This window comes from Pholcus phalangioides, unplaced genomic scaffold (genome assembly GCF_987345545.1).
Source record: "Pholcus phalangioides strain wild (caught in Gottingen) unplaced genomic scaffold, Ppha-v1.0 ptg000028l_1, whole genome shotgun sequence".
Lineage (NCBI taxonomy): Eukaryota > Metazoa > Arthropoda > Arachnida > Araneae > Pholcidae > Pholcus > Pholcus phalangioides.
Window position 1 is genome coordinate 7,481,836 of NW_028301618.1, and position 132,315 is coordinate 7,614,150.

Genomic DNA, 132,315 nt, shown 5'->3' on the forward strand with positions numbered 1-132,315 from the left:
TATTATTGTTGCTTGATGAGCACACACTAATGTGAGTTTTTGTTGTGCATAAGCACTTATGTCATGTTTCAGTCCAGTAAAAATGGACTATCCCTCGGAAATAGAAGATCTCGTAGATTTCTAGCAGAATTTTTATTTTAATGTACATTTATCAAATGGCGATGTTGCTCTAGGTGAGAGTCATCTATCAAACCATTGTGTGTTAGTATTTTTGGCAGGCAGCAGCATGTTTACCGATGGAAGCATTCTAATTGGTGTCAGATTCTTCTTTTTAAACGGAAGTTTCCCTGGCATGTCTGATGGAAATAGATGAATCATCTGATTTGATTCTATCTGGCAATAAATTGTCTTAATACGATATGCCTGGGTCCTGACGTTGGTTGGGCATATAGCCCAGGAACCTCTTCAAACTTGTAACTAACTCTCTTCCTCATTCCTAAGACTTTTTTGTCTAATATCTTTTCCCTCTCCTTTCCCAATTTTGATGCTCTTGTGAACGTGGGAGTGTTTGGGCATCCTTTCCCAAACATTTCCACGTTCATGAGGGTTGGGAGGAAGGAAGCAAATGGTGGGCCATTTCATCATAAGTGGAAACACAACAAGTTAGTTAAAAGGCTGATAAGTAGTTCACTTCTATGGATCGGACATCCTCTTTGCAAATGATCAGGTTTTCATTCCTGTTGTAAATGTCAGTTAAGATTCAAGTCCAGTACTCTTAGCAGCACTGAAATTAAGTTACCAGTGTGGGGATTTGCTGTGCATCTCCATTCAACAGGATGTCTCAATCTTCAGTGTGAGTTAGCCGCTGGTAGAAAGCCGAGCTAAAAATGTTTTCCTTTTTTAGAAGCCTTTCTCCTCTATATTTTCTTTGTATGGTCCCGATGCCATTGTGTTTACAGATCCAATATGGATTTATACTGCAGGTTTAATTTCTAGTCTTTAATTCACTTGATGATTTTGACGAATAGAGATCCTTGTTCAAGGGTATGTCAGGTGGCATTATGTATTATTGTTAATGTCATTTTCCACTGTTACTCTTTTTTATGAAAGGCTTGATGTTGCAGTTTCCAAAATAATGTCTGTAGTTTCCTATAGTTTATTCTAGTAGTTTCTGATTATAGATAGCCATTTACAGTCAACTTTCATGTTATAGCAAAATTAGTGTATACCTTTACATTGTCTCTTGTCGTCGTCGTGTTTGATACATATTCTATTTTTGCTTGTGTATTTATATGATGGTGCTATAGTTATTTTTCACGCTCCTACCTGCCACCATTGTGATTTTTAAAAAAAACTATTTTATATTTTTTGTTTTCTTTTGCCTGCCTTGCATTCTGATGTTTTGTGATTTTCAAAGAATTTTTACGCTCGTTGTTGTGATATATATAAAAAAATGAGAAATGAATATTTATGGAACCAAAATGTTATGAGAGTATTTTTTTTATTGCATCTACAAGGATATTTATTATACGCACTCACTTTCTGATTGTACAATTGAACCTCCATCTGTTATCTAATCAATCACAGTCGAAAATTGTTTTTATGAACTTGAATGTTTAGTTTGTAAATGAAAAAGATGTTCAAAGAAATAATATTTTTCAAGATCAAAGGACCTAGCTCGTAAAAATGTCTGTCTGTAAATTTTGAGGTTTGCAAAATCTAGCCACGGCTGTGATTTCAAGTTAAAACACATCCTCGTTAGGCATCGGTGAAAAAATGTGTGTAAAATTGCAATACACTTCAGTTACAATACTTCGTTGATATTTGTTGGTTATGACTAGGGCTGGTCAGATTAATCAATCAATTGTTAATCACAGTTAAGAATTTTAGCCAAGTTAATCAATCCAATTTTTATTGAATGATCAAGTTTATGAATGAACTTGATTTATTTCAGGAAACCGATTTAGATGTTTTGAATTATGTTGCTTCACATAATATTTCAGATATGTGACCATATTTAAAAATATTTGAATCAATATTTTGATCAAATGTTTCTACATGGGAAAATACGAGTAGATTTACAAAAAACTGGTAATAGTTTGTTTCAAATTGTGTTTGATGGAAGTAATACCAAACTTTATTGGGGTCCAGTTAAAAATTTGAATAGATTCCCAGCCCTAGTTATGACCAATTTTTCCTCTAGTTGGCGAGTGTGTGCAGTTGCACAAGTTGAAAATGTCTTCACTCATGCGAAATTACTTTTATATACTGTTGGTATGGTATTGGATGGTATATGGTATGTTGGATGTATTACCATTCACTGCACAGAAAAATTAAGTCTACAGGTAAGAAGGAACATTGCTTTTATGAGGCTCTGTTGTTGATACTCTTTTGATCATTACACATCATAGATACTCTTTGATAGATAGATAGAACCGCTCACAGCCCCGGACTGATGCAAAGCACCTTACTTCCGTTACCTCAAAAGAGACAGAGTTGTGTCGGAAAAAATACTCTTTGATAATGACACACCATTATGTTACTCTTTGATCATGACACACCATTATGTTACGCTTTGATCATGACACACCATTATGTTACTCTTTGATCATGACACACCATTATGTTACTCTTTGATCATCACACGTTTTATTGATGGTCTTTGATCATGACACACCATTATGTTACTCTTTGATCATGACTCACCATTATGTTACTCTTTGATCATGACACACCATTATGTTACTCTTTGATCATGACACACCATTATGTTACTCTTTGATCATGACACACCATTATGTTACTCTTTGATCATGACACACCATTATGTTACTCTTTGATCATCACATGCTTTATTGATGGTCTTTGATCATGGCACTCTTGTTGATACTCTTTTGCTAAGACACTCTGTTGATACTCTTTTGCTAAGACACTCTGTTGATACTCTTTTGCTAAGACACTCTGTTGATACTCTTTTGCTAAGACACTCTGTTGATACTCTTTTGCTAAGACACTCTGTTGATACTCTTTTGATCATGACACTCTTTCATTATGGTACTCTGTTAACACACGGTTGTTGATACTCTGTTGTTGTGACACACACACACTGTTGTTGATAGTCTACTCTTTCATCATGACACACTATTGACACTCAATAATCTTTGCATAATCATAATGTGACTTTGTGATCCTTTTTTTTCATCAATAACAATTTTTTTTTTTGTTTTTGAATCAAAATTTGATAATTGTTCTGCAGATTATGTGTGTGCATTGATAAAAGTTCATCTTATGTATAATATGTTGGGCATAGGCATCTCGACCCCAGAGCTTGGGACACGGTCCCCCAGTAAATTTTTTAGAGGGCTGACCCTGCCCCCAATAATTCATGAATATGCAACACAAAGTATGCTCAACATGCAGTCACCTTTGAATCCTGTATACATAGGATGTCTAACAACCCTAATCTCTCATCTCCCACTATTTTCTTCACGTCAGTGCCTCTGTGTTCAAGATAAAAAATGATAATAATAATAATAGTTTCGATGTAATCAGAGGTGCTGATATCAGGAATGCATTGGGGAGGGGTATTCAAAGAAAGTTGCTAGTAATTCTGTTTATACGAAACCCAATGCGGGAGGTGAGGGTTGTGCTGCATTGTATATTCACTAGTTATTGGGGGGGGGGCGGCTGAAATAGCCACGGTTCTAAGACCCCAGGTTACGATACTTATGGAGATAATTATTTTCAAGAAGACCAATCATATCAAATCTAGGTTTGGCAGCCTGCAAGACTATTATTGAAAAAAAAAGATCATTTGAAAATTGGGGTGTTTGGGATTTTCTTCAGTTCTTGAAAGCCTTCGTGTGCCGCACTTAATAACATGGCAGGGCAGCGGTTGGCCACCCCTGATCTGGAACACGTGGGGTTTGAGATAGTATTTTGGTATTCTCTGGTGTCATGATTCAAGATATTCATTAACAGATATGAAGGGTGTAAATTTCAAAGCTCAACATGTCTCACCTGAAAACCAAGCAAGATTGCTGGCACATAACATAAGCATTCAAAATTTGGTACAGATCAGTGGTTCCCAACCTTTTTTTCGCCATGCCCCAGGTAAGTTTATTGTAAAATTTTGATGCTCTTCCACCCCCCTCAAGAGTTACATGGAGGGGCGGGGGAGATTAAAACAGCATTTATTATGTTCCATTTTGTTTTCAATCGGTTTCTGAGGTTGACACTCAAAATTTCTTTGGAGAGATTTTGTCCTCCCTTCGAACATTAAATTACCCCCAAAAGTAGGTCCTACTTATATCCCTGTCCATGGCATATACAGCAGAACCTCTCGATAACGGACACCCATGGAGCGAAAAATTTTGTTCATTAATGAGGAGTGTCCAATAATGGGTAGCAAAATAAAATGATGCCCATCGACGTAATTTTAAAAGAAACGTCTGCTATTGGGAGATGTCCACTAAAAGAGAGTGCTTGTTGAGGGAGGTTCTACTGTAGTTTTTATTTGAAAAGGGATCGCCTATTCACATGGAGGAAGCAAAAAAAATTTATCAACCTTTTGAGACTATGGGCCAAAAAGAAATTTCCATGAAGCCCAAAGGCCAATATGTCATACTGTGGCATCTTAAAGGGCCATAACTGGGAGGGGGGCAGGCGGGTCTCCTGCCCCGTTCGCTAGACGCAAGATGGGTGCAAATTCCATTCTGAAACAACAACTTCAACATTACAAGGGGGGGGCGTCAAAATGTGTGCTTGCCCCGAATGACCAAGCATCTAGTTTCGGTCCTGGCATCTTATGTGGGCCCAAAGGAACCTGGGGGGGGGGTCAGAGTCAAATAGGGAGCTCTACATTGCGGAGAATTTTATTTATTCTGAGATTTTAAATTCTTTTCATTAAATATTGAATTTCTTTATTTCATTACATATAAATTCTTCCTTAATTCTGAGAAATTATTTTTCCCTTTGAATATGAATTTCCATAAATCCTAATTGCCTCCTGAGGGGCATGGGCCCCATTTTGGGAGAATCAGGAATTCAGACCATTTGTTTTCATATAAATCCAGTAGCTATTAAATGATGGGACTAATTATAGAGCTATAATTTTTTTAGTATCATGGATGTCTGGCGACTTATAGCACATCATGTGCTCTCTAAACAATCGTGCATTCCAGAGCAATGATATTTTCCAAGATGGATACGAATCAGTTTTGATATATTTGAATGTGTTATGTCTGTTCATAATGAAACCGTAGCTGTACTGATTGGTCAATGTCTGTTCCACTGACTCAAATCATATGAATTGTAATCTATATAACAATCAAAATTAAGCTAGCGATTCATTGGATTTGTTCGAATCGAGGTTCAACTGTAATTTATAACCTAAAACAGCATTCGTCCAAATCGCTGACTTTTCCGGTGCAGCATTTTATTTGTGTGTGTGCATTTGCCGAGCTTTCATATGGCTATTTCATTTTGTCATACATTTTCTTTTTACTGAGAATTATATTTGTATGTGTCTGAACTATAATAAATGTTGTTAATTGCAATCCATATACAAGGACTCTTTCAAAGGCCATCTCTCGTGGTTAAGATTAAGTTAATTTATAAGTGTTGGGGAAAAGTCACAAAATGAGAAAAAGGTCATGGAAGTCATGATTAGGTGACAGATTTGTTCAGTTCAATACTTTCAACTTCAGCCGCCAAATTCTTGCGGTAAAGTTTGTCCTTAAAATTTTAATAATTTCAGTAAGAAAATAAAAATTCAAATAAGCTTTGTTGGAAATAATGAGAAAAGTTGCGATGACCAAAATTACATGAAAATACGGTAATGTTAATGTCCTAGGGGAAATAAAGGTCATATCGTCACCCAACATATATGACTAAATGCTTTGATCTTTTTTATCGAAGGTAGATTTTAAGCAAATGAGTGGCTTTTTACTTAATGGGCGGCTTTCCTTGGCTCATCGTGGAGTCACTTCGGTTATAACTGGAGAAACCGCGAGAGACACCCAGACTGACGCAAAAATCAACGTAAGCACTTCAGGCCCCTCCCCTCCGGGAGGGGAAACCACGTATCTCAACTAAAACCAGAATTTATTGATGTGTCAAAGATTTACATGTAGTTCATCGTAATGAAAATTATGTAAATCGAAAAATCAAATAAATCAATTGAAAGTCAGAATGCAACGGGCACCAACAATAAATTACAGAAAGTTGTGTAAAATCATATCTCACACAGGCACAATCAAAAGTTTGATCGATCAAGGATTGCATGACAGAGGGGCGGAGCACCCCATCCCGCTCAGACAGTTCAAACGGTACTAGTGTCCTCTTGTCGAAGCAGTCGATTGGCGGTATATTAATGTGGTCAATCCTATCCATCCCGATGAAAAATTTACGGGAACCACGGAAAACCAACTTCAGATGACCACCACTGTGGTGACGGTAGAGTTCAAACCCGGGTCTCGCATTCGACCACCACAGCGGCAACTAAGTTTGGCTGTAGTTAGTCTTGAATGAAACGGTTTCTGCTCAGCTCTGCACACCCTTAGCCCACCGGCACCATTGGCACAGTGGCTCGAAACAACGAGCCAGTGATACCATTGCCACGACGATGTTGAGTGTAAGTGGCTGAGCAACTGACCTCCAAATACAGAGAGGACGAACGCCAAGGGTTCGTTCACTCAAACTGCCGGGGGTCACGATGCTCGGTACCTCTCTGGTCCACAGAGCTAAGCCAAACTAACAGGGGAGAAAAGAACAAACAACCACAAAAACCATCAAACGAGGACATTGGGGTCCCTTCCCAGAGCTACCTAACCGTGTCAATGCCCACGACCGAAGCCCTAAAAAAACTGCGATTCTTACCTAATTCTAGATTAGGCCAGTGCCGTCTTAAGGCATGGGCCCACCCGGGGGCCTCAGGAGAAAAGGGGCCTCGCAAAAATGGAATCTGGTTGAAATTTTCAAGAATTTGCCTGGTAGGGCCTCAGAAAAATCACTTGGCCCGGGGGCCATGATGCTCTTAAGACGGCCCTGCTTCTGAGATATAGATGGCAGCACTGAAAAACCATACACAACACTAGATACGCACTCAGACTGTTAGGTACACATACCAGTGCCGTCTTAACGCATGGGCCCACCTGGGCGGGCTCAAGGAAAGAGGGGCCTCACAAAAATAGAACTGATTGAAATTTTTAAAACTTTTCTAGGTAGGGCCTCAGAAAAATCACTTGGCCCGGGGGCCATTGTACTCTTAAGACAGCCCTGCTCTTCCTTCCTTATTTCATGGACTATGGAGTGAGGCGGTGAGAGGCAACACCATACTTATAGAAGGGAAGACGATCTTCTATAGGTGGTGTTGACTGAAATAGACGCATCAATAGTCTCTCTTAGCTTCAGCAAATACCACCCTCTCCCATGTGCGACGGTAGAGCATGACCCGTGACACCCACATAATGTAGCATTGCGTCTAGGTTGGGATCTTTTGCGGGGTCCCCGGGCAGATTTTCATAGGTTCTTCTTTAACTAATTTATATCCACGGCCGTCTTAAGAGCATCATGGAACCCAGGGCGAAGTGATTTTTCTGAGGCCCTTCCTGGAAAATTCTCGAAAAATTCAACTACTTCTCGTTTTTCTGAGGCCCTCCTCTTCTCTTGAGGCTCCCGGGTGGGCCCATGCGTTAAGACGGCACTGGGTAGAGCTATGAAGTCTTTCAGAAATGCCAATCAATGCAAAAAAAAAGTTCTTGGCCATAAAAACACCTCGCCATGCTCCAGGCCAGTGATTCCCAACGTGGGTGGTAGGGCTGATGGGACAAAAAAGGTTGGGAAACTATGCTCTAGGCCAGCGGTTCTCAACCTCTCTTGACTCGCGGAGCCCTTTTTAGTAAATATTCTATGGTGGAGCCCCATAACCCAATTTTTTAATTATTCATCGAAGTTACTGATTTACTTTTACTATTTAAAAATATTTATTTTTGTGAATTTTACTGTTTTTTTTATTTTCCTCGAGCGGCTGCGGAGCCCCTGGATAGTGCACAAGGACCCCTAAGGCAAGGGCGTAGCCAGGGGGGGGGACTTGGGGGTCTGGTCCCCCCCGAAATGTGAGAAAATGACCGAAAAAAGGGAAAAAGATGGCCAAATCCATTGTTCTGTCACTTTGGTCCCCCCCCCCCCGAACGAAATTTCTGGCTACGCCCCTGCCCTAAGGGCTCCGCGGAGCACCGGTTGAGAGCTGCTGCTCTAGGCAAAGACCGCAAAAGCAGTAAAGCTGACCAGACGGTGAAGTTGAAAATCGTAGGGAGACGTATCATTATTTGTTCCCATTTTTTTTCTTTCCCGTTTTGCTTTCTTGCAGCGGTTCTGTTTCAGTTGTGAAAAATTATTGTGGTGGTAGAGGTGGTTGTGATTTTTCTGCCAGTATAGTGGCGCCATCTGTTGCCAAACTTCGGAAAAGTGGCGTTACCTAAGGTTAGCACCAGGCGTCCTCCTTTCTCAGTTTTGAATCTGGTAATCCTATCGAAGACCACATAATCCGTATTTTCACTTATTTGTTCGATCATCCACATTGTCAGGACTTTATGGTGGAAAGAAATAATTATATTTTTCCTACCATGGGGCCGTTCAAGTATTACGTCATCATCGATAGGGGGGGGAAGGGAGTTTCCGATTTGCTGACTTTAGATGACAAGGGGGAATGGGGGGTTTGGATAATGCTTACGTCATCAACCACCCTTTATGAAAATATGAGTTAGGATTCAAAGGGGCAGAGCTGATGACGAAATTTTGCTGACGGGGGGGGGGAAGGAGGAGGGGATCAGCGTTTCGCTGACAAGTGGGGGAGAGGGGGGTCAAAAATGGCTAAAAATTTGCTCACGTAATACTTGAACGTCCCCAAAAAATAATTGATTAGTACGAATTTTGTTACCGAAATTTTCATTTCATAAAGAAATTTTATCATATTTTACAAGCTTTTATGATAATTTAGTAAGTAAATTATCATAAAAGTTTTTTTCCCCCTTTTGATCAATAATTTTTAGGTTCATATTGATTACGAAGTCGATGATGTTGCTATTCTAAACAAACACGACCGCTTTCTCTTTTTTTCATCATCGTTAGAGTTGAAAGATATTTCGAGATTAGATGGCAGCACCAATGGTAAATAAATCAAGCCTTCGAATGTCTGTCGTCTGCTTCTCTCAACGTCTCCTTATGCTACATAAGAATAACTGAGCTTTTAGGTTGAATTTCCAGTTCAGTTTGTGAGCTCAGTTTGTAAGGAACCGAACAAATCTACTTTTTGCCTGTCGTCTGCTCATTTAGAGGTTCTTCGTTTTGGCCGTCTCCGTATGCCCACATAATATAGCTGAACTTTTAGTTCGAATTTCCAGCTCAGTTTATGAGCATTGTTCGTAAGGAACTGAGCGGAATGAAGAATATAGTTTTTTATGATACTCCATCTTCACCACATGTGTCACTTTTAATTCTGAGGTTAGATGGCAGCACATACACTATCAATTGACGTGATGAAATTCACTTCTTACCGGTCGTCTGCTTGTTGGAAAGATCTTTGTTTTAGACGTCTCCTTGTTTCCTGGAAAAATAACTGAACTGTTAGTTCAAACTTTCAGTTCAGTTCATAAGCTTTGTGTATAAGGAACTGAGTGGAATGAAGAATATACTTTTTTAGCCTGAACTTCATCATCACCACATAAGTCACTTCTATTTTTGACATAAGATGGCAGCACCAAAATATTAAAAAACAAAGACATAAAGCAGCGGTTCTCAACCGGTGATCCGCGTGGACTTCCCAGTAGCTCCAGAGCCACCCGAAGAAAATAAAATAAGTAAATTTTATAAATAAAAGAGAATATCTCCGCTATGCAAATTTTATACTAAAAATGGCTCCGCGAGTCGATAAAGGTTGAGAACCGTAGTCAAAGTATTCCAGAGTATTAAATTAATATTGGATTCCCGTAAAATTATTAGTGCCATTTTGATTTTGCGGCAAATGCTGCAAAGTAAAAAAAAACTGCTACGTGCGGGGGCAAAAAGTTTCGTGTCACCTGGTATATAAGGGACTAAATTGTCATTATTTCCTGGATACAATATCTGTAGGAGGCATTGGCGTACGCAAAGGGGGGAGGGGTTGGGGTTCTAATCCCCCCTCAAGCCGAGATTATAGTGTTATTCCCCCTCCCCCTTTGAGAAGAAAAAATAAAATTGAAAACTCCAAATTCTGCGGACGCCTATGATAGGAGGTAGTGGGGAAGAATGGGTGCATTTTTAAGCACCCACATCCTGCAGCAGGACCCAGGCAACACCACCATAGGTGCTCAGGGACAGTTTTGGACATTTTTCAAGTGTGAACGAAAGATATTTTGGTGATGAAAAAATCATCCCTCCCATCAGTTGGCGCCATCGAGCTTATATTACAGGAGGGCAGCCACAGTCGCCTCGACGGCAGCGACATCAAATTCAATTTGATTGTCAATTGATTTGACAATTTCCTCATTGAAATGTACAGTTCGGTCTCTATAACATTTCGTTTTGAAGATTAGGAAAAAGGATTAAATAATTTCTTTCATTAATGCTGGAATTATTTTTTTCATTGACTCTGAAATCTCATAAATTCTGGAATTATCTCTTTCATTAATTTTTGAATTATCACTTTTTTCATCAGTTTGAAATTATCTTTCATTAATTTTTGGATCCTGGAAGGGCCCCCTAGGCTGGAATCTTTGGTGAAGGCCTTAGGTCAGATTTTTCACCGGTCCCTCGATAAAGAATTTATAATATGAAAGAACAAAAATTAGAAGAATCGCACTAGGCAAGAGCCTTCCGCCCCCCCCCCCCCAGAGGCCGTGCGACCTGTGTAGCATCATGGGGCACCTGTCTAGGAGGGGGCGTGCCAAATCCGAGTGGAAAGGTAAAAAAAAAACTGTTGACCAGAAAAACGTCGTTGGGGGCACAAAGATGGATCCCGCACTGGTAGAGATTTTTTTTTCTAGCCTCCCTTGTCTACGGGTACATTAAGGCCACCTTAAGAGCATCATAAAGTCCGGGGCTACAACAGGCTTGGTCAGCCGGGCAGTGCCGTCTTAACTCATGGGCCCACCCGGGGGCCTCACGAGGAGAGAGGCCTCAGAAAGATTAGTAGTTAAATTTTTCGAGAATTTCTAAGGTGGGGCCTCACTGGGTGGAAAAATCACTTGGCCCGAGGGCCCATGATGCTCTTAAGACGGCCCTGAGTAGGTGGACCACTCTAATCATTACTAATTGTTTATTTATTTTGTCAAATTAATAAAAATTTCCTCTCAATGGATCGTGTTTGATACGGGTCCCCTTGCGTACTAGGCAAGTGCGCTAATCAATACACCAGAGACACAATTTTCAATTCCTTATAGTGCGCATTAGTAGCGAGATGCACTGAGGTGTATTGGTTAGCGCACTTGCCCGGTATGCAAAGGGATCCAGGTTCGATTCCCGGAGAAGCAAGTCACTTTCCTTTCCAAATATTAGTTTCGGCATAACATCCAGAAAATTCAATTTTTCGGTATATTTGTCTCTCTAACGCAGCTGTTCTCAACTGCTTGGGGCTTCGTGTGCACCTCCCAAGAGCTCCGCGGCAGCTCGAAGGAAATAAAATAAATCAGTAAATTTGTTGAGGAAAAAGGGCTCTGCCAGTAGACCTAGATGACCTAAATAAGGGTATTGTATCTGCAGTATAGTGGCGCCATCTGTGAAAATCACAGAGTTAATTCTTCACGGTGACCTACCCTCAGCGGGCCTCCGATGCTCTTAAGACGGCCCTGGATTAGGCCTCATACAGAGGCCTTCCTTCGAGACTAGACGCAAACGCGTCTTACCAGATTGGAATCTCCAACACGAATGAGTTTCAACACGTACAAAATGTGTTTTTAAGCATGCCATTGCTCAATAACGAGCGAGAAAGCAATTCATTTGCTGAAACACATTGTTTGATCATTTTTGTCGCACCACGGTCATTTTTCTGCACACGAGGGCTAATTAGATCGGGACCTACAATTTATTGCCGATTCCGAACGGCAGGCTTTTTTTTTTATACTCATCGAGAGGATGGGGGACTCCCTGCGGTAGCAATTTTTTGCTGCGGTCAAGTCGCCGTTTTTTGTTCTACCCCGGTGTCAGGAAAGTTTTCTGACAAGAACGAACTGGGTATCGAACCCGCGACACCTCTAAACATCCTTTAGTACTTTAGGCGAGCATCTTATCGACCGGGCTACCGCGCCCGAAACACATTGTTGTTAACTATGGTAAGACCGAATCGGCCAGCACAGTGGTGCGCGAAACGGGAGTCACGTCAATGAACTGGGGGTGGGGTGGGGGGGGGGGCACGAGACGTTCTCCAAAATAAAAAGCTTCCAAATAAGGAATTCATTTTTGTTTAAAAAGTGTGTCAAAAAGCTAACGAATGCCTTTATTCAGCTGAGCTAATTACCATGTATCGTTACAATGTAATTTTTTTTCAAATTCTACTTGTACAACAACCAATGTATCGGCTTCGTCATGCCAGAATGACGAATGTGCAACGTCCTTGCAAAAAAAAGAAGAGAAAACGTGAGAAATGACATTTGAATGATTACTATCAGGGACGGGCTTAACCATTTTGCGGCCCGATGCGAAAACGGCTGCTTTGCGGCCTTCCGAAATTATTTTTCAAGATCCTTGAAGGGACTGAAATAAGACTTAGCCCCCAGATTCCGATGCCTATGCCAGAGACTAGCATGGACATCGGACCCATTCTGCTGCAAATAGCACTTGCTTAGGGCGCGAATTTATGAGATGCAGGTCGTGGGTTCGGGAGGGAGGTTGTCAAAATCCTAGATCTCGAGGGTCCCCTGTCTTGGACAGAATCTTAAGATATTGCTTTGATAAGAAGTCAAAATGTAACTCAATGCAATCAACGTATTTTTCTCATTGTAAACAAAGTATATTTAATTCGTTTTGCGGCCCCTAAAATTTAGCGGCCCGGTGCGACATCTCTCTGTAAGTTGGTGTCATTTGGTGGCAGATAAAGAGAATAGATGGTAATTCTTAGGCCTCTAGAGATTTCCACTGCGATGGCTTGCAGGTTCGTGCGCAGCGTCAAAACGCGAGATGACACATGATGTGGAACCAGCAGAGCAACACCGCGACAAGCTCTACTCCCATCACATCGTAATCAACACGAAACGGGGAGTGTCGCCTAATGTTCCATGTCTCCGAGGGCTTCGTAAAAATTTCCTGGAGTGCCACTCAAACGGGATGATATACGGGCCATAGTCCGTTTCCGGCTAACCTTCATAGATTCAAAATCAATCCCCAGTGATAAATATGCATTTTCGTGCCATAGGCACGACTCTTCACTACGCAACTCTATGCCCCAAGATAACGGCCTTCCACTTCAGACAGCCCCAGCTGAACATCTGCGAATACTTTGGCTTGAGTGCATCCCGAAGCGGGAAGATTCGAAAAGAAAAATACGTATACTGGTTCGCTTTCTAGAGCAGCACCCTGAGCCAGAACCAGATAAAGAGCCACCTATGCCTGTTAGTAGATTACTAGAATAAGACATCAACTACACCCAGACAAGGATCTCACAGATCTGCTTTAGAGCAGAGGAAGAGGAGGAGTCGAGAGTAGTATGATCCACGTTGGCTTATCGAGAAGCTGTATACAGGCAGCAATTGCTGACGAATGTCTTTGGACCAAATCAAACCACACGGTGCAGCGATTAAATCAACCCAACAGCAGATTGACAGTTTTCATTGATGTGGCAGTTACTGATTCAATGAAAATCCCTGAAGGGAAGCAGAACAAATTTTATCAAGAACTATTCTCGATTATGACGATTTCGTGATTTATAATTGTGATTTATTTACATGAATCACCATTTCTTTCGATCATAAATTTTATACTTGTTTACTGGCGATGAGCGTAAATGGCACCTGCCCATGTATGTAATATATCTTTCTTCAGCTCAATAATTGTTAGGTTCCCCGGAGACACCCGAGTCCACAGTGACAATGTGCTTATATCACCGAGTGTGACAGAGCCTGGGTGTCTCTCGGTTCCTATCACTATCACATCAACCTCGATCCGCGCCCGTCTCCACTGTTGGGCGTCACAAACGAAAATAAATGGCAACAATGAAGATTATTCACCACGATGTGTTGCGAATGAAGTGCTAGTGGAATAATAAAAAAATCAACAATGGTGTAAGAACGCATTGTTCAAACAGTCGGGATCATTCTTGTCAACGTCTCAAAAGAGGATAAATAGAGATTTCGAAACCATATCCGTGCATTCGCCTTCAAGGCTTCAATTGGCTCGAAAACAAAAATTTGAAACAACAAAATTCTCGAATTAGGGCAGGAGACCACATCAGTTGGGTATTTTTAGTGATATGGTCGATGAGGAGGGTCGAGAAACTCGCGTCCAACCCTACGCGTGGACGGGACAAAATGGCATGAAAATTATCGGCGATGTGGGGCCAACTCCAAAAAAATGGGAATTCTTGTAGAAGGTGGAAGAATCGAAACTATCCAGAATTTGTATTTTAACCCCCATTTCTGCCAGAAAACCCTCGAAGAACCGGAAGAGTGACCACGTGTTTCAACACGAGATCCTGTTCCGGTTTTCATGGAGTGATGAAAAAAATAAGTGGTACTTGGTTAGTCTAGACTTTTCCAATTTCCCAAGGAGTTGTTGTGTCCTGCTAAAGGACCGCGCGAGGTTCCACTTAAACCGTGTAATACCCCCAATGTAAATTAAAATTGGAATTGAATTACCGAGTTTAAAATTAAAACATTAAATTATGGGACGTTCCTGGTTTGAAAGGGGATTCCACATTCGTTAAGCCTTGTTGATGTAGAGGGAAAACCAACCAACCCGTTTCTAGCGAAAGCTTTCAATGGTTTGCTTCCCTGGTTTTAAATGAAAACTGGGAAAGACGCGATGGACGACTGATTTCAGCATCAAAAGTTTGCCATTCTTCCGTGTTAAATGGATGGGCACATCAGGAAATTCGCATCAAGTTCCCTCCCGGTTTCACGAAGTGGGTTATCCGCGATACAACCATACATCCGAGCTCCATAATTTGAGATTTTAATCCGAATGCTTCGAATTCGTTTCAATAATTTCAATTTACGGGGCACGGTTTTCGTTTCAGTGGGATTGTGGCGCATGCAAATGGCATCACGTCATATAGGCGGCGCTTCACAACAACTATCGGGAACAAGCTTTCAATAAAAAGGGCTATTTTTCGATATGTTTAATCCGCACTTAAAACGATTAATCATTACTTTTGTCTTTGCAAAAAGGTTTGTAATAACCCTTTCAGATCCGAGCATTCATTTTTCTTGGGAATTTTCAAGATGTTTTTACATTACTGATATTAAAAAAATACGTCAAAAACATAAATTTTAGTAAATTTTTTTGTCGAATTTTGGAGCTTCATAAGGAAAGTTAGACATTAAGGCCCCTTTCACACGGAGCGGATGCGGACGCGGGTCCGCATACCCTTTCAAACGAGCGCTGAAGATGCGGACGAATCGCCCGCATCTTTAGTTCGAAATTCGTGCATAAAAACTATTTTTTCGCAATTTTTGTAACTGTTTTTCTCCTTCACCCCTGATTCAGTGCCCATAGGCAGCCTAGAGACATTCTTTGGTGGTTTAGTCTAGAGCCACATAGAATATGGGAATAAAGATGTCTTAATTCCGATCCTCACAAGTAGTCGATGGGAGAAAATGTCTTCAAATATTTTCAAAACATTTTGAAAAAAAAAATCCGTCTTTCCGGAAAGATATGAAAGAAAAATTCCAAAAACATCCAAAACTAATATGTTCCTAAAAAAAAAAATTCAGGAGATATCAAAGAATTTGCAAGTAGAAAAAAAGAGGAGGGGTGGGAACGTTCAAAATGTCTGTGCTTAGAAATATTCACATCACAATTCTGTCTTAGGCCTGGATTACAGTATAAAAGTTTTATAAAAGTTAGTTTATAAAACTTGAAAAATGCAACCGATAGGCCGATCAGTTAAGTTCGCTCGAATGTAACAGATGTGTTTATTGGTTACATTTTTCCTGTTTTATAGTGTAATACCAGCCTTAGGCAGGGATTACACTATAAAAGTTTTGTAAAAGCTGTTTGATAAAACGTGAAAAATTCAACCAATATTATCTTATTGGTTGAATTTTTTGAATACAAAATGTGTGTGTGTGTGTGCACCGGTTGCATTTTCTTGAATGCAACCGATGCGCCTATTGGTTGAATTTTTCAACTTTCATAAAAGTTCTTTTATAAAACTTTATAGTATAATCCCGGCCGGATTACACTATAAAAATTTTATAACAATTATTTAAAAAAAAGCAACTAATAAATTTATCGGTTGCATTTGCTCTAATGCAACCGATAAATTTATTAGTTGCTTTTTTCAAGTTTTATAAAAATAACTTTCATAAACCTTTTATAGTGAAATCCCATCCTTAGATTAGTTACTTCTGAAATATAAAATTTCATTTTTTCAGTTTATAGACTGAATATTGAGTAAAATAAACTTGTAGGTATGGGGGGAACCACCAAAAATATTCAAGTGCTAGGGTCTTCAAACGTCTTAATCCGGCCCTGAGTGAACACCGTACGTGGATAACGTTGTTTAATAAAAGTATTTTTTTTAAAGTTTGAAAAAATTAAAAGATTAAAAATTTAAAAAAATAATAAAAATTTAAAAAAATAACAAATATTTAAAATAATATTTCAAATATTTATAATTTTTTAAATAATTTTAAAAATTTAAAAATAAAAAAATTAATATTTTTAAATTAAATTTAAAAGTTATTAAAGTATGTAGTCAATTAAATATTCGTAATGAACAGAACGGCTTATAATTTTGGTCCCGTCAGTGGCCGTTGTTGACAGGTTTTATTGTATAAAATTGTGAAATATGGACAAAAGGCAGTTAAAGTTGCTATATCTCCATCTCAGAAGGAAACGGAGGGATAGACGTACGTGGGTACATCATATTTGATGAACAGGGACCCTCGTGTGGTGTTTTTAAGGGTATTTATGGCGAATAATTAAAACAATTCCGTGCAAAATCATCATTAAAAAGTAGCCGAAGATGCGGACGAATTCGCTCCGCATCCGCATCGTGTGAATAGCTCCGAATAAACCTATTGTCAAAACTTCTATGTGCGGATGCGGAGCCCGCACTTAGGTTTTGACACATGCGGACGACGTCCGGACCCGCATGAACATTTCCTAGGTGCGGAGATTTTTCGGCTCGTCTGAAAGGCGCAGTATATTCCAATTGTTAAAACTTCTTCCGGACCCGCATCCGCTCCGTGTGAAAGGGCCCTAAAGGGCCTAAGGGCCCAGGCACGAGGCAGCACAAAACTTTAGTCAGAGAAACAGCAGTTTTGATCCATTTTTTGCGCACGCGCACTGCAGGTATAATTACGGCATGAATTTTACAGAGTTGCAGTGTGGGATATGGCTTCCCTCTGCGCCATGTTGTAACCAGAAAAAAATCTGATAAAATTTATTATATTGTATAATGAAATTTAATTTTAATTTAAAGCGCATGCGTAAAAAATTCGAGCAGGTAGTGGTATCGCAATTGCGCATGCGTGGTGCTGATGATCAAAAGTAGTGTTTCAGTAACTATGTGCTATACCCTTTCGACGACGTCTAATCACAAGGAAAAAAACAAAAGAGTATGTCAGTATAAAAGATAAGGTGATAAGAATGTAGGTACAAAGTTGGATTTCTTTTCTCACCCTCACCCTACCTGTTCTCTTTCACTCTTATAAGAAAGATACATCATATGTAGGCTGACCATATTTCCTCGAGAGAAATATGAGACATCGGGATTCCAAATACGGGAAAATACGGGACATCGCCAATTATCGCCAAAAAAGATGCCAAAACCAAACAAAGTTGCCAAATATTGTTGAAATTACGGGAAAATCACAATGGCGGGAAATGATGCATTACTGCAAATTGCAGTGGATTAAAATGTATTCCACGAAAAAAGAAAAAACGTTTACCAAGGCAAATGTGGGAGATTAATATCCCATATATAGTTGTAACTATCATAAAATAATTTATGAGTTGAAAAATACGTCGTGTGAAATACGGGAAAAACCGGGACACTTTTGCCAAAAAAGAGAAAATACCGGGACTGTGTGGGAAATACGGGACGTATGGTCACCCTAATCATATGTAAGGGGGGGGGAAATCACTATCAAGGTAAACAAAAAAAATTGCAAGTTGCAACCAAGTTCCGGGATGATCAGGAGAGAGGAAAGAAAATAGAGCGAACTTGTTTTTGCTCATTCCACTGGCATTTGGGCGCAATATTACGTCCTTTGATCGTGAAGTGGTTAAAACCCTTTTTGCTGAATGTCACCCAAATCGACCCGGAATTCGACAACAACATCAAATATATCAGTTCGTGAGTCGAAAAAGTTTAAAACGGGAGAGTGGGGGATTGTCAATTTAACACGTAAAAGTTCGAAAAAAATAAAGAATTACCAGCGAATTTTCATTCAGTTATTATCGAATGAATTTCTTTTAGCCCACCTTCTGCTCTTTTACTTATTTGCGCCCATGGGTCACGAAAATGATCCACGAATAGTTACGTAAATGAAGCCGGGAGAAAATTTCTTCAGGAAAAGTTTGTTTTACGACAACACTATTTTCTTTCTCTCACTTCCTGCAAGATTTCCGACGAGATCTTTGCAATTTTCGATTGTAAGATTAGGAAGAAACTTCCAACACGGAAAAAAAAAAAAAAAAAGAAGAAATACAATCATAAAAAGGTACGATAATGAAACTGTTTGCTTTTTCAGGAAGGAAACACTTTTTATATTATTTTTGTTTTCCCCGTATCTCGAATGACGTCAGTCACGGCCGTCCTGTTTGATCTTAAATAAGTCACAGTCGTCCGGAACGCACGTGCTCAAGCAGACGACGGATAGCGATGCCCTGAGTAACGGCGACTTGACCGCAGCAAAAAATTGCTACCGCAGGGAGTCCCCCATCGAGAGGTTAGCGCACCAACCTCTCGATGAGTATAAAAAACAAGCCTGCCGTTCGGAATCGGCGATAAATTGTAGGTCCCGGTCTAATTAGCCCTCGTGTGCAGAAAATGACCGTGGTGAGACAAAAATGATCAATGATGCCCTGAGTAATCGGACCGAGGCAGATAGCGATGGAGTCATCTTCCCGTGGTGGCTCGCTGTTAGCGTCCAAATTCCGAGGATGTCTGGTCGGTGCTCACGTCGGCGATTGCTTCGGCGCTTTTTTCGAAGGCCACCTGTTCCTGAAGGAGCACCTCGTCGATCACGTCGCCAAGTGGACGCGGGACGTCGCGCCGCCGGACACGAGCGAGAAAGGTAAAGCCGGGATTTCCTAGGAATAGGTTTGTTGCGCGCAGCGTGAACCGAATCAGACTATTTCGCGCCGACAGAAACGTGTTACATAATCACGCTACGCGTTTGTGTTTTCCTAGCGAGGCGCATCAGATCAGGGCGGCGATATAAAGTACCGTATATACTCGTGTATAAGCCGAGTTTTTTTGTAGAAAAATTCGTTCCTCGAGTAGGGGGATCGGCTTATACTCGGGTTAGTTTTTAATGAAAAAATATTGACCCCCCGAAATCATTAGTCATTTTTGTAGGAGAGTTCGGGAAACCGGCATTATCGGTATGGTATATGTTCAAATCCCACAGAACCGAGGCAAAGAAATTGAAAACATCATTGGCTTTGATATCAGGTGGGCTAACGTCGATTGTACAGCCTTTAGATGTGAGCATAACAAGTCTTTGAAAGACTATTTGTGGATCGAATGGATGAGTTCCGATTATAAAGAAACTACAAAAAGTGGTGCCTTGAAGAAACCTTACATTGGCCTAGTGTGCCAATGAGTACAGGAGGCGTGGAATTCTGTTTCCACCGAAATTATCATCCGATCCTTCAAAAAGTGTTGCATCAGCAATGCGATGGACGGAACTGAAGATGATGTCCTCTTTGAATGTGACAATGACGATTAGGATAAAAACGAAGATGCCGCACCCCCTGTGATGATCTGATGGATTACAATGAGCTTGGAGACTCAGAAGAAACGGATTAAAAAGTTTGAATCATTTTCTATTGTAAATATCCACAAGCTATTAATTTTGCATGAGAATATAAGAATTTTTTTCCCTGAAATGCATGGATTCTTTGGAGTCGACTTATACACGGGTTTTCAATTTATTGCGGTTTTGGTGGTCCTGAAGTGGGGGGGGGGGTCGGCTTATATACAAGTCGGCTTATACACGAGTATATACGGTATATGGCTGTGGCATCAGCTACTCTGTCGTCTGCATGCTCCGGTTTGAAGGGAAGGAAAAGAAAACACACAAGTGTGAAGAAAGTATCGGCAAAACCGCGGCGCACGACGCATTTGACTCCTCCAGAAGCAGTCGTCCAATCACGCCCGACGTAAAGCGCTGTCGTGAGGCGTATTGCGCTCTGTAGGAAAACAGTCATGCTGCTTTTCTTATTGGTGAGTGGACGGCGTGTCGCGCTGGGCGAATATCCCAGTACCACTAGGGAGTCGTATGGTCTCTGGTTGAGAACCACTGAACATGCTCAATACCTGCTACCATCAATGCTCGACGCATGACCCTCAAAGTCATCTGATTTTGAGCGCAATCTCAAACCAAATTTTGTAAGAATGAACTTTGTAGCAAATTCTCTCTTTGAATGACTCGCAGCACATTTACAGATCATTTAAGTGGCCTGTGGCACAACTACAGATCACTTCAGTGGCTTTTTTCCCTCTCAGTGCCTCCAATGTAACCTTCTGGTATTTATATCCAGGAAAAGAAAGCGTACATAATTTTTTCCCTTCATAGAGTTCAGGGCGGGAATTCCCTTGAAAAAAATTGAATTGAAATTATTTTTCTCATAGCGATATGCATTTTTTTTTTCGACTCCCTGTCTAATATGGCCGTTGTTCAGAGATCGTTGTTCCGAGATTACCTGCAATGCTAAGTCTATGGGATGCGTTCGGTGCTAACAAAATGTGGCCATTAGAGGAGGTTTTACTGTACCAGGTGTACAAGTATGAAATGCGGATTTTTTTTTTTTAAAAAACCGTTAAATTCGGGAGAGTGATAAAAAGTGCTTTATTCAAAGTATGCTCCATTGCTTGTTATACATTTTTCCCATCTTTCCTGAAATTTGTGAATACCACGCCAGTAAAAATCTTCCCCTTTTGCTGCGAACCATTCATCGAGCTATTTTTTCTCATCTTCGTACGAACCAAAGCACTGCTCAGAAAGTGTGGGACCCATCGACGCAAACAAGTGGTAATCGGAAGGAGCCAAGTCTGGTGAGTGAGCCGCATAGGGTAGAACTTCCAGCTGAGTGCTTCCAACGTGCCGCGAACCGTTTTTGCCATATGTGATGGAGCATTGCACATTGACCATTGAACATTGTCAAAGAGCATTGCACGTTGTCATGGAGCATCGCGATTGGAAACAGCTTGTTGACTAATGCCCAATTGCTCTGCGAGTTGTTATCTTCGTCCAACAATGCTTCCAATTCCACATCTTTTTTTTTTTTTGGCGGTTTTCCATGTTCCTTGTCTGCAACATCGAAGTCGCCACTTTTGAAACACAGAAACCATCATTCACACGTATCTTGCGATGGAGCATGTTCACCATAAGCTTCTTGAAGTAATCGCTGTGATTCAGCAGCAGTTTTCTTGAAATGAAAACAAAAAAATTAATGCTGTCCGCGAATGCTCTTTGTTCGGTATAAATTTTGACATATTGAACACAACAATACAACACTATGCACACACTTTTCCAATTTATCACTCGTGCATGTCTGACACTTGTTGATGACACAACAAAATGGCACAGTGTCAAATCTTTATAGCACAAACTGCATTGGTGCACCATCTGTTTTCTGAAATCCGCATTTCATACTTGTACACCTGGTACATTGAAATTTCGAATTTGTCGATATGATGACCCCCAACTTTTCCCCCGATTTCCATTTCCTTTTGAATCAACCTTCAACTGTTCCACAATTTGATGTCTCGTGCCTGTGTTTGAAGACAATACTTTGAGAAATTAATATTATCTCTGCCTCTTTTCAGATGGTTTGAAGAAAGAGAAGTACACGGACGATACAGTATTGACGCTTTGCATAGCAGATTCACTCGTTGCAAACAGAGGTTTCGACGCAAAGGATATGGCTTCCAGGTACTTGATGCAATCTTTTTATGTATGGACCATACATGCTCAACCTATGGCCCTCGAAGTCAAACCTAATTTTGTGAGAATGAATTAAGCGCCACGTTTTCAGATCACTTAAAGTGTCCCACTGTGTAATTTTACGTCACTTAAGTAGCCTGCGGCACATTCTCATATCACTTGAGTGACCCGTGCAGATCACTTAAATGACTTGTGGCACAATACCGTTCAGATTACTTAAGTGCCCTTTCCCCCCCCCCATGTTGCATTACCATATCACTTAAATTCCTCACAACATATTTACAGACCATCTCTACACAGTTCCAGATCATGTAGATCGTCTGCACGACATTTTCAGATCACTTAGTAACCTGCTGTGTTGTTCGAATGAGAACTTGATTAACTAGCCTACGACACGTTTTTCAACACACAAATCAATGAAGTAGCCCGCACTGTACTGAAGATTGACCAGCCTTAGTATAGGCCTTTATTTATTTGATGCTTTAATGGCACTTGTTTGACAGAGGCGGGTTTATGGTTTTACTGCCTCTAGGCCATAAAACTTTTTTTTCACTCTCAGTGAAAGCAGTTTAATTACCCTTATGGGCACCAAGACCTGGAGTTGCAATCCTTGTGCAATCTGACAATGTGGGGGGGGGGGACCAATGAATCACCATTAGGGCAACTCAGCCTTGGATAAATAATAATTAGGTCAACTCAGTCTCAAATGAATCACCATTAGGGCAACTCAGCCTTGGATAAATAATAATTAGGGCAACTCAGTCTCAAATGAATCACCATTAGGGCAACTCGGCCTTGGATGAATGATAATTAGAGCAACTCAGTCTCAAATGAATCACCATTAGGGCAACTCAGCCTTGGATAAATAATAATTAGGGCAACCCAGTCTCAAATGAATCACCATTAGGGCAACTCGCCTTGGATGAATGATAATTAGAGCAACTCAGTCTCAAATGAATCACCATTAGGGCAACTCAGCCTTGGATAAATAATAATTAGGGCAACTCAGTCTCAAATGAATCACCATTAGGGCAACTCGGTCTTGGATGAATGATAATTGGGGCAACTCAGCCTCAAATGAATCACCATTAGGGCAACTCAGCCTTGGATAAATAATAATTAGGGCAACTCAGTCTCAAATGAATCACCATTAGGGCAACTCGGCCCTGGATGAATCACCATTAGGGCAACTCAGTCTCAAATGAATCACCATTAGGGCAACTCGGCCTTGTATGAATGATAATTAGGGCAACTCAGTCTCAAATGAATCACCGTTAGGGCAACTTAGTCTCAAATGAATCGCCATTAGAGCAACTCAGCCTTGGATAATTGGAGAATTGAGCCTCAAAGGAATTACCATTAAAGTAAAATGAGGTAAAAACGTTGCTGAAAGTTTGAAAATCACTGGCCTTGGGTAATTGAACGCTGTAATGGATTTGAGTACCATTTAGAATGATTCAACAGGAACATTTTGTCTGCGCCAATTACCAATGTTGCACAATTTGATCTTATTTTCTCTTTCCTCTCAAGGTTCGTCGAAGAATTCGAAAGCAATCCGTCGAGGAGATACGGACTGCACGTGTTCCACGTGTTTAAAGCCCTGAGAAACGACAATTTTAATGATCCGTTTGGACCTGCCAGCCAACAGTTCGAAGGCAGAGGGTCTTATGGAAATGGTTCTTCTATGAGAGTAGCTCCCGTGGCCCTGTACACTTACAAAGATGCGGACGAAGATGTCGTGAAGGTAACTATAGTCCTCGCGATGCTTCTGTGAACCAGTTATTGTGAACGTTTTTATGTTTTCTATCTATAAATGTGATAAGGTTTTGGCACCGATCAATCGAGAAAGAGTTCTCGAGACCTTTAGTGATGCTTGATCGGAATCATTTGTACTTATAGAGGATCCAACTTGAGACAAGGCCTTTATGAGGACTTCACTGTTTTAAGCGAAGGCCTCTTAATTCAACCGATGCATTCTTGTTGCACATCCACAGAATTAATGGCGCCTTGGTTTAGAATGTCCTGAATGATCTGCGCGGGGATACTGTATTGGACTTTGGCGTATGCTTGCCCTGTCGGAAGAGAACGTTTTTGATGCATAATGCATCGGCTGAGGTTGGTTTGACTGTAGTGTCTACAGACATTGAGGTGTCTATGCAAAATCGATTTAAACATCATATTCGCATTCACTCATTACTGCTGATTTGAGAGATAAGTAGCAGCACTTATCTATACTGCGGCCATTGGAACATTATCATGCTAATTCAACTCTCTGTAAAGTGTAGCAGTGCACTGTTCGGAAGTCGTTAGTATATACACACACAGTAGAATTTACATGTAACAGTGCAATTTTGGCCCATGGAAAGCGGGCGGTTTATGTTGTTTGAATTGTTGACCATTCTAAATTTGCAACATCATTTTTGCTTACTCGTCCTAAAGTAGGGTGACTCTAAATCAAGGGCGCTCAATCTTGTTGTGAGCTGTTTGAGTGATCTGAAAATGTGCCGCCAGTAACTTAAATGATGTGGAGCTGCATCACAGACCGTTAAAATCCTCTGGAACCATGTCACACATCAGTGGTCTGTAAATATGTTGCGTGTCACTCAAGTGATGTGGAACCGCACAGCAGGTCTGTAAATATGTCACTTTGTTCATTCTTACAGGATTAGGTGTTTCAGGTCGCAAGCCACATCAGATGACTCCGAGGGCCACGGGATGGTCACACATGTATGCTCTAAATACAATCATCCTTTTCTCATTTTACTTTTTCCCCCCCAGGTCGCCAAGGAACAGTCCCTGATCACTCACTCTCACCAGAACGGTTACAACGGTGCAATACTCCAGTGCCTGGCTGTCCGACATGCCCTGAAGATGAATCCCACCGAAAAGATAGATCCCATAGCATTCGTCGACAGTCTCATTGAAAAGATGAAACTGATCGAGGAACCTTTGAACGATCCAGGGTAAGTTCGTTTCTCCCGGTTGCTATTTTATGCATCGTCTTGGGATTTTTAGTCGATTTTATTTTTGCTGTCTTTAACTCGAAGATGTCTTCGAAATGTTGCAGGTTGTCCAAAGAAGAAGACACGAGGCCATATTACAGTAGTCTGAAGAAGATCCGGAAAATATTCAAGGCCAACAAACGTGTACCAGCCAAAGAAATAGCCAAAGTGCTAGGTTTGTTTTGAATGCATTATGCGAAATTCAGATCGGCTATCGATTGGAACCGGTCTTGAAACTTGCCGTTGGTGTAGTTAACTCTGATTTTCTCCGAACGTAGGGAACAATGTAACGGCTCACAGGTCTGTCCCCACTGCAGTCTACTCTTTCCTGAAAAGTCTGCAGCCATGTAAGGATTTCGAAGTAAGTTTTTGAATGAATGAAAAAATTATACAGGTTGTTTTCTATGTTGTTTGTCCATAGGATCATCTCTGTAACAGTTGACACTTCGGAAGTTTACTTCCAATTACAAAAAAGTTTTAAAATGGCCCGCTATTTCTTAAAATGTCGTAATTTGGGGATTGCAGACATTAAAAAAATGAACTTATTATACAGCCCCGCGTGTGCTGGAACTTCCAATCAGTGGAATGTAGAACTGGCTTTCAAAAGGCATTTGGGGGGAAAAAAAACTACAGTCGAATCCTATTATAACGAACTCCAGGAGACTGGAGAAATCACTTCGTTATAACAAAAATTCGTTATAAAGGAATTCCAGGTTTTTGCATTGCTCCTATGTACACTTATCTGAGGGATCAGAAAAGTGTTCATTAAAACGAGATTTTCCATTATCACGGTATTCGTTAAAACGGGATTCGACTGTATATATTTTTAAATCTATAGTATATTCACAGAGATATTCAAGATGGAAATTTACAACGTTTTGGCGACTTATCGCTGTGTTGATGCGTTTGTATTGGCTTGGCAATCTGCAAATCACGCCCGCGATTATTGGCGATAATTGAGTTTGAATTTTTCACCATTTATCTCCATAAATATTGCATTTTAAAAGTATGGTGTTTTTGGCTAAGAGCCCGTTCAAGTATTACATCAGCAAAATTTTATCCATTTTTAACCCCCCCCCCCCCATCAGCAAAATTTCGTCACCCCTGCCCCTATCTCCTAACGCATATTGTTGGGATCAGAAACGTACGCGGGAGGGGGAGCATAGGAAGCTGCACATTTACAAATCGCCTAAATGACCTGTGGCACAATTCCAGAGCATTTAAGTGGCCCGTCGCATATTTTCAGATCACTGAAGTATGCCTCAAAGATCACTTAAGTAACCTGCGACACAGTTCCAGAACACTTAAACGATTCGTGGCACATTTAGAGATCCCTTGAGTGACATACGGCACAGTTTTAGAGCACCTAAGCGGCCCCCAGTGCGGTTCACCATATTCATAATTTAAACGTATTGCTGCCCCCCCCCCCCAAAAATCGATCTCGGGATCCGCTCCTGATTGGAAGTATACTTAAGTTAACAGTTGCAGAGATAGTCCTATGAAGATACAATTTGAAACACCCTGTATATCCAGTAACTGTTTCCCCCCCCCCCCAATGTGTTGGTCTCATGGTCATATATTGTTCATTTCAGCACCCAAATCAGTTTGTACGTGCCATTTATCATGCAGTGTCAGTTGGCGGAGACACAGATACCATAGCCGCCATGACTGGCAGCATCTCGGGTGCCTACCACGGTGACGAATTGATTCCTCAGAGCTTCCGGACAAGATGCGAGTCTATCGAGAGGTCAGAACTAGTCGCAGAGAAGCTGTACGAGTTGTGCTGGGGAAATTGAATGCAGGTCTTTTTTTTATCCGGTTGTATCATATGACCAGTGCCGTCTTAAGGCATGGGCCCACCCGGGCACCTCAAGAGAAAAGGGGCCTCACAAAAATGAAATGTGGTTGAAATTTCCGAGAATTCACCACGTAGGGCCTCAGAAAAATCATTTGGCCCGGGGGCCCCACGATGCTCTTAAGACTGCCCTGCATATGACATTAAATGTATATTTTTTGACAATATTTTGTGTAAATGTTTTGATTAAAAACTGTGAATGTGAAGCCAGTTGTTTTTTTTGTGAATTACTTGGCTTCTTGTGCGTTAGGATGTGCATCATTGTGCGTGCCATGAAATAATCTGTGACGTTCAGACTGGCCACACATTAGTGAGTGAAATTAATGATGAGACTGGGTGAATGAATGATAGTGACAGCCAAAGCGGCCATGAGGGGGAATGAACTTGATAGTCAGAATGAGTGATGACCAACGGGGTCAGGAGTTGGAACGAACATGGTGGCCAAAGCGGGCACTAGGCAAATGAACGTGATGGTCAGAATGGCCGGTAGGTGAATGAGAGTGATGGCCAAAGCTGTCACAAGGGGAAGAAAAGCTTAATAACAGTATTTTGAACCGTTACTTTTATCCCTTTTTTTTGGAAGAGAGAGTATTGGAAGGGAAACGGGACATCCAATCAGGGTCGCAAGCTGGGGGGGGGGGGGGCAGACACTGTCACATGTACATTACATCGTCATCGCGAGACCATATTGTAACCCTACCAAGTTCTTTTTTTTCTCTCTCTCGAGTTTCACGTGGTTGCTGACAGGTAACGCTAACGCTCTTCCTTCTTCCGCCACTTCAGTGTTCGTCAAGATGGCGACTGCACAACAGAAATAGTTTTCTGTTCTAAGCGCTTCGCGAAATGCGAGTCCGTAAGAACTGTTCATCGCGCTTTTCGTCGACAATACCCCGGTGTTGAACTTCCTACCGCTCAGAGCATTAGGCGATGGTATAAACAATTCTGACTCGGGTTGTGTGTGTAAAGGGAAATCCCCCGCACGTCAGACGAAAATGTGGAGCGCATCCGACAGAGTTTCGCACTTAGTCCACAGAAATCCACTCGCAGTGAATGCAAACATGCTCGCAAAAGTTGTAATATAAAATTAATCTTAATACGTCTCTGCTCAATATTTTCCGTAATATGCGCATTTCAAATCGGGTGATTCTTTTTGAAACACCCTGTATAGAGTATTCATGCACCCTTGTTAAAAATACTTTCACTTAGGTCTTGTGGCAATCAGTAACGAATAAGGGAACTATTTTAAAACTCTCAGAGTTCCTCACCTTGTGTGACAAACATTTTAAACAACTAATAATGTTACCCGTCAAACATTTCACGACCTTCATCGTTCATAGTCATTAACCACTTGACGATCAAGGACGTAATATTATGTCCAAACGCCTGTAGAATAAACGCAAACAAGTTCTCTCTCTCTGTTTTCTTTCCTCTCTCCTCATCATCGCGAGGCCATGTTGTAACCCTACCAAGTTGTTCTCTATTTTTATTTCTATACAAATTATTAGTGACTGTTCTCCCCGCATATGATGTATCCTTCTACTATATACATTTATAAGAGCAAAAAAGAATTCTACTTCTTTTCATTCGGTTTTTTTTTTCTTCCTTTTCTTCCCTTTAACTTCTTTCTCTAAAGTGCGGTTAGGTTAGGACAAGGTTACCATATTTATCGCTCATTCGTCAAATGGAGATCATCCGAATTTCTCGCAAATACCTCGTAAACGAAGGAGTTAAATGGCTTTTGAAATGACATGATTTTTCTTCAATTTACATCATTTAAAGAATCAAATTATCACGTCATTCCACGACCTTCATTGTTCAATTTCTATAAATGAATCTGAAATGAAGTGATTTTTTTTGACTGACACATCATTCGCCGATCAAAATACTGTAGAACCTCTCGATAGCGGACACCCATGGGGACCAAAACTTCCGTCCGCTAACGGGGAGTGTTCGCTATACAGTCGAACCTCGTTTATACGACGTTTGCATTCGGTCTCGCAATTGGTTTCTATCCGTTACTGTGTGTAAAAGTGATACACCGTTGGTTATGCATAATCATCAATCGTCTCGATAAAAAAATTTTGATTTAATTTCGCTTCATTTATCACTTTTACTATTTCACGGGACGGGGGATCAGAAAAGTGTCCGCTAACGGGGTGTGTCCGTTAAGGGAGGTTCCACTGTATCATGTCATTTCACGACCTCTTCATTATCCATGGTCATTAAATTGCTTTGAAATGACGTAATTTTTTTTAACGTTATAGTAAAAATATCACGTGTTCATATATGACCTTCATTGCTTATGGTCATTGAAAATCTTTCATAATTTAGAGTCTACAAACGACTTTAAAATGACGTGATTCTTTTTATTGACATCATTTACCGATCATTTAGGTCATTTAATAACCTTCATTGTTCGTGGTCATTAAATGAGTGTGAGATGACCGTTTTTTTTTTTTGTTTCTTTTTTGGTAGACCTCATTTAAAAAAATTTATCAAGTTCTCACGTGGGCTGGCATCGAAACGCAATCAGGAAAAACCCCTTCAGTGTTTTGATGTTGGCGGTTTTGCCATGCGGTGTACAACGAGTGTTTTAACCCCTTTACGATCAGGGACGTAATATTGCCAGTGGAATAAATTCAATCTATCTAACTATTTCTTCAACCTCTTTTTTTCTTCATGACGAAGGTTTATTGTAAACATATGAAACAAAGTTGTGCGGGTTGTGTTTCCGCCCCCCCCCCGTTCTCTAGTCGCCATTGTAATATCTCAACGAGATAACGATCAACTGAAATAACGATGGTGATGGTTCTGATTAGTTTTATCCCCCCCCCCCTCACACACACATAACGTATCTTTCTCCGATAATCCCTCTATTATATACTGCCCATAAAAGTGAGAAAGAGAACAAGTAAAAAAATTATTAATTATTATTACGTAATTCAAGTATTACGTAAGCAGATTTTTAGCCATTTTTTACCCCCTTCCCCCCCCCCCCCCCACCTCAGCAGCTTAGAATATTTCATATCTTCAAAAAGGATGGTTGATCACGTAAGCAACCTTCAAAACCCCCTTTCACCCTTGTCATCAAAAGTCAGCAAATCCGAACACCCCCCCCCCCCCGATGCTGACGTAATACTCGAATGACCCTAAACAAGTTTGTCGGTGAGGGCGAAAAAGCAAGGCACTGTACTTATACTCTCTCATCCGATATATCTCTGTACTGTTCCCTTCCCCACAGGTTTTTTTTTCTCTTTCTTCCCTTTTTTCATTGTGGAACAGGGCTACCACATTTATCGCCTATATATCCAATACAGGTCATTCAAATTTATCGCCAGCAGCTTATACGAGAAGGGGTTAAAAATTCTGGAGGAGAGGATTACAAACTGGCACACTGTACGAGGCTAAAGAAGTGAATGAACTGTTTACGTCAGAACGGTTCTAAGAACTTGACGTTAGCGAATGATCATTTCCTGTACAGCGAGTATATGTACCCAGGGCAGAGCAACTAGATGTTTGGTCAGCCGGGGCAAGCTAGCATTTTGGCGCCCCACATAATGTTGAAGGAGAGGTTAAAGAGAGAAATTTGGGACACCAGACCCGCCTGCGCTCCCCCTAGTTGCGGCCCTGTATGTAACGTGATGCAAAAAGGACTAGAATTAGGGCTAATATCTTGTATGTATGTGCTTTATACAAATCTGCAGTTTTAGGCCGATCGTCGCCAGATTTTGCATATATACCAAATAGGACCGGGAATGAACCGTAGGCTACTTTAAAAGTTCGTCAGAGCTGGGCAAATGCACGAAATTGGCGAGAAACTGTCGGGCAACAATGATTTTGGGGCCTCAACAATCACCTTCGGAACGTTTACTTTGGTTACCGTGGTTCCCAACAATGCGTTTCAGACGTGTATATGCCTTTACAATGGTTTGTCACATCTTTAATGCTGCCATTATAACAGTTTATTCCTTTATAATGGTTTGTCACTTTTCCAATCCTCCCAGTAATTGAAGAAAACCCGGGAAGCGACGGGTATTATGGCTAGCCTATATACAGGGTGTCCTGTAAGTGCTAATGCGGGCTTCATCTCATCAACCGCTCATCGTAGAAGTATAGTTTCAAGCTTAAAAGGCGTTTGAATAGTACTCACTGTCAAACATAAAAATGTTCAACGCCAGCTGATGAACTCAATGCTTGCCTCAAATCATCAACACCCTGGCACGAAGTTAAAAAATTATCATTATCAAGCAACATGCGAATTCAACTGCAAAATGACTCAGCACTGCTATCATTTTCACGTCAGTTGATCAAACTTGGCAATGGAAGAATTCCCGTAGAGGGGTGTAATGTGATAGGCCTCCTCGTGGTGCACTCTGGGTAACGCCAAATCTATCACACGTCATTGCCATCGCTTTTTGTGCTCATATACTTCACCTTCAATATCCCAAATTACATGTTTATTTCTACACATCTTGCAGTACATGTCTTGCGTCTCGTTTTGTCCTGTACATGTTTGTCTTCTGTGTCCAACCCCTCATTGTGGGCCCCGCTCCGGCGGGGAGGGGTCCTCCCGGATGGGGCATTGCTTCTAGCGTATGCTCTGTCTGGGACGCTGTCTACCTGCGTGTTTGCCGTGCGTGGAGACCCGTAAGGCTGGAGATGGGGATCCTGGTTAGCCTGATGCGCTAGCTTTGGCCTCGGATTCAGCCGAAACGGGAGGCTTGGATTAGCCCCGTCCAGGTCAATCGGCTGTGGTCGCCTCGGTGGCTGAAGGGGTTACACTACTGGGCAGGTAGAGGGGCCGGGCCTGCCGGACGTCGTTGAGGTTTGTTGGTGCTGCTTCACGACGATCTTGGATCTTGAACGCGTCTGCTCGCCTGCTTTGGTGGTGTATAGCTCCCACCTAACCTGACGTTGCTACTAACCTTCACCGGTTACGTGTGCGCGTCCCCTCGTAGGGCTCCATGGTGGGCATGGTGGGTGGGAGTGGAACAATACCCATTCAAATATGGGAAAAACAAAAAATGCACCAAAACGTCAAAGAACTACTCTAAGTGAAACTATTGTCACAGAAACCGCTTCTTCAAATCTATCATCTGTCTCATTCTTCTTCTTGCATAGTTCTGATACCGATAAACAGCTGTCAAAAGTATCACCATTCTTGATTGATAAAGCTCTCTATGGCGCAGTTGGAACTCTGAAATCAGTGAAGGCTCTCCGTTCAGGAGACCTTCTCGTCGAAACTAACACTCCCAAACAAGCCGAACTCATTCAAAAGCTCACATCTCTCGGGGACATTCCCATAACAATCAAAATCCACCCCACGCTGAATTATTCACGTGGTGTCATCTCAGACCCTAACTTAATTAACATGGATGAAGATGAACTAACCCAGGAGCTAGCGTCTCAAGGCGTAACATCTGCCAAACATATCATGAGCCGCAAAGATGGCAATCTTGCTCCATCACGTAATATAATCCTGACATTTTCATCCCCAACATTGCCGAAAGATGTCAAAATCGGTTACTATAACCTCCATATCCGGCCATACATACCTAACCCTGTAAGATGTTTCAACTGCCAAAAATTCGGTCACTCACGAATGGCGTGCCGTGGTCAACCCACCTGCGCAAAGTGCGGTGAGAGGGACCACATTTCGGACAGCTGCACTAATTCACCATTCAAGTGCGTCAATTGCGGTGGCGACCACCCCGCATTTGACAGGAAATGTCCGAAATGGAATGAAGAAAAAGAGATCCAGAAGATCAAGGTTCTCAATAACATCTCATATATTGAAGCACGCCGTCGTGTAATCCCTAACCAAACTCCAATAGCTGGTACATCATACTCTAATATGGTAACAAATCCATCAACAGCTAATAAGACTAACAATGTCACGAAAGCATCTGTGACAACTCAGACCGAACCCATAGCTGATACATCCACTCAAACATCATCTAACCAACCATGTAATAGTTGTGGCTGCTGTTGCTCTGCTGGAATACGGAAGGAGTCCACCACCTCCGAAGAAGCAGGAAAAGCAACAGCGAACACATTCAAAGTAACTACAGCTACTAAACCAAAATTCAATAGTGGAAATAAATCTAAAATTAAACTATTCAAGACCGGATATTCAAGAAAAGCCATTCAGAGAGCAAAGAAGAACCCTACATTACAAAACATGTCACTTCTTGATGACAAATCAATTGGTGACATGGATCTCGATAATCCTACAGAATCCGGTACTACTCGCCGGAAATTGGACCGAAATAAGTTCAAAGACCTTGAACCGTCTACATCTATTTGAAATTTATGGCCAACATAATTCAATGGAACATTCGTGGTCTTAGATCCAATTACGAAGATCTCAAGGATTTAATCAATCGTTATCATCCTGTTTGCGTGGCACTCCAGGAAACTTTTACGAAGCCCTCGGAGACATGGAACATCAGGCAACATTCCCTGTTTCGTATTGATTACGATGACGGGAGTAGGGCTTGCCGCGGTGTTGCTCTGCTGGTTCCACATCACGTGTCGTCGCGCGTTCTAACGCTGCGCACGAACCTGCAAGCCATCGCGGTGGAAATTTCTACAGGCCTAAGAATAACCATCTGTTCCATTTATTTGCCACCAAATGACACCATCTTACAGAGAGATCTAGAAGATCTGATTCATCAATTACCACCACCATATTTTCTTCTTGGAGACTTCAATGCACATAACATAATATGGGGTTCTAACAGCAACACCCCTCGTGGGGAAATGGTTGAACGGCTGTTAGAAGACATGGACCTCGCCATCATGAATGATGGCAGTTTCACTCATTTCCATGCCCCAAACAATAGTTTCACTGCAATAGATCTATCGTTATGTTCACCCACACTCTTGCCCAACTGGTCCTGGTCGGTTGATCCAGACCTCCACGGGAGCAATCATTTTCCTCTAGTGGTTAAGTGCCTCGACCGACGCCATAGCATACCTGAGGGTCCTCCTCGGTGGAAGCTTGTGGTCGCCCAATGGGCTGACTTCACGGTCAAGGCAGAAATCACGGAGGATATGGTTTCGCAACCCGACGTCGACCATTGTCTCGACCTTGTGACCAGTTGTATGATCTCAGCAGCCAATGAAACAATACCCAAAGTCTCCTCGAAACTTCCTAAATTTCCTAAAATTTTTCTTCCTTGGTGGAACCACGAATGTAATCTTACGATTAAAGCACAAAAGAAAGCGTGGAGTAGGTTCCGGCGGTATCCTACCCATGACAACAAGTTGGCGTTTTTAAAAGCAAAGGCGATAGCGAGAAGAACCAGGCGCCAGGCTCAACGCGAGTCCTGGCAAAAGTTTACCACGGGAATCAATTCATCTACTTCATCGAAAGTCATTTGGGACCGGATCCGAAAAATCAATGGTCATTATCAGTCTCATCCACTTACCATTTTAAACACCAATGGCACTATCATCAGCGATGTGAGGGATATTGCGGATACCATCGCCGCCCATTTCGCCACTGTCTCCAGTGATGCGAACTATCCCCCATCGTTTCATCCCATTAAATCATCAGCCGAACGTACATCGTACACCTTCCGGCCTTTTACACCGGAGGGGTACAATTCATTGTTCACCCTTCATGAACTGACGACGGCCTTGCAGCGAAGTCCTGACTCAGCTGTAGGGCCCGATGCTATTCATTATTCCATGATTCGGCATCTCTCACCAGAATCACTGTCACATTTACTCTTTTTATTTAATCGGATCTGGCTCAGTCATTCATTTCCTGACACCTGGCGAGCAGCCATTGTTCTTGCATTCCCGAAGCCTGGCAAAAATCCTCAACAACCGAACAGTTACAGACCTATTGCTTTGACCAGTTGTCTATGTAAGCTCATGGAACGCATGGTCAACTATCGCCTTATGCACTACCTTGAGGTTAACAATATTTTATCGAAACATCAAAGCGGCTTTAGACGGTTCAGGTCCACAACATTCAATTTGTTACGCCTTGAGACATCAATAAGACAAGCATTTGTGAAGAGGGAGCATATGCTAGCCATATTTTTCGACATAGAAAAGGCCTACGACCGTACTTGGAGGCACGGAATTCTTTCCGACCTCTATAATTATGGCTTGCGGGGCAACTTGCCTATTTTCATTAAGAACTTTCTCGCTCGACGCATCTTCCAGGTACGGATCGGAAGTACATTATCAGCTCCCCAAATCCAAGAACAAGGTGTACCTCAAGGTAGCATTTTAAGTGTAACACTTTTTATTTTAAGACTCAACGGGGTGTTGAACCAACTCCCGTTGTCTGTCACTGGCGCACTATACGTGGATGATCTGTTGATATCATATCAATCAGTGAATATGAGGTCAGCCGAGAGACAATTACAAACCGCACTCAACAAGATCAGCAAGTGGGCTCATAATAACGGCTTCTCTTTCTCCGCTGACAAAACCGTCGCTGTGCATTTTTGCCGGCGTCGTGAGCTTCATGATGACCCACAATTATTTTTAAATAATAGTCAAATACCTATTGTAGAGAACACAAAATTCCTCGGCATTACATTTGACAAGAAACTTACATTTAAACCTCATATTTCACAGTTGAGAGCTCGTTGCATGAAGACGATGAACCTCTTGAAGGTCATCTCTTCTACATCATGGGGAGCAGACCGTAAGTCGCTCCTCCACTTATATAAAGCTCTAATACGATCAAAGCTCGACTACGGTTCCATTGTATACGGGTCAGCCCCTCGGAGCTATCTGAGTGTGCTCGACCCAATTCATCATCTCGCTCTCCGCATTTCCTCTGGAGCTTTCCGAACTTCTCCCATGGAAAGCCTCTATGTCGAATGCAACGAGCCATCACTGACATCAAGACGCCAACAACTTTCTTTGAAATATCATATCAAAATGAAGTCTTTACCAGATCATCCACTTCATCGTGTCATTTTTAATCCGTCATTTCATAGACTTTTTGCTGCTCGACCTTCATGTGTTCCATCTTACGGTCTTCGTATGAGGGCACTTGTGGAAGAACTAGAATTAGACATCAGTCGTGTGGCCCCAGTTGCTTGGCAACTGGCACCATGGGAGCAGTCTCTGCCAGATGTCTCTCTTTCATTATCGTTATACCCCAGAGCCACCACAGCAGATGTTATATATCGACAGATATTCTTCAGGCACAGGGGTAGGTACAATAGGTACTTCCCCATATATACCGATGGCTCCAAGAGCCCTGGGCATGTCGGTTGTGCCTACATCTGCTGTGAGGAGACATCTTTCAAACTTCACGACACATTCTCTATTTATTCGGCAGAACTGTACGCAATCCTTCAGGCTCTACGTCATATACGACGCAAACGCCACCGACGATGCATCATCTATAGCGACTCTCTCAGCGCATTGCAAGCACTGTGTTCCTTCACTTTTCACACTCATCCATTCATTCATGCCATTTTTCATGAACTGCATCACCTCATTCATCACGGTACCACAGTAAAATTTTACTGGGTACCAAGTCATGTAGGAATACCGGGCAACGAAAAAGCAGACAACGCAGCTCGAACAACAACTAACATTGATAATAGCCTTCTGGTACCTGCCAGTGACCACTTCTCAATCCTCCGGGAAGTGATGCAGCGCCGCTGGCAGGATCATTGGAACAATCAAACTAATAATAAACTTCATGCCATCAAGCCCACACTTGGCCACTGGCGTTCGAGCTGCAGAACTAACCGAAAGGAGGAAGTTCTGCTTGCCCGGTTACGCATAGGACACAGTCGCCTCACACAATCATATCTTTTATTACGAGAGAGTCAACCAGAGTGCCCTCATTGTCAAAGTCCATTGACCATTGCTCATGCTTTTACTTGTTCACATCATCGTCATCATTTTACGACCGCTTTTGGTCACAATCATCTTTCACTTCGTGACATTTTATCTGACCATTGCGATGCATCTCGCATTTTTAAATTCATCAAAGCCATTGGTTTTTATGACAAATTATAGTTTTTACAATTCATGTCATTGTTTTATGTTTCACGTTGCTTTTTTATCATGCACAGTTTTTGTTTTGACATGACAAAAGGACATTTTTTTAATTTTTATATTTGTTTTGGCGCAGTTTGACCAAATTGGTCCTTGCGCCAATAAACCCAAAATCCAATCCAATTCCCGTAGACCCAAGCACTGGACCGATTACGTTCCCAAATGGATTTTGCCAGTTGTTAAACTCAATTCAAGAACTTGCAGACAAAGTCTTCCCAAACATTCAACAAAATCACCGAAACCATGAGTGGCTTTGTGAGAGCGATTGTGGCACGGAAGAATGACAGTGTGAACAAGATCAACGAAAAAATCCTAAAAATCATTCCGGGAGACTCCACATCTTACAAATCGGTTGACACTGTCACAGACATTTAGTTCTGTATCCTGCAGAATTTCTGAACTCCTTTGGATATTCCGGGTGTGCCACCACACAACTTGACCCCAAAAGTCGGAGCACCTATAATGCTTTTAAGAAATTTGGACACACCGAGACTCTGCAATTGCACCAGCCTCTGGGTGAAGAAGTTTCACAATTACATCATAGAAGCAACGATTCTAACTGGATGTGACAAAGAAAAAGACGTCTTCGTTCCACGTATCCCAATTATCACCGAAGAAATGCCATTCACTTCGAAGCGATTACAGTTCCCGATTCGTTTAGCTTTTGCCATGACAATCAACAAAGCGCAAGGCCAGTCGCTAGCAGAGGCAGGTATCTTGTACCTACTTGAGTACTGTTTTCCACACGGACACCTTTACGTCGCCTGTTCGTAATCCCAAAAATTTGTAAATCTACACACCAGATGGAAAAACAAAAAATATTGTGTATCCACAAGCGATAGCCTGATGTATTTAATTAAAATATTTGAAAATAAAAGTAATTTTTTCTTACTTGATGCAGAAATATTTTGATTAAGAAATAATTAATAAGCTATACGTATATAAATTTTTTACGGGACGGGCAACAACGCCGGGTATCAGCTAGTCGACTACACTGCTCAAAACAATTAGGGGAGCACATGGTTTTAACAAAATTACGCAAAGATGTGTACCGATAAGTAACATAAAATGAATAATCCATAATTTAAAGCCTAGCAGGAAACGGAAGAAGAAAACTTCATATGCAAATCAAAGTTCATGACGTCAAAAACCAGGAAAAGGAGATAAGGGCAGAAATCGGGATGTTGCAGAAACGTCTGTTTTACTGTGAAATTCGATTGCGCAGTATTGTTTTTTGAGACAAGGTGACTTGAGGATGTCTCAACAACGTGATTTACCGGAATCCATGGCATGGCGTGTTATAGGCAGACTGGAATCCGGGCAAACACAACGTAGTGTCGCGGACGCTGTTGGAGTCGCCAGAAATGTTGTTGCAAGGCTGTGGAATCGATTCCAAGAAACAGGAAATGTTAGACGTCGACCAGGGCAAGGTCGGCCACGCGCCACTACAGCAACTGATGACCGGTATGTACGGTTAACAGCCCGTCGAAACAGAACAGGGAATGCTACGCAGCTGCAAAGACGGTTGCTCTTGGCAACAGAACGAAGGGTGTCCAGCCAAACAGTACGTAATCGGCTTCATGAGGGAGGGCTATATGCACGTAGGCCAATGGTCTGCATTCCGTTGACCCCACGCCACCGTGCGACCCAAGGAGATGGGCTGCTGAACATCGAGATTGAGAGCAACATGATTGGAGCCAAGTGCTGTTTACAGGCGAGTCCCGATTCAGTCTGGAGTGTGACACCCGACGTGTTCTGGTATGGAGGGACAGGGGCACTCGAAACAACCCCGCATTCGTTCGTGAAAGGTCACAATACAGACGAGCTGGTTGGATGGTATGGGGTGGAATCAGCATAGGCGGACGTACGGACCTGCATATCATTCGGAATGGCACTTTGACGGCCCGAAGATATGCAGACGAGATACTGCGACCTCATGTCATCCATTGGAGATTCCTTTGTTTTCCAGGATGATAATGCCCGACCGCATAGAGCTCGTCTGGTGGAGAACATGCTTGAAGCTGAAACAATACAGCGTATGGAATGGCCAGCGTGCTCTCCTCACCTGAATCCAATGGACGACGCATTGCTGCGCGACCAAGGCCGCCTGTTACTGTCCGAGACTTGCAGATTGCACTTCTTGAGGAGTGGAACAGTATTCCCCAAAATCTGATCGATAACCTCATCGCATCCATGGCAAACAGGTGTGCAGCAGTCTTAGCTGTTCGAGGAGACCACACGCCCTATTAAAACTCATGCATCATGTCTAAACAGTACTTTTTTTTATCGTTTACATGTAACCAAATTGTTGCCCTAAATCATCTTTTCATGTTTTTTCCATATTTTCAAAGAATTAAAGCTTAATTCCAATTTTTTTTACGTCTTTTTTCTGTATTGCGCATTGATACGCGTGTACTATCCATTGTGTGCCAATACGTGGCTGTCTCGCACGGTTTTCTTCACTTTTTTGCTTGCTCCCTTAATTGTTTTGAGCAGTGTATAATTATTAGTCTAATTGCAGAGTTGTAATAATAATAATTAGGCTACTGCGTTTTAGCTAACTAACAAGTTAGTTAAGAAGTAAAGGTGTATTTTAAAATTAAAGAGTAATGTTTAATTACAATTAAATAATTGTGTATAATGAAAGTGTGAGACAAATTATATTGTTAGTATGCTGTTAACATTGAAACCACCATCAGGGCCTGTTCGTCATAAGTTCGCGCCCTGGGTAAATGTGAATTTTTTTTTTTTTGCCCATTGTATGTAGTGTTCTTTAGGGCGGGGTTAGGGGGGCATTTAGGACATACCCACAGCACAAAAGGCAGCCGATTTCTGGGCCGTGAAAATAGTTGGTGCCTGGGCGTGTGCTCCGTTTGCCCAAGCGAGAAACAGGAAACCTGACCACCGCTCGAAAATTTTGATTTGTGTGCAACTTGGGCTCCATCTTTGTTGCGAATAAGGGGGGAGGGAGGGGGACTAGGCCGCCAACAATAACGGTGTACTGTTACTTGGTTATAAATTCCAAGAATGGCGATCGTGTTTGTTGCACAACAGTGAACTAAATGATTTAGGAAACTAGCTTCACAGGAAATTAGGTTTTCGTGTGGCGAAGTCTATTTTTTTTTTCTTTTCGGTTTAGGGACACCTGGTGTTAGTTACAGGAAGTTATTTCTGTTTCCTTAATAATCAAAAGTCTAGCGTATATAAATTTTTAAAGAGCCATCTTTATCAAAGATTATCAGCCAAAGACATCACCCAAATCGCCCCCCCCCCCAGAAAAGTCATCTTCGTAAAGGGTCGTCAACGACATGGAAGACCTGACCTGTAAGTGTTGCGTCAACCGTTCCCTAGAGAGGGACTGTTCCTCCTGGCACAAGGAGTGGGAGGTCTGTGAGGACCACGAGTCGGACGCCGACTACGTGGCGACCATCTGGCCGCCGCCCCCTCCGGGGCCGAAGCCAATCACGCAACTGCCCGCCCCGAGATGGAACGTCGAATCCACCAACAGGAACTACGTGAGGCACTTCCTCACCGACGAGACCGTCATCGACAACGGGGTGCCCCCAGAGACGGACTCGAGCTACAGGACAAGGCACTACTACGACGGACCCGCCATGAGGGGCGACGAGCTGCTGAGCGATGATTCCTGCGCGACCGGGCCGTTCGAGGTGCCCTGGAACTATAACGGGAGGTTCGCCAAGAAATGGATCGAGCGGGGACTGGTCTATAAACGAGAACAGGACGGATCGCACGTGTGCGGTCGATGCCTGGGACGGTGCCAGTGCGTGTCGTGTCCGTCACCGGCGCGTCGGAAAATTCCGACTAACCGATTATGTCCCGGAAGTCCCCCGATGACAAGTGGCACCAGGATGATACCATCCGCCAGAACCGACGACTACTCGCGACGACGAGTCGACGACGGCAGATTCAGCACGGAAAGGGATCGTCGTCAGAATTTCGACATCCGATCCAACACCATAGCAGTCCCCGAACCTGCCAGGAACGGCAATGCCATCCGAGAGAGCGTCCGCGTCCGACCGAAAACCATCGCCGTCTCGGAACCTTCCAAATACGACGACGAGAGCGGAGGTCAACGACGCATCAGTACCGATTCCAGTCGCCAAAGGGGCTCGTTTCCTCCACCGCCACCACCGATGCCGCACGTCCGCAAAAGCAGCGATTCCGGTCGCGACATGCCGTATGTCCGCAAAAGCAGCGATTCCAATCATGACAGGTCCTCGTTTCCTCCTCCACCGCCACCGCCGATGTCTTACGTCCATAAAATCGGCGATTCAAGTCATCGCAGGCCATCGTTTCCCCCACCACCACCACCTACGTCGGAAGTTCGCAGGAGCATCGTCGTCGAAGACAGCGACGACTTCAAGTCCGCCGTCGACAGCCAAAGGAAAAGGGTCAGCGACGTCCCCTACGACGCAGGCGATGACGGAAGGGGAAGTCGTCAGCATAAGCGCATCAGCATCCAGGACGAGTATGACTCAGGGGGCGGCGGCGGCAGCGGAATACAACAACGGGCCCGCAACATTATGTACCGCATGACCCACAAGACCAAAAACATCGAGAGGGGACGCGCGGATTTCGCCAGGGCCGCCGACCAGCGGTCATCGCGTCATTATGACGACGACATCGACGCCGACCAGAAGTACCGAACGTCCGAGTGGATCGAGATCAACACCAACAAGAACAGCGATTATTAGAGCTCATCCAGTTTCGATTAAAAGAAATCTCAAACAGAAAACCTTACCGCGTTTTCTATTTTTAAGCGTTGCAAGGCCAACAAAGGTAGAGATCACGTGATGACGGAAAGGGAATACAGTATACTCCCTACGCTCATCCCCATCACGTCAGACATTGCGTCGTGCGACCAAACACATCGAGCAGAGGATTGGACGGGCAAATCCACGTGATCTCTGTCTTCGTCGGCCTTCAATTGAAGTTTCCGAATAGTCCCGAAATATGGTAAAAATAGAAAAGCATTAGCGTATCGAAATATCCGTTATTTGCAATTGGGGTCATTCAAGTATTACGTCAGCATCGAGGGGATTTCGGATTTGCTGACTTTTGATGACAAGTGGGGAGGGGGTTTTGAAGGTTGCTTACGTCATCAACCACCCTTTTTGAAGATATGAAATATTCTATGCTGCTGACGAAATTTTGCTTACAAGGGAGAGGGGGTCAAAAATGGGTAAAAATCTGCTTACGTAATACTTGAATGGCCCCTTGCCAGAAATTGCAATTGCGGAAAAAAAATATTTTATACATCAATATATTTCTATCTTAGGCCGAATACATAGTGAGGCGACCACGAGGTATGGGAGTGTATAAAAGAGACTAGCACATACTCGAGCAGCGAGACGAAGAATGGAAAGAGGTCACTCAACGGGGTGCGTGACTTGAGCAATCCAGTTTGTTTTCACTCCGGATCTGCTGATTGGTCCGTTTCTCAATTTTTTCTATTTCCTTCTGTGGAGGAATCATCATCATCACACCCTTACATTTCAGAACCCTCTAGCTATTTTTTCTATCTTCCTCCTCTTTTACTATGCACGGACGTCTCTTCCCCCACCTCCTATGCATTTTTTTTTCCTTCCCGGTCGCACAATTCTCGTACTGCTTACCTCTTCGCTGCACTATAACCGCAGCCTCATTCAACCATCTCTCGCTCGAAAATTTCAGATATCATCCGTGCTTATCTGTGACTTTCGTAAGGCCTCAGTCCCACGAGAGTGGGCTAGGGGACCCTTGGTAAGATAATTAAAGTTAAAGATAATAAAAGTCTTTGTCAGGATCCGCGGTCGTCTCGGGCATCGGGGAAGCAATAATTTTTATGGCTTTCAATACAAAGGCAGCGGAACGAGCGTCTTCCATGGGCGGAGATACGGGGGGGGGGGCGTGGGGAGGCATTGCCCCCCTAGCGTCAAAGATGGAGTCGACTGATCTAATGTATATATGAATTGACATCATCATCTTGGCCCCCCCCCCACTAGACTGCCAAGTCTATCTCCGCCTATGGCGTCTTCCTTCGAAAATGACCGGACAAGTACGGATTACTTCACGCGGGCTGTGGTTTTTGCGGTTTATGTCCAACAAAGACTTTTATTAACTTCAATTATCTTACCAGGGGTCCCCTAGCAAACTCTCGTGGGACTGATCCTTTATTTACAGGTCGAGTTTCGGAGGCTCCAAAAAGTGGAAGAAGACCACCCTATTCCCCACCAAGGTATGTGAGGAAGTATTTTCGACCAAAACAATGAAACGGGGAATTGTTGAAATGCACGGGAGAAATGTCCTGAAAAAACGTATTAACTGTCCAATCCACAGAAATTTCGGAAAAAGTAGTGATAGCACGCACACACACACACATAACAAACATGGATCGTAGTTAACGTGAGCGGGAGTTATCTGGGTAGTCGAGTTACATCCGCATGTCGAGTTATCGAGGTTCTACAGCACTAATGACAATAATCGAAAAGATAATTTTGGAAATAATTCGGTGAAATGGGCAGAGTAATGCAACGATTATGTGGCGTCAGCTGGTACCGACTCCAGCGCCTCACGAGACAGCCATTGTTATGTAGCCCTGCGGCCACCCAAGGCCGTCTTAAGAGCATCATGGGCCCCCGGGCCAAGTGATTTTTCTGATGCCCTACCAGGCAAATCCTCGGAAATTTCAACCAGATTTCATTTTTGTGAGGCCTCCCTTAACTATTAAGAGCTAAACATAGCGCTGGCAGAGTTCCCATACAGGCGCGGACAAGAAAAATGCCGGACCGTCTTTTTTTCCGTGGGTGGGGAGCAATAAACTGAAGAAAGAATACGGCCCTTTCGCAAAAAAGGACGGGTTTTTTCCCGTCCGGTGGCGCTGATGCAACCGGGCCAACGATTAACTAAAGACAACGACAGGAGGGCGAACCGGGACGCACAATTCCATAATGTACTTAGGTTTTAACATGGGATACGCTCATTGGCGAAGATCACAATTACGCCATTAAAGATCGAGGGACATTTTAACTCCTAGGGTGACTTGATAACGCCCTTATCTAATGGCTATATTAACCTATCTCGTGACGTAGTAGCCGAACATTACCGATTCGGAGCTACGCATGTTACGTTTGGCAACTTATCGCCAAACACCAGGATTTTCATTAACGATATATCGCTTTTACATAATTTTTTTATACAATATAAATATCACAACACACACAAAAAAGTGTTTTTACTAATGTACATGTTGACAATTGTTTGTATTGGTTTGTGCGTACATCACCGCTTAAAAGGTTTTTCCCATCTTTTCTGAATCACCCTGTATTTGTTTCTGGGGCATTGTAAATAAATTGATCATAAGATTTTTTTTGGAACATTGAAAACCGTTTTGAAACGCACCTTTCCCCCCCCCCCCCCCACCCAAAAAAAAAAAAAATGTCACGAAGGGTAGAAATTGAAAAGGCTTGGGAAACGCATTCAAGGTTCGAGTGGCATCTGATTGTTTAGAATAGAAAAACGCAATTCTAAATGGACTCGGACAGTAGAATTCGAAGAGAGAAGTTTGGAAGGGGCTGCTCTAGTTTTAGAAGTACTTTCAGTTCATGTGAATAAAGCTGTTTATATTCACATAATTATTGCCACCCACGTCAAGATGAGTTCACCCCGGGGGGTGGGGGGGAAGTCTTCAAGTGCATAGAGAACGCTCGTGATGGTGGGACTTGGTATCATTTCTGAAATTGAATGTATAAAAATATAGAAAGCTAGATAGGTACTTTCAGATAGCCCCTCCCCCCCATCTCTACATGATGCAAATACCTAGTAGAAATGTATAGAGGGCTTGTGTACCATCAGGACTGTCTTAAGAGCATCATGGATCCCCGAGCCGCGTAATTACAATCGAATCCCTACTCTCTTAGTAACATAGGAAGCATTAACACTCCGGTGATTGGTTACTGCGAGCAACAAAAAAGCTAACAAGATGGCACGAGAGGCGGAGTTTCGGGCGAAACTGAATTTCAAAGTTCATTAATGAACAATGAAAGCATTTTTTATTGTATCAGTAAATGATAGCTGGGTCCAGCTTTGCGAGCCGTTATTATTGTCTTCTCGATGCATGTGAACCGCATTTTATTAATTCAGAAACAAAAACAAACTTTTAGTAAATCTCAGTAAATGACAGCGAAGATGGAAAGATTGGAAAAAAATTTGGATGTGTTTCAGACCAAATGGAACTTGCAACCTTCGGTACATGAGTCTTGTACCATAACCATTACTCCAACGGTAGATGTTAGACTCAAGTCGAATTAAATGTATCTATTGTTAAACGTCGCCAGAAAAAATTTCACCATGAGTGACGTAATGGTTCATCAATCATTTCGGCCAATCACGATGCACTAAATTTCTACAATGTAGCTAGAAATGTAGAGATTGTTTATAAGCCCCCCGGGCCGAGTGATTTTTCTGAGGCCCTTACCAGGCAAATTTTTGAAAATTTCAACTGGATCTCATTTTTGGGAGGCCCCTGCCTTAAGACCGCACTGTGTACCACTAGAAATGCTATGGAGGGCCCTGAATGTAGCAGATGAGGTTGGTTTAAAAAATAAATTGGCCACACACAAAATACAAAAAAAGTTAGATACTTTTAATAGATCTTTGTATTTATATTTACATAGTACATATAATAAATCTGCCACGATTAAAAATTTCACAAAAGAGACAAAAAAAAAAGATACGGGTGTATGTAGACGGCGAAAAAAACAAAACGCAACAAGAACGCAAAGAAAGCAAATCGGTTATACTAATATAAAAATTGAATTATAATAACGAAGTCTTTTTCCGTCTTCTATCATTGACCGGCGAGAGATTGCTGTGGCTGCTTGACGCCTTCAAGTTTCTCGAAATGCTTCCTTGCATTCTTGATATTCAATAGCGTCACTGCTGGCGCTGAAAACAAAAAGAAACAAAGTCATGGCCTGAATATAAAGACAACAAAGCCAATAACAATAGACTGTCAAGAAACAAGACCTTGAAAAGAAAGTCTGCAACGTGTGCGAAAGTTTGGCATTCACATTTTAAAGTTGAAAGCTTCGGCTAAAAATAAAATTCTGCATTCCTTTCTACTACTTTATCACGCACCAACTCCGGTCATATCACCATCTATCGATGGTCACCCGAAACTTGGTAAGGAAAGAACTTTGTTTTTCTTTGTGAACAGATGGAAGCATGAGCAATGGACTTTGAAATTGGGGACAATAAGGTTGACTCTCTCGCAACAGTAGGTACGATTGTGTCCTATGTGCAACAAGGCAAACAGACTTCTTCGCAGTTGGTCGCACAGCTCAAACATCAATTGCAACTGTGGGATGTGTTACATGAAATTTATCAATGACCACCAAAACTGAAACTGTGTAGCGCAGTGATCTGCTTCACTGGAGTGATCTAAAACTGTGTCATGCATGGGCTGCTTGAGTGATCTGGAACTGTGTAGCAGACCACTTAAGTGATATGTAAATGTACCACAGGTCATTTAAGTGCTCTGGAACTGTGACACTGATTTGTAGATATGCTGCAGGCCACTTGAGTGATCTGAAACTGTGCTGAAGGTAACTAAACTGATCTGTGAATTGATGATTGATCTGTAAATGCCCTACAGGCTGTTTGAGTGATTTGAAACTGTTTAGCAGATCACTTAAGTGCTCTGGAACTGTGCTGTGGTGATGATCTATAAATATGACATGGGATGCTAAAAAAGATCTGAAAATATGTCGCAGACCACTTGATTGATCTGGAACTTTGCTGCATTGATCTGAAAATATGCCACGCCCTACTTAAGTCACCTGTGAATATACTATGGGCTGTTTTAAGTGATCTAAAACAGTGCTGTAGGTCACTTAAGTAATCTGAAAATGTGCCACAAGTCACTTAACTGCTCCAGAACTGTGCCGCAGTGATCAATAGATATTGCCGCAGGTCACTTAAGTGGTCTGCAAATAAGCCACAGGTCGCTAAAGTGCTTGGAAATTGTGTCACAATGATCTGAAGACATGCCGCAGGCCACTCGAGTGATCTGTAAATGTGCCAAAGGAAAAATGTGCTGCTAAGTTTATTTTTAAAAAATTATGTTTGAGGTCGCAGGCCACATTTGGCCAGTGGGCCATGGGTCAAGCATGTATGCTTTGGGATATTACTAGCATCATGATTTTGTGTGTGTTACAATATTTGAAAAAATAATAGCAATCAAAGTCATTGAATAAAAAAACTTACTGATATTCGGATCAGAGATGATGACCATAACGTAAGTGTTGGGGGTGAAGACATCAACGTAAGAAGAGAAGTTGCCATTCGACAGCTGCATGCTCTGGAACTGGGCAGCAAGCTTGCTACAGCTCAGCTTGAACTGCTTTATGATGTTTGAGACTTTCTCGAACCTGTGAACGTCTTTGTGGTCCCTCCTCTGGACGTGAGATATCACCTGAGTGCAGAGAAAATAAATGAGAAAACGTCTTTCAAGTGCCAAATGCTTATTTTTCTTTAAGTTTTTGGCCGTTTTCCGAATTTAAATGGGATAGTTTTCGAATACTGTATCGGTCACAAAAAACATCAGCACACATTGAACTTCCCTGACAAAGAGGAGTTGTGAAGAGTATTCTATTGCGTCAAATGACACAAAATTTGATCGACAGAAATTTCATATATAATGCATTTAGAATTTATCACACGAAGAAAAACTTAAAAAATTCATAGGTCATGCCAGGGCCAATATTGTACATCTTCAACGTGTTCAACAAGTAAAATTCCCTGCAAAGCAATTTACAGAAAGGAAAATTCACAGACGAACATTGACACAAAATTAACTAGCAATAGTTCAGCGTTGAGAGATAGAGTGAATTACCAAGCTTATCAAGAGTGAGAAAATGACAGAGTCAGCAAGTGAATGAGCAATTTAGTAAGTGAATCAGTAGTGTGGGAATAAACAAGTTAGTGAGCAAATGAGCGAGTCAGTAAGTGAGTAAACTAGTTAGTGAATGAGCAAACAAGTTAGTGCACAAATAACAGTAATTTAGTAAGTGAATTGGTAACGAGTCAGTACGGGACACAAGTTAGTGAGTGAATGAAGAGGGAGCAAACAAGTTAGTGAACAAGTGAGCGAGTAATTTAGGAAGCAAGAAAGTGAATTAGTAGTGCATGAGTAAACAAGTTAGTGAACGAATGAGTGAGTCAGCATTAGTGAGAAAAGTACAGTAGTTAGCAAGAGTAATTTAGCAAGCAAGTGAATTAGTAGTGAGTAAGTAAACAAGTTGGTGACAAATGAGTGAGTCAGCAAGTGAGTAGTGGAGGAACGAGTGAGCAATTTAGTGAACAAGCAAGTGAATGAGCAATTTAAAAAGCGAGAACAGGGCCTATATTACATAAGTTTGTGCTTCGGATGAATACAAATTTTCGGGGCACGTTAAATGGTGTTATTTGAATCAGTGATACCTGGAGCGGTCTGTGCCTATTGTACGAAAAGTAGTCAATTTCTGGGGCCTTTACACATGCCCCATTTGCTCATGTGAGAAACAGGCTCTGAGCAAGAAAGCGAATAGTGAATGAGTAACAGATTAGCATACAATTTAGCGAGTATCTGAGTAAGCATATGAGCAAAAACAAATAAGTGATTTACCACTCACTCAAATCACTGACTTGGTCAGTTCCTCACTCAGTCGCTCATTCACTCTGTAAGTCGCTTGCTCACTTACTTCCTCATTTGTTCATTCAAATAATCACTTCATTATGGCAACTGGTATGACAAGTCCCATATGCAATCACTATCCTATATGCTTCCCTTTCGATGGATGTCATTATAACAAGTGCAGACTTTACTATGTGCAAATTAATAATATTGAAAGAACAACTTACAAGGAATGTGGCCCTTTCGAACAACAAGACTTCATCCGCTTCAATGATATCGGCGAACTGCTTCAGGTTATGCTCGAGCTGTTGTATGTTCGGTATGAGCTTATAGACAATTGAAGACCATGCCTAGGAAATAAATCATTATATATATATATATATATATATATATATATAAAAACCAAGCTTCGCACTTTAAATCAATAATCATCCACAAACATGCGTACAAAATGTATGGTCAACTAACAGGGAGCACATATTGCAGATTTGAATCCTGAGAGGCATAAATAGTGCTGGTTTCTGGTGAATTTTGTTGTATACTTCCAAAGTGAAACATTCGGTCACACAGCAACTAATATTGCACACAGGGTGGTCATGTAATAAATTTGCTTGTATACCAGGCAGTTGCAAAAGTCAATGAATGCAAATAAACTTTTGACATATAAGTGTTTCGGAGTATGCGATCGAGAATGAAGATGGAAAATGAAACCCTAGCTCTCGTGGTTACAGTCACAGCTGTGGCCCCTACATCCTGCAGCAGGACCCTTAGTCTGGGATCTTTGGCGGGCCCCTGCCCAGACTTTCTAAGTCATTCAATAATAAATTTACAGCGTGAAAACAAAAAAATGAGAGAATCGTCTCAGACCCCAGGGCTGGAGCACAATCGGCCCTACCCCTTGTGAGGGGGGGGGGGCTATGGTCACAGCAACAAAGTGTCAAAAAATTTAAACAGCAACACACACTTTTATGCATTGCGAAGTGATCAGTGGGCTAAAAAAAAAACAAATGCTGTTAGAAGAGCACCTGTAGCATCAAAAATACTGGTGCTGGAAGCAGACAAAGAAACATGTGAAAATAACCAATGGGGGATCCAATTACTGCAGCAGAAAGTTCACCACCGAGGGGGTTAGAGCATCAACACCTCCGTGAAATCCTTTCTTTGTCTGCATACTGCACCAGTATTTATAGTGAAACAGGTACTGTATCCACAATGCTATTTATGCTTTTTCACTGCGGCAACCACTTAGTAATACATCAAAGCGAGTGTTGACATTTGAGAATTTTTTGAAATTTTCAAAAAATTATAGGCTGTACTACACAATCTACGTTTTTGTTCATCTTTTCCTTCTCAAGCGCTTTTGCTTATCATCTCATTCTCAAAGCGCATCTTCTGAAACACCTGTATAGTAACACGAGGAGCCCGCAGATCCCTGGTGGGAGCCCCACAATGAGTCGTCGCCTCAGTTATAGAAAATGTAATGAATGTGTGCAATATGTTTTTACATAATTTAAAATATTGAACGAATAATATGGGAGGTCCCTGGTCTAGCGTACAGAGCATCAGATCCCCAACACAAGGCTAAAACTAGGGTAGGTCAAGAAATCTAAGGCCCTGGGCATCAGACCAGGAAGAGCACAACGTTTGTCCTTTGCTCATGCAATATTATGAAGAAGGGGGATGCTGAAAATGAATATTTGCCCCAGGCGACAGTAAAATGGTTCTAGTTGCAGCCCTGCCCTACTCTTATTTTGGCCCTTGCCAGTAGTACTGTTTATGATCTTGTTAATGTGGAATTTGGTACAGTTTGGAGAAAGCTCTCATGCTAAAATTTGTTTTTCACACACTAGCGTGAAGGGCAAGGGGACAATATGAAATTATAGTCAATTCTGTAATTGGCTAGAAGTCCTTTGAGATTGGCTGAAGAAACGTTTTCCCGATATATTGCTAGCAACAGTGAAGAAGTGAAACTGCCAAACTTGTAAATAAAGCAGATTTCACACCAGTCTCCTCCCAACAATGCCCAAGAATGAATTATTGCAACACTGCAACTCTTGTCAGATTGTGCTGATTCACAAATGCCTGATTGCATCATGTATAAAAAACAAATGGCAATACTGATTGGTTCGCTCATGAATAGTAGCATTACTTGGTCTGTTGGGAATGCAGCCGTCATTTATGTGTTGTCTGCCTTCGGAACACGGTGTGTTAAAATGAGTGCGGTAATAACAAATCCCACTAGTTGTGAAATTCGATTAGTGATTAGATTTTTAAATGCAAGAGGACATAATGCTGCTCAAATTCACCATCAATTGTGTGAAACATGGGCCTACTGCAATGAGTGAAGGAAAAGTGAGGAAATGGTGTCCTGAGTTTAAGGAAGGGCGTTCAAATGTTCACAATGAGCGGAGGAGCGGCAGATCTAGTGTCTGGACTGATGATCTCGTTGAGCGTGTGAATGCAAAAGTGAAAGAAAATTGTCACTTTACTTCAGCAATCTTTATCTAGAATTTCCAGAAGTTTCTAGGACAAGAGAGAGAATCAAAACTGAAACTCTTAAGTTATCAGAAACTGTGCACGATGGGTACCGAAAATGCTCACAGATGCTGACAAAGATCACAGAATGGCATCTGTACATGCTTTTCTCGACCGCTTTAACCATGATGGAGACTAATTTTTTTCCCATATCATCACTGGTGATGAAACGTGAAATTTCATATGCCAATGCTGAGATGAAACAGCAATCCATGCAGTGTGTGTGTGACATCATTCCGATTCACCTAAACCGAAAAAATTCAAACAAATCCAGTCTCAAAGGAAAATCATGGCAACTGTATTCTGGGACTGAAAGGGTGTGCTTTTGCGGCGGAATTTTATGCAGATGGTTTGAAGAAGCTTGTCCCACGATATCAGAAGTGTTTGGAACGACATGGTGATTATGTAGAAAAATAAAGTAATCGTGTAAATTTTTGAACCCATTAATAAATGTCATTTTTTCAATTGTTTTCATTTCATTACCGATCACCCCTTAATTTTGGTTGGCCCTCAGGCAAACTTACATCTAGCTAGAAGTTCCCGCCCCCTACCAATCATCAAACTTGTTCTCAAAAGTCAAAAGTACCAAACCACAAGGCCCCCCTCATGTGTTAAGATGGCGCTGCTGCAATGCAGGAGTGCTCTGGCAAAAAAAGTTTCTGCAGCCTTCCATACAATAGCGATAGCTTATCTCAAGGCAAGAACAGCTCTACCGATTCCTGTCATATGATGAAACAAACACAAAAAGTTAAAGAAGCTAGAAAACTACCCATTATTGCATTTTACCTTGTAGAGTGTTTCGTCCCAAATGGAGGTGCGGAAGCAAATGCACTCGAGCGGCAGAGACAGTCTTTTTATGTCCTCCTCCCGTTCACTGAATACCTATAGAAAATAAAAAACGAGAATTTTTTTTTTAAATACAATAATATAAAGCAAAGATGTATCATGGGTTGAACATTACACTATAGCAAAAATTAAACATGTTTCATTTGTATTTAATTTCCCACATACAGTAGCGCTCAAAAGTCTGGACAACCATAAATTTGTCTGCCAAATCCATGCACTTTGGTGCCCCACACCTCTTGTCCAGCTCACTAAACTCACCCTAGCAGTGCAACGAAAGGTAGCTCAGCCGCATTGGGCATGCTCTTGAAGGAGTGCCAAATTAGAGTTGGAAAAACCCTTCACTTACCGAAGAAAATTAGGGGAAATTATTTCTGTCCACTCTAGGAGGGGCGCAACGTCCAAGGTAAAAAGTGAATGTCGAAAAAAAATTTTATTCACCGAGAAAAATTAGGGAGAACATTTTCCGTCCGTTTTAGGAGAGGGGCCATATACAAGGTAAAAGGGCGGGAAAAAAATTGAAATGATACATTACAATATAAAATCTTGTTTTTCCTTTGAACGCATCAAAACAAAGCCTGCACAATTGAAAATTTCTTTTTTTCAACCAACTCGCTGTCCAGGGATTTTGAGAAAATAGACTTGAAAAGGGTTCAAGTAATTGTCACAAAACTACTTCAAAAACTGACCATTTTTTCCTCCCCCCTGTATAGACAGCAGGATATTGGATAAAGGCGGGAGTTACACTACAAAAGTTTAATAAAAGTTCATTAATAAAAACTTGAAAAATTCAACCAATAAGGTTATCGGTTACATCCGAGCAAATGCAACTAATGTCTTTATTAGTTGCATTTTTAAAGTTTTATTAATGAACCTTTATGGAACTTTTAAAGTGTAATCCCAGCCTTAGTCTTATGTGGTTTAAAGTTTCTGTTCCGCCCGCCCACTCTTGAATGTTTCTTTGTAACAGGGGGGAAAAAAAAGGTGTATGCTCTCATAAAAGGATTCAAACTTACAGAATTCAATTTTTTTTGTGGACCTTTTTTTTCTTCTGTTCACGTATTTTTCACTTTTCAAGCAAAATTCTGGGCTAAATGGGAACCAAGTACACGAGCAATGATTTGAACAATGGTCATATTATTTTACTTGCAAATTTTAATAAACTTACAGTATTCCCAAGCATTGGCCAGCATGCCATAAAACTTGAGGGACACCAGCTTTATGATTGTTGCGAGGTCTGGTCCACTTTCTGCATGCCCGTAAAAACGAGGTTAAAAAAAGATCACAGCATGCATTCAGCCGATTCAATGGATTTTTTGAAAAGGGTCCGATTTCCACATATCTCTGCCCATGTTTTATGTAAATAAAAACACAATTAGAAAGCTATTGCACTGTCTCCCACAATGCCGACCCCTCTCAAGAACCAGTAGTGGCTAGCATTAAACAATAAATAAATCGCCCCTTCCGACACATCACCCTAGATCAACACCTAGGATGGGGGTGCCACTTGAGGTCTAAGACTGGCCCTGAGACAGCTGAATGTTATAATAACTCCAGACTGACATAGCTGTGATGATAAATGAAGAAATACTCACTTTCTCACGTTGGTCTTCTTGGATGAGATCCATCTTATGAACGAGGCAGAAGATCTTCGCGTCAGGAGAGCTCTGCAAGATGGCTTCCAGGCAAGACTGGTAGTAGTGCAAGTCTTTCTCCAGCTCTCGAGATTCAACATCAAAGACGTATATAAGAACCTGTTGATAAGAAAATAAACACCATCTTGTCCATAACTCAATGGAAGAGAAATCCTGATTGCCTCTCCATTCCGACAAAACTTGTAACACAGTCAAATCCCGTTTCAACGAATACTGTTATAGCAAAAATCTCGTTTTAGTGAACAATTTTCTAATCCCTCCAGGTGGATAAGTTTACATAGGAATAATGCTAAAACCTGGAATTCTTTTATAACGAAATTTCATTACAATGAAGTGATTTTTCTGGTCTCTTGGAGTTTGGTATAATGGGATTTGACTGTACGAGCAGAAATTGCCACATTTATACTGAAAATAATCACCTCTACGTTCCTGAAAATGTTATCCCGCTGACTCGCGAAGTAGTTCTCCATGAATGCTTCCTGTCCGCCGCAGTCCCAGATATTCAACACCAGATTTCCGAGGAATCGCACGTGCGAATGCTCCACGTCAACTGCAAAGAAAACAATGTACAGTCAAACCTCTCTTTCTTGAAAAATAAAAAAAGTCACTGTGCTAAATCAATGCATTTTAACATCTGTACCGAAGTAATTTTCGAAAAACTCTAACTTGAAGGCCAAGCCAAATGATAGTAACAGGAAAACATGGAAATTCCTTTTCTTTCATGCAAATCTGGGTTTTCTCTGGAGGCAAAAGGAACTTATAACAAAGGATTATTCCTATTACTCTCCATTGTGTTGAGAGATCTTATCAATCGTAGGTGGATACTATGATTGACGGAGGGGTGGATGGCTTGTTAAGCATGGCAAAAAAGTCAGCCAACAGACAATTCAAAATTGCTTTAAGAAAGCTGCAGGTTTGGAATAAGTCATCTCAGTGGTGAAGAATCTGATCTGGTGGTTCGCTCGAATATCAACGAATCTCAGAAAAACGTTGAAATGAAATTTCAGAACATTTCATATTGTGCCCAGGCTCTATCGACCATTGCCAATTTTAGCCATTGCCCCACAGGCCCGTCATTTGTGGGGGGGGGGGGGGGGGGGGGTCAGGGGGCTGTTGGCCCCCGGCTTTGCTTCAAAATAAAACAAAACAGTGTCCTCTCGACACTGAATTCATTAGAAAGAGCAAAAATTCCCATTTTACATTTAATACTGTTTTTGATTACATCAATTTTCTCTCATCAGATTCTCTTTTCTTAGTAACAAACAACGACAATTACTAGACTGGTCATATGAAATATATGACATCTTTTTTTCAGCCACCTCGTTGGGCATTTTGCCTGTTGTGGCGTTGTATTTGTATTTAACAGCGTGAAATCACGTAAACTACACGAGCATAACCAGAAAAATAACATCACAGTTGCCAAAGATGAACAAACTTCAGCTAAAACTTCATTGAAAAGTAGCCAAAATATGTGGATATAATATTAGAACTTGTGTTGGCATCTAGTGAGCATAGTTTGAACCCAAAACTGCAACTATGGTGTCCGTAAAGTGGTTTCCTTACCTGGTCTCTCATGTTTTGGTCACTCACTGATCTTTAAGACTAGACATGACCCAGGCTCTGTCCCTTAGGGCAGTGGTTCTTAACCGGGGGCCATATGGCTCCCTAGTGGTACTGGGATACTTCAAGGGGGCCCCACAGAAGAAAATTTAGAAAGGGGCCATGACAAGTGGTTTGGAGGGCTGCAGGGAGCCGAAAAGAAAAATGAAGGCGTGAAGAAATGTTTTTATATTAGTGACTATATACACTTACAGAATCCAACAAAGCCACCCACAAAACCAGGCCTTCTTAGGGCATGGACCCACCTGGGCCTCACCGCCTACGTTTTGCAGCAGGTTCTCTAGGATGGGGTTTTTCGCAAGCCCCTGACTAGATTTTTCACAGACCCCTAATCTTTACATTTATAGTGTGAAAAACAAAAAATGATGAAAACCATATCAGGCCCCGAGCTGCAGCTCTGTCAGTCCCACTCTTGTGAGGGGCCTCATGCCCGTAAGTGACTCCACCTTATGATATTTTGTATAGTGCAATAAATTTTGAAAATAAGTAGGAAATATGTAGGCTGTTTATTTCCAGCTAAGTATGGGACTACTGTAGCATCACTTTGCCTAGGGCCCCCCCCCCCCATGATGTTGAGACGGCCCTGAATAGAACTCGGACTAGCGGTGAGCTCAATAAATTCTAGGCCAGTGGTTTGGAGGCCAATCTTATTTGCAAAATTTTCATTCAGTATAAATTTACTGAAAAAAATCAATTCAATACGTACAAAGGATCTTGCTTCTAGATGAGGGTCGAAGACTCTGGGTATAAGACAGGGGAGCCACGAGAAAAATAATATGCTTCAAAGAGGGCCATGGGCAAAGAAAGTTAAGAAACGCTGCCTTAGGGGATATAAGCCAGTTACCCCGAGAGGTTGACACTCACTGATCTGGTCTCACATGCTCTGGGATCTCCTTTGGCCATTCACATGCATAGACATGCTCTGTGTGAATATTTTAGTCATTCCCACACTAATCAAATTGATAGAGAATAATGAAAATGGCATTCTTGACCGTATCTGAGGATGACCGTTAAGAAGGGATTTCAAATACAGTATTTGAATAGGCTTTGTGCCGGGATATTTTTATTTGGCCATAAAAACAAGGGTTAAGAGGGGTTTTACTATAGTTTCTTTGCTTGTCCCATAAATCTTCACAGCTTGTTTTCTCCTTCACATCATACAGGAGCATAGATGGTACAGAGGTGATGGGAGAAAGTGGCGATCTGCCATTCACGAAACATTGTATCATTAGCATAGAAGGAAACCAAAGCAGAACAATTCTCCCCCGCCTGATCACAATGCACACCCTCCATTCAAAGAGCGTGTACGTACCCGCTTGTGCACGGGAGTCCAGCAAAGACAACATAAGTTACGTGCTGAGTGAAACAAAACAGTTTAGCCCCCGACCAACTCTTATAAGTGAGACGGGGGACAGTCAGGGGTCTACAATGGGAATGTGATCTATAGAGAACTTATCATAAGGGGAATGTTAGATCAGGTGCCCCACAAACTGGGAAAAGGTTTTTCCCTGTTTTTTGAGATTCCCAGTAAAGATGCCATTACGAATATTTCATATTTTTATGGAGGGTGGTTAATGATTTAAGAGTCATTCTGACACACCCCCCCCCCATCAAAGTCTGCAAATACAAAATCCCCTCTCTTCCTGTATTAATGCTGACGTAATACTTGAATGCCCCCTCCCCCCATCACAGAAAATCCTGGTGTAAAAGTATGTTGTGCAATCAAAGAATAAATCAAATAGCATCAAACAATTACATACTATTGGGAAAAAAAAAAAAAGACTTACTCGTAGCACCCAAACGCCTCGTATCCCGAGCGATGTAATTGGCAAATATTATTGACCTCATACTCGTCTTGCCAGAGGCGTTTTTGCCCATCAGCAGAACCTGCAAAGACCAAAACAAAATCTTTCCTCAGAGCTGGTGTAATATAAGGATGGATCAAATAAAAACAAAATGGTGGTTGTAATTTGACATTCATTTTTTTTGTACGAGTGTAGGGTTGTGTGGCATCGTACAACATGGTCTGCGATAACTTGCCCAATATATGCAGTTGGTTGTCACACTCGACGAGAAATTTCCATAGCTGAGCATTTCGTATATAAGTATAAGAGATGAATAGTGTCTACCAATTATTGTCAAGCTCTTTTAGATTGCAAAAAATAATGTCGCAATTAATAAAGTGACATTTTATATACAGGGTGCATAGGCAACGTTATTTTACTGACGAATCATTGATTCTAGAGGCATACTTCCAATTATAAAAAGGTATCCATATACTCGTATGTTATTTAGTACATTACAAGGGGACGTTCAAGTATTACGTAAGCAAATTTTTAGCCATTTTTGACCCCCTCCCCTCGTCAGCAAAATTTCGTCATCAGCTCTGCCACTCTGAATCCTAACACATATTTATGGCATCAGAGACGTACACAGGGGCATGGGGACTCGTGCCCCCCCCCCCCCCGTGACGAGATCAAGATTTCATTTTTTTTTAATTGAAATTTCGGAAGAAAGTACTTTTATATGTTATTATAATCAATTTCTGTTAATTTCAATGTTATTTGAAGGCTATGAACCCAAAATTCACTGCGACTCACCCTCTAAGCCATATAATGATAAATCGCATAAACGCCCTTGACCCGCAGACCAAATATGGCCCTGGAAGGTTATCTCATGCAGCCTGCCCTCCTCAAACCTGATTTTGTAAAAATTAACTAAGCGGCCCATCTACAGATTGCTTAAGTGTCCCATGGTACAATTCCAGAGCATTTAAGCGGCCTGGACAGAGTAGGGGGGAATTCACAGTGGCCTGTACAAATTTCGGTCATTCACATGCTTGCACACATTCTATGCCACTAATTTTGTCGCTCACTGATCCTATCCCTAATTTTCTAGGTCACTCTTTTGCTCACTCACTGATCTAGCCCCTCACTCTCTGGGCCACTCTTTCGATTATTTACACGCCTGAACATACTCTGAGTCACTCTTCTGATCATTCACATGCTTGCACACGTTCTAGGACACGCTTTTGATCATTCACAAGGTTGCACATACTCTATGTCACTGTTTTGGTCACCCACTGATCTGATCCTTCACTTTCTAGGTCACTCTCGCCCATTCACGTGCTGTTGGTCACTCTCTTGCTTGCAAACTCTCTGGGTCACTCCCTCATCTGGTCGCTCACTTTGGACCCCTGGACGTGGGTATTCGCGGTGGCCTGCAAAAATTTTGCTACCTTGGGCTATCTTAAGAATACGCCACTAGGCACCGTTACCCCCAATGTAATCGCGACATAACTAACAAGAAACTAAAATCAATAAATGGGAGTTGTTTTTAAAAAAATACAAACACTAAATACAGAGAAGAGAGAAACGAAAAACAAACCTTTTTCTTCATCTTGGATGTAATGAATAGTTTATTAAAGAGAAATAGACGCCAACAAACTAATTGTTAACCCGGGGGGGGGGGCGAAGAGTGACTTTGCTTCCTTGGATATCACATACAAATATCATGTGATGATTTGTTTGTGTATTTGCTGTATAGAGAGATGGTAGTCATGTTTATGCAAAGATGATTATTCAGTCAGGAGCGTTAACCAATCAGAGTGAGTCTATTATTTGCAATGAATAATCATCCATACAGAACCTGCTCGTTGATTGAACAATCGATAACTGATGGGAACACTCACACTTTCACTGAATTATACAGAGTTTTAGCTTATTTGACTTCTTTCTGATTGTTAAATTGAAGAATCCAAGGGGCACAAAATCGAGCTAAAACAGGGCGCCCTGCCTGATGTCGGTACATAGCTTCTTGTGTGCAATGGAAGTGTAACGGCCGTATTCACCAACACAGTTTAAACTACAATCGCAGGTTAAAGCCGGGTTTTCCCAGGAATAGGTTTGTTGCGCAGCGTGAACCGAGTTAGACTATTTCGCGCCGACAAAAACGAGTTACATCGAGGCGCGTCAGATCAGGGCGGCTATATAACGTATATGGCTTTGGCATCAGCTACTCTGTCATCTGCATGCTCCGGTTTGACGGGAAGGGAAAGAAGACACACAAGAGTAAGAGAATATCCGCAGAACGTGCGGCGCATGACGCACTTCACTCCTCTAGAAGCAGTCGGCCAATCACGCCCACCGTAAAGCGCTGTCGTGAGCCGCGATGTGCTCTGTAGGAAAACAGCCATGCTGATTTTCTCATTGGTGAGTGGACGGCGTGTCAAGCTGGGCGAATCACGTTGCGCGCGGCACAGGAAACCTGCTCCTAGGAAAACCCGGCTTAAAGGATTAGCGATTGACACGGATTGGTTAAAATCCCCAATTTAACCAATCCGTTTCGATCTTCAATCCTTTCATTTGCAATTGCACTTGAAACTGTGTTGGCGAATACGACCGTAAGAGCCGCGGTTCTTTTTTCCAGAACCGTCGCTCACTCGCTCTTTGGAAAGAGCCGCTCTTCTAGACGGTTCATGAGCGGATCGCCCATCTCTAGTCTCTATTAAACTGTTCGCTCGAGATACAAATACAAGGTTACTGTAACGCAAACGTAAGTATGGATGGAATTATGATTAAATTATGAAATATAAGGAAATTATTGTGAGGGGGAATTAATTGTAATTATGATGGCATCCTTAATGGAAGTTGTTTCCTTTATGTTTCAGTTCAAAGAACTTCCCAATAAGACACAGGGCTTCAACGTCTATTCCGCGGGACATGCCGTTTGGAGGCGATGCAGGGTAGGGCAGGGCCGTCTTAAGAGCATCATGGGCCCCCGGGCCAAATGATTTTTCTGAGGCCCTACCAGGCAAATTCTCGAAAATCTCAAGATATAATTTTTGTGAGGCCCCTTTCCTCTTGAGCCCCCTAGCTGTGCCCGGGTGGGCCCATGCCTTAAGACGGCATTGGGTAGGGCAGGCCCACCCCCCAGCGTTAAAAGTGGAGTGGACAGGTATGGTCCACCACGACTTTGGCGACTTTTTTCTCGCGATAAGTCGCCAAGATCGTCATAATGCTTCTCTGGGTTGCCGTTTTCTGTTTTCCGGTTTCGTTGGGTGATACTAGATGGCGCTAGCTTCGCCAAACAGGATTTTTCTTTTGTTCACAGTGTTTTTTCAAAAATTCTAATCAGCCGTTGTTCCATTTCCAGCGCGTCTCTCAATATCTTTGATTATTATTCCTTCCTTCTGTAGCTTACGTCATTACAGATTATCTACTGCTCAGGTTGTATCGTACCATTTTATTATTTGGTTGTATGTATTACTTATTCATCCATTGCCATGGCTTCCGTTTTATCGGTTTATTATTTAAAATGAACCTACAGAATTTTTCATGCCCGGATCCGTTTATTAAAATTTTTATCTAAAAAAAGGGCCCGGGTTTTAGTTCGTAGAATATTTATTCAACATGCCCGGATCCGTTTATTAAAAAACCTTTTTACCTCTGGATACGGTGTCCAGAGGGAGCGGTAACAAATACTGATGCAAAGTGATAGATATATGTGCGAAATGAGACGGTATGTGATAGCGTGTGAAATATTTGATTTCATTAAATTTTCATCAGTGGCTTTCTTGCCAGCGATGTGATGTGGAAGCAGTGGTCAATTTCCCGTACTGAACATTCTGAAAACAACGAGCTTGCTTATGAAGATATCCTCGTATATTCTATCTAACCCAGAAGACAATCGCCATATGGAGTGTGATGAATACCCTAGTTTTTATGATGAGGCTTAGAAAAATAGCCAGCTTTCTTACAAGCCTTACTCTCATTTTTGCCACATAAACAATGCAGTATCTAGTACATTCCATGTGTTGATTGCTCTCGGGATTACATAGAACAGAGTAGGAGACTCCAATGAGCAGACTTATTGTGTTGAGAACCACAGGAATAAGAGAAATTGGCCATTGCTTGCTAAGGCCAATTAAAATCGGCGATTAAAATATAAGGCGATTAAAATTTAATTAAAAATGGTTTCTTATTGTATTCCGTTTAGCTTTTCCAGAATTACTGCAGGGGGCTTGCCGGCCTTCTTGGAGGTTATTCTCAACATCATCACTAAGAGTATCCTCATCTCCCGAGCTGTCACCCATTGCTCTCGATATGTTGTGCATCACTGCTGTTGCGACAATGGCGGCCACGGCATTCTCTAATGAGTATCGCAAACCAGTGGAGATAAGACGAGAATTTCCTCTTCCACGCACCGTATGACCTTTCCACAACATTCCAAGCATCAACATGGGAAATGTTGTACTTACTAAAACTGGCAAGCAGGTCACCGATTAAAAATGGTTTATTGTTTTCCGCTTAGCCCTTCCAGAAATATTGCAGGGGGCTTGCCGGTCTTCTTGGAGGTTATTCTCAACATCACCACTATTAAGAGCATCCTCATCTCCCGACCTGTCACCCATTGCTCTCGATATATTGTGCATCGCTGCTGTTGCGACGATGGTGGCCATGGCATTCTCTAATGAGCATCGCAAACCAGTGAAGATAAAACAAGAGAATTTCCTCTTCCACACACCGTATGACCTTTCCACAACATTCTGAGCATCAATATGGGCAATGTTGTACCTACAAAGAAAAGAAAAACATTTATAGGCCATTGAATTCTGATTTTCAACATGAAAAAATATTTTAAAATGGACTAATCATTAATCAAAGGTCAGTGTTGGACATTTTGTATTAGCACGCTCGTATTTTCTCTGCATCTGTGGTGGGATTTGCAATAGGAGTGAGCAGAAAGAAACACCCATAGCCACTGTCTCCAATGAGATGGTAATTTGGGGGTATGAAACCATTGCCGCAGAGGTATTGCAAATGGGAATGGTCGAAGATGGTGCTGTTGTGTGTGCTATCAGGCCAGCAAGCAACAATATCCCTGATGTATAAATCGGCATCGCTGACAGTTTGCACATTCAGAGAGAAATACCCCTTCCTATTCCTGAATACCTCTGCTTGGTCTGTATCAGGACTGGAGATTTGGATGCGGGTGCAGTTCAATGCTCCATACATCCCAGGGAACCCACTTGCGAAATAGATTTTCCGAGCAATCTATAATGAAAAACGACGGGCAAAAGTTTACACAATTGTTTCCCACTATGCATGATACACTAATTTATAATACGTGAAATTCTCCAAATAGAACAGCTGCAACTGTAATCTGAGCATACAAAAAAAATAATAACGATAAAAAATTAGAACACTACTACTAACTCAAATCTGTATCATATCTTATACATTGCTGGCTGTGTCTCTGCCAATGTGCAGGGCATACATAAGATGTAGAACAGCTTACAAAGAAGAGTTGATGAGAATAAAACATAAGGAAGAGGGATGGGTTGCCAGACCTCCCACGTATGCCACAAATGTAGGGTGTACTAGAGGCTCCCATGTACACCCATACACAGACTACGGCCTTTGAGCTGTTTTTTAACCATAGACATATGCAGAATTTTCTCGGGGAGGGTTTAATTTTTTTCTTCTTGGGGGGGGGGGGTGTTTTTACATTTTTCCTGCAAAATAACACTATGTAATCTCGGCTTGGGGGGATTTGGGATTAGAACCCCAAAAACCCCCTTTGTGTATGCCAATGTTCTAAACACATATTTTAACATCAGTTTCCACCAATCTTTCTGCAAGGTTGATATTCCCAGCACCCTTCCTCTCTTACACCCGCTGTAATTTATCACATTTGTGGGAGCACCCCTAAAATATATTGACATAAAAAGCTCCTATGTGAAGCTCAAAACCAGCACCAATATGTTTAAAACTCTTACAATGCTCCTGATCACGCTTCAGATACTGGCACGTACGTGTTCATCAGGAAATGAGTAACTGATGTATTCCATTATTAATCAATTTGAGCATGCACAAAAAATTGATTACATTTGTTCCAGCCAGCATAGGAAATATATATGAATTTATTTTCCCAAGCATACATTTTCAATTTCCTCCAGAGCTTGAAGATACGGCAAATATCTACGATAGGAAGCCATGTTTCAAGAAGTAAATAATACTAGCATGCATGCGTTTACTAGTGCCTGTAATGCTAACCACCCAAAAGCAGTGGTAAAAGTTAAAGGAGAAAAGGGAGTGGTAACTCGCCAGTTAAACGTAAGGAGAATTCAGTTTTTCAAGTAACCGTCATTTTTATAACTACCTACCGGTTAAGCGCTGATGGTGAGTACGGCCGTAAGTCGGTTTCTTCTTCTATCTATATTTATCACAGCTGGTGGATGGAGTGACAATTTTGGCTTTAACCTTTTTTGCACTGCATCAACACTTTGGCCTTGTACAGTTTGGGCTCTCGGTTTGCTAAGCTCAGCTGATTTGTCCCATTCGATGGCTCGAGTCTAGGTCAGATGTTCCAAGCACAATCCGATCTGTAACAACCGAATCAGACTGATCACTAAATTCACAGGATTTAACTAACTTCTTAAAGTCAGTGACGAATGCGTCAAATGTTTCACCCTGTTCTTGGATGTGGCTGTTAGAGATAAACCTCTCCACAATCACATTTTTCTTTGGTGTGGTGAAAATTTCGAACTGGCCGATAACTTTTTTGTAGCACAGCTTTTTCTCGTCCGACAAGTCAAACACGTTGAATGCCTCCACAGATTCCTCACCAGCCACATTCAAGAACAATGCCACCTTTACCGCAGACTCCTTATCATTATCATTACCTGATATGCCTTCATAAAGATCTCGAACAACTGTTTGAATTTTCTCCAATTCTCTGCAGCATTTCTGTCGAGGCTTAGGCCTTGTGGTGATCTGCAGAACTCCATATCAACACCAATATATAATCAGATCTAACTACAAATGATCAACTGACAATCTCGTTTACTTAAAACGCGAGCGACTACACCATGTTATATTTAGTAATAACTATATAGTTTTATTAAAAATATTCAGGCACATAGCATTCTTACACACATGGTTCTCCATGTGAAATCCTCTGATCCAGTCCGTTGCCAGATCCTTAACACCTTCTAACTGAATCTGTTGCCAGATCTTCACACGGGGGCATATAAAAAATTTGGATCTTTTTATTTTGCTTCACACTGTATTTTTCACTCTCAATAACGTTATAAAAAAATGTTCGAATTTTTTTCTGATTTAATCCATATGCAGTTTGGATACATCAAGATGCCAATAATAATGGCTTGCGAAGCAAGCACCCAGCTATCATTTAGAATCAACAAATATTGGTTCACTCATATTCTAATCTAATGTTATATGGTTTATTTAGATTAACTCTTAGTGCATTAATTTTACCATTACCAAATTTAAATAGAGGAATGCCGTGATAAGAGGTTAGAAAAGGGTGAATAACCACCCAAGTTCTTTTATAGTTTGAGATTATATTATTACCAAAAAAGAAAAGCTATCTCAACAAATGACAGGATACAGTGAATCAAGCAAGACAACATTTCAATAATTAAGAATTTAATTAAAAAAAAATGAAACATTGGTTCTAGGGGCCCCTTATGGAACGAAATTACAGAGATATTAATTGCTGTACATGGACACACCGCGAACGGCGGCATCCCTGGGCGAAGATCCAGGATTGGACATTATCGTCAGATGACGGAACCAACAAAAGGGGGGGGGGGAGTATCCGAAAGATAGGTAAATTTAGAGTACTTTACCGAACTGTCCCTCGGAGGATGAAGACCTCAGCTCGTTCTCGTGAGGAATGCGAATGGTCTCAGGAAGACGGGAGGCAGGTGTCACTCACTGGAGCGGTACGGATGAATCCATGGTGGTGGCTGACCGGTTGCTCATAGATGAAGAACCAAATTTTCCGTCTTCACTGGTGACATCTATAAACTAGAGCTCGGCACTGGTTGTTGATCCATGCTGATGTCCCGGTGGCTGGCTGATATCGTTTGTCGGGATGTGTCGCTCTTTTCAGTCGTTTACTGGTAATGTCTGGAACTGGAGCTCAGCATCTTGGTAGGTAGTAAGACCACGGCTCTGTCGCTGACCCATGGCGATACCGGCTTTCGCAACTTCCTCCCGGATGGTTGAGGAAGGGGAGCTTTTCTTCAGTCGTAGGCAGGAGGATTGTTCGGACTTACGGGGGAGTAGGTGGCGAGGGGGGCCACGCAGCTTCAGGAGAGCACGTCCTACCTCAACATCTCTCAGTCCCCAAAAAAAAAAGGAAGCCTCGTCTTCATCAACTCTTCTCTGGACCTTCAACTTTCCGGCTTTCCGATTGGAGACGGAGGGGTCACCAGATAGCCACGTCATGTCCTCTCGATGAAAGCGCGCGAAAATGGTGACTCACCCCTGGGGGGGGGGGAGAAGAGGAGGAGGGACTAGGGAAGGGAGAGCAAGCAAAGTTTCATGTCGAAACACGATCATGATAGAAATCTGGAATTTGATTTCTTGATTTTATTTGCCGCTCATGAGCATGGGGAACAGAGAAAATGTCCACAAATGAGGGATTTAACAATTTTAAAATACATAAAAGAATAATACAATTTGCAGCCTCTCTGAAACATATAATAATTAATAAGAGTAATTAGTGACTGTGTAGTGTTTGTTTTTACGTGTGTGTGTGTATGAAGAATGATATTCACAAAAAAAAATAACACTACACCTTCCATTTTTCCCATTTTCCATAACACTAATACATTTGTGTATAGCAAAAAGCAGCTGCATTTCTAGTTTGTTTCTAACGTTTTATATTTGAGGTGAGGGGTCATGAAAAAGTTGGCACGTCTGAATGTAGTTTGAAAGCATACAAAATATAAAAGGATCATTCAGAAAGAAATGACCGATTGGATGTAATATTAAAACAGACATATTTATGATGAAATAAGTCATTAACCTTACTTAAATGAGCTTCGTTTTAAGAGATGTTTTTCATTAAAAACAGCATGTCTTAATGCAAAACACCACCTGGGGCCAAAAATTGCTGTAGTTAAGTAGAGACCTGTAAGGCTGGAGATGGGGATCCTGGTTAGCCTGATGCGCTAGCTTTGGCCTCGGATTTTAGCCAAAATGGGAGGCCTGGATTGGATTAGCCCTTGTCTGGGTCAATCTGCTGGTAACCCAGGTTTATCCGGTAGCCGAAGGAGTTACACTACTGTGTAGGTAGAGGGGCCAGGCCTGCCCGACTTCGTGAGGTTTCTTGGATCTTGAATGCATCTGCTTGCCTGCTTTGGTGGTGTATTGATCTTACCTAACCTGGCATTGCTACTAACCTTCATTGGTTACATGTGCACGACCCCTTGTAGGGCTCCATGGTGGGCATGGTTGGTAGGGGCCGAACAAATTATCTCCAAAATGGGGAAAAATCAAAATGCACCAAAACATCAAGGAACTGCTTTGAGTGAGACGATTGTCACTGAAACTGCTCCTACTGTCTTATTTTTCTTTTTTCATTCATCTGATGCAGAGAAACAACTTGCCAAAGTATCACCATTCTTAATAGATAAAGCTGTTTATGGCGCAGTGGGTACTTGGAAATCAGTTAAGGCTCTTCGCTCAGGAGACCTTCTCTGAAACGAACACACCCAAACAATCTGAACTCATTCAAAAGCTCGCATCTCTTGGAGACATTTCCACATCAGTCAAAATCCATCCCACGTTGAATTATTCACATGGTGTCAATTCACTTAATTAACGTGCATTTTTTTAAATGTAAAGCTGAATTCCATATTTATAAACAATCTCCATTTCACTCCTGGAAACAGAATTTTTGGAATTTTATGCAATTAAGTATTCCAATGTCAATTTGGAAAAACAAAAACTATTATCTGAAGAGAGAATGCCATCTTTAAATTTCATATAAAAGATGCTCTTATTCATAATATTCATTAAAAGTTAGCAATATGCTCATTTCTGCAGCACTGAAATAAAATAATACCGCAGAAAAAATTTATTACAAAGCACACCACAAACATTTTTTATTGTATGCAAAATAACATGATTTACAAAATAGATGTTCATGTGAATTTACAAATAAACTAATGTAATGTTTTTCAATTATTTGCGATCACCTAGAGATGTGACGTGAGAATATTCTCCTTGGTGCAAAAAATTGTAGAATAATTGAGAATATTCTTTTTTTTCTGTTAAATAATGAGAAAAGTTTACTAATTCTATTTATATTATCAAATATAACTCTATTTTTACAGCCTAAAACATTTAGAACAAAATTTTTGGCATAATCACCTCGTAATGACAAGTTTTAGCTCGAGAATATTTAAGATTTTGTGTGTGTGGGAACCTCAAGATTTTTAAGATTGAAATATTTCTATTAAAATCAGGTAAATTTTCAGAAATAAGTTCTAAGCAAAAAATTAAACCATTCTTATGATCACCTTCATTCTTAAAAAGATAGAGAAACTGTGTGTCATTCTCTTCAATAAACTCTGTGAAGATACACTCAAATTTTTTACCACTCGTATTTCTTTGCAAGTTGTTCATCCATGTTGTTTTCATTTTCTTGCTTTAAAAATTTAATAATGTGGACTGTGCAAACTTTATTTTTCCCTGTTCTTTCTATTGACAATTCCTTTATGTTGTATGTATGAGGTACTCTAAGCTCTAGCAGCAATTTCAGAATGCAACGTCTGTCAAACTCATTCCAATGCATGCTCCTTTCCACCACATAACAGCACCAATGCTTTCTGCAGAGTTTCTATAACATTCATCTTTCCAGAAAGTTTTCTATTTTTCTGGGAAGTGGGGTGTAGTTTAAAAAAAAGTTCCCTCTCTTGGCATACTAGCTGCAGTAAAGGACAAAGTATTATTCTATTTGAATAAAGTAAAATGATTCACGGAAAGCGGCAAAAAAAGTTGGACATATATCTCAACATATGAGAATTTAGCTTTTCGAGAATGGGAAAAATTGAAAAATATAGACTTTATTAAGACATTGGTGGAATATCTTGAAAATGCATAAATGGGCATTGTATCTGTGAAATATAATAGAAAATGTAAATAAGAAATTGATTATTGAAATATGTATCACTTAGATTTTGGATTTGTGACAACATAGTTATTTGGAACAGCTATTTATTCATATATAATCAATATTAACTATAGAAATAGAATATGTACTTAAAATGGAAACGGGATATCTTTCCTGAGGAAAAAAAAGGAACTTTATAAGTATTTCTTCGGAAAAAAAAAAATGGTTGATACAACTCGAAATACATAAATGGTGGATAAAGGTGCATAAATGGACACTCTTATTTTAGCGATTCAATAGTTAATGTAAATAATATACAGATCATCGAAATTAGTTTTCATTTAAATAATGGAAAAAATGAAAATATAATATCAGGCACCTATTTATTCGTATATAGTCAATATATACCTTAGATATAGATTATGTATATAAGATGGAAAAAATACTGTTTTCCAGAGTAAAAATGGAAATATGATTTTTTGTTGAAACAAAATATATGTACATCTTCCTAATGCATAAATTTACATTCCAATATTTATTTTTGCAACGTATAATGTAAATAATACACTGAAGAGCCAAAAAAACTGGTACACCTGCTTAATATTGTTTAGGGCCCCAGCGAGCCTGCAGAAGTGCTGCAACACGATGTGGCATGGACTCGACTGATGTCTAAAGTAGTGCTGGAGGTAATTGACACCATGAATCCGTAGGAGTAAGAGGGGGGGCGGAGATCTCTTCTGAACAGCACATTGCAAGGCATCCCAGATATGATAAGATTAAATAATCGTATTATCAAACCCAAAAGGTAATCCATTTCTATCCCAGATATGTTCAATAATGTTCATGCCTGGGAATTTAGGTGGCCAGTGGAAGTGTCTAAAGTCAGAAAAGTGTTCCTGGAGCCACTTTGTAGTAATTCTGGACGTGTGGGATGTTGCATTGTCCTGCTGAAATTGTCCAAGTCCGTCGGAATGGACATGAATGGGTGCAGGTCATCAGACAGGATGCTTACATACCTGCCACCTGTCAGAGTCGTATCTAGATGTATCAGGGGTCCCATATCATGCCAACTGCACACGCCCCATACCATCACAGAGCCTCCACCAGCTTGAACAGTCCCCTGTTGACATGTAGGGTCCATGGATTCATGAGGTTGTCTCCATACCCGTCCATCAGCTCGAAACAATTGTAATTGAGACTTGTCAGACCAGGCAACGTGTTTCCAGTCCTCAACAGTCCAATGTTGGTGTTGTCGGACCCAGGCTAGGCGTAAAGCTTTGTGTCGTGCAGTCATCAAGGGTACACGAGTGGGCCTTTGGTTCCAAAAGCCCATATCAATGATGTTTCATTGAATGGTTCACAAGCTGACACTTGTTGATGGCCCAGCATTGAAATCTGCAGCAATTTGTGGAAGGGTTGCACGTCTGTCACGTTTAATGATTCTCGTCAGTCGTCATGGTCCCGTTCTTGCGTGATCTTTTCCGGCTGCAGCGATGTCGTAGATTTAATTTTTTAACGGATTGCCGATATTCACGGCACACTCGTGAAATGGTCGTACGTGAAAATCCAAATTTCATCGCTACGTCCCATCTCTCATGCGCCGACTATAACACCACGTTCAAACTCACTTAAATCTCGATAACCTGCCATTGTAGCAGAAGTAACCGATCTAACAACTATGCCAGACACTTGTTGCGTTATATAGGCGTTGCCGACCGCAGCGCCGTACTCTGATTGGTTCCATATCTCTCTATTTGCATACACATGCCTGTACCAGTTTTTTTGGCTCTTCAGTTTATAATTCCTTTTATTCTACATTTTTCTATCAATGCGGTTGAGAAATATTCCCATAACTGTCGTATCACAAATCTAGTAACACAATGTAAACAGCACAAATCCACATGCAGATAGTGAATGGATATTGCCACCGCTACTATGGCAAATACAAACTTTAAATGCATAGTAGTAGTTAACATTTTGCAGAGCTGTGATTTGTCAGTTGGAAAATTCACTAAAACTGGAATTTTTCTGTCTTTTCCTCGTCATGTGACCTTAGGAATAACTTTTAACAATCACACCATGGTTGCGCGAGGCAAAGGCTACTGGATGTCTTACACAATTGTCATCATCTTGTGTTATTACTGTTGTGATGGTTTGCCGGACGCGGCCGGAGATTTAAACGAACTAGTTTTGTAGCATGACATATTATATATTACTTGGACATTATGAACAGGCCATTGCGAAAATAATAATAACCTTTCCAATTAGAGCATTACAATTCTACCTTTATTCATCAATTGAAAATACTTCGACACGGTGAATTACACTAAACTCGATACAATTTACATTTAACATGGTCACTCTCACTCCACCAAATTAAGCACACAATAATTATATATAGTTTGAATCACTCACCGTCATCTCGGGGCAAGGTTTCTTGCGTCCCCTACATTGAGGGATCTCGACCCGGGTTTAGGAGGAGGAGAGAGAGAGTAAATAAACGACTCTTCAAGCGCGACATGTTGGTCGTCGTCCAACCTCCAGCAATACTCTCTGGCAAAAGCCTCGTGTGTTCCAAACCAAGTTGGTGAAGACCTCAGCTATTGGTCAAAGGCAATCGCCTGATTTCTGTAAGGGGTTTTCATTGGCCCAGAGGCACAATGTCTGTCTGCAGAGTTGTGATTGCGTTATGTAATACGTACTTATTCGGTGCTCAAGTGCGTCTTAGAAATACCTGGTGAGGGAAAGGAGAGCACACGTGTTGCATCCCATGTATTGATGTATGTATGATGTGTGGTTTCTGTATGTGAAGGTGAGAGGGGGAGAGAGTGTGTGTAAGGTGCACTCGTGACATTACAGCACCGAGAGCTAGGGAGGATGCACCTGTGTACAAAAACCTAGGACGGTCAAATTGTGGATGCTTAAGATAAGGTTCTGAAACAATAGCATTGGCGAGTGTGTCAAATACAAGTTGTGCTCCCTGTGACCGTGTAAAAGACTGTTGACTTTATCATCTGGATCAATGGTAAAGCAATTTGTGTATAGTTTGGAATAAATTTTCTATAGAACCCAGTTAAGCCGAGAAAACATCTTGTTTGTTTTTGGTTTACAGGCACTTTTGACTGTTTGACTGTATTTATTTTGTTTGTGTCTGGTGTGACTTCACCATTTGAAATACGAAAGTTTAAGTATTTGATTTCTCTTGCCAAAAATGTACATTTAGAGGGTTTCAATTTAAGATTGTGAGTTCTTAAATGGTCAAAAACAATTTTCAAACACAGTATTAGGCACAATGATATCAATACGTGTTCCGATTTTCAAAGGACGCAAACCTGAGAGAACTCCGAATCACTCTCACATTTACTCATTATTTAATCGGATCTGGGTCAGTCATTCATTTCCTGACACCTGGTGAGCAGCCATTGTTCTTGCATTCCCGAAGCCTGGCAAAAATCTTCAGCAACCTAACAGTTACCGACCTACTGCTTTGACCAGTTGTCTATGTAAGCTCATGGAGCGCATGGTCAACTATCGCCTTATGCACTACCTTGAGGTTAACAATATTTTCAAAGCGGCTTTAGATGGTTCAGGTCCACAACATGCAATATGTTACGCCTTGAGACATCAATAAGACAAGCATTTGTGATGAGGGAGCATATGATAGCTGTATTTTTCGATATAGAAAAGGCCTACGATCGTACTTGGAGGCACGGAATTCTCTCCAACCTCTATAATTGCGGCTTGCGGGGCAACTTGCCCATTTTCATTAAGAACTTTCTCGCTCGCCGCATCTTCCAGGTACGGATCGGAAGCACATTATCAGCTCCCCAAATTCAAGAACAAGGTGTACCTCAAGGTAGCATTTTAAGTGTAACACTTTTTATTTTAAGACTCAACGGGGTGTTGAACCAACTCCCGTTGTCTGTCACTGGTGCACTCTACGTGGATGATCTGTTGATATCGTATCAATTTTACTGGGTACCAGGTCATGTTGGAATACCGGGCAACGAAAAAGCAGACAATGCAGCTCAAACAACAACTAACATTGATAATAGTCTTTTGATACCTGCCAGTGACAACTTCTCAATCCTTCGGGAAGTGATGCATCGCCGCTGGCAGGATCATTGGAATAACCAGGTAAATAATAAATTACAATCCATTAAGCCCACACTTGGCCATTGGCATTCGAGCTGCAGGACCAACCGAAAGGAAGAAGTTCTGCTTGCCCGGTTGCGCATAGGACACAGTCGCCTTACACAATCATATTTTTTATTACGAGAGAGTCAACCAGAGTGCCCTCATTGTAAACGTCCATTGACCATTGCTCATGCTTTTACTTGTTCACATCATCGCCATCATTTTACGACCGCTTTTGGTCATAGTCATCTTTCACTTCATGACATTTTAAATGACAATAGCGATGCATCTCGCATTTTTAAATTCATTAAAGCCATTGGTTTTTATAACAAATTATAGATTTTTACAATTCATGTCATTGTTTTACGTTTCATGTTGCTTTTTATCATGCACTTTTTAATTTTTTGACATGACAAAAGGACAATCTTCTTTTTTATAATCACTTGTTTTGGCGCAGTTTGACCAAATTGGTCCTTGCGTCAATAAATTTAAAATCCAATCCAATACAATCCTGAGAGAACTATTTCCATGAGTCTCTGAAAAGAATTGGGAGCATTCCTCATATTAAAGGGGACTTGATTCCACTGAAACAGTCCATAGTCAGTAACAAAAGCAGTCTTGTGTGAATCTGAGGGGGTGTATTTTCATTTGGAAAGAAACCAGAATTTAGATCAAGAGACGAAAAAAAAAAAAAATGTACCCAGAGAATGTGTCAAGTATCTCATTCATGTTTGGCAGTGGGTAGCTCTCCGGAATAGTCTTGGCATTGAGTTTCCGCATGTCACTGTTCTAATGATTTTTGTAAAGACATGCCCATAGCTCTGCTGTCTGAGGCTGGGATTAAGGAGAAAGATGACGATGATTCAGAGTATCAAAAATAGTACACCCACTATTCGTTCTCCGGCCTGGATGTTCATAATTTTTTTTAAAATTTGGATTGTCAGCCTGCTTGATACGGTTGGCCAGGTAAACTGCCTCTCGAAAGGTTGCTGGGTTGTGGGCAGTGATAAGTAGTTCCATGTGAGATAGTATATCAGTCTTAAATCTGGCCAAAGCAAGTGTGCCACGATAATTTTTTATGGCCACTGGTTCATTCGGTGTGCCCTGAATAGCACATCGAGCTAGTGACTTAAGATGATAATCAGGTTCTGAGAAAGCCAGAGATTTTGCTTTTGTCATTGTCAGTTGAGACAACACCATCTCAGGTCTGTCAGGTGAGGAAAATCTGTCCACAACATGAGTACAAATTGCTCATAGGTCATAGGGTCTATCAAGTGAGAGCTTGTCTGAATGTGAGCAAGCAGCAAGCACAACTCCAGCACATTTTTGTAATGCAATCTCTTTCTTTGTGTGACCATCCCAATTCGCCAAGGCTTATGCACGATCAATTCGTGAGAAAAAATCAATCTCGGTCAAACTTGAATTTGTTTCATTAAAAACTGATATGGAATTGTATGTGCCCACAATGATCGGAAACATGTTGAACAGCTGAGCTGTGTGGAGAGTCTGTGGAGAGTGTAGCGAGCCATTACTGACGTAAAGACACCAACAACTTTCCTTGATTGAAATATTATATCAAAATAAAGTCTTTACAAGATTGTGCCATTTTCAATTCCTCATTTCATAGACTTTTTGCTGCTCGTCCTACATGTGTTCCATCTTACGGTCTCCATATGAGGGCACTCGTAGAACTACAAATACACATCAGTCGTGTGTCGCCAGTTGTTCGTCAACTGGCACCATGGGAGCAATCTCCGCCAGGTGTGTCTTTCGTTATCATCATAACCTAGAGTCACCACAGCAAATATCATGAATCAACAGATATTCCTTAGGCATTAGGATAGGTACAACAGGTACTTTCCCATACATACAGGTGGCTCCAAGAGCACTGGGCATGTCAGTTGTACCTACATCTGCTGTGAGGATACATCTTTCAAACTACCTTGCACATTCTGTATTTATTCAGCGGAACTGTATGCTATCCTTCAGGCTCTCCGTCATGTACGACTCAAATGCCACTGACGATGCATCATTTATAGCGACTCTCTTAGCTCATTGCAAGCATTGTGTTCCTTCACTTATCACACTCATCTATTTATTCATGCCATTTTTCATGAACTGTATCACCTCATTCATCACGGTACCACAGTAAAATTTTACCGGGTGCCAGATCATATAGGAATACTGGGCAACGAAAAAGCAGACATTGCAGCTCGAACAACAACCAACATTGATAATAGCTTTTTAGAACCTGTCAGTGACCACTTCTCAATCCTCTGAGGTGAGCTGCAGAACTAATTCAAGGGAGGAAGTTCTGCTTGCCGGATTGCGCATAGGACACAGTCGCCTCACACATTCTTATCTTTTATTACAAGAGAGACGACTGGAGTGTCCACATTGTCAAAGTCATTGACCACCACTGATGCTTTTATGTGTTCATATCATTGTCATTATTTCACTACCACTTTTGGTCAAAGCCATCTTTCACTTCAAGACAGTTTATCTGACCATTGCGATGCATCTCTTATTTTTAAATTCATCAAAGCCATTGGTTTTTATAATATAGTTATTTGCAACCCATGTCATTGTTTTACGTTTCACGCAACATTGTTTTTTGTCATGCGTGGTTTCACTTTCTGGACATGATGGGAATAGGTTTCATTTTATTTTTAATTAATCATTTGTTTCGGCACATTTTGACCTTATTGGTGCTTGCGCCAATAAACCCAAAATCCAATCCAACAATGCATAACAACTAGTAAAACACATTGTTATGGATATTTTAATCACCTATCGAGATTCTTAAATCATATTGTTCATTAAACTCTGTAAATTTAACCTCACCTTCAATAATTCCCCAATCAGCACACTTCAATTTTTTTTTTACCTGCAATGTGAGTTATCGCAGGAAGTAAATTACAGAGATCTGTGAGCTCCTTTTTAGAAACAGTGATCTGTTTCAGAAGCAAATTCTCAGGAAGTTTCACAGCCTTTGGTTCATTGATTTGAACACATGTCGATTGATTAAAATCATTGTTTTGAATATAGAATATTCATCGAGTGGGGCTAAGGAAATTTCTCCTTTAGAGTGAATCCTTAATTTCATATAGGCTACTTGCACCAAAGATACATTATACTACTTCACCGCACACCAACTCCGGTCATATATCGCCATACGGTGATTTCCAACCATTGGGTTAAGAGGGAAATGAAGGCTCCATCCATCGGTGGTCGCCTCCAGGCTCGGTAGGTAAAGAACTTGCTTCTGATGTACTATGCCCGGATTCGAACCCATGGACCTTGATGGCAACCTTCACAGTGGAAGACGAGCATCTTTACCACTGTGCCACTCGGGCAGATACATTATACTGACAACTCGCTAGTTTTCAGTATTGACCAAAACGTTCTTCGAGGGAATCAATTTGGAATTTGCATGTTAATATGTAATGCAACTTCATCACAACAATATTTTACAATTTCTATCATTGCATATTGTGGTATGTTGCGAGGCAAGAAAAGTTTACTTGGTTAGAAAGCCAGGTGAGCAATTGGCACTTTTCCAATCTAACCAATCTAAAAAAATCATACAAAAATTTCACTTCCTCATTTGGAGATGATGAAAAAAGTTCCTGAAAAACATTCCTTTTACATTTTCCTTTCAGGACGTTCATATGTCAAACCACTTACATATTAATGAAATATAATTAGCTGTGTCTTTGTAGTTTGCAATGGCATGAATTTCTCCACTACATTTCAGGCCTTCAGAAACTATAGTTGAATATTTTCAAAGTCAAGGGAACATTTTGACGTTCAAAGTTAAGAAGGGGCAAAGAGCTTTTTCTGTTAAAGAAGGGACGAACTTCACAATATTGTTTGCTTCGTGAAGCTCTTTCAATGCAAAAAAAGAAGCTGCTTTCAACAATGGCTCTCCATTGATGCCCATTGGTCGATCTTTGAAATCTGGGAAATACACACATTTTCCTGCATTCTTTTAGTTAAGCCAATTATTTCGGATGCGTTTCAGTATATGGACAGAAACAATAAGATAAAACAGGACGAGTAAAATTTCAAGGGTGTTTATACACAAAGGGCTACAAAAATATGAAACAGCCTTTCGGTTTATACCATCATTGTCTCAAGCAACTCCTATAACTAAAAACCCAATGGTTTATTGGGGTTTTGTCGGCGTCATAATAACTAAAGCCAGCCTTTTTCTAAATAACTACTGTAACCTTTTTAATTAAATATAATTAGTAGAAAGATTACATATTTTTAAGTAGAGAGACAGAAGATCATCCTTTTAGAACCCCATGGTCTGGCTCCTAGTGTTGCCAGATTTGAATCTTTTTTTGCTTCCTGGCACCACTGGATCTGTCTGTAGTGGTTGTTTCTGGGACGCATTAGATACACCAAACTTTCAAGCCCAACAATTATTTTGCTGTGGTGTAATGTGATAGGCCTCCTCGTGGCGCACTCAGGGTCAATCATTTCCCTCTAGTGGTTAAGTGCCTTGATCGACGCCATTGCATTCCTGAGGGTCTTCCTCGGTGGAAGCTTGTGGCCGCCTGATGGGCTGACTTCACGATCAAGGCAGAAATCACGGAGGATATGGTCTCGCAACCCGACGTAGACTACTGTGTCGACCTTGTGACCAGTTGTATGATCTCTGCAGCAAATGAAACAATACCCAAAGTCTCCTCGGAACTTCCTAAATTTCCTAAACCTTGATGGAACCACGAATGTAATCTTACAATTAAAGCACAAAAGAAAGCATGGAGTAGGTTCCGGCGGTATCCTACCCATGAAAACAAGTTGGCATTTTTAAAAGCAAAGGCGATAGCGAGAAGAACCAGGCGCCAGGCTAAACGCGAGTCATGGCAAAAGTTTACGACCGAAATCAATTCAACTTCAACGTTATTACCAGTACTTCAATGGTTATTACCAGTCTCATCCCATCACCATTTTGAATACCAATGACACTATCATCAGCTATGTGAGGGATATTGCGGATACCATCGCCGCCCATTTCGCCGCTGTCTCCAGTATTGCGAACTATCCCCCATCGTTTCATCCCATTAAATCATCGGCCGAACGTACACCTTCCGGCCTTTTACACCGGAGGGGTACAATTCATTGTTCACCCTTCATGAACTGACGATGGCCTTGCAGCGAAGTCCTGACTCAGCTGTAGGGTCCGATGCCATTCATTATTCCATGATTCGGAATCTCTCATCTGAATCGCTCTCACATTTACTCATTTTATTTAATCGGATCTGGGTCAGCCATTCATTTCCCGACATCTGGCGAGCAGCCATAGTTCTTGCATTCCCAAAGCCTGGCGAAAATCCGCAGCAACCTAATAGTTACAGACCTATTGCTTTGACCAGCTGTTTTGTAAACTCATGGAACGCATGGTCAACTATCGCCGGAAAACCAACTTTCAGGGGCGAAGCTTTACACTTGAGCCAACTTTAAGGGGCGCACCCCAGAGTAATGCAGGGAAGTCGACACTCACCCTGCGGTAGCCAGGCGTCTTCCCACAGTACGTCAGTGTAATGCTGGGCAGCCGTTTCTATGTCCTCTTCTGCTGAAAAATAAAACAATGTTAATTACATTGGTAATTGATCTTTATCCCAGAGGACGTGCATGACAGGATTAGAGTGCCTGTAGACTGTTTGTAGTGATGTGCTGCCGACCAGCTTGTTGTCAGGATCAGTGACGTATTGGTATATATCGTAGTTGGCATTCTTGAAGTACGCTGACCATTGCACAAGTCTTTTGGCTCTGTACTGGTTCCAGGTGTACGATAGAGATTGTAGAAGTCCCTTGTCAGTCGGTAGCCACGGTGACACCTTTTCGTATTCTGCAAGGAGTTTAGCAGGAGTCTGAGCTTGAGCACTAGACATTCCAAATGTATGATTGTATAGATTTTAGAGTCACATACCTGCGTATAGGTATCTGTAGCCAGTTCCTGGGTACAGCAGGTTGTGCTTTAGTCCGATAGCTCCCACGGCGATAAGTCCTGCGTCTCCTGTACGTATGTGTTCTGCGACGAAAGGTCAATCGGCGACGGTGTCCTGCGGAGTATCGCCCTGCGTAGTATCGGCGAGGTCTGCGGAGGTACATACCCCGACGGGCCCCGGTATCGGCTCCGGAGGAGGAGAAGTCTGCGTGACCACATGCTTGGCTCTCGGGTTTACGAATGCTGTAGGCTTTGACCTCGTTCCTATACTTATAGGAAATAACGGAACTGGGCACACGATGGACTCTGTACCCTGTGCCAATAGATAAGTGTGCTGTCCGTGATAAGAGTCCTTGAGATCCTGATCAAAGTGCATGATAAAATTTAATCTTCTGAATAGAGCAGATCTGTTTGATATTAGGATACCAGTCGAACGGGTCTTGATTAGACGTTATGATAACGAGTCGTGCTTTGAACTGTACGAACGCTCCTTTTACAGGTACACGTAGAGGATATCGGTCTATCAGTCTCAAGAGGGAATCAAAGATTAGCCCGGAGTAGAAATCGTTGATGATAACGACGTCTTGGTCCGTGTATCCGTCCCACCAGTCACCTCTCATCTTGTGCGGACTTGCCAGTACCAGGGGGTCCCCAGAAAACGACGCTGGCAGTTTGAAAGTCTCTGGGGGTTTCATATACCATAGCATACTTCGTAAAGAAAGTATGAAATCTAGCGCTTACGCTAAAGAATTTGTCGTATACTTCACGTAGACTGTACCCGTCTTGAAATCTCTTTTGTATTTCTAGCATAGTGCTATATCCTATTGGAGCACCCTGTTGATACACTGGTCTCGACTTTGGAGCAGTACGAGACGTTGTCTTCCCAGTGACACCCAGTATGCATAGTTTTAAGCTGGCTTAGTCTTTTTTTTCTATTGAAGATAGCATATCCTTGATAATGGTAAGTACCTGACTCACCTTGCTCTACCTTGAGGTTAACAATATTTTATCTAAACATCAAAGCGGCTTTAGACGCTTCAGGTCCACAACATGCGATAAGACAAGCATTTGTGAAGAGAGCATATGATAGCTATATTTTTCAACATAGAGAAGGCCTACGACCGTACTTGGAGGCACGGAATTCTTTCTGACCTCTATAATAGCGGCTTGCGGGGCAACTTGCCCATTTTCTTGCTCGCCACATCTTTCAGGTACGGATCGGAAGCACGTTATCAGCTCCCCAAATTCAAGAACACGGTGTACCTCAAGGTAGCATTTTAAGTGTAACACTTTTTATTTTAAGACTCAACGGGGTGTTGAACCAACTCCCGTTGTCTGTCGCTGGCGAACTCTACGTAAATGATCTGTTGATATCGTATCAATCAGTGAATATGAGGTCAGCCGAGAGAGAATTGCAAACCGCACTCAACAAGATCAGCAAGTGGACTCATAACAGCTTCTCTTTCTCCGCTGACAAAACCGTCGCTGTGCATTTTTGCCGGCGTCGTGAGCTTCATGATGACCCACAATTATTTTTAAATAATAGTCAAATACCTATTGTAGAGAATACAAAATTCCTCGGCATTTCATTTGACAAGAAACTTACATTTAAACCTCATATTCAGTTGAGGGCTCGTTGCATGAAGACGATGAACCTCTTGAAGGTCATCTCTTCTACATCGTGGGGAGCTGACCGTAAGTCGCTCCTTCACTTATATAAAGCTTTAATAAGATCGAAGCTCGACTACGGCTCCATTGTATACGGGTCGGCACCTTGGAGCTATCTGAGTGTGCTCGACCCAGTGCACCATCTGGCCCTGCGGATTTGTTCTGGAGCTTTCCGGACGTCCCCGATGGAGAGCCTGTATGTCGAGTGCAACGAGCCATCACTGACATCAAGACGCCAGCAACTTTCCTTGAAATATTTTATCAAGATGAAGTCTTTGCCAGGTCATCCACTTCATCGTGTCATTTTTAATCCCTCATTTCATAGACTTTTTGCTGCTCGCCCTTCATGTGTTCCATCTTACGGTCTTCGTATGAGGGCACTTGTGGAAGAACTAGAATTAGACATCAGTCGTGTGGCCCCAGTTGGAGCAGTCTCTGCCAGATGTCTCTCTTTCATTATCATTATACACAAGAGCCACCACAGCAGATGTCATATATCGACACATATTCTATAGGCACCGGGTTAGGTACAACAGGTACTTCCCCATATATACCGACGGCCCTAAGAGCCCTGGGCATGTCGGTTGTGCTTACATCTGCTGTGAGGAGACATCTTTCAAACTATCAGACACATTCTCTCGTTCAGGCTCTACGTCATATAAGACGCAAACGCCACCGACGATGCATCATCTCTCAGCGCATTGCAAGGACTGTGTTCCTTCACTTTTCACACTCATCCATCACGGTACCACAGTTAAATTTTACTGGGTACCAGGTCATGTTGGAATACCGGGCAACGAAAAAGCAGACAACGCAGCTCGAACAACAACCAACATTGACAATAGCCTTTTGATACCTGCCAGTGACCACTTCTCAATCCTCCGGGAAGTGATGCATCGCCGCTGGCAGGAGCACTGGAACAAATAAATAATAAACTTCATGCCATCAAGCCCACACTTGGCCATTGGCGGGGAGAGTCAACCACATTGTCAAAGTCCATTGCTCATGCTTGTTCATATCATCGTCATCATTTACGACCGCTTTTGGTCAAAGTCACCTTTCACTTCATGACATTTTAAATGACCATAGCGATGCATCTCGCATTTTTAAATTCTTTAAAGTCATTGGTTTTTATAACAAATTATAGATTTTTACTATTCATTTCATTGCTTTTTATCATGCATATTATGTAATCATTTGTTTTGGCGCAGTTTGACCATATTGGTCCTTGCGCCAATAATTCCAAAATCCAATCTGCATCCATATATATAAATAAATGATCTCCAAAAAATTAGTGAAATACTATAAAATAATCTAAAATAATGTTTTGATTACTCACCAGCAATACTTCAGCATCCTTCTTTCTTCATACGATGTATGAAAGCATTTCCTCATATCGACGCGCATCGAATCTGGCCTGAAGAAGTGTCTCTTCGGCAATGGACCTTCATCTTGATTTTTTGGAGTATTGAAGTGGTGCGGAAAAAAACCCTTGGCCACAATGTGTTCGAGACCGAATGTTTTCGGCATGTTGCTTAACGACATGGCCAGAAAATTGAAGGAATCTATCATTCGGATGGACAGAGATTCCAATGTTATAATTTTGGAGCCGTTAGGGATGATTTTCGGTTTGAGACCCTGATCAAGCAAATACCAAAAAACAAACTGTCCATCAAAACCTTTCACATTATGTGCAATTGCCACATAACCCTTATGTTTTGGACTGAATAGAAATTTGCAAAACTTTTCGCAAGAGTCGTATCCTTTAAAAACGAACTCTGTACCGTCAGAGTACATGGCGACACAAAAATTCACGTGTACCACTGCTCTGATCTGTTTCGAATACCGGGCAACGAAAAAGCAGACAACGCAGCTCGAACAACAACTAACATTGATAATAGCCTTTTGGTACCTGCCAGTGACCACTTCTCAATCCTCCGGGAAGTGATGCATCGCCGCTGGCAGGAGCACTGGAACAATCAAATTAATAATAAACTGCATGCCATCAAGCCCACACTTGGCCTTCGAGCTGCGGAACTAACCGAAAGGAGGAAGTTCTGCTTGCCCGGTTACGCATAGGACACAGTCGCATCACACAATCATATTTGTTACTTATTTACGTCTCAACAGGCAGAGATGGACAAGAGAAGAAAAATACAAAAACACACAAACCAATGGAAATACATACGGAAAAAGCATAATAACATGAATATTCAATACTCACATATACTTTTAAGAAATTCCCTTATAGTTGAATTGAACATATTGTTCAATTGTTGAAAAGTTCGCCGAACAGGCCTATTTCCAATTGGCACAGAAAAATCAAGTTGAAGAAGGTGGCAGTCATCAATTATATTATTGACAATTTTATACAAAAAGCGAAGGTAACTTCTTCTTCGGCATTCCAATGATTGACAATGGAAAAAACGTCGCAGTTCAGTTGTACTTACGTCATTGATGTAGACGTGAAATTGCCTGTAAAACATGTAACGTAGAGTTACGAGAGAGTCAACCGCAGTGCCCTCATTGTCAAAGTCCATTGACCATTGCTCATGCTTTTAGTTGTTCACATCATCGTCATCATTTTACGACCGCTTTTGGTCAAAGTCATCTTTCACTTCGTGACATTTTATCTGACCATTGCGATGCATCTCGCATTTTTAAATTCATTAAAGCCATTGGTTTTTCTAACAAATTATAGTTTTTACAATTCATGTTTTACATTTCACGTTGCTTTTTATCATACATAGTTTTTATTTTTCTGACATGATCGATTGTTATGGCGCAGTTTGACCAAATTGGTCCTTGCGCCAACAAATTTGAAATCCAATCCAAAATTGTAACAACGTTCAGTAGTAATCGTTTCTCGCACGAAGAAGGGGCCGATAATGCCTCTGGCGCATATCGCAGTCCATGCAGTAACTTTAGGCGAATGCAGTGGTTTCTCTTCACACAAATGAGGATTTTCGGAACCCCAAAATCTCCAGTTTTGTTTATTTACGAATCCATTCAAGTGAAAATGTGCTTCATCTGTGAACCAGATGCAGCCCACATCAAATCCTTCGTTGTCGATCATTGTGAATCTGGTTCGCAAAGTCAACCCTTTGTCGAACAGCTTTCATGGGCATGGCCTGATGACTTTGGATTCTGTATGGAAACATCCATAGGCCATTTCTCAATATTTTTTGCGTGCTCGTGTACTTCAAACCAGTCTCTGATGCAATTCTTCGGATGCTTTTCCTAGGATTTTGCTGAACAATTCCAGAAACTTTGGCTGCATTTTCAGGAGTGACTACAGTTTGCCTAGGCCCAACATTTCCCTTTCGATCATCATCCACGCTGCCAGTCCGTTCGAATTTGGCGAAGAGCATGCGAATGGTTTTCCGAACTGGAACATTGAATCGTTTTTGAAAACTGCGCCTTGTTGCCGTAGGACTGTGTTCTAATCTGTGATATTTCAGTACCAAAAAACACGTTCAATGGTATTTCAATTTCTACACGCTAGCCTCTTTTCACTATCCAACAGTCGTACTAATCGCTTTAGACTTCGAAGCACGTTTTAAAGGTATCACTCTGATTACAGCTCCATCTGTTAAGAATTTTTGTAACTAAATTTTCGAAATTTCTGTACAACATTCTGTACAGTTTTGCTAATATTACCGCATAATTCTATTGATATTTAATTTTGAAATAAGGGCTTATTCGCTGATCACCCTGTACATATTACGGATAAAAACAACCAGACATAAGACGTATAAAAAAAAGACTTGCTTTGTTTCGATGATCAGCTGAGATTACGTGCACTTGCACGTCGAGATGATCTTCAAAGGCTCGGATTTGTACGGGTCCACAGGGGCCTAGAGGAACACCAGCGCTGGCATGCAGCTCTTCAGCCATAGTTCTCTGCATAGGCTTCCTACCATCCCTAATGGTGTTCAGTTTGGGATCTTCTTCCAAGTACGCCTTTCTAACAATGATGGCACGAGCGCAGCATAGATTCGAATCATCTACTGAGAAAGAATCATAATAGAGCTGGACTTTTTTTCAAGCCGAAGAATGTTACTGTAATGGAACTTGTATTTTTTTTCCTCCGTAGTAATAAGTCATAAGAATTCAACTTCCTTTCCCATAGGTGATTACTATGCTGAATTTAGAGTTCTAAAATCATCGATTGTAAGGGGGTGGGGGAATCATTCCTAAATTTCCTTTCTTACAGTACATAAAATAATGATAGAAACTTTGATTAGTGCAAATGAAAATTTATTCAAGTGAAAAATAAACCCATCGCCAATTAAAATATATACACAGCTTCCATGAAGCACTTCATTCACTACCGTCACGATTGGGGGAGAGGAGTCTTTTCATTCGAGAGATTATAAAATAAAATCATCGGAATGTACGAAAACTAATGTTATTTTCAATGTATAAAACAAATCACCGGTTGCTATAATGAGCATAAGCTAAAGTGCTTATGCCATCGTCTAAAATATATCTTTTATTGTCATGTGCCGACAAACTGATTTGCCGCTGTGGAATTGTTTGTGGTCACCGGGGTAGTTAGATGTGTCAAATTTGTGGGAATTTCTCAACATATCTTCGTAAATGTCATCGGCATAGATTTCATAGCGCAATGAATCCGTGTCAGTGAACAATAAGGTCGCCTGGCCGTACTTTTTCTTGACGTAATTATAGTGGAAGTCCGCTATCAGATGCTTTGATAAATGTAAAATAGTCACACCGGTGTATATCGACCAGGTCTTTGTTTATGATGTTGAAGCTTCTCCTTGTGTGGATGTTATGTTTCCTCAAATTCTCTAACCACTTCCCATACACCTAATTATTCATTACCTTATAGAAATCTTTTTCGAATTCACCGGTGGCTCCCTTTCTCTTCTCGGTGTTGAACTCGATGTATGGGCGGAGCCGAAGACACGTCGAATCGATTTATCGAACACTCGCATCCCCAGCGCTGTGTAGAATTTCAGATTTCTGTATTGTATTACATATGTGGCCTTATCGTTCAAATTTCGAGCGAGTTTGGCACACGGTTTTCCTCATGTACTCGGAGTACATTTCACCGGATGTTTTCAGCCGCCAAAGGAAAATCATTATGGAAGTCATGAACGTTCACCAAGTATTCAAGATCAACCTCCAAAATGTACCCTTTCGCGCTATCATCGGGGATGATGATAGTATGTTGACTCCACTGCACTGGACTTCATCCACCGGAAATCACACACCGAGAGGGGTTCCATCATATTTGCCATACCAATCGTTAATCCATTTATTCTTCTCACCCGGGTTGAATTCTGGGAGCATTGGGTTGTTGGCTCGACTGTATCTTCTAGTGATGCATGAAACCTGCCTCGAGAAAGAGGTGGATCTGTTACCAACTCAAGTTTCGCACCGGTCATCTTGAGACACGCTTGCCAAGCAAAAATCATTATGGACGTATATACATGAGCGCAGTCCACCTTGTAATTCTTCAGGCAGAGCCTTCAAAAACGTCTGTCTCTACGTACAGATCGTGGTAGTCGCCCATGGTCTGCATGTGGAACGTGCCCACACCAGTTTGGCACGCTCGTAATTTTCACTGCAGATAGTTTCGTCCAACTTCTCCATGGACTCGTATGGGTACACATCCTTTCGCATGAAAAGCGGTGACTTCTCACCGAAATTTTTTATGTTCAGAAAATCACCGGCGTTCATAGATTTCACCAGGATGTCCAGAGACGCGGATAAAACTGGAAGGAATCCAAGAATCTTAGATAGCCGAGGCTAAAGGAAATGAATTTTTTCATATTTCTACCTATAACGTCTATCCACTTCTCCTTGATGTGGCCGAGACCTTCCATGATGTAGTGCGAGTCATAGTTCTGAAGGTTGTGAAAAATCAGCTGTAGGTTGCAGTTCGAATGCAGGGCCGATCTGTAAGCACCGGTGATGTACATGGAAAGTCTCTCGTCCTCGATGGTCATCTTTAGGGGCACCGGGTTGTTGAGTATTCCGAAATACGTTTTTCCTCAGAAAGCATGCATTGCAGAAACACATGCACGCTGTCTTCTCCCCGTATACAGTGGATTTCTTTACAGCTAGACAACGACGTAAACGAACGCGCATGGACGGTGGATTCGTAACTGAAAGGAAACGTTCTTGAAGCTTTGATCAGCAAGTTTACATGTCGTGGCAGCCTCTCTTCCGTAAATTTCGAATAAGTATGGGAATATTTAACAGTAAAGTGAGCTTTATCATGTATTCAAGCATGTGACGAGTGCGATCCCTCGATTAGGGTTCGGATATATATGCAAAAATCTTTCCTATTTATAAAATTATGCTTTCATCGTAATCGTTTGACTATTTCTCAAACTGTAACCGGTTTTCCTTGTTTATTTCCATCTTCTTTACTTTTGCTAGATTTGTCGCGTGTCTTTTCCTTGCCGTTTTCAACGTTTCTTTCTTTTCACACTAAAAAAAACGGTCCCTTTCGGGGCCAATTAATTTTATTTACTAAATACGTGTTTTGTTAATTACTATTCAAGTGTAATTTTAACTTATTCATTTGTTATCTGTTCAGTGAGACGGTGCATTCTATAAGTTCGAGATGGCGAAAGCCTAGTATTAGCATGCGCTTAATAGTTAGAGGAATAGGGGTGTAATGTGATAGGCCTCCTCGTGGTGCACCCTGGGTCACGCTAAATCTATCACATGTCATTGTCTTCGCATATTTGTGCTCATATCATTCACATTTCAATAGTCCCGATTACATGTGAATTTCCATACACCTTACAATACTTGTCTTGCGTCTACCTGTCTGTCCTGTACATGTCCTTGTCTTTTGTGTCCAACCCCTCATTGTGGGCCCCGCTTAGGCGGAGAGGGTCGTCCCAGATGGGGCATTGCTTCTATCTGGGACGCTGTCTACCTGCGTGTTTGCCGTGCGTGGAGACCCGTAAGGCTGGAGATGGGGATCCTGGTTAGCCTGATGCGCTAGCTTTGGCCTCGGATTCAGCCGAAACGGGAGGCCTGGATTAGCCCCGTCTAGGTCAATCGGCTGGTCGCCTCGGTGGCTGAAGGGGTTACACTGGGCAGGTAGAGGGGCCGGACTTCGTGAGGTTTCTTGGTGCTGCTTCACGTCGCTCTTGGATCTGGAACGCGTCTGCTCGCCTGTTTCGGTGGTGTATAGTTCCTACCTAACCTGGCGTAGCTAGCTACTAACCTTCTTCATCGGTTACGTGTGCGCGTCCCCTTGTAGGGCTCCATGGTGGGCATGGTCGGTAGGGGCCGAACACATTATCTCCAAAATGGGGAAAAATCAAAATGCACCAAAACGTCAAAGAACTGCTATGAGCGAAACTATTGTCACTGATCCTGCTCCTACTGTTTCATTTTTCTTCCTGCATTGTACTGACACTGATAAACCGCTGGCCAAAGTGTCACCATTCATAATAGACAAAGCTCTCTATGGCGCAATAGGCACATTAAAATCAGTGAAGGCTCTTCGTTCAAGAGACCTTCTCATTGAAACTAACACACCTAAACAATCCGAACTCGTTCAAAAGCTCACATCTCTCGGAGACATTCCAATAATAGTCAAAATCCATCCCACGTTGAATTATTCACGTGGTGTCATTTCAGACACTAACTTGATTAACATGGATGAAGAACTACTAACAGAAGAGCTGGCGTCTCAAGGCGTAACATCTGCCAAACATATTATGAGCCGCAAAGATGGCAATCCAGCTCCATCACGTAACATAATCCTGACATTCTCATCACCGACATTGCCGAAAGATATTAAGATAGGCTATTATAGCCTCAAAATCCGCCCAGATGTTTCAACTGCCAGAAATTTGGTCACTCACGAACGGCGTGCTGCAGTCAACCCACCTGCGCCAAATGCGGTGAGAAGGACCACATTTCGGACAACTGCACTTCAACATCATTCAAGTGCGTCAATTGCGGTGGCATTCACCCCGCATTTGACAGGAAGTGTCCGAAATGGAATGAAGAAAAAGAGATCCAGAAGATCAAGGTCCTTAATAACATCTCGTATATCGAAGCACGTCGTCGCATAACATCTAACCAAGCTCCAATAGTTGGTAAATCATACGCCAATACGACTTCACAATCACCGACTACTAACAAGATTAACAGTGTAACAAAAGTTTCTATTACAACGCAGACCGAACCAATTGCTAACACATCCACTCAAACTTCATCCAATCAACCATGCAATAGTTGTGGCTGCTGTTGCTCCGCTGGATTCCGGAGGGAGTCCACTACCTCCGAAGAAGAAGCGGGAAAAGCAACAGCGAACACATTCAAAATATCTACTGGTACCAAACCGAAAATTAGTTCTGGAAATAAAACAAAAAAGAAACCTTTCAAGACCGGGTATTCCAAAAAAGCCATAGATGGAACATTCGTGGTCTTAGATCTAATTACGAAGATCTCAAGGATTTGATCAATCGATATCATCCTGTTTGCGTGGCACTCCAGGAAACTTTCACGAAGCCCTCGGAGACATGGAACATCAGGCGACATTCCCTGTTCCGTATCGATTACGATGACGGGAGTAGAGCTTGCCGCGGTGTTGCTCTGCTGGTTCCACATCACGTGTCGTCGCCCGTTCTAACGCTGCGCACGAACCTGCAAGCCATCGCAATGGAAATCTCTACAAGCCTAAGAATTACCATCTGTTCTATTTATTTGCCACCAAATGACACCATCTTACAGAGAGATCTAGAAGATCTGATTGATCAATTACCTCCACCATTTTTTCTTCTTGGAGACTTCAATGCTCATAACATGATATGGGGTTCTAACAGCAACACCCCTCGTGGGGAAATGGTTGAACGGCTATTAGACCGCATAGACCTCGCCATCATGAATGATGGCAGTTTCACTCATTTCCATGCCCCAAACAATAGTTTCACTGCAATAGATCTATCCTTATGTTCACCCTCACTCTTGCCCAACTGGTCCTGGTCGGTCGATCCGTACCTCCACGGGAGCAATCATTTTCCTCTAGTGGTTAAGTGCCTTGATCGAAGCCATAGCATACCTGAGGGTCCTCCTCGGTCGAAGCTTGTGGCCGCCCGATGGGTCAAGGCAGAAATCACGGAGGATATGGTTTCGCAACCCGACGTCGGCAGTTGTATTATCTCAGCAGCCAATGAAACAATACCCAAAGTCTCCTCGAAACTTCCTAAATTTCCTAAACCTTGGTGGAACCACGAATGCAATCTTACGATTAAAGTGCAAAAGAAAGCATGGAGTAGGTTCCGGCGGTATCCTACCCATGACAACAAGTTGGCATTTTTAAAAGCAAAGGCGATAGCGAGAAGAACCAGGCGCCAGTCTCAACGCGAGTCCTGGCACAAGTTTACCACGGGAATCAATTCATCTACAGTCATTTGGGACCGGATCCGAAAAATCAATGGTCATTATCAGTCTCATCCGATCACTTTTAAACACCATTGGCACTATCATCAGCGATGTGAGGGATATTGCGGATACCATCGCCGCCCATTTCGCCACTGTCTCCAGTGATGCGAACTATCCCCCATCGTTTCATCCCAATAAATCATCAGCCGAACGTACATCGTACACCTTCCGGCCTTTTACACCGGAAGGGTACAATTCATTGTTCACCCTTCATGAACTGACGACGGCCTTGCAGCGAAGTCCTGACACAGCTGTAGGGCCCGATGCCATTCATTATTCCATGATTCGGCATCTCTCACCAGAATCACTGTCACATTTACTTATTTTATTCAATCGGATCTGGGTCAGTCATTCATTTCCTGACACCTGGCGAGCAGCCATAGTTCTTGCATTCCCGAAGCCTGGTAAAAATCCTCAACAACCGAACAGTTACAGACCTATTGCTTTGACCAGTTGTCTATGTAAGCTCATGGAACGCATGGTCAACTATCGCCTTATGCACTACCTTGAGGTTAACAATATTTTATCTAAACATCAAAGCGGCTTTAGACGGTTCAGGTCCACAACATGCAATATGTTACGCCTTGAGACATCAATAACACAAGCATTTGTGAAGAGGGAGCATATGCTAGCCATATTTTTCGACATAGAAAAGGCCTACGACCGTACTTGGAGGCACGGAATTCTTTCCGACCTCTATAATTACGGCTTGCGGGGCAACTTGCCTATTTTCATTAAGAACTTTCTCGCTGTACGGATCGGAAGTACATTATCAACTCCCCAAATCCAAGAACAAGGTGTACCTCAAGGTAGCATTTTAAGTGTAACACTTTTTATTTTAAGACTCAACGGGGTGTTGAACCAACTCCCGTTGTCAGTCACTGGCGCACTATACGTGGATGATCTGTTGATATCATATCAATCAGTGAATATGAGGTCAGCCGAGAGACAATTACAAACCGCACTCAACAAGATCAGCAAGTGGGCTCATAATAACGGCTTTTCATTCTCCGCTGACAAAACCGTCGCTGTGCATTTTTGCCGGCGTCGTGAGCTTCATGATGACCCACAATTGTTTTTAAATAATAGTCAAATACCTATTGTAGAGAATACAAAATTCCTCGGCATTACATTTGACAAGAAACTTACATTTAAACCTCATATTTCACAGTTGAGAGCTCGTTGCATGAAGACGATGAACCTCTTGAAGGTCATCTCTTCTACATCATGGGGAGCAGACCGTAAGTCGCTCCTCCACTTATATTAATACGATCAAAGCTCGACTATGGTTCCATTGTATACGGGTCAGCACCTCGGAGTTATCTGAGTGTGCTCGACCCAATTCATCATCTCGCTCTCCGCATTTGCTCTGGAGCTTTCCGAACTTTCCCATGGAAAGCCTCTATGTCGAATGCAACGAGCCATCACTGACATCAAGACGCCAACAACTTTCTTTGAAATATTATATCAAGATGAAGTCTTTACCAGGTCATCCACTTCATAATGTCATTTTCAATCCGTCATTTCATAGACTTTTTGCTACTCGACCTTCATGTGTTCCATCGTACGGTCTTCGTATGAGGGCACTTGTAGAAGAAAAACAAGTAGACATCAGTCGTGTGCATGGAGCAGTCTCTGCCAGCTGTCTCTCTTTCATTATCGTTATACTCTAGAGCCACCACAGCAGATGTTATATATCGACAGATATTCTTCAGGCACAGGGGTATGTACAACAGGTACTTTCCCATATATACCGATGGCTCCAAGAGCCCTGGGCATGTCGGTTGTGCCAACATCTGCTGTGAGGAGACATCTTTCAAACTTCACGACACATTCTCTATTTATTCGGCAGAACTGTACGCAATCCTTCAGGCTCTGCGTCACATACGACGCAAACGCCACCGTCGATGCATCATTTATACCGACTCTCTCAGCTCATTGCAAACACTGTGTTCCTGTACGTTTCACACTCATCCATTCATTCATGCCATTTTTCATGAACTGCATCACCTCATCCATCACGGTACCACAGTAAAATTTTACTGGGTACCAGGTCATGTTGGAATACCGGGCAACGAAAAAGCAGACACCGCAGCTCGAACAACAACTAACATTGACAATAGCCTTTTGGTACCTGCCAGTGACCACTTCTCAATCCTCCGGGAAGTGATGCATCGCCGCTGGCAGGATCATTGGAACAATCAAACTAATAATAAACTTCATGCCATCAAGCCCACACTTGGCCACTGGCGTTCGAGCTGCAGGACCAACCGAAAGGAGGAAATTCTGCTTGCCCGGTTACGCATAGGACACAGTCGCATCACACAATCATATCTTTTACTAAGAGAGAGTCAACCGCAGTGCCGTCATTGTCAAAGTCCATTGACCATTGCTCATGCTTTTAGTTGTTCACATCATCGTCATCATTTTACGACCGCTTTTGGTCAGAATCATCTTTCACTTCGTGACATTTTACCTGACCATTGCGATGCATCTCGCATTTTTAAATTCATCAAAGCCATTGGTTTTTATAACAAATTATAGTTTTACAATTCATGTCATTTTTTTACGTTTGTTTTCCTTTTTATATGTTTTAGTTTTTTGACACGACAAAAGGACACTTTTCTTATTTTTGTGTCATGTTTTGGCGCAGTTTGGCCAAATTGGTCCTTGCGCCAAAAAATTCAAAATCCAATCCAGGACGACTATCGGAAGCGATTCTGACCATTTGGTATTGTCGTGAGCAATGATGACACTTTTTAGGGTGCGATGAAATCGCTCGACCAGACCATTGGCAATTGGATGATATGCAGTGGTTCGTATGCGATCTGTTGGAAGAGATGAGATTCAAATTGAGTTCCACGATCTGTGGTCACTGTTGAGGGACACCCAAAACGACTGATCCATGAATCAAAAAATGCTTTGCAGATGGTTTCGGCGCGTATGTCTGGTATCGGTGTTACTTCGGGCCATCTTGTAAATCTGTCTATCATGGTAAGATAGTAGATGTTCCCGTTTGATGGTGGATAAGGGCCTATAATGTCAATGTGCACATGTGAAAAACGAGCGTCGGGAAGTGCGAAGGTGCTCAGAGGTGCTTTTGTGTGCCTCTGGATTTTCGATCGCTGGCATGATTGGCAGCAGCGTACCCAAGCTGTGATGTTTTTGTTCATGTTTGGCCACACATATCGTGAGCAAATGAGGTTTTTTGTTACAGCGATTCCGGGATGCGTAAAATTGTGAAGGTGGTCAAAAATCAGCTTTCGATACGAGTCTGGAACGAAAGGTCTGGGTGAGCCAGTTGAAATGTCACACCATAATTCACCATCTGTTAGATGACATGGCTTCAGTTCCAGCTGTAGAGATGTGTTGTTACCCTTCAAAATTTCTTTCAGTTCCGGGTCGCTTGATTGAAATTCCCCGAATTCTTTGAAATTAATGTCCTTAGAACCAGTTATTGCGTCGATTTCGATTCTTGACAGTGCATCTGCGACAAAATTTTGAGAGCCTTGGACGTGACGGATATCGGTTGAATACTGGGATATCAAGTCCAAATGACGAAGCTGTCGCGGCGAACATTTGTTTGGATTTTGCTTGAAGGCATAAATTAGGGGCCTCTGATCTGTGTAGATAATGAACTCCCTGCCTTCGAGCATGTGCTTGAATTTTTTTATAGATGAATAAATTGCAAATAGTTCTCGGTCGTATGCGGACCATTTGTTTTGACTTTTGGACAATTTCATAGAGAAGAATGCGATGGGTTCCCATTTGTCGGCTAATTGCATGAGAGCACCACCCACTGCGACATCTGAAGCATCTACCCAAACACTTAATTTAGCTCCAGGAAGTGGATGTCTCAGGAGTGTGGCATTTGCCATGGCATCTTTGGCCAAAGTGAACGACTTTGTTGGTCGTTGGCACGAGCAGAACGAGGTGATTTTTTATTTTCATGACCTTCGAGAAATTTTATTAACGGATGTAACAAATCGGCAGCTTTCGGAATGAAACGTCGATAAAAATTGTACATACCGAGAAATCTTCGAAGTTGTGTCAAGGTCGTTGGTTGTGGATAATCCAAGATTTTTATCGAGACATCAAGATAATCGACGACGAATTCAAAAGAAAGTCCGCGGAAATGGACAGAGTCGATCGGTTCATCGCGTGTAAACAAACCCAGTACAACTTGTTGATGCAAATGGCCGAAAATCAAGGACGGTTGTGATTTTTATTGCAACACGGATTTCCATATTTCCGACACGTTCGCCGTTTTCTCGAACGTCAGTTTGTTTGGAATATCTTGGTCGTACGTTTCGGGACAATAGAGCAATTTCTCCGACTCCGTGCTGTACTTGTCCATGCAAGGAACAAACACCTGCAGTTTCGCGTTCTCCAAACTAGTGACGGACATGACGCAGGGTGAAGTTTCGTCCTACGGATCGGCGTGCTTCAAATGCTTGCAATCGCATTTCGTACCGTCCCATCCCGGAAATCCGTTGCCTTTGCAGTAGGAAGATGCTCACCGGTTTATATCTCAGCGACTGGTATACGTATCTGTCGTACGTGTTCACGATTAACAGCCCTCGAGCGTTTTTGACGAGCTTGGGAAATACGGGCATCGCGGGATAAAAATTCTCCATCGATTGGTAGTATTTTAGTAATTTAAACCGTTTCGGAGGAAGGGATTTCAGGAAAACGCATTTGACCCTATTGAGTGTTTATCAGGTCGATCTTCGTACCGGTATCTTTTTCCTCGAGTTCTTTCACGGCAATGTGCAACGCCGCGACGTCGTCGGATTTTGTTTCGTAAGCGATTTATCTGGCGCGGATACCTAGAACTTGGCCTTTTTCGTACACTGTTAGATAATTGGTTGATGTAGACATTATGAATAGTGATATATCGGTAACAAGGTATTATTTCTTAATATATGTAAAAAAAAATATTTTTTTTTTTTTTTTTTTTTAAAGGTTTATACAGCAGTATCAGAATATATCCCACATTATGTTTCGAAGGCAGCAATGGCACTCCTCGAACAAATCTCCGGCAGTTGCAAGCATCTGCGAAAGGTGGTCCAAAAAACGTTGGAAGGATTCCGCAAAATGGAAAAGTTGACCGTTCTCGCACCGCCGAACGAGCCAAAGGTGCTTTCGCTGGAAGATTACCGCGGCACGAAAAGACGTGTTCCAGACATTGTCCGAAAAGATATAATCGTCGGGCGTCTTCCTGCACGTAAATTGCCACCACAACGACGAGGTGAGATTTTCGCAGCGAGCACTACGTAAGATGATGTCGATACAGTTCCTGTCACTGAACATTCACGTCAACCGCAGCAATCGTGACGAAATATACATTGCTACACCTCTATTCGTTCAGGCAGCGGCCGTCGTTAAAAGTAGTATTTTACGACGGTGTCTGTTTCCATCCGGAACAGTTCCGCGATTGCGTCGACTTGAAGTGTTTGGTGATTAGTTCAAGTATATTGAATTTCCACACGTTGGCGAATATCGTCGGTGCAACGGCGCTCGTCGGACAGTGTGCAGGCCGTCGTCTCACGCTGGATAAACACGCTCGAGTACTTGACGGTGCCGTGCGTCGAACTGGCAGAGGAAGCATGGGCGACGCCCAATCACAATTTACGACGGATCAGTCTAGTTTAGTAATAATTAATTAATTAATAAAAAAATTTTTATCGACGAGGAAAACATTTCTCGATAACGTTGTGGGGATTCTGCGAATCCGCTAAGGAGCTGCCCACCAATCGTCTTATACTGCATTGTTTATGATCCTTCCATCTCACGTAACGAGCGTCCATAGTATAATCCGCATATAACACGAGATCTATCGGACCGGCAATCTTACGCGTAACGACGAATCCAATGTTAGGATGATAATGTAAATTCATGTTCAGCGTTTCGGGTATTTGGCCATAGTAAAATGTTACGTGATCCCCAAACATATTGAACATGAAGAAATATTCCAAAGGTGAAAATTCCACGTTTTCTGCGTCTTTAACCTTGATGTTCGTAGTAGCGAATTTATGCCAGTATGTTAGAGTTTGCACGAGAGTTTTCAAAACGCTTTTAACGGTGTCCGATTCGAAAGCCATCGTCACCTCGCTATCCGTCTTGAACATGTTTCTAATCCCTTCGGTGAGAAACATGCCGTCCGAATTTTCACCTCCACCCGACATCATCAATCTCACGTAATTTTCGATACGCGGATTCAATACGTATTTGTAGGGAGCCCTTCGCTCACGACCGTTTTCCCCAGCGCCAGCTTCTTGTCTAAGAATTAACAGAACGGTGTTTGCTTCGAAACACTTGGACATATGTATCTAAACGTAGTCAGGGACCATGTCGCTCTGGTTAAATTCTTTGACATTCATAGAAAGTCTGATTACATCGGCTAAATGTTTCAACCCGGTAAAAAATGCCGGTTGCATTTGATTCTCGATTCTAAAAAACAATTAGTCATTACTTAATTTTTCACATATAAAAAAGCGAGAGAAATGTTCCACGAACTCGTCGATGCGCTCGTGGACGACAAACATCAAGAACGATTTGCAATCCGCGTTCCAAGGGCTCTTGGAGCAGTCGGTATATATGTGATGTCTTGAAGCGCTGAAGTGTTCTTGGAAAGAACACTCGTAGGTTATCGATTTCTTTAGAAAACAGATGAGTGAAAAACCTATAGCAGTTATTGCAATACATTAAACTCAGTATTTTATTGAAATTGGATATCAGATTTCGATGAATGGTTGGCTAAAGTGGAAAAAGATAGTTTTCTTATGTTTTGGCCAGAGGAACAGCGAATTTTAATAACCATTCTGTTATAGAACACAACTGCAGCAGAAGTAGCTCTTATAAACCAAAAGGAAATCAGTAATGAAATCTCAAGTCGCAGGGTACCAAAAAAATTGATTTCCATTGCTCATCAAGCAATCGTGTAAAAATATTCGTTACACATGTTGAATATGCTTACTACAAAACACGTAATGGTCACATACATTTCTCTCAATAGATAAATGAAAAGTTATAGCTGATTATGTATACACAATTACTACATTACACGTGAAAATTATATGTTATGAACTTAGATTGGTTTTTTTTTCCTGTAAGATAAGGCATCTTGGATTGGATTGGATTTTAAATTTTCTGGCGCAAGGACCAATTTGATCAAACTGCGCCAAAACAAATTATAAAAATAAGAAAAATCATCCTTTTGTCATGTCAAAATACTGAAACTATGCATGATAAAAAGCAACGTAAAGCATAAAACAATGACATGAATTGTAAAAATCTATAATTTATTATAAAAACCAATGGCTTTGATGAATTTAAAAATGCGAGATACATCGCAATGGTCAGATAAAATGTCACGAAGTGAAAGATGACTTTGACCAAAAGCGGTCGTAAAATGATGACGATGATGTGAACAAGTAAAAGCATGAGCAATGGTTAATGGACTTTGACAATGTGGGCACTGTGGCTGACTCTCTCGTAATAAAAGATATGATTGTGTGATACGACTGTGTCTTATGCGCAACCGGGCAAGCAGAACTTCCTCCTTTCGGTTAGTTCTGCAGCTCGAACGCCAATCGCCAAGTGTGGGCTTGATGGCATGTAATTTGTTATTAATTTGATTGTTCCAATGGTCCTGCCAGCGGTGATGCATCACTTCCCGGAGGATTGAGAAGTGGTCACTGGCAGGTACCAAAAGGTTATTGTCAATGTTAGTTGTTGTTGTTCGAGCTGCGGTGTCTGCTTTTTCGTTGCCCGGTATTCCAACATGACCTGGTACCCAGTAATATTTTACTGTGGTACCATGATGAATGGCATGAATGAATGGATGAGTGTGGAAACTGACGGAACACAGTGCTTGTAATGCGCTGAGAGAGTCACTATAAATGATGCATCGTCGGTGGCGTTTGCGTCGTATATGACGTAGAGCCTGAAGGATTGCGTACAGTTCTGCCGAATATATAGTGAATGTGTCTGGAAGTTTGAAAGATGTCTCCTCACATAAGGCATCTTGAAGCCTCTAAAACCTATTTTAGCATTCTTAATTTTATTTTACTCCAACTCTAATACCTTATCACTTAAACATAAGTCCACAAAAGGCATTTTGCCCACAGAGTTGGCTAGAAAAAGATACCCATAACAAATATGAATATACACTGCTGGCCACCGTAAATGCAACACCCTGAAGGAAGCATGCAAATAATATGAAATTTACAACATGCATTAACGGAGGTGAGATATGCAAATGATTAGAATTTCAGCGCAGACGCACATCACGCGCGCCTGTAACGCCACTTCAAAGCGCTATTTAAGGCTTGGAAATTTCGACGATTTGAAGTACGGCAATTGTGTTTTTCTTGTGGTTTTTTTCAAAAAAACGATCATCTTTTGATCAAGTATCCGAGTTCGACAGAGGAAGGATAGTGGCCTACCGAGATTGTGGATTATCTTTCAGGGAAATCGGTAGTCGTGTTGGACGAAACCATACAACTGTAATGCGGATATGTGATCGTTGGATGCAGGAGGGTACGACGTGTTCGATCGCATCCACCTCAGTGCACCACTTCACGTGATGACAGGCGTATTGTGCGTATGGCAGTGACGGATCGCTCAGCCACATCACGAACCATAGCACAGCACATTCAGTCTGTACCGCATCATCCAGTGTCTGCGCGTACCATTCGACGCCGTTTACAGCAGAGTGGTCTGTCCGCGAGACGTCCATTGCTTTGTCTACCCTTGACGCAGAACCACAGACGTCTCCGCCGCCAATGGTGCGATGAAAGAAGGATGTGGACGGCACAATGGAATGAAATTGTCTTTACTGACGAGTCACGCTTCTGTCTGCAACACCACGATGGTCGGATTCGAGTCTGGAGACACCGTGGAGAGAGGATGCTGAACAGCTGCGTTATGCACCGCCACACTGGTCCTGCACCGGGTATTATGGTATTGGATATCACTCTCGCACTCCTCTAGTACGCATTGCCGGTACTTTAAAAAGCCAGCGCTACATCTCCGAGGTGTTGGAGCCAGTTGTCCTTCCTTACCTTCAGGGCTTGCCCACAGCCATATTTCAACAGGATAATGCGCGACCACACGTGGCACGCATTGTCCAAAGGTTCTTCGTCAATCGCCAGATTGAATTGCTTCCCTGGCCAGCTCGCTCTCCGGATCTTTCGCCGATAGAAAACATGTGGTCCATGGTTGCTCAACGATTGACCCAGATTACATCCCCAGTGCCACACCAGATCAACTTTGGCAACGCGTGGAAGCTGCACCCCAAGAACACATCCAAAGTCTCTTTGAATCAATGCCGAGGCGTGTGGCAGCGGTGATCAACAATGGCGGCTACTCTGACTACTGTGAAGTGTGGTTCCTGCCAAAATCAGAAGTCTATAAATTTAATCATTTGATGCTTGGTCAACATGTTATCTACAAAATAAATATTGTTGCGATATCTCTTGTCTTTCTTGGTGTTGCAATTTGGGTGGCTAGCAGTGTATTTCTAAAATACAGCAACCTAATTAAAAATGCAATTATAAAAACAAATATATATACCTGATAAAATATAATTCATTGCCTATAAATATTTATGGTTGTCTTATGTAAGTATGGATAGCTTCTCGATTTACCCCATCATGTTTATCATAATTCTTTTTAAATGTGTCAACTGTGTTAAAATTCTAATTTAAACATTTAATTTTTTGAATCTCTCAGCATAACTCAAACCCAGTGTGCCAACAAGTACACACATTGCTCTTCTTTGCACCCCTTCAACCAAGTCTCCATGATGTGAACAAAGTCTCTGAAAAGCGGAAGAATGACTTCTGGAGAACAGTTTTCAAAAATTAAACAGAGCTTTTTATTTGATTTTTTGACCACCGCTGATGACACAGCAGGCTAACTAGGATACCCATCTCCAGCCTTATGGGTCTCCATGCACGGCAAACACGTGGGCAGACAGCATCCCAGATAGGGCATACGTGAGTAGCAATGTCCCATCTGGGAGGACCCCCACGCGAACAATCGGAGCCCACAATGAGATGTTGTACACACATCGCATATACAGGACCAAACAAAACGATAGACAAGAACTGAAAGGAAGGTGTGTGGAAATAAACATGTAGATTGGATTGGATTTTTTTGGCGCAAGGACCATCAAGCTGAAGTAAACACGTATCCTGGACTATTGCAAATGAAGGATATGAGCACAAATATGCAGAAACAGTTGATAGATTTGGTATTACCCAGGGTGCACCACGAGGACACTTATTACATTACACCCCTCTAGTGGACACTGGTGCCAACATATTCTTGATTTCTGCTCGTACAAGCTGTATGCTGCGAATGAAACTGCAATACCACCCTACAGCATAAATATACCTCACTATTGACTTGGCTTTGTGTGGAGCATCTCCAGTGGCCAATTATAGCCTAAGTAAACAATGGCATACTTTGCAGATCCGGGGTTACTTTCTAATGGCATGCATCGCTTTTTTGCCAAAAAAACGTCCTGGTGCTAACAATTATAGAGTGCACAATGTATTTTCATGATGTTTTCTTATTAACCAATTTTTGAATAATTTTGCATTTGCGCAACACTTTGTTTAAAATATTTTTCCAAATACATTTCATTCAAATTTTTGAGAACGAAAAGGTCTAATGAGCATCTTGATATTTTTTAAAATTTGCTTACTATGAGTTATGAAAAATTAAATTTTCAGAAATTTATTCCAATTTCCTGACCATGAATTTTGATTTCCTTGGCGCAAGGACCATCTAGGTGAAGCTGCGCCAAAACAAATCTATATATATAAAATTGATTTTCTGTGTGTGTATGTTCTCTATACAAATCTACAATTTTAGATCGATCGTCGCCAAATTTTGCATATATACCAAATGGGACCCGACTTGAACGATAGGCTACTTTAAAATTTCGTCAGAGCAGGGCAAATGCCCCAAATGGGCAAAAAACTGTCGGGCAACAATGGTTTTTGGGCCTCAACAATCACTTTCCGAACGTTTACTTTGGTTACCATGGTTCCCTAGCGATGAGTTTCAGACGTGTATATGCCTTTACAACGGTTTGTCACTTCTTTAATGCTGCCAGTTATGTATAATAGTTTATGCCTTTATAATGGTTTGCCACATTTTCAATATACTCTCAGTAATGAGGCTTTTTGAATAGACGTCGTAATCATCACCATCATCGCTTTGAGAACGTCAGGAAAAGGGTGATCCTCATTGAAATCAGCGCTAAAATTGCCGATTTTAATGTAGAAATGCGGAAATTTGGTGGGGTTTTCTGTCACATCAATAATTTCAAAAATTGTATTCAATACTCGATTTTTGAAATATTGAGTTTGCTTAGAGATATACGAAGCCCAGAAAATTAAATATGAAGTAATTAGCCGGACCTACTTTCGAATGGTATCCATGCGATAACATTAATTTTCATGCTTGAGAAGATATAAAAAGTTGAAATCAATGTCTCAGTATTGTCTTTTGATATTTATTTGCATAAATTCATATAGTTTAGGATGTTTTAAAATTAATTATGGGCCCGAAAAAAATTCCACAGCTTTAACTAAGCATTTTTTGAAGCAGAAACAGGCAGAGATGGAATAACTTGAAGTTCAAAGGGGGGGGGGGGAAATCAAATACCTAGCGCCCCTTAAAAAAGGAAAAAAAGTATTCATTTCCACTTTTCTTTATTTCATGAGTCGCGCTGGAAGTCGCCATATTGGTGAACTTAGACGCGGTTTGCATGTCCCTCAAAGAAAGAGAGAGATATCATGTCATCCAAAAAAGCCTCATTGGAGAAAACCCGGGCAACGCCGGGTATTATAGCTAGTGTCCCTATAAAATTGATACAAGACTTGTTCTTCTCATGTCAAAAAATTGAAAGTATTCGTGAAACGCAAAACAATGACAGATTGTAAAAACTATAATTTGTCATACAAACCAATGGCCTTGATGAATTTAAAAAAGCGAGATGCATCGCAATGGTAATTTAAAATGTCGAGAAGTGAAAATGACTATGACCAAAAATGGTCGTAAAATGATAACGTTGATGTGAGCAATTGACGCACTTGAACGGTGAATTAGTGCAGTTGTCCGAAATGTGGTCCTTCTCACCGCACTTTGCGCAGGTGGGTTGGCTGCGGCACGCCGTTCGTGAGTGACCGTATTTTTGGCAGTTGAAGCATCGAACGGGGTTAGGGATGTATGGCCGGATTTTGAGGTTATAATAACCTATTTTGATATCTTTCGGCAACGTTGGTGAAGAGAACGTGAGAATTATATTACGTGTTGGAGCTAGATTGCCATCTTTGCGGCTGATGTTACGCCTTGACACGCCAGCTCTGTTAATTTAGTATCTGAAATAACACCACGTGAATAATTCAACGTGGGATGAATTTTGACCGTTATTGGAATGTCTCCGACAGATGTGAGCGTTTGGATGCGTTAGTTTCGATGAGAAGGTCTCCTGAACGAAGGGCCTTCACTGATTTCGAGGTACCTACTGTGCCATAGAGAGCTTTATCTATTACAAATGGTGATACTTTGGCCAGCGTTTTTTCGGCATCCGAAGAGTGCAGATAGAAAAATGAGACAGTTGATGAATTTGAAGCAGTTCTTTGACGTTTTGGTGCATTTTGATTTTTTCCCATATTTGAATGAGTATCCACGCCTACGAGTAGACGCACACGTAACCGGTGAAGGTTAGTAGCAACGTCAGTTTAGGTGAGAGCTATACACCACCAGAGCAGACGCGTTCAAGATCCAAGATCGTCGTGAAGCAGCACCAACAAACCTCAACTACGTCCGGCAGGCCCGGCCCCTCTACCTGCCCAGTAGTGTAACCCCTTCAGCCACCGAGACGACCAGAGCCGATTGACTTGGACGGGGCTAATCCGAGGCCAAAGCTAGCGCATCAGGCTAACCAGGATCCCCATCTCTAGCCTTACGGGTCTCCACGCACGGCAAACACGCAGGTAGACAGCGTCCCGGATGGAGCATACGCTAGAAGCAATGCCCCATCCGGGAGGACCCCTCCCCGCCGGAGCGGGGCCCACAATGAGGGGTTGGACACAGAAGACAAACATGTACAGGACAAAACGAGACGCAAGACATGTACTGCAAGATGTGTAGAAATAAACATGCAATTTGGGCTATTGAGGGTGAAGTATATGAGCACAAAAAGCGATGACAATGACGTGTGATAGATTTGGCGTTACCCAGAGTGCACCACGAGGAGGCCTATCACATTACACCCCTAAAATGGCAGTCAAACCAACTGGCATCTGGCTGCACAGTGATGGGTTCTTAGGTGCTAGTCCTGATGGGATAGCTACAGATGGCAATGGGCAAGAGTACATAGTGGAAGTTAAATGCCCTTATAAATTCCGATATCAAAAGCTTTCACAGGCCCTCAAAGAGGACAAAAAGTATTTCTTTGTGTCCAATAAAGATCATGAATACTTCCATCAAGTTCAAGGAGAACCGTACATAGCCAATCGTGATGATGTTGTAGTGTAGACAACTAAGGATTGCATTAGTTTTGTTGTTGAAAAAAAATGCAATATGCGTTTTTTGACAATGCCGCAAGATTTTTATGTACAACTTTTTATTCCATGGATATTGGAAAATCCTCAGTAACACACATGAGAAGTGCAGTTCGACTCATTCGGGACTGCATCAAGTTTTTTATTCAGTAGCTAAGAAAAAATTGGAAATATAAGGAAAGGCGAAACACTATACAGAGAGTTGCTCACCCTTTTTTGCTCTTAGCTACTGTAAAAGAACTTGATGTTATTGGCACCAAAACACATGATTATATAAAAGATTGTCCTTTTATCATGTCGAAAAATTAAAAAGGCGCTTGATAAAAAGCAGCATGAAACGTAAAACAAAAATTTGTATTGGATTGGATTTTAAATGTGCTGGCGCAAGGACCAATTTGGTCAAACTGCGCCAAAACAAATTATATAAAAAAAAGAAAAATCCTCCTTTTGTCATGTCATAATACTAAAACTATGCATGATAAAAAGCTACATAAAACAATGACATGAATTATAAAAACCTATAATTTGTTATAAAAACCAATGGCCTTGATGAACTTAAAAAGCGAGATGCATCGCTATTGTCATGAAGTGAAAGATGACTGACTAAAAGCGGTCGTAAAATGATGACGGTGAGGTGAACAAGTAAAAGCATGAGCAATGGACTTTGACAATGAGGGCACTCTGGTTGACTCTCTCGCAATAGCGAATATGATTGTGTGAGGCGACTGTGTCCTATGCGCGACCGGGCAAGCAGAACTTCCTCCTTTCGGTTAGTTCTGCAGCTTGATGGCATGAAGTTTATTATTTATCTGATGGTTCCAGTGATCCTGCCAGCGGCGATGCATCACTTCTCGGAGGATTGAGAAGTGGTCACTGGCAGGTACCAAAAGGCTATTGTCAATGTTAGTTGTTGTTCGAGCTGCGGTGTCTGCTTTTTCGTTGCCCGGTATTCCAACATGACCTGGTACCCAGTAAAATTTTACTGTGGTACCGTGATGGATGAGGTGATGCAGTTCATGAAAAATGGCATGAATGAATGGATGAGTGTGAAACGTACAGGAACACAGTGTTTGCAATGATGCATCGACGGTGGCGTTTGCGTCGTATGTGACGCAGAGCCTGAAGGATTGCGTACAGTTCTGCCGAATAAATAGAGAATGTGTCGTGAAGTTTGAAAGATGTCTCCTCACAGCAGATGTTGGCACAACCGACATGCCCAGGGCTCTTGGAGCCATCGGTATATATGGGGAAGTACCTGTTGTACCTACCCCTGTGCCTAAAGAAAATTAGTCGATATATGACATCTGCTGTGGTGGCTCTAGGGCAGTGTTTCTCAACCGCCGGGCCGTGAGAATATATTCATTACCCTTTCATTTTTCAAAGTATTGTACACTGCTGGCCACCGTAAACGCAACACCCTGAAGGAAGCATGCAAATAATATGAAATTTACAACATGCATTAGCGGAGGTGAGATATGCAAATGATTAGAATTTCAGCGCAGACGCACATCACGAGCGCCTGTGGCGCCACTTCAAAGCGCTATTTAAGGCTTGGAGATTTCGACGATTTGAAGTACGGCAATTGTGTTTTTCTTGTGGTTTTTTTCAAAAAAACGATCATCTTTTGATCAAGTATCCGAGTTCGACAGAGGAAGGATAGTGGCCTACCGAGATTGTGGATTATCTTTCAGGGAAATCGGTAGTCGTGTTGGACGAAACCAAACAACTGTAATGCGGTCGTTGGATGCAGGAGGGTACGACGGACCAACGAGTTCGATCGCATCCACCTCAGTGCACCACTTCACGTGATGACAGGTGTATTGTGCGTATGGCAGTGACGGATCGCTCAGCCACATCACGAACCATAGCACAGCACATTCAGTCTGTACCGCATCATCCAGTGTCTGCGCGTACCATTCGACGCCGTTTACAGCAGAGTGGTCTGTCCGCAAGACGTCCATTGCTTCGTCTACCCTTGACGCAGAACCACAGACGTCTCCGCCGCCAATGGTGCGATGAAAGAAGGATGTGGACGGCACAATGGAATGAAATTGTCTTTACTGACGAGTCACGCTTCTGTCTGCAACACCACGATGGTCGGATTCGAGTCGGGAGACACCGTGGAGAGAGGATGCTGAACAGCTGCGTTATGCACCGCCACACTGGTCCTGCACCGGGTATTATGGTATGGGACGGTATTGGATATCACTCTCGCACTCCTCTAGTACGCATTGCCGGTACTTTAAAAAGCCAGCGCTACATCTCCGAGGTGTTGGAGCCAGTTGTCCTTCCTTACCTTCAGGGCTTGCCCACAGCCATATTTCAACAGGATAATGCGCGACCACACGTGGCAAGCGTTGTCCAAAGGTTCTTCGTCAATCGCCAGATTGAATTGCTTCCCTGGCCAGCTCGCTCACCGGTAGAAAACATGTGATCCATGGTTGCTCAACGATTGACCCAGATTACATCCCCAGCTGGCACACCAGATCAACTTTGGCAACGCGTGGAAGCTGCTTGGTCTGCTGTACCCCAAGAACACATCCAAAGTCTCATTGAATCAATGCCGAGGCGTGTGGCAGCGGTGATCAACAATGGCGGCTACTCTGGCTACTGATTTTGGCAGGAACCACACTTCACAGAAGTCTATAAATTTAATCATTTGATGCTTGGTCAACATATCTACAAAATAAATATTGTTGCGATATCTCGTCTTTCTTGGTGTTGCAATTTGGGTGGCCAGCAGTGTATTTTCACGAATAACTAATTGGTTTATTTCACTATTATGGTACATATTATTTTAGTTTTCAGTCTAAAAATCATACAAAGGAAAAACTTTCCTAGAGTTCCAGATCAAAGGCTTCCAGCCGCAATTGTAAATTATAAGAATTTGGAGGATTCCTTTTCCCTTATCGCACTGAAAATCTTTCGTTTAGTTGAAAGGCCCAAAGGAAACATGTCTACGGTCTTTCCCTCCCCCTCGAAACTAGTATTTTTGTGTTGCTCCAGCTTCATTTAAAGTGATTGTCCATAAGGACGTTTATGCAGCAATCGGCCCTACACAAAAGGCCAATTACACAATGGTGTGCCAAGCAAAAATTACATTAAATTGAGCAATGGTATAAGGTGGTTGAACTTAACATCAACCTGAGCATAGAGTGCTTTCGTCTGGATCTATTGGATTTGGTCTCGTCTTATGGCGACTACGTGGGGGTTCAACAGTGGATGAACAAAGTCATGCGAGACGATCTCCATGCTGCATTCCGTGAGTACATTGTTAAAAAAGGTGACTTAGTTTAACGATTTTATATATATTGAGAAAACAAACGACCATAACTTATAAGTATCCATACGCCTGTTTAGTTGCATCATCAAAAACTTCTTGTAAGAACTTGCTCTTACCAGGGTACATCTGCCTCGCTAAATGTTGTATTTGATTACGATCCCTAGGGTTTTTAAATAAAATCAAATAATGGGCGTTCAGGGAAATTTCTCTCATCTCACTTCCTTTATGGAAAAAGTTCTGGACTATGAACACTACCGACAGATTTTTATTATGACTACCCCGTGTGAAAATATTTGTTAAGCGCTTGTCACCACTTCTCTGACCAATGTAGGATTGGATTGGATTTTGAATTTATTATTGGCGCAAGGACCAAGTTAGTCAAACTGCGCCAAAAAAAATATAAAAATGTCCTTTTGTCATGTCAAAAACTAAAACTGTGCGTGATAAAAAAGCAACATGAAACAATGACATAAATTGTAAAAACTATAATTTGTCGTATAAACCAATGGCTTTGATAAATTTAAAAATGCGAGACGCATCGCTATTGTCAGATAAAATGTCCTGAAGTGAAAGATGGCTCTGACCAAAAGCGGTCGTAAAATGATGACGATGATGTGAACAAGTAAAAGCATGAGCAATGGACTTTGACAATGTGGGCACTGTGGCTGACTCTCTCGTAATAAAAGATATGATTGTGTGAGGCGACTGTGTCCTATGCGCAACCAGAACTTCCTCTTTTCGGTTAGTCCTGCAGCTCTAACGCCAGTGGCCAAGTGTGGGCTTGATGGCATGAAGTTTATTATTAATTTGATTGTTCCAATGATCCTGCCAGCGGCGATGCATCACTTCCCGGAGGATTGAGAAGTGGTCACTGGCAGGTACCAAAAGGCTATTGTCAATGTTAGTTGTTGTTCGAGCTGCGTTGTCTGCTCTTTCGTTGCCCGGTATTCCTACATGACTTGGTACCCAGTAAAATTTTACTGTGGTACCGTGATGAATGAGGTTATGCAGTTCATGAAAAATGGCATGAATAAATGGATGAATGTGAAAAGTAAAAGAACACAATGCTTGCAATGAGCTAAGAGAGTCGCTATAAATGATGCATCGTCGGTGGCGTTTGCGTCGTATATGACGTAGAGCCTGAAGGATTGCGTACAGCTCTGCCGAGTAAATAGAAAATATGTCGGGAAGTTTGAAAGATGTCTCCTCACAGCAGATGTAGGCACAATCGATATGCCCAGGGCTCTTAGAGCCGTCGGTATATATGGGAAAGTACCTACCCCTGTGCCTAAAGAATATCTGTCGATATATGACATCTGCTGTGGTGGCTCTAGAGTATGATGATAATGAAAGAGACATCTGGCAGAGACTGCTCCCATGGTGCCAGTTGCTTGGCAACTGGGGCCACACGACTGATGTCTAATTGTAGTTCTTCCACAAGTGCCCTCATACGAACACCGTAAGATGGAACACATGAAGGGCGAGCAGCAAAAAGTCTATGAAATGAGGGATTAAAAATGACACGATGAAGTGGATGATCTGGTAAAGACTTCATTTTGAAATAATATTTCAAGGAAAGTTGCTGGCGTCTTGATGTCAGTGATGGCTCGTTGCATTCGACATAGAGGCTTTCCATGGGAGAAGTTCGGAAAGCCCCAGAGCATATACGGAGAGCGAGATGATGAATTGGGTCGAGCACACTCAGATAACTCCGAGGTGCTGACCCGTATACAATGGAGCCGTAGTCAAGCTTTGATCTTATTAGAGCTTTATACAAGTGAATGAGTGACTTATGGTCTGCTCCCCATGATGTAGACGAGATGACCTTCAAGAGGTTCATTGTCTTCATGCAACGAGCTCTCAGACCAATGTAGGAGTTGTAATTATCGGGTAATCCCTCGACAAATCGAACTCCTGGAATTTCTTCGTAAAATGACTGGTAGACCCCATAAAACCATACTATTTTGGTAGGGAAAGGTTATATCATCTGCTCTACTAGTAGTCTTGATACAAATCTCGTTTTCCCGCATGAAGTAGGACCAGAACAAACTGCTGTGAAAGGGTGTTGAAGCTTCAGCACGTCCATGTCAAATGACAATTACCGAAAGCTGCATTCTGCTATATAACCTACGAGGAAGAAGATACATGTATATGGACTAAAAAAATCTTTATTAAAAACAAAAGTTATCTTCTGAGCTCTTAAAAGAGCTCGAAAGTAAGGAATGCGATTTGGATACACCTCTTTGCAATATTTTTTTGGCCCTGAGAAGAGCCTTTGTCCAATCTTTGCGGTTCTTAAAAAAAGAACATTTGTTCATTTGACTTTATTCAATGGAATGGTTGAGTAATCCTATTGGATAACCCTTTCGTCATAGACAAGTTTGTGTTCTTTGTCCTCGGGCTTGTTTACTACTTTCCTCTTCGGATCTCTGATGATTTTTGCAGGGTTGTGGGTTAAAATCTTGGACTTTTCTACACAGTCCACAAGAGATTTTACGCTATCATAGTTCAGGATTTCCAAGTTCCTATAATTCAGCGTGAAACCCCTGATTTTACAGTGTGCGCTTCCATCATTCAGTTTGTATGCATAGTTTTTAGCGCTTCTTGAAACAACATATTAAAAACAAGATTAGTATATTGTCAAAAAAAACGGGCATCTTCGAGAGATTTTGGATTACCGTGAAATATGGCCGACCGATGAATATCCTTCATCGGCAGTGGCCTGTTTAGAGAAAGCTTGGATTATTATAGACATTGCTGTAAGGCGGTGGGTAAACGTGCCCCCTTCCCTTTAGCGATAGATGAGCAAATGAATATTCATAAAGCGGGGATAAAGCTGATCTTTTGACAACAGCCAGCCGGCTTGCTGGTATGGCTATGACGTTCTATGCCTCTTCGGAGAATAATCGTAAAAGTTGTGTTTTAGAATACATTTTTAAATGATTATTTGCATTTTAACGAACTCGTAATGGGTTTTTTAAGCTTGTTGGCCCTGGAGGGAACCCCTTTGAACGAGATCCTTTACTTCCACTTATTATACGTTTGTGGTAGTCGGCGGATTTTAATATGAATTCTTAGTGCTTTTTATCCCTTAACCTCAGAATCTTATTTGTATTTGCGTTCCTCCCAGATAATGCTATACCATGAGTGCGGATAAAGTGATTTGCGCTTACTTTCTGTATAATTATGCCCATTTATTTTGAAAATTTTGACTACACTTATATTTGACACACATGGTACATACCATTCTTTAATTTGTGTAGGCCTTACCTGTCGCCCACTCCTTAAGTGCGGTAGAGTGACCAGGGCTGTCACGGGATTGTGACAGCCTTCAGGTCAGGTTCCTGATATATCGTTGGCATGATGACCGATCAAACTCCAGCAATGAGAATGAAGAGTGATTCTCCACTAATCGAGAGAATCGACGATGTTCTGGCCAATCAACTGAAAATCTTGGATTGGATTCGTAACGCTAGACCCGCTGCGGAGGATAATGCCTCGTTATCCGAGCAGGCGCTTCCAGATATTTTAGATTCGCCTATCGATCATAAAGGTTTGCAGGATGATTCGTCTATGCATCGGCTGAGTGACGCGTCCACCCAGTCGCTTGTGGACTTGTCTGTTTTCGACTCGTCTGTCGACGGACTTGGACTCCACCATGACGATAACAGATTCGTCTTTTTCATCGTATGATGATGACGAAGCCTCCACATGTAAAATGTGGAGTGCGAAAAAAAAAACTACCCTTTTCAGAGCCCCCCAAATATTTCTAAGGTCAAGCCAATCGCATATATCTCCCTGCTTTTTATGAGCACATTTTCTGAGCTCACGAAGTTTGTCCAACGGGTAAATATTTTCAACATGATCAGAAGGGGAAGGGATGAGTCCACGATTGGAAGACGCCATATTGAATGATGACGTCATTCACACACGTTCCTACACGCCATTTTAAATGACATCATCGCCATGTAGCACAACCTGCGTCACGTGATCGTTCAGAGTCGAAGAGAGGGAAATAAATAAAAATGGTGGTAGTGGGGGACAAGAGAAAAACTAACCCTCAAGAACCAGAAACTCGAACAAGTTCTCCTAGTTCACGTGATCGCTGTAGCAGAGGGACGCCATCTTGAACGACTGCAGTACCACCTAGGTCATGTGACAGACGAACATGAGTCATCAAGGACGATGACGTCACGGCCACGTCCCCTCCAAAACTCTGTCCAACACGATTTTGGGACACGCCCATTTGTGGTCAAGGTCGTCCATGGTGCTATCCAACCCCACATGCTACTGTAATTTATTTATTTCGTTATTCCAGTGACCCTTCCAGCGGCGAAGTGTTTTCAATATACACAAAGAACGAAACTTTATTTCAATTCTGTGGTGCTTCTCATCTAGCCAGACTGCAGAAATAAAAAGTCTCAGTTGTAAATCAACTGATCATATTGTTACAGTTAACTCATGCCCTATTAATTATCTACACGGAAAAGCCATTACATAATTTTCTCCTCCATGAAGCGAGACGAGCCTGCCGGTAAATGTAGCAGAAGCTGCAACTTGTTCCATTAAAGAAATCATCTCTGTACTACGATTGTGAACCAGCTGAAACCTCTCTCCAGAAGACTTACCCCATAAAAAAGCGAATACATTCACGCCTAACCAAGCAGGATACTTTTTTAGGTCTGACTTTTGCTCTTTTTTATCCTTCACCTGATGTACAAGATCACAGAGGAGGAGAGATGCTCTGTAGGCCATTTCCTGGCTTCTTTTTTACATCAAAGCATTTCCTTCAGGGCCGTATTTACCGACATGGTTTAAACTATAGTCACAATTTTTTGATAACAGGTCGACACGGATTGGTTAAATTTAGGTTTTTAACCAATCTATGTTGATCTCTCATCAAAAAATTGTGACTACAGTTTAAAAGATGTCGGTGAATACGGCTCTCAGGGAGCTGAGCAAATGTTGGCAAGTCTGCTTTTGTCAAAAGATCTTACAGTACGTTACGTTGTCGGTGCCGTGATGCACGGTACATCTAGAAAACGTTGGGCGATATTTCGAGTTGACCATATAAGCAAAACTACCTTTGAACAAGCGTTTGTGAAACTGTTTGAAGGAGTTTCTATAAATATCAATGTGCGGATAAAACCCTTCTACCTGAGTAACGGGCCAAGCTCGCTCAGCGAGAGAGACCTGTTTGAAGCAGCCTTAAGGCGACGACTTTCTCTTCCCTTGTTCCGGCAGTGATCGAGCGAGGTCTGTAACTTCGGCTCCGATAATCTACATCATGTGAAAAATAGATTTAAAGCAAGAGTGAACACGCGACTCACATGTACGCAGCATAATCAAGAGGAGCGAAAGGCGACTGATAATCAAGATGAAAACAGATGATGGTACCTCTAGGCCATTACCTTCTAAAGCAGAAAGCTTCTGCAGAGCTGTCAAGTAGCTTAGTGACGTCACGACTAGTGGACAGGAATTCTCGCGTCTCCCTCTCCATAGCTTGAAATCCGTTATTTTTGTGTGCGCCGTAGCTTTCGCCTTTTTTAAATTTATTCGTTAATAATAATGTAGTTCACGTAAAGAAAAAGCAATGCCGCATCATTGTGTAGCCCCTAATTGTCAGGGAAATTATGATAAAGATAATAAGGTTTCAGGTTTTAGTTTCCTCGACGATCCAGAATCACTGCTTACATGGATAAAAGCATGAAGGGAAGATGGTTTAACTCCTTCAAGTTCTAGGGCGAGTATTTTAAAATATTTTATGCACTAATAGGATTGAGCAAACGCAACTTCCTCTTAAATCACCAGAACGTTCAATATTAATGTGCTGACGAAAAAAAGAAAATTCCTTAAGGGGTTACATACCTCTTAACATGAGGAAAAGTTATAAAATATTATTTACCATAGGTTTATTAGAAATGTTTTTTGATTGGATTTTTGATTTTTTTGGCGCAAGGACCATCTAGGTCAAACCGCGCCAGAACAAATGTCCAAATAAAATCAATACAAGAATTGTTCTTTTCATGCATAAAACGTGAAGCAATGACATGAATTGTAAAAACTATAATTTGTCATAAAAACCAATGGCTTTGATGAATTTAAAAATGCGAGATGCCTCGCAATTGTCAGACGATGTCGCGAATTGAAAGATGATTCTGACCAAAAGTGGTCGTAAAATGATGGCGATGATGTGGTCAATGGACTTTGACAATGAGGGCACTCTGGTTGACTCTCTCGTAATAACAAATATGATTGTGTGAGGCGACTGTGTCCTATGCGTAACCAGGCAAGCAGAACTTCCTCCTTTCGGTTAGCTCGAACGACAATGGCCGATAGAATGTAGTTTGTTATTAATTTGATTGTTCCAGTGATCCTGCCAGCGACAATGCATCACTTCTCGGAGGATTGAGAAGTGGTCACTGGCAGGAACCAAAAGGCTATTATCGATGTTAGTTGTTGTTCGAGCTGCGTTGTCTGCTTTTTCATTGCCCGGTATTCCAACATGACCTGGTACCCAGTAAAATTTTACTGCAGTACCATGATGAGTGAGGTAATGTCAAAAAATGGCATGGATGAGTGTGAAAAGTGAAGGAACACAGTGCTTGTAATGCGCTGAGAGAGTCACTATAGATGATGCATCGTCGGTGGCGTTTGCGTCGTATATGACGTAGATCCTGAAGGATTGCGTACAGTTCTGCCGAATAAATAAAGAATGAGTCGTGAAGTTTGAAAGATGTCTCCTGACAGCAGTTGTTCGCACAATCGATATGCCCAGGGCTCTTAGAGCCGTCGGTATATATGGGGAAGTACCTGTTGAACCTACCCCTGTGCCTAAAGAATATCTGTCGATATATGACATCTGCTGTGGTGGCTCTTGGGTATAATGATAATGAAAGAGACATCTGGCACAGACTGCTCCCATGGTGCCAGTTGAAAATCAACTGGCGCCACACGACTGATGTCTAGTTCTAGTTCTTGCACAAGTGCCCTCATACGAAGACCGTAAGATGGAACACGTGAACGGCGAGCAGCAAAAAGTCTATGAAATGAGGGATTGAAGATGAGACGATGAAGTGGATGATCTGGTAAAGACTTCATTTTGAAATAATATTTCAAGGAAAGTTGCTGGCGTCTTGATGTCAGTGATGGCTCGTTGCATTCGACATAGAGGCTTTCCATGGGAGAAGTTCGGAAAGCTCCAGAGCAAATGCGGAGAGCGAGATGATGAATTGGGTCGAGAACACTCAGATAGCTCCGAGGTGCTGACCCGTATACAATGGAACCGTAGTCAAGCTTTGATCGTATTAGAGCTTTATATAAGTTAAGGAGCGACTTAGGGTCAGCTCCCCACGATGTAGAAGAGATGACCTTCAAGAAGTTCATCGTCTTCATGCAACGAGCTCTCAACTGTGAAATATGAGGTTTAAATGTAAGTTTCTTATCAAATGAAATGCCGAGGAATTTTGTATTCTCTACAATAGGTATTTGACTGATTGATATATTCATTGATATGACTCATATTCACTGATTGATATGATATCAACAGATCATCCACGTATAGTGCGCCAGTGACTGACAACGGGAGTTGGTTCAACACCCCCGTTGAGTCTTAAAATAAAAAGTGTTACGCTTAAAATACTACCTTGAGGCACACCTTGTTCTTGAATTTGGGGAGCTGAAAACGTGCTTCCGATCCGTACCCGGAAGATGCGGCGAGCAAGAAAGTTCTTAATGAAAATGGGCAAGTTGCCCCACAAGCCGCTATTATAGAGGTCCCAAAGAATTCCGTGCCTCCAAGTACGGTCGTAGGCCTTTTCTATATCGAAAAATATGGCTATCATATGCTCAAGGTAGTGCATAAGGCGATAGTTGACCATACGTTCCATGAGCTTACATAGACAACTGGTCAAAGCAATAGGTCGGTAACCGTTCGGTTGTTGAGGATTTTTGCAGGCTTCGGGAATGGAAGAACTATGGCTGCTCGCAAGATGTCAGGGAATGTATGATTGACCCAGATCCGATTAAATAATACGACGGCGTGCTTCAATATATGAGATGTTATTGAGAACCTTGATCTTCTAGATCTCTTTTTCTTCATTCCATTTCGGACATTTCCTGTCAAATGAGGGGTGGTCGCCACCGCAATTGACGCACTTGAATGTTGAATTAGTGCAGCTGTCCGAAATGTGGTCTACGGCACGCCATTCGTGACCGACCGAATTTTTGGCAGTTGAAACATCTTACAGGGTTAGGTATGTATGGCCGGATATGGAGGTTATAGTAACCGATTTTGACATCTTTCGGCAATGTTGGGGATGAAAATGTCTGGATTATATTACGTGATGGAGCTAGATTGCCATCTTTGCGGCTCATGATATGTTTGGCAGATGTTACGCCTTGAGACGCTAGCTCCTGGGTTAGTTCATCTTCATCCATGTTAATTAAGTTAGGGTCTGAGATGACACCACGTGAATAATTCAGCGTGGGGTGGATTTTGATTGTTATGGGAATGTCCCCGAGAGATGTGAGCTTTTGAATGAGTTCGGCTTGTTTGGGAGTGTTAGTTTCGACGAGAAGGTCTCCTGAACGAAGAGCCTTCAATGATTTCAGAGTTCCAACTGCGCCATAGAGAGCTTTATCTATCAAGAATGGTGATACTTTTGACAGCTGTTTATCGGTATCAGAACTATGCAAAAGGAAGAATGAGACAGTAGATAGATTTGAAGAAGCGGTTTCTGTGACAATTGTTTCACTAAGAACAGTTGTTTGACGTTTTGGTGCTTTTTTAGTTTTTCACATATTTAAATGGGTATTGTTCCACTCCCACCCACCATGGAGCCCTACGAGGGGACGCGCACACGTAACCGGTGAAGGTTAGTAGCAACGCCAGATTTGGCGTTACCCAGAGTGCACCACGAGGAGGCCTATCACATTACACCCCTACAAGAATAGTAACAGTCCTGGAGTAGAATCTCCAGGACTGAATTTAAAATTTTTTTTTTTTCCCTTCAAGATTACACCTGCTTCCTTTAAATCTTTAAGGTATACACTTACAGTCTCATATACATCTCTGAGATTACATCAACTTTACTTCTGATAATATTTTTTGCCACGCCTCGATCATTAGTCTGCGCAGTTCGCCAACATGACCGCGTCGGTGAAAACGATTACGTTGTTTACGAAATAATCACCGACGACTTTTTGGCAGGTGGCATCTCCAAGTTCTCCGTGTCTTCGTACGACCTGCCTGATTACGTCTCATATTATATCTCGGCAGAACAGGTTAAAGAATTAGCCTTCCTCAACCCCGAGTACGACACCAGAAATTTTGTGAGGACAAAGTTCGACGTCCCTTCGTATTTTTTAACGGCCATCTCCAATTTGAGCCCGGATTACGTCTGTACATATTGGCTGAAGTTTTGCCAAATGATGGCTTTTCTACAAAAGCAGAAAGCCAGTGGTTTATCAGTGTAAGTACAATGCAGGAAGAAAAATGAAACAGTAGAAGCAGGATCAGTGACAATAGTTTCGCTCATTGCAGTTCTTTGACGTTTTGGTGCATTTTGATTTTTCCCCATTTTGGAGATAATGTGTTCGGCCCCTACCGACCATGCCCACCATGGAGCCCTACAAGGGGACGCGCACACGTAACCGATGAAGGTTAGTAGCAACGCCAGGTTAGGTAGGAGCTATACACCACCGAAGCAGGCGAGCAGACGCGTTCAAGATCCAAGATCGCCGTGAAGCAGCACCAACAAACCTCAACGACGTCCGGCAGGCCCGGCCCCTCTACCTGCCCAGTAGTGTAACCCCTTCAGCCACCGAGGCGACCAGCCGATTGACCCAGACGGGGCTAATCCGAGGCCAAAGCTAGCGCATCAGGCTAACCAGGATCCCCATCTCCAGCCTTACGGGTCTCCACGCACGGCAAACACGCAGGTAGACAGCATCCCAGATAGGGCATACGCTAGAAGCAATGCCCCGTCTGGGAGGACCCCTCTCCGCCTGAGCGATGGTATAAAATTTTACATTTCTCTAATATTTATTTTTTAAAAAAAGATAAGTTTTCGTCTATGATAAAATAACATTAATTATTTTACATCAACACACATGACTAACCATACAATATTGAAATTAAAAAGAACTAAAAGATTTCAGATCCATTTATGAATGTTCAATCTATAAAAAAAAATGAGTTTTTAAAATTTAAATAAGAATGACTCAATGCGATTTCAATCTTCAAGTTCATTCTATGAAATGAATCGTTTTCGTGATTATATTAATGAGAGAGAGGTATGTGACCCCTTAATATAGGAAAATTGAGAGTAGGGCTTGTTTTCCCAATATTGAGTTAAATATTTTTACACCAGCAGACATGACCAAAAAGTATAGGAGTGAGGGGACGACGACGACATTAAATAGGCAAAAAAAGACGGGGGTTAGAATTTTTACTTCTCAGCATTTACATTGATTTGTGTCCAAAGCAATCATAAAGAAAAACATTTTCTGTTTTACATGTTCAAATTATTAAAATAAAAAATTTATTACAGGTATGCGAGCTACATTTCACTTCGAATAATCCTATCAGAGTCGTCTTATGATGAAAGGACGGGAGTTTTAATAACAGCACCTTTGCAACGCTCTAGCTTGAGAAAAGGTGCATTTCCCACTGTATCTGACAGTGGCTGGTAATCGCCGAGAAAATCCAGAGTTAAAAAGAGCTAGGGCTGAAATGAATCATTTACAGAGAGCGATAGAGGCAAGCATTGTTACAGTTTCTGTTTAATGAAATGAACAAACTTTCACTCATTGAGCTGGATGAGCAGTGGACAGTGTTGTTCAAAGAAAAATTAGCTATCTTTATGATGGTAGAGTGTGCACCAGCTCCCAAAATAATTCGATCATTAGTTTTTGACAATTTAATGAATATGGTTTATTATTTTGGAGATGCACCTATCAATTCAGTTGGTGAGCTTAAATTTCCCATCAAAGTTAATTTTTTGAAATGTATAGGCACATCACTTGTAAATCCTGCTCCATCTGATGCTTATAATGAATGCTTGGGGGTATAGTGAAGAAAATCTTCAATTCTTGGACCATCTCAACGGAATTCATGAAAACATCAAGTTCACTATGGAAATAGAGGAAGGACAGCTCCCGTTCTGGTCAACGTTTAGGCCACAGCATCTATCGCAAGCCTACTCACACTAACAGATATGTTCACACACACATAAGCTGAATGGTGAATTAGTGCAGTTGTCTGAAATGTGGTAATTCTCACCGCAGGTGGGTTGACTATGGTACGCCATTCGTGAGTGACCGTATTTTTGGCAGTTGAAGCATCGAATAAGGTTAGGTATATATGGCAGGATTTTGAAATCTTTAGGCGATGTTGGGTATGAGAATAATATGTGTTGGAGCTGGATTGCCATCTTTGCAGCTCATATGTTTGGCAGATGTTACGCCTTGAGACGCCAGCTCAATATAGTTCATGTTAATTAAGTTAGGATCTGAAATGACGCCATGTAAATAATTCAGCGTAGGATGTATTTTCACTGTTATAGGGATGTGAGTTTTTGAATAAGTTCAGATTGTTTGGGTGAGTTAGTTTTGATAAGCAGATCTCAAGAACGAAGAGCCTTCACTGATTTCAAAGTACCTACTGCGTGCCAGAGAGCTTCATCTATTAAGAAAGAAAAATGACAGTTGATGAATTTGAAGCAGCAGTTACAGTGACGTGTTTTATTCGAAGCAGTTCTTTCACATTGATTTTTTCCCATAATTAAATGCGTATTGTTGCAGTCCCACTCACCATGCAGCCCTCCAAGGGGACGCGCACACATAACCAATAAGGTTAGTAGCAACGACAAGTTAGGTGAGACCTATACAAAATCAAAGTAGGCAAGGAGACACGTTCAATATTCAAGAAGAAAAAACAGGAGGGTCAGAGGGCTGACTACAGTAGTAGGGCATTTGGAACAGTGGAGAATGAGAAGCTTAAGAGGAAAATGGGCGAGATCCAGAAAAGACTTGGAAATAGCGACCCCTGCCCCAAGAGAAAAAGCCACTTTCCTATGCAAAGGCCACAAGAGATGGAGAGAAAATATTTACGGTGTTGTTTCTTAGAAGTGAAGAGAACAGATGTGGTACCAACAGCCCTTTACTGGATCCTGGATGGGACATTTAAAACTGTTCCAGCAATCCATGCACCAGTTGTCTGAGAGTTGCAGAATTCTTCCTCTGGTGTACGCTTTAATGTTCAGTAAAAGCTAAGAAATCTTTAAGAGCTTATTTTAAGACCTAATTGATATTGCTGGAGAGAACCCTCACAAACCTAGAGAAAGCAGCTTTAAATGCAATGAAATCAGAGTTTGCAGCCGGTTGTCACTAAAGAGAAACTTTTCCACCTTTGCCAATGTAGGTGGAGAAAAATCCAAGCATACGGACTGGCGTCTAGCTACAGCCATGACGAAAATTTTAGCCTGATGCCGCGCCATTTATGCATTTGTTCCAGCATATGATATTCTTGCAGCATTTTACTTTTAGCTCAACATATGCCAAAGATAGCCCAGGGTTTTGCTCAGTGGTTTAAAACCAATTATGTGGAAGGACGACTACAACGTTGCATGAGCGACGGCACTGCTGTTCGAGCAGCACCATTATTCTCACCAACATTCTGGTGAGACTGATTCAATAGAAATGGGAACTCAACGCACGCAGAATACAATAGAGGACTGGTACAAAAGATGGGAATCATTGATTGGGCGTGCTATGATAGAGAAGTTCCAGAAAGAACAGGACCAGGGAGTTTCAGGTTGAACAACCAGTCAAGTAAAGAAAAATTGATATCGAAAGAGAAAAAATAATCTTAACTTGTGAACAATTACGTTGCTCTGAATGTTTTCCCAAATTTTTGTCAGTCTAACATTTAAATGAAACCACTATTTTCATCAGCTCAAATTCAACAAACAACTTTGAGAGCTATCAAGAGCTTTAAAACTAGGCTTCAATTTTGGTGCAACATCAGTCACAAAATATTGAAATTCTGTTTCAACCACTCTTAGTCCAACAAGTCATTCTCTTTTTAGTTATGTGAAAAGTTAATATTATCATCTAATTTTTTTGAAAATTAATTGCTCAAATTTCACTTGAAATGTGATGCATCAGTCCCGCTTTATTTATTTTTTCTTGGTTTCATTTAAGGAATAAGATTGAAATGGCCATGACTGCAGCAGAAAGACAGGAGGGAGAATTTAAAAAGGGGAAAAAAGTATGTAGAATATAAAGATAAAAACAAAATAGAAGCAGCTAAAAGTCTAAAGAATGGAAATTTGTCAAAATAGCCAAACTCAGTACAATCAAAAATAAAACACAAGACAGAACATGTAAAAAAAAAAAATGGCCAAATGTAGACCATTAAAACGAAAACCATCAGATAAATCTCTCAACCTGAATTCCCACTATGTCAACTCCCGTGCTTTGGGAATAGCCGCATTTCAAGCTAAACAATTATTACCATCCTCTCCCAAAAGAAAGCTGTTATAAGACGATTGTTTCAGACCAAAATTGAATCTGAAACTAAGTTGACTTTTTCTTTTTCTGAAATTCATAAATCAACCAATTTCACTAACTTCAGAAGCAAGAGAAATGGTCAAACAGTTCTATGATCAAGATGAAATAAGCAGACAGGTTCCGGGTTGTAAAGGGACTAGGTCGCTCTATAATGAGGTTCTGTAAGGAATATTAACGTGTGCATTTGTCTGGTATTTCAAGTTCTGGCCCCCATAATGGGTATAATTAATTTAATAAAATATTATAATCCCTTGAATGGAGGTAGACCATTTTAACTTTCAGAATGGGGAGCGTTACAGAGAGAGGGACAAGCTTTACCGTTTTCTTCATAATAGTGGACAATAGCACTGCCCCCTAATTGCTAAGGTAAAATTATTGGGAAAGCAGTTGAAAGCTATCAGTCTCTCAGCGTTGCTCACATAAGAACGGACAGTCTCTCCAGAAAACACAAACAATACATTTGACAGCCTGGAAAATAAGATCATTGCTCCACAGGCACCCACCCGTACATCAAGATAACACAAATAAAGGCGCATGCAGGTTTTGAGGGGGTAATGAGAAGGCTATTCGCTGTGCAAAGGAAGTCACTGAATGAATGAACGCCAGGGACCCTGTCACCGGACTTATCTTGTTGCAGAGATCTCTTCCAGACCAGCTAGGTAGCAGAGTCTGGGACAAAGTGAGTGCGTAGCTAGTGTTGTGTTTGATATTTCAGTGCTGCCATCTATACTTCAAATTGTGAGTGAAGTGTAATGATGGAATATTTGTAACGTTGTAGGCCTGTTGCAAAAGAGGCCACTAAGAATAGCAGCATCAGAAACGATATCCGCTGTGAAAGCCAGGTTAAGGGGTGACTTGATAATGGAATGGCCCAGAGGCTTCAGGAAGACCCGCACACAAGATCCTACGACGAACAGCAAGTGGTGCAGAGAACTGGTAATGTTCATTACCGGACATGGCCTGTTCTCTGCTAACCTCGGAAGGTTAAAGTTCATTCCCAACGATTGCCGCAGTTGTGGTGAACGGGGAAAAAATTTCACTATGTCACATCTTGTCAACATACAAAAGCATTCCACTCAAAAACTCCCTCCGAAGCAACATGGATGGCTAATATGTTAATAAGACCTGGACCGACAAGAAAACTAGTCTGGCTTGTCAGATTCCTGCAAAAAAGGCCAGAAAGAGTTAAGATGGTCGGACCAGACCTAGATGAAGAGGGGCCTAGTATCATCTTTGTGGAGCCAGGCTAGTAGGAAGACATCGATATGTCGAAGAATCAGATTTGGACAGAGTGCATACATGTCTCCTGACTAAGCTGGACCCAATCAAGTTCTGTGCGATGAATGTCCCCGAAAATACTCATTTGTACAGCTTAGCTCCACCTCTTTTTATCCTTAACAACGACAATGGCTAAAATTGACGAATGTCAATTAAGCCTGGGTGGTGTATTGTCAAGGAGGGAAAAGTGTCCCACCACTTTTCCCTCCAATTAACATATCTATGTACCTGAAATTGATTTAGTGTGTGTGTGTGTTCTCTCTACAAATCTACAATTTTAGTTTGATCGTCGCCAAATTTTACATATATACCAAATGGGACCTGACTTGAATGATAGGCTACTTTAAAATTTCGTCAGAGCAGGGCAAATGCCCCAAATGGGCAAAAAACTGTCGGGCAACAATGGTTTCTGGGCCTTAACAATCACTTTCGGAGAGTTTACTTTGGTTATCATGGTTCCCTAGCAATGAGTTTCAGACGTGTCTATGCCTTTACGATGGTTTGTCACTTCTTTAATGCTGCCAGTATATTTATAATAGTTAATGGTTTGTCACTTCTTTAATAGTCGTCAGAATCATCAGCATCACTTTGAGGGTCAGGCAAAAAATGATCCCCAAAGAAAGTGTTAAAATTGCAGATTTTACTGTAGAAATGCGGAAACTTAGTGGGGTTTTCCGCCACATCAATAATTTTAAAAATTGTATTGAATTCTCAATTTTTGATATATTGAGTTCGTTCAGAGACACGAAGCCCAGAAAATAAAATATGTAGTAATTAGCCAGACCTATTTTTGAGTTGAAATGAATGTTATTGCATGAATATCCAACTTTTTACTTATATCCTCTCGAGCACAAAAATTAATGTCTCTGTATTGTCTTTCAATATTCAACTGCATAAATTGATCTAGTTTAGGATGTTTTGAAATTAATCATGGGCCCATTAAGTACATCGAAGAAATTCCACAGCTTTAACTAAGAATTTTTGGAAACTGAAACAGGCAAATGTGGATAATTTGAAGTTCAAGGAAGGGAGAGGAATCAAAATACTTTGCGCCCCTTAAAAAGGGGGATAAAATATTCATTTGTACGTTTCTTTAAATCTAGATTTTTTATTTCATGAGTTGCACAGGAAGTCACCATATTAATTAACTTAGACAAGGTTTGTATGTTCTTCAAAGAAAGGAAAATATCACATGTAAATTGTCATTGAAGAAAATGTGGGCAGCGCCGGGTATTATAGCTAGTGGTATATATTATAATCCAGAATTAGTCTTAAAAGTGTAATTTGTCCATATTTGGATATACATGTGTTATTCGAATCACGAAAAATTGTTTGCTCTGTTTGATTGTCGTATGCCGAACCGAATCCTGTGGTTGTCAAGTTTCTTTTCTTTCTCCGTATCCATTAGGTCTAATATTCGAAAAATGAAATGTGTCCCAAAATTGAGCCATCACTGTGTAAAGTAAGACACACACACTTTGTGGTTCACATTGTATGCTTTGTGGAAAACTAAGGAAAATTGATGTCTGAGAAATCCGTCGACTTCATTAAAATAATCCTTAAAATTCTACACAACGGATCAGAAAAATTCAAGTCATTCTGATGTGCTTCTGATAAGAAAAGTGAAGTTTTCTTCTAATTCGAGTTCCTCCTTTGTGTGGGGAAGGGTCATATTGATGCTGGCTTGGTTCCGCCATGACACTTTTGACGAGTTCAAATCATGCAGATAAACACTTTCACAATGGGAGAGATAGTATAATAAAAAAATTATTCTGATTTTTCTCGCTTCTCGTTACACATAAAAAATACAGTGTTTTGGTCGAAAACATAGATTTTTATCATCGGAAATTAAGTTGGAATGGATATTTTTATTCTGAACTACATATAATTCAATTGTTGGAAAATAGAAAATGAAATTGAGAAAACTTTTTTTTTCTATTGTGCCCGTTTTCACAATTAATCAATGGTAAATAAAACAAATTTTTGGTTTGGAAACGACCAGATGTGAAATGTCGGAAATTATGTCATATGTGTAAATTAATCTTTGTGATGTCATTACTTCTTAAATTTTTTTAGAAATTTTTCTAATCTAATACATTACTGTTGTATTTTGATTTTAGTGAAAACTATAGTTTCTTTTCTAGTGAGATGAAATTCAGTCATCCCATTGGGTTTTTACATCATTTACAATATATACTACTATAGCTTACTTCATTTATGATGATACTCTCAAATCTGTTCCAATAGTGGTGATGTCTGATTATCTGCACCATGATAAATATGCAGTCACCATATTTAATAGTGCCATAGTAATAAAAATTAAGGATGACTTTCCGCAGCTGATGACAAACCGGAGAAGTTCAAGCAGAACAGTATAATGATGAGCTAGCCAAAGAAAAGTGTGAAATAAATTTTAGCAACTGGATTTTAGTTCCATTTCCGGGGAAATGCAAAATGAAGTATTCAACAGGCCAAGTTGTTGAAAAATAGAAAATGTCAGTTAAAGTTTCTGAAAAAAAAAGGGGGAACTGTTTTACTTGGCCATCGAAAGACAATATTTGTGATATTGATACTGATATGAACATTAAAAAACTGCTAGAACATAATTTTGGCTGTAGATGTTACTTGACATTTGAAAATTTTGATTTTTCTAACTATATTGTAATGGGTTGATATATACAATGTTGTTGCTTTAATTTATAAATGATAATTGCGTAGTGAACTCCCTCTTCATGAATGCTTGTCTAATTCAAGTAGGCTTTTGCTTTAACCTCCAGTCGGGGATATTTTAGCTCCATAAAAATCGACTATAATGATGGTTTTCAACTTGAAATTTTTTTCTTATGGAATTTATGTTGATGCGTAAGGTAACTTGCTTTTACTTTTTGCTATTCACACGTAAATCGGATCAGAGGTAACTAAATAATTACTGATTTTGTGTTACAAGATCTGCATTGTCTTGACACCGGTCTATGACATTCTTTTGGACAGTTTTACAAACGTCTAGGATGTTTGACGTTTTAAAGAGCAGACAAAGCCGTTTCCAGATTCCTAATCAATTTCTTCATATAGCTTCAAGCAGTGATGCTATTGATAATCAATTAAATTTGTGCCATTTTTTCTCTTTCTTCTTCTCCCCTCTGAATGAGGGAGAAAAAGCTTCTCTCGGACACACACAATACCAACAGATAGACCGGCCCCACCCTAGTAGTCTAGGACCGCAAAGAAAACAACAAAAGAGCATCATATTATACAGTCACCTATCTTCTCAAAGAGCCTTGAGAGTGAACGCTACAAAACGAAATTCTAAATGATCAAGGGTGGACAGACAGCGCCATCAGACAAATGTTTGTCTACAAGCAACAGGACAGCAGAACACACCCATACAGACTAGGACACGGAACAGACACCCCCCCCCAAAAAAAATTGTTGTAACCCCCAGACAGTGCAAAGCATTTTCCCGCGAAAAGTAGGGTAGGAAACGACTGTGGAATGGAGTATGTACTGAATCACACACATCCTTCAGTCCGAAAAATCCGGGAGTTTCTTTTCCTTGTTTCTGAAAAAGAGACCACGTCACCTCTCAAAATTTCTATTCCCAAACGACATTGTTGGATCGGTTGAACAGAAAAACATTTCTCACATCTGAAAAAACACAGTTGTTCAAATCTTTTAGTAAAATATTTGAATGAGTGTGTTTATAAAACAAAATTTTTTTCCACGTTAGAATGTGAATCTTACGGTTCTAGCCCAAAAGAACGGTAAGCAAAGCTAAAAATGCACATTTTTGATAAATTTTTATTTTCAGCATCTCGAGATAACTATAATAAATCTACGCCCAAACAGTTATGACCCTGCCTTGAGTCCAGTTGTGATGAACTGTTTTACCCACATTTAACGCTGGTTTCTTACTTTCCAAAAATCTGGAAATTTGCTATCATAAGACTAATTCCAAAGGCTGGCCAGGATTTGTCCCTTGCCTCTAATTGGCAGCCAATCTCTTTTCTCAGCTCGCTTGGGAAAGTGTTCGAACGTGTGGTAGTCAGAAGAGTCCATGACTATAATGACTACCACAGAATACTGATACCGGAGCAACATGGCTTTAGAGATGGGCATTCTACGACAACGCAACTCCTGAGGGTGATTGAATACTTGCAATGGGCTAGAGCCAACCGCGTGACAGTTATAAGGGCCCTCTACGATTTATCAAAAAATTTCGATAAAGGTTGACATAATGGGCTGTTGTATAAGCTAATTAGCATGAACTTGCCACATAGCTTAATAAATTTTCTCAAAAATTATCTAGAAGGCAGATCCTTCAGAGTCAAAATTAATGATACTTTATCCTCCGAGCGACCAATACGGGTTTCCATAGCCCAAGGAAGCATTCTCAGACCGGCACTACATAATTATCACATGAACGACTTCCCCGTGAGTCCTGTGGGACTCACAGCCCTTTAAGCTGATGACAGCGCGGTTGCCCAGTGCCATCATAGTCCATTGTGTGCATCGGAACGCCTTAAGGAAAATGCAAGAGACATAGAGCAATGGTTTGTGAACAGCAGAACAAGACTGAACGCTGATAAAACAGTGTTCATTTGGATCACGGGAGTTAGACCAAATAACCTTCCCCCCCCCCAGGCCTACCTGGAGGTAGGGGGGCTCAAGAATAACACCAACAGACAGAGCCAAATACCTCGGAATTATCCTCGACAAGCGACTTATGTTCACGCTACATGGCAAAGAGGCGGTGAAGCAAATGACAGTTGCCGCACACAACAAGAGAAGGATTTGCCAATACAGAGTTTCTCTATCCATGAAAAACAAGATCATTCTCTACAAGTTAGTACTACGACCCACGTTAATGTATGGAGCCATTACGTAGTTTTACTGCAGAGACTCGCTCATAGTAAAGCTCGAGCGTGAACAAAATAAATACATAAGTCCTACGAGCCCCATGGTTCCTTCGGAACAGAAGCCTTCGTCAGGACACAGGGGTCAAGACCCTGTTTGCTTTTAATCAAAAGCTAGCCAAGAACTTCAACACAGAGATAGAAAGATCGGAACATGATCACCTCCAGCAGATATCTGACTATGACAGTGATGAATATCTCTGCCAAAGACACCCCAAAAATATCCTACACTTACAAAAGCTCAACGTGACAGGACTCTAACACACACAAAACACTCACAAGCAACATAACGTGCACAACACAAATCATAACCAAACACGTTACACAACAAAAATGACGTCACCCCTACCCCTCGCCCAAGAGAACTGACGAGAATCATTAAACGTGACAGACGTGCAACCTTTCCGCAAATTGCTGCAGATTTCAATGCTGGGCCATCAACAAGTGTCAGCATGTGAACCATTCAACGAAACATCATCGATATGGGCTTTCAGAGCCAAAGGCCCACTCGTGTACCCTTGATGACTGCACGACACAAAGCTTTATGCCTCGCCTGGGCCCGACAACACCGACATTGGACTGTTGAGGACTGGAAACACGTTGCCTGGTCTGAAGAGTTCCAACTGCTTCGAGCTGATGGATGTGTACGGAGACAACCTCATGAATCCATGGACCCTACATCACCAGGGGACTGTTCAAGCTGGTGGAAGTTCTGTGATGGTATGGGGCATGTGCAGTTGGCATGATATGGGACCCCTGATACGACTCTGACAGGTGCGTAAGCATCCTGTCTGATCACCTGCACCCATTCATGTCCATTGTGCATTCCGACGGACTTGGATGAGTTCAGCAGGACAATGCGACACGCCACACGTCCAGAATTACTACAAAGTGGCCCCAGGAAAACACTTCCGCTGGCCACCTAAATCCCCAGACATGAACATTATTGAACATATCTGGGATGCCTTGCAACGTGCTGTTCAGAAGAGATCTCCCCCCCCCCTACTCCTACAGATTTATGGACAGCCCTGCAGGATTCATGGTATCAATTACCTCCAGCACTACTTCAGACATTAGTCGAGTCCATACCATGTCGTGTTGCAGCGCACCCTACACTGCAGGTGTCCCAGTTTTTTTTGGCTCTTCAGTGTATATACATTAGATCAGTCTTCTCCCCCTCTGAAGCTGAGATACGGGGGGGGGGGGTCCCGCCCATGAGTGGAGGTATCAGATCTTCTAGATCTCTCTATAAATGGTGTCATTTGGTGGCAAATAAATAGAAAATGGCAATTCTTAGGCCAGTAGTTTTTTCTACAACGATGTGGCTTGCAAGTTTGTGTGCAGTGTTAAAACGAGCGATGTGGAACCAGCAGAGTACCTGATTTTTGGCAATCGATCGCTTTGATTGTTCGCGATTGCGGCCGATCAGTGTTTCGGATCTGCAATATTTTATGTAGGAATATGCAAATTAATTTAGTGATGCCATATTTCATTTTGAGATGGGAAAATACGGTGAGCCAGCTGTGCTTAGAGCATTGTCCATGATCCGAGGTGTGACTCCGATCACAAGCAATATTTATAAGCGATTGCTATTTCCATTATTTCTGTAATCATGACATTTCAAGATTAAAATAAAATAATAAATTAGTTTGTATTTTGGTGCACTAATTGCTGGTGGAGGTTGTCTCACCATACTTAGTAATGAGATAGCCCGATGAATCATGTTTTCACCACTCGACTTGGTCCATTTTCAGGTTGTTTCCATACTCATGTTTCTTACTGGGGAGAAAATGACCATCCTGACCTCCAAACTGGATTTTTGAACTTGATCGGACTGATTTGAATTTGCGGCTAAAATTAATAACCGACGGACTTCATGTTGGTGAGATAATTCATTGTTTTTTTTTGTGGGCAATAATTGAGCTGCTTTGTGATTCATAGTTTATGATCATTAAGTTTAATGTTTGAAATGCAAACAAAAAATAAATTTAATTGATAAAAATATTTTTCTTCTGACTGAAAATATTTTGTTTTCAATTTGTTGTCTGTGGATCACAAAAAGAATTCGGGAATACAACTTATATTGATTGGTTGTATACATAGACAGGACAAAACGCAAGACGAGAACTGTAAGATCTGTGAAAGTATACACGTACAAAATGGGCTATTGAAAATAAAGGATATGGGCACAAATATGCCGAAACAATGACATGCGATAGATTTTGCATCACCCAGTGTGCACCACGAGGAGGCCCATCACATTACACCCCGAAACAAGGCAGTCTTGCCAAGGTTTGGTACATTCCAGATTGTAACCAAAACCTTTTCTCATCTGTAGCTGCACTAGATAAAGGCCTACATGAGTATACTGACAGTAAGATATGTGAATTCAAGAAAACTAATGGTGAAACTACGGCTGTCAATATCGGGCATAACAGTGTGTATAGACTGTTAAGAGTTTTGAGTTAAGAGGTTTTGAAAATCAGCTTCTGAGTGTGTTAACGATGATAGCTTACATTTATGGCATGAATGTGCGGTCAACTTATTCACACAGATGTATGTGGACCTATGCCAGAGAAATCACCTATCAGAAACAGGTACTTTGTAATAATTAAAGACGATTATTCCAAGTTTAAAAATGCATATTTCATAGAAGAAAAGTCTCAAATTAAAGATGTGCGGTCAAGGTTCTTGGCTGAGGTTATGAGCTCAAATATGTAGAAACAATGACTTGTGGTTACCCACTGTACATCACGAGGGGGACCTATCACATTACACCACTAGGTAAAATACCCCCGTGGTGATCGAGTGGTTATAGTGACGGACTCGCAACCAAAAACCCCGGGTTAGAAACCCACCATTGCCAAAGTGGTGGTTGGTTTTCTGTAGTTCCCACAAAGCAGAATATGCCAAAATCTGCAATGCACATCGCAGAACAATTTGAAAGAAATTTAAGAAAAGAACAAGAAATAAAACAGTTCCAGCCAGTCAGTTGAGAGCTCATTGCAGAACAATTCTGCTTTGGGTTGTAGTTCCAAGCTTCGAGGCAGGAATGCAAGCTGATCTCTCTGTTGAAAAGTCTTGCATCAGAAAGCAACAGACCTACAATGACAGAATTATTCAAACATTACACTTCTTTCACAGTTAGGAAAATAGAGAGATTCATAACCGTCCGGTAACTATTTAGAATTTTGTCTCAATATCTTAATTGTTGAAATTATTTCAACTAGAACTCTTTGACAGAGTATTTCTCTCTGAAGTGTTGTGTCGTTCTTCATCCTATGGAAGGTTAACCTTGTCTTGGTCCTATAATTTTTTTTTTTTTATTCGAATCAGAGTGAAAGAATTACAATTTGAAAATCAAAATTAAAAATGGGAAAAGGACCAAGACAGATCCATGCAAAAAAGGTCATTGCGTTTGAGTTATAACATGTATGACAAAGAAAACCAGTTCCTTCCACTCCAAAGAAACATTTCTTCTTGCCAGTTTTGGAAAAAACCTTGCCAAAAGCGCCTTATGTAGTTATTACCTTAGCATACATAAGTGTAAATTTCCATAAGCCTAATATTAATTACTAGTAAAAAAATAATTTACTATATGTCAAACAAATTCATATTTCTACATATATAAAATTGATTTTCTGTCTGTCCTCTAATACAAATCTACAGTTTTAAATTGATCGCCAAATTTTGCATATATATACCAAATGGGACCCGACTCGAACGATAGGCTACCTTAAAATTTCGTCAGAGCAGGGCAAATGCCCCAAATGGGCAGAAAACTGTCCGGCAACAACGGTTTTTGGGCCTCAACAATCACTTTCGGAACTTTACTTTGGGGTACTTGGCGACTTTTGGTCGGGTCGTCGGACATGTTAACGTTATACCTAGAATATACTTATTTATACAACATGCAGGGCCGTTATTTATTTTCATTTATTTAAAGAATCTGGAGCACAGGTGCTGTATAATTCAGATTGGCGATTTCTGGAGACTTTCTTTTTCTGCGCCAAACATGTCCGACGACCTGACCAAAAAATCGCCAAGGCCATTAGACACTGCGGATGCTAAAAACTCGTTCAAATATGAAAAATATCATGAAACAAAAGAAACATAACAGTATATTTGAATAAATAACGGTCCTGCATGTTGTATAAATAAGTATATTCTAGGTATAAAAAGATTAAAACCCGGACTTGGGATTGTTTTCAGAAGCGGGGATTCTTTTCAAATGAAGTAGGGAATTTTTAGAGACAATTATAGGGATTTTTTTGCGATTTTCGTAAAAATTCGGGAGACTTTTCGGGAGGTCGAGAGATGGAACGGAAGCTAAAACTTCGGGAGAATTAGCAGTTATGATATACTATACTATCGGCCTCCCTGATCCGATACGCTCCGCTAGTAAAACAAAAGCGTAGCGTGATAAGGTAACACGTTGCTGCCGACGCGAAATGATACTGTTCGGTTCACGCGGCGCGAAACAACTATTCCTAGGAAAACGAGGCTTCACGAAGTGATTTCTCCTGTCTCTTGGAGTTCCTTACACACGAAATTCTCACACAAACACACCGGGATTCGAAACCACGACCTTTACCTTTCTTTAACGCGAAAATTCACATGGAAGAAACTACTTCAAACTTAATAAAAAGAATTGATTTACCTGGAATGAGCACCACATGTTGAACATTCCACACCGTTTGACTTGACTTGTTTTACGTCCTTCTGTACTAGAGTTGCCAGATCCTTAAAAAATTTCCAGCCAAAATCATCCTCAAAAATAGCCGAAAAGCGACCCAAAATATTCGAACTCGTCCTGCTGTCTAGGAAGAAAAGAATGAACTACAGATTCGGGGTAATATATCATCACTGAGTAAACTTATAGCTAGAGTGACCATACGTCCGGTATTTCCCGGGACAGTCCCGGTATTTTCTGTTTTTTTGGTCGTCCTGACTTTTTGGCAAAAGTGTCCCGGTTTTTCCCGTATTTTACACGAAGCCTACATGAATGTTTACTCTTTATTGAAGTCAAAGATTGACATTATTTTATGATAATTACGACTATAAATGAGAATATTAATCTCCCACATTTGTCTTGGTTAGGGTGACCATACGTCCCGTATTTCCCGGGACAGTCCCGGTATTTCCTGTTTTTCCCATATTTTACACGAAGCTTACTTGAATTTTTATTCTTTATTGAAGTCAAAGATTGACATTATTTTTCAACCCATAAATTATTTTATGATGATTACAACTATATATGGGGATATTAATCTCCCACATTTGCCTTGGTAAACTTTTTTTTTTTCGTGTAATACATTTTGATCCACCTGCAATTTGCAGTAATGCATCATTTCCCGCCAGTGTGATTTTTCCGTAATTTCAGGAATATTTGGCAACTTTGTTTGATTTTGGCATCGTGTTTGGCGATAATTGGTGATGTCCTGTATTTTACCGTATTTGGAATCCCAATGTCCCGTATTTCTCTCGAGGAAATATGGTCAGCCTAGTCTTGGTGAATGTTTTTCTTCGTGGAATTCATTTTAATCCACTTCAATTTGCAGTAATGGTTCATTTCCCACCATTTTGATTTTTCTGCAATTTCAACAATATTTGGCAACTTTGTTTGATTTTGGCGTCATTTTTGGCGATAATTGGTGGTGTCCCGTATTTTCTCGTATTTGGATTCTTGATGTCCCGTATTTCTCTCGAGGAAATTATGGTCAGCCTACTTATAGCTCAGTGTATACCATACATAGGCTGGCCATATTTCCTCGAGAGAAATACGGGACATTAAGATTCCAAATATGGGAAAATACGGGACACTGCCAACTATCGCCAAAAATAACGCCAAAACCGAACAAAGTTGCCAAATATTGTTGAAATTACAGAAAAATCAAAATGGTGGGAAATGAACCATTACTGCAAATTGAAGTGGATTAAAATGAATTCCACGAAGAAAAACGTTCACCAAGACGAATGTGGGAGATTAATATTCTTATTTATAGTTGTAATTATCATAAAATAATTTATGAGTTGAAAAATAATG

At 41.5% G+C, this 132,315-nt stretch overlaps 2 protein-coding genes and 1 long non-coding RNA gene across 4 annotated transcripts; 2 read left to right on the top strand and 1 right to left on the bottom strand.

Moving 5' to 3' along the window:
* Positions 1–18,917: 18,917 nt before the first annotated feature.
* LOC149067873 (ADP-ribosylhydrolase ARH3-like) lies at positions 18,918–27,316 on the top strand. 2 transcript variants are annotated; one of them, XM_089252196.1, is made up of 7 exons: positions 18,918–19,376; positions 22,136–22,241; positions 23,784–23,997; positions 25,032–25,216; positions 25,321–25,430; positions 25,534–25,616; positions 26,848–27,316. In XM_089252196.1, exons 1-7 carry the CDS (start codon positions 19,193–19,195, stop codon positions 27,049–27,051), a joined length of 1,086 nt encoding a protein of 361 aa, XP_089108322.1. In that variant the 5' UTR covers positions 18,918–19,192; the 3' UTR covers positions 27,052–27,316. The 2 variants fall into 2 exon arrangements, with proteins under 2 accessions (XP_089108322.1, XP_089108323.1); XM_089252197.1 differs by lacking the exon at positions 23,784–23,997 and having other exon boundaries at positions 19,134–19,376; positions 26,848–27,185.
* Positions 27,317–45,780: 18,464 nt separating this feature from the next.
* Positions 45,781–59,743, bottom strand: LOC149067874 (ras-related GTP-binding protein A-like). Its single transcript, XM_089252108.1, has 8 exons — positions 58,872–59,743; positions 57,272–57,371; positions 54,284–54,414; positions 53,805–53,963; positions 52,153–52,248; positions 49,059–49,181; positions 47,424–47,631; positions 45,781–46,103 (listed from the first exon to the last, which is right to left on the bottom strand). The coding sequence occupies exons 1-8, from the start codon at positions 58,881–58,883 to the stop codon at positions 46,006–46,008; spliced, it is 927 nt and encodes a 308-aa protein (XP_089108234.1). The 5' UTR covers positions 58,884–59,743; the 3' UTR covers positions 45,781–46,005.
* A 251-nt stretch (positions 59,744–59,994) lies between these two features.
* LOC149067875 (uncharacterized) lies at positions 59,995–95,392 on the top strand. The gene is made up of 2 exons (XR_016195256.1): positions 59,995–60,038; positions 94,597–95,392. It is a non-coding gene; the product is annotated as an uncharacterized LOC149067875 (long non-coding RNA).
* The last annotated feature ends 36,923 nt before the right edge of the window (positions 95,393–132,315 follow it).

What these genes read in the sequence shown, in the direction of transcription:
- LOC149067873 (XM_089252196.1), top strand. Translation starts at nt 19,193, where the DNA reads ATGGAGTCATCTTCCCGTGGTGGCTCGCTGTTAGCGTCCAAATTCCGA. An exon ending in GAACCTTTGAACGATCCAGG is followed by an intron (nt 25,217 to 25,320) that starts GTAAGTTCGTTT and finishes GAAATGTTGCAG; the next exon opens with GTTGTCCAAAGAAGAAGACA. An exon ending in AGAAATAGCCAAAGTGCTAG is followed by an intron (nt 25,431 to 25,533) that starts GTTTGTTTTGAA and finishes CTCCGAACGTAG; the next exon opens with GGAACAATGTAACGGCTCAC.
- LOC149067874 (XM_089252108.1), bottom strand. An exon ending in GAGGCGTTTGGGTGCTACGA is followed by an intron (nt 54,415 to 57,271) that starts GTAAGTCTTTTT and finishes TTTTCTTTGCAG; the next exon opens with TTGACGTGGAGCATTCGCAC. An exon ending in AAGAAGACCAACGTGAGAAA is followed by an intron (nt 52,249 to 53,804) that starts GTGAGTATTTCT and finishes TATTTTCTATAG; the next exon opens with GTATTCAGTGAACGGGAGGA.